General features: G+C 42.3%; 2 protein-coding genes across 6 annotated transcripts; one reads left to right on the top strand and one right to left on the bottom strand.

Moving 5' to 3' along the window:
- The first annotated feature begins 27,479 nt into the window (after nucleotides 1–27,479).
- Nucleotides 27,480–47,055, top strand: TAF7L (TATA-box binding protein associated factor 7 like). The gene is made up of 14 exons (XM_044234889.1): nucleotides 27,480–27,738; nucleotides 31,283–31,350; nucleotides 32,147–32,225; nucleotides 33,784–33,917; nucleotides 35,268–35,394; nucleotides 35,637–35,692; nucleotides 38,884–38,925; nucleotides 39,792–39,864; nucleotides 40,200–40,313; nucleotides 40,911–41,026; nucleotides 41,108–41,213; nucleotides 41,410–41,522; nucleotides 42,687–42,746; nucleotides 46,323–47,055. The coding sequence occupies exons 1-14, from the start codon at nucleotides 27,480–27,482 to the stop codon at nucleotides 46,362–46,364; spliced, it is 1,389 nt and encodes a 462-aa protein (XP_044090824.1). The 3' UTR covers nucleotides 46,365–47,055.
- Nucleotides 47,056–50,094: 3,039 nt separating this feature from the next.
- On the bottom strand, nucleotides 50,095–96,616 carry DRP2 (dystrophin related protein 2). Of its 5 annotated transcripts, XM_044235197.1 has the most exons (25): nucleotides 96,577–96,616; nucleotides 94,167–94,234; nucleotides 93,329–93,488; nucleotides 82,649–82,825; nucleotides 78,112–78,275; nucleotides 75,963–76,119; nucleotides 74,027–74,147; nucleotides 72,527–72,795; nucleotides 71,979–72,125; nucleotides 71,468–71,546; nucleotides 69,908–69,968; nucleotides 69,534–69,595; nucleotides 68,429–68,503; nucleotides 66,245–66,446; nucleotides 65,936–66,021; nucleotides 64,176–64,333; nucleotides 63,673–63,839; nucleotides 61,376–61,487; nucleotides 60,064–60,200; nucleotides 59,670–59,735; nucleotides 59,353–59,418; nucleotides 58,395–58,538; nucleotides 56,515–56,752; nucleotides 54,537–54,657; nucleotides 50,095–54,218 (listed from the first exon to the last, which is right to left on the bottom strand). In XM_044235197.1, the coding sequence occupies exons 4-25, from the start codon at nucleotides 82,763–82,765 to the stop codon at nucleotides 54,073–54,075; spliced, it is 2,895 nt and encodes a 964-aa protein (XP_044091132.1). In that variant the 5' UTR covers nucleotides 82,766–82,825; nucleotides 93,329–93,488; nucleotides 94,167–94,234; nucleotides 96,577–96,616; the 3' UTR covers nucleotides 50,095–54,072. The 5 variants fall into 5 exon arrangements, with proteins under 5 accessions (XP_044091132.1, XP_044091130.1, XP_044091131.1 ...); XM_044235195.1 differs by lacking the exon at nucleotides 96,577–96,616 and having other exon boundaries at nucleotides 94,167–94,350; XM_044235196.1 differs by lacking the exons at nucleotides 93,329–93,488; nucleotides 96,577–96,616 and having other exon boundaries at nucleotides 94,167–94,350.
- Nucleotides 96,617–126,240: the final 29,624 nt, after the last annotated feature.

Genomic DNA, 126,240 nt, shown 5'->3' on the forward strand with positions numbered 1-126,240 from the left:
TAAGTTTTTCTTCCTTTAAAATTTTGGGATAGAGTTTCTTCTAATAGACCAAAATATACTCTAAATCTAGCATATGGCTTTGTTCAAGTCTCCAGCCTGATCACATTCTCTCCTTATTTTTTCTTTTTTCAACTAGCTTCTTATCAATTCCTTTTTTAGATTTTTTTAAAATTTCTTTTCAGCATAACAGTATTCATTGTTTTTGCACCATTATCAATTCCTTTTAAAAAATCTTTTTAAATTTTCATCTTTATAGTCATATTCCATCCTTTCACATCATGTTCACCCATGTATGTATGTATGTATACACACACACACACACACACACTCACCACACATGTTTTTCTTTCTTTAGAATTTTGGGAGGCAGTTTCTTTTAGAAGACCAAAATATAACAAAAATCAAGTGTGTGCCTCTGTTCTATTTACCAGCCTGATCATTTTTTTCTTTTTTTCTTTCTTCTCCCCCCAGTTACAGGTTTCTTCTGATTTGATTAGTGTATATTTTTCTGGGGTCAGTGTTACTCTTTTAGCATTTTGTTCTCTCATTCATTTATTCTTCTCTGGACAAAATGACAAGGTGGAAAAACTCACCACAAAAAAAGAAAAAGAGGCAGTACCAACTGCTGGGGACCTAATCAATATGCACATTAGTAAGATGTCAGAACTAGAGTTCAGAATGACAATTATAAAGATGCTAGTTGGGCTTGAAAGAAGCGTAAAAGATAATAGAGAATTCCTTTCTGCAGAAATAAATTAACTAAAATAAAACCAAGTTGAAAAAAAAAGCTATTAATGAGGTGTACTAAAAAATGGAGGTTCTTACTGCTGGGATAAATGGGGCAGAAGAGAGAATTATTGATATAGAAGACCAAATCATGGAGAATAAAGAAACTAAAAAAAGAGAGATAAACAAGTACTGGATCATGAGGAAAGAATTTGAGAGATAAGTGATACCATAAGATGAAACAATATTAGAATAACTGGGATCCCAGAAGAAGAAGAAGGGGGGGCAGAAGGTATATTGGAGAAAATTATAGTGGAGAACTTCCTTAATTTGGGGAAGGAAACAAGCATCAAAATCTAAGATGCAGAGCCCTCCCCTCAAAATAAATAAAAATAGGTCAACACCCCATAATCTGATACTAAAACTTGAAAGTCTTAGAGACAAAGAGAAAATCCTGAAAGCAACTCGGAACAAGAAGTATGTAACCTACAATGGTAGCAATATTAGATTGGTAGCAGACCTATCCACAGAGACCTGGCAGGCCAGAAAGGACTGCCAAGATATATTCAGAGCACTAAATGAGAAAAATATGCAGCCAAGAATACTATATCTAGCTAGGCTGTCATTGAAAATAGAAGGAGAAATAAAAAGCTTCCAGTACAAACAAATACTAAAAGAATTTGCAAACACCAAAACAGCCCCACAGGAAATATTGAAAGGGGTCCTCTAAATAAAGAGAGAGCCTAAAAGTAGTAGACCAGAAAGAAACAGAGACAATATATGGTAACAGTCCCCTTACAGGCAATACAATGGACTAAATTCATATTTTTCAATAGCTGCCTTGAATGTAAATGGGCTAAATGCCCCAATCAAAAGACACAGAGTATCAGAATGGATTAAAAAAAAAAAGACCCATCGATATACTGTCTGCAAGAAACTCACTTTAGACCCAAAGATGATCCAGATTTAAAGTGAGTGGGTAGATATCAATTTACCATGCTAATGTATATCAAAAGAAAGCTGGGGTGGTAATCCTTATATCAGACAAATTAGATTTTAAGACAAAGACTATAATAAGAGATGAGGAAGGACACTATATCATACTTAAAGGGTCTGTCCAACAAGAAGATCTAATAATTTTTAATATTTATGCCCCTAACATGGGAGCGGCCAACTATATAAACCAATTAATAACAAAATCAAAGAAACACATTGATGATAATACAATAATAGTAGGGGACCATAAAAACCCCCTCACTGAAATGGACAGATCACCTAAGAAAATGATCAACAAGAAAATAAAGGTTTTAAATGACAAAATGGACCAGACGAACATCACAGATATATTCAGAACTTCCATTCCAAAGCAACAGAGTACATATTCTTCTCTGGTGTACATGGAACATTCTCCAGAATAACCACATACTGGTTCATAAATCAGGTCTCAGCTGGTACCAAAGGACTGAGACCATTCCTGTATATTTTCAGACCACAACACTTTGAAACTAGAACTCAAAGAGGAAAGGTGGAAAGAACTCAAATACATGGAGGGTAAAGACCAGCTTACTTGAGAATGAATGGGTCAACCAGGAAATTAAAGAATTTAAAAAAATTCATGGAAACAAATGAAAATGAAAACACAACTCTTCAAAATCTTTGGGATGCAACAAAGGTGGTCCTGAGTGGAAAGTATATAGCAATATAAGCCTTTCTCCAGAAACAAGAAAGATCTCCAATACACAACCTAACCCTACACCCAAAGGAGCTGGAGAAAGAAGAGCAAATAAAGCCTAAACCCAAATAAAGCCTAAGCCAGAAGAGAAATAATAAAGATCAGAGCAGAAACCAATGAAATAGAAACCAAAAGAACAGTAGAACAGATCAATGAAACTAGGACCTGGTTCTTTGAAAGATTAAATAAGTTTGTTAAACCCCTGGCAAGACTTATCAAAAAGGAAAGAGAAAGGACCCAAATAAAATAATAAATAAAGGAAGAGAGATCACAACCAACACCAAAGAAATACAAACAATTATAAGAACATATTATGAGCAACTATACACCAGAAAATTTGACAATCTGGAAGAAATGGATGCATTCCTAGAGACATATAAACTACCAAAACTGAACCAGGAAGAAATAGAAAACCTCAACAGACCCATAACCAGTAAGGAGATTGAAGCAGTCATCAAAAATCTCCCAATAAACAAGAGCCCAGGGCCAGATGGCTTCCCAGGGGAATTCCACCAAGGATTTAAAAAAGAATTAATTCCTGTTCTGAAACTGCTCCAAAAAATAGAAATGGAAGGAAAACTTCCAAATTCATTTTATGAGGGCCAGCATTATCTTAATATCAAAACCAGACAAAGACAAAGGAGAATTATAGACCAATATCCCTGATGAACACGGGTGCAAAAATTTTCACCAAAATATTAGCCAATAGGATAAACAGTACATTAAAAAGGATTATTCACCACGACCAAGTGGGATTTATTCTTAGGCTGCAAGTTTGGTTCAACATCCACAAATCAGTCAATGAGATACAATACATTAATAAAAGAAAGAACAAGAAACATATGATACTCTCAATAGATGCTGAAAAAGTATTTGACAAAGTACAGTATCCTTTCTTGATCAAAACTCTTCACAGTGTAGGGATAGAGGGTAAATACCTCAATATCATAAAAGGCAGCTGTGAAAAACTCACAGCAAATATCATTCTCAATGGGGAAAAACTGAAATCTCTTCCCCTAGGGTCAAGAACATGGCAGGGCTGTCCACTATCACCACTGCTAGTCAACATAGTACTAGAAGTCCTAGCCTCAGGAATCAGACAATAAAAAGAAATAAAAGGCACTTGAATGGGCAATGAAGAAGTCAAACTCTCAATCTTTGCAGATGATATGATACTTTTTATGGAAAACCTAAAAGACTCCACTCCAAAACTGCTAGATTCATACAGGAATTCAGTAAATATAAAACCAATGCACAGAATTTAGTTGCATTTTTATACACCAACAGCAAAACAGAAGAAAGAGAAATTAAGAAGTCGATCCCATTTACAATTGCACCTAATACCATAAGACACCTAGGAATAAATCTAACCAAAGAGGCAAAGAATCTGTACTCAAAAAACTATAGAATACTCATGAAAGAAGTTGAGAAGACACAAAGAAATGGAAAAACTTTCCATGCTCATGGATTGGAAGAACAAATATTTTTTTAAAGATTTTTTAAAATTTCATTTATTTGACAGAGAGAGAGAGAGACAATGAGAGAGGGAACACAGCAGCAGGAGAGGGAGATGGAGAAGCAGACTCCCCACAGAGAAAGGAATCCAATCCGGGCTTAATCCCAGGACTCTGGGATCACCACCTGAGCCGAAGGCAGACGCTTAACAACTGAGCCATCCAGGCTCCCCTGGAAGAACAAATATTGTGAAAAGGTCTATGCTACCTAGAGCAATCTACAAATTTAATGCAATCCCTATCAAAATACCATCCACTTTTTTCCAAAGGAATGGAACAAATAATCCTAAAATTTATATGGAAGCAGAAAAGCCCTTGAATAGCCAGAAGAATGTTGAAAAAGAAAACCAAAGTTAGCAGCATCACAATTCCAGACTTAACTCTATTACAAAGCTGTAATCATCAAGACAATATGATATTGGCACCAAAACAGACATAGATCAGTGGAACAGAATAGAGTGCCCAGAAATGGACCCTCAACTCTACGGTCAACTAATCTTTGACAAGACAGGCTAGAATGTCCAACGGAAAAAAGACAGTCTCCTCAACAAATGGTTTTAGGAAAATTGGACAACCACATACAGAAGAATGAAACTGGACCATTCCCTTACACCACATGCAAAAATAGACTCAAAATGGATGAACGACCTCAATGTGAGACAGGAATCCCTCAAAATCCTTGAGGAGAACAAAGGCAGCAAAGTCTTCAACCTCAGAAGCAGCAAGTTCTTCCTAGAAACATTGCCAAAAGCAATGGAAGCAAGGGAAAAAATGAACTATTGGGACTTCATCTAGATAAAAAGCTTTTGCACAACAAAGGAAACAGTCAACAAAACCAAAAGACAACCGAAAGAATGGGAGAAGATATTTGCAAATGATATATCAGATAAAGGGTTAGTATCCAAAATCTACAACGAACTTATCAAATTCAACACCCAAAGAACAAATAATCCAATCATGAAATGGACAGAAGACATGAACAGACATTTCTACACAGAAGACATCTAGAGAGAGGAGTCAAGATGGCGGAGAAGTAGCAGGCTGAGACTACTTCAGCTAGCAGGAGATCAGCTAGAGAGCTTATCTAAAGATTGCAAACACCTGCAAATCCATCGGCAGATCGAAGAGAAGAAGAACAGCAATTCTAGAAACTGAAAAACAACCACTTTCTGAAAGGTAGGACTGGCGGAGAAGTGAATCCAAAGCGACAGGAAGATAGACCCCGGGGGGAGGGGCCGGCTCCCGGCAAGCGGCGGAGCAGCGGAGCACAAAATCGGGATTTTTAAAAGTCTGTTCCGCTGAGGGACATCGCTCCAGAGGCTAAACCGGGGCGAAGCCCACGCGGGGTCGGCATGGCCTCAGGTCCCGCAGGGTCACAGAAGGATCGGGGGTGTCTGAGTGTTGCAGAGCTTGCGGGTATTGGAGCGAGAAAGCCGGCTGCAGAGACAGAGCCGACAGTGAGCTCGCAGCTTGGGGTACCTTGAACCGGTTGCAGGCGCGGTGAGCTCGGAGCGTGGCCGGTGGTCAGGCAGACGGGAATTACTGCGCGCTGTTCTCTGAGGGCACACTGAGGAGTGGGGCCCCGGACTCTCGGCTCCTCGGGGCCGGAGACCAGGAGGCCGCCATTTGTATTCCCGTCCTCCAGAACTCTACGGAAAGCGCTCAGGGAACAAAAGCTCCTGAAATCAAACCCGAGCGGATTACTCAGCCCGGCCCCTGGTAAGGACGGTGCAATTCCGCCTGGGGCAAAGACACTTGAGATCACTACACCAGGCCCCTCCCCCAGAAGATCAACAAGAAATCCAGCCAAGACCAAGTTCACCTACCAAGGAGTGCGGTTTCAATACCAAGGAGAGCAGCAGAATTCCAGAGGAGGAGAAAGCAAAGCACGGAACTCATGGCTTTCTCCCTGTGATTTTTTAGTCTTGCAGTTAAAGTAATTTTTTTCTTTTTCATTTTTTTCTCTACTTTTGCTAAATTTTTAAATTTTTTTTTAATTTTTTTAAATTTTTTTAAATTTTTTTTAACTTTTACCCTTTTCATTTTCAACTTTTTTAAACTAGTTTATCTAATATATATATATTTTCTTTTTCATACTTTTCTTTCTTCGTTTTCTTTTTTTTAATTCCTTTTTTTTTCTTTTTTTCTTTTTTTTCCCCTTTCTTTTTTTTGAACCTCTTTTTATCCCCTTTCTCTCCCCTCACAATTTGGGATCTCTTCTGATTTGGTTAAAGTATATTTTCCTGGGGTTGTTGCCACTCTTTTAGTATTTTACTTGCTCCTTCATATACTCTTATCTGGACAAAATGACGAGGCGGAAAAATTCACCACAAAAAAAAGAACAAGAGGCAGTACCGAAGGCTAGGGACCTAATCAATACAGACATTGGCAATATGTCAGATCTAGAATTCAGAATGACAATTCTCAAGGTTCTAGCCGGGCTTGAAAAAGGCATGGAAGATATTAGAGAAACCCTCTCGGGAGATATAAAAGCCCTTTCTGGAGAAATAAAAGAACTAAAATCTAACCAAGTTGAAATCAAAAAAGCTATTAATGAGGTACAATAAAAAATGGAGGCTCTCACTGCTAGGATAAATGAGGCAGAAGAAAGAATTAGCGATATAGAAGACCAAATGACAGAGAATAAAGAAGCTGAGCAAAAGAGGGACAAACAGCTACTGGACCACGAGGGCAGAATTCAAGAGAGAAGTGACACCATAAGACGAAACAACATTAGAATAATTGGGATTCCAGAAGAAGAAGAAAGAGAGAGGGGAGCAGAAGGTATACTGGAGAGAATTATTGGGGAGAATTTCCCCAATATGGCAAAGGGAACGAGCATCAAAATTCAGGAGGTTCAGAGAACGCCCCTCAAAATCAATAAGAATTGGCCCACACCCCGTCACCTAATAGTAAAATTTACAAGTCTTAGTGACAAAGAGAAAATCCTGAAAGCAGCCCGGGAAAAGAAGTCTGTAACATACAATGGTAAAAGTATTAGATTGGCAGCTGACTTATCCACAGAGACCTGGCAGGCCAGAAAGAGCTGGCATGACATTTTCAGAGCACTAAACGAGAAAAACATGCAGCCAAGAATACTATATCCAGCTAGGCTATCATTGAAAATAGAAGGAGAGATTAAAAGCTTCCAGGACAAACAAAAACTGAAAGAATTTGCAAACACCAAACCAGCTCTACAGGAAATATTGAAAGGGGTCCTCTAAGCAAAGAGAGAGCCTACAAGTGGTAGATCAGAAAGGAACAGAGACAATATACAGTAACAGTCATCTTACAGGCAATACAATGGCACTAAATTCATATCTCTCAATAGTTACCCTGAACGTTAATGGGCTAAATGCCCCAATCAAAAGACACAGGGTATCAGAATGGATAAAAAAACAAAACCCATCTATATGTTGCCTCCAAGAAACTCATTTTAAGCCCGAAGACACCTCCAGATTTAAAGTGAGGGGATGGAAAGAATTTACCATGCTAATGGACATCAGAAGAAAGCAGGAGTGGCAATCCTTATATCAGATCAATTAGATTTTAAGCCAAAGACTATAATAAGAGATGAGGAAGGACACTATATCATACTCAAAGGGTCTATCCAACAAGAAGATCTAACAATTTTAAAGATTATATTTATTTATTTGACAGAGAGAGAGATCACAAGTAGGCAGAGAGGCAGGCAGAGAGAGAGAGAGGAGGAAGCGGGCTCCCTGCTGAGCAGAGAGCCCGATGTGGGACTCGATCCCAGGACCCTGAGATCATGACCTGAGCCGAAGGCAGTGGCTTAACACACTGAGCCACCCAGGCGCCCCGATCTAACAATTTTAAATATCTATGCCCCCAACGTGGGAGCAGCCAACTATATAAACCAATTAATAACAAAATCAAAGAAACACATCAACAATAATACAATAATAGTAGGGGACTTTAACACTCCCCTCACTGAAATGGACAGATCATCCAAGCAAAAGATCAGCACGGAAATAAGGGCCTTAAAAGACACACTGGACCAGATGGATATCACAGATATATTCAGAACATTTCATCCCAAAGCAACAGAATATACATTCTTCTCTAGTGCACATGGAACATTCTCCAGAATAGATCACATCCTCGGTCCTAAATCAGGACTCAACCGGTATCAAAAGATTGGGATCATTCCCTGCATATTTTCAGACCACAATGCTCTGAAGCTAGAACTCAACCACAAGAGGAAGTTTGGAAAGAACCCAAATACATGGAGACTAAACAGCATCCTTCTAAAGAATGAATGGGTCAACCGGGAAATTAAAGAAGAATTGAAAAAAAATCATGGAAACAAATGATAATGAAAACACAACGGTGCAAAATCTGTGGGACGCAACAAAGGCAGTCCTGAGAGGAAAATATATAGCGGTACAAGCCTTTCTCAAGAAACAAGAAAGGTCTCAGGTACACAACCTAACCCTACACCTAAGGAGCTGGAAAAAGAACAAGAAAGAAACCCTAAGCCCAGCAGGAGAAGAGAAATCATAAAGATGAGAGCAGAAATCAATGAAATAGAAACCAAAAAACCAATAGAACAAATCAACGAAACTAGGAGCTGGTTCTTTGAAAGAGTTAATAAAATTGATAACCCCCTGGCCAGACTTATCAAAAAGAAAAGAGAAAGGACCCAAATAAATAAAATCATGAATGAAAGAGGAGAGATCACAACTAACACCAAAGAAATACAAACTATTATAAGAACATACTATAAACAACTCTACGCCAACAAATTTGACAACTTGGAAGAAATGGATGCATTCCTAGAAACATATAAACTACCACAACTGAACCAGGAAGAAATAGAAAGCCTGAACAGACCCATAACCAGTAAGGAGATTGAAACAGTCATTAAAAATCTCCAAACAAACAAAAGCCCAGGGCCAGATGGCTTCCCGGGGGAATTCTACCAAACATTTAAAGAAGAACTAATTCCTATTCTCCTGAAACTGTTCCAAAAAATAGAAATGGAAGGAAAACTCCCAAACTCATTTTATGAGGCCAACATCACCTTGATCCCAAAACCAGACAAGGATCCCATCAAAAAAGAGAGCTATAGACCAATATCCTTGATGAACACAGATGCGAAAATTCTCACCAAAATACTAGCCAATAGGATTCAACAGTACATTAAAAGGATTATTCACCACGACCAAGTGGGATTTATTCCAGGGCTGCAAGGTTGGTTCAACATCCGCAAATCAGTCAATGTGATACAACACATCAATAAAAGAAAGAACAAGAACCATATGATACTCTCAATAGATGCTGAAAAAGCATTTGACAAAGTACAGCGTCCCTTCCTGATCAAAACCCTTCAAAGTGTAGGGATAAAGGGCACATACCTCAATATCATCAAAGCCATCTATGAAAAACCCACCGCAAATATCATTCTCAATGGAGAAAAACTGAAAGCTTTTCCGCTAAGGTCAGGAACACGGCAAAGATGTCCATTATCACCACTGCTATTCAACATAGTACTAGAAGTCCTAGCCTCAGCAATCAGACAACAAAAGGAAATTAAAGGCATCCAAATGGGCAAAGAAGAAGTCAAACTATCACTCTTCGCAGATGATATGATACTATATGTGGAAAACCCAAAAGACTCCACTCCAAAACTGCTAGAACTTGTACAGGAATTCAGTAAAGTGTCAGGATATAAGATCAATGCACAGAAATCAGTTGCATTTCTCTACACCAACAACAAGACAGAAGAAAGAGAAATTAAGGAGTCAATCCCATTTACAATTGCACCCAAAACAATAAGATACCTAGGAATAAACCTAACCAAAGAGGCTAAGAATCTATACTCAGAAAACTATAAAGTACTCATGAAAGAAATTGAGGAAGACACAAAGAAATGGAAAAATGTTCCATGCTCCTGGATTGGAAGAATAAATATTGTGAAAATGTCTATGCTACCTAAAGCAATCTACACATTTAATGCAATTCCTATCAAAGTACCATCCATCTTTTTCAAAGAAATGGAACAAATAATCCTAAAATTTATATGGAACGAGAAAAGACCTCAAATGGCCACAGGAATATTGAAAAAGAAAGCCAAAGTTGGTGGCATCACAATTCCGGACTTCAAGCTCTATTACAAAGCTGTCATCATCAAGACAGCATGGTATTGGCACAAAAACAGACACATAGATCAATGGAACAGAATAGAGAGCCCAGAAATAGACCCTCAACTCTATGGTCAACTAATCTTCGACAAAGCAGGAAAGAATGTCCAATGGAAAAAAGACAGCCTCTTCAATAAATGGTGCTGGGAAAATTGGACAGCCACATGCATAAAAATGAAATTGGACCATTTCCTTACACCACACACAAAAATAGACTCAAAATGGATGAAGGACCTCAATGTGAGAAAGGAATCCATCAAAATCCTTGAGGAGAACACAGGCAGCAACCTCTTCGACCTCAGCCACAGCAACATCTTCCTAGGAACATCGCCAAAGGCAAGGGAAGCAAGGGCAAAAATGAACTATTGGGATTTCATCAAGATCAAAAGCTTTTGCACAGCAAAGGAAACAGTTAATAAAATCAAAAGGCAACTGACAGAATGGGAGAAGATATTTGCAAACGACATATCAGATAAAGGACTAGTGTCCAAAATCTATAAAGAACTTAGCAAACTCAACACCCAAAGAACAAATAATCCAATCAAGAAATGGGCAGAGGACATGAACAGACGTTTCTGCAAAGAAGACATCCAGATGGCCAACAGACACATGAAAAAGTGCTCCATATCACTCGGCATCAGGGAAATACAAATCAAAACCACAATGAGATATCACCTCACACCAGTCAGAATGGCTAAAATCAACAGGGCAGGATATGACAGATGCTGGCGAGGATGCGGAGAAAGGGGAACCCTCCTACACTGTTGGTGGGAATGCAAGCTGGTGCAACCACTCTGGAAAGCAGCATGGAGGTTCCTCAAATTGTTGAAAATAGAACTGCCCTATGACCCAGCAATTGCACTACTGGGTATTTACCCTAAAGATACAAACGTAGTGATCCAAAGGGGCACGTGCACCCGAATGTTTATAGCAGCAATGTCCACAATAGCCAAACTATGGAAAGAACCTAGATGTCCATCAACAGATGAATGGATAAAGAAGAGGTGGTATATATACACAATGGAATACTATGCAGCCATCGAAAGAAATGATATCTTGCCATTTGCGACAACATGGATGGAACTAGAGCGTATCATGCTTAGCGAAATAAGTCAAGCGGAGAAAGACAACTATCATATGATCTCCCTGATATGAGGAAGTGGTGATGCAACATGGGGGCTTAAGTGGGTAGGAGAAGAATAAATGAGACAAGATGGGATTGGGAGGGAGACAAACCATAAATGACTCTTAATCTCACAAAACAAACTGAGGGTTGCTGGGGGGAGGGGGGTTGTGAGAAGGGGGTGGGGTTATGGACATTGGGGAGGGTATGTGCTTTGGTGAGTGCTGTGAAGTGTGTAAACCTGGCGATTCACAGACCTGTATCCCTGGGGATAAAAATATATATTTATAAAAAATTAAAAAATTTATTAAAAAAAAAGAAGACATCCAAATGGCCAATAGACACATGCAAAAGTGCTCAACATCACTTGGTATCAGGAAAATACAAATCAAAATCACAGTGAAATACCACCTCACACCAGTCAGAATGGCTAAAATTAACAAGTCAGAAAAGGACAGGTGTTGGCGAGGATGTGGAGAAAGGGGAACCCTCCTACACCATTGGTGGGGATGCAAGCTGGTGTAGCCACTCTGAATAACTTTTTCAACTCTGAAAAAGTTGAAAATAGAGCTACCCTACAACCCAGCAATCGCACTACTGGGTATTTACCCTAAAGCTACAAATGTAGTGATCCGAAGGGGCACGTGCACCAGAATCTTTATACCAGCAATGTCCACAATAGCCAAACTGTGGAAAGAGCCTAGATGTCCCTCAAAAATGAATGGATAAAGAAGATGTGATATAGGGACGCCAGGGCATCTCAGCTGGTTAAGCAACTGCCTTCCAACTCAGGTCATGATTCCAGGGTCCTGAGAACAAGTCCCGCATCAGGTTCCCTGCTCAAAGGGGAACCTGCTTCTCCTTCTGCCTCTGCTGCTCCTACTTCTTCTGCTCTCTCACTTGCACTCTCTCTCTCTCTCAAATAAATAAATAAGATATTTTTTAAAGAAGATATGGTGTGTACACACACACACACACACACACAGGAATACTATGCAGCCATCAAAAATGATATCTTGCCATTTGCAAAGACATGGATGGAACTAGAGGATATTATGCCAAGCGAATTAAGTCAATCAGAGAAAGACAATTATCATATGATCTCACTGATACGAGGAATCTGAGAAACAAGGCAGAGGATCACAGGGGAAGGGAGGGAAAAATGAAACAAGATGAAACCAGAGAGGGAGACAAACCATAAGAGCCTTAATCTTGGGAAACAAACTGAGGGTTGCTGCAGGGGAGGGAGGTGAGAGGGGTGCAGTGGCTGGGGAATGGACATTAGGGAGGGTATGTGCTATGGTGAGTGCTGTGAATTGTGTAAGACTGATGAATCAGAGACCCATACCCCTGAAACAAATAATACATTATATGTTATTTAAAAAAGAAAAAAAAAGTCTATATTACCCAAAGCAATCTACACATTTAATACAATCCCTATCAAAATACCAACAGCATCTTTAAAAAAAAAATACCAACAGTATTTTTCATAGAGCTAGAACAAACAATCCTAAAGTTTGTATGGAACCACAAAAGACTCCAAATGGCCAAAGTCACCTTGAAAAAGTAAAGCAAAACTGGAGGCATCAAAATTCTGGACTTAAGTTATATTACAAAACTTTAGTGATCAAAACAGTATGGTCCTGGAACAAAAACAGATAGATAGATTAGTGGAACAGAATAGAAAACCCAGAAAATAACCCACAACTATAAGGTCAATTAGACTTTTACAAAGCAGGAAAGACTATTCAATGGGAAAAAGACAGTATCTTTCAGAAATGGTGTTGGAAGAACTAGATAGCAACATGCAAAAGAATGAACCTGGGCCACTTTCCTACATCATACAAAAAAAATAAAGTCAAAATGTATTAAAAAGGGGCGCCTGGGTGGCTCAGTGGGTTAAACCGCTGCCTTCAGCTCAGGTCATGATCTCAGGGTCCTGGGATCAAGTCCCGCATCGGGCTCTCTGCTTGGCAGGGTGTCTGCTTCCCCCTTTCTCTCTGTCTGCCTCTCTGCCTACTTGTGATCTCTGTCTGTCAAATAAATAAATAAAATCTTTTAAAAATGGATTAAAGACCCAAATCATAAAAATCCTAGAGGAGATCATAGGCAGTAATGTCTTTAAATTTGGCTGTAGCAAGTTCTTTCTGGATATGCCTCCTGAAGAAAGAGAAACAAAAGCAAGATTAAACTATTGGGATTCTGTCACAATAACAAGCCTCTGCACCACAAATGAAGCAATCAACAAAACTAAATGGCAACTTGTGGAATGGGAGAATACATTTGCAAATGACATACCTGATGAAGTGTTAGTATCCAAAATCTATATGAGCTTATAAAAGTCAAATAATCAACACCCTAACAAACAAATAATCTGATTAAAAATGGGCAGAAAACATGAATTGACAATTTTCCAAAGAAGACAAACAGACATGAAAAGATGCTCAACATCATATATCATAAGGAAAATACAAATCAAAACTATCTCCTTATACCTATCAGAATGTCGAAAATCAACAACACAAGAAACAGGTGTTGGTGAGGATGTGGGGAAAGGGAAACCCTCTTGCACTGTTGGTGGGAATGCAAAGTGGTGCAGCCACTCTGGAAAAGAGTGTGGAGCTTCCACAAAAAGTTAAAAATGGAACTATCCTATGATCCAGCAATTGCACTACTGGGTTTCACCTAAGGAATACAAAAATTCTAATTCAAAGGTATACACGTGCCCCAGGATGTTTATAGCAGCCTTATCTACAATAGCCAAACTACGGAAACAGCCCAAGTACCCACTGACTGATGAATGAATAAGGAAGATGTGTTACACACACATACTCTCACACACACAGAAACAAACACACACTGGAATATTACTTGGCCATCAAAAAGAATAAAATCTTGCCATTTGCAATGACATCGATGGAGCTGAGAGCATTATGCTAAGTGAAATAAGTCAGCCAGAGAAAGACAAATACCATATGATTTCACTCATATGTGGAATTTAAGAAACAAAACAAATGAGCAAAGGGGAAAAAAGTGAGGCATATCAAGAAACAGACTCCTTAAAAAAAAAGATTTTATTTGTTTTTTTGACAGAGAGAGATCACAAATAGGCAGAGAGGCAGGCAGAGAGACAGGGGGATGCAGGCTCCCTGCTGAGCAATTTTGTTGAATCAAATACTGTACAAAATAAGGAAGGCAGAAAATGGGGCTTAGAAATACAGTATTCTTATTTTTGTAACAGCTTCTTTTTTAAAAGACTTTATTCATTTATTTGACAGCAATCACAAGTAGGCAGAGAGAGAGGGAAGCAGGCTCCCCGCTGAGTAGAGAGCCCGATGTGGGGCTCGATCCCAGGACCCTGAGATCATGACCTGAGCCAAAGGTAGAGGCTTAACCCACTGAGCCACCCAGGTGCCCCAAGAAACAGACTCTTAACTGTAGAAAATAAACTCATGGCTATCAGAGGGAAGGTGGGGGGAGAATGGGTGAACTATGTGATGGGGATCAAGAAATGCACTTGTTGTGATGAACACGAGGTGATGTATAGAATTGTTGAATCACTATATTGTACACCTGAAACTAAAATTATACTATATAGTAACTAACTGGAATTTGCATAAAAACTTAAATAAATCTCTTAGTAAATTTCAAGAATACAGTATTACTAACTATAGTCACCACGCTAGACATTAGATCTCCAGAACATATTCATCCTACATTAATAAACCTCTGAACTCTTTTACCAGCATCTCTGCATTTATACCACATCCTCTCCCCAGACCCTGGGAGCCACAATTCTACTCTCTGTTTTTATGAGCTTGACTTTTTAGATTCCACATATAGGTAAAATCATGCAGTATATGTATTCATTTGTTTGGCTTAGGGGTTCTTTGTTTCTGCTATCATAACTGTGATATTTTCTCATTTCCATTTCTAGGTATGTATAGCTATGGTATAGAAAATTGCTTATTGTTGTGTATTGATCTTGAGTCCAAATTATTTTATTAATTATAGAGTTTTTGTTACTGAAGTCTTGGGTTTGCTATGTATATATACATTAGCCAAAAAAAAGATCATTTAATCTCATCTTTCACTGTATATACACAGATTTTCTTATCTTATTTCATTCTCTAGAACAGCACTGTCTAGAGTATTTTCTGTGAGGATGGAAATATTCTAAAGCTGTGCTGTCTAATACAGTAGCATCCAGACATATTAACTGCGGAGCACTTTAAATGTGCCTACTGAAGAACTACATTGAAAATTTTAAGTTTAATTAATTTAAATGTAGATAACCACATGTGACTAGTAGCTCTCATATTGAACAGTAAAAGCATAAAATATCTAAAATAATGTTGAATAATAACAATAGTAGGAATATCTATATAGTTCCTGATTTTTTTAAAAGATTTATTTATTTTAGAGAAAGAGAGAAAACAAGCCAAGGGAGAGACAAAGGGAAAGAATCTCAAGCAGACTCCCCACTGAGTGCAAAGCCCCATGTGAGGCTCAATCTCATGACCCATGAAATCGTGACTTCAGACAAAACCAAGAGTCAGACGCTTAACTGACTGAGCCACCAAGGTGCCCCTGTATAGTTCCTGCTTTTAAACAAAATGCTTTGTCTTTTGCTACTTAGGATACTCTTCGTTGTTGGTTTCGTTTAAAAAAAAAAGACTCTTTTTTAAAAATAAATATTTTATTTATTTATGTGACTGGGAGAAAGAAAGCATACAAGCAGGGGAAGCAGCAGACCACCCACTAATCAGGGAGTCCTATGTGGGACTCAATTCCGGGACTCTGGGGTCATGACCTGAGTGGAAGGCAGGTGCTTAAATGATTGAGCCACCCAAGCTCCCAGTAAAAAAGACTCTTATTATTTATGTTTTTTCTATTCCTCTTTTACTTTTATTAGGAATTCTTGCAGAATTTTATCAAATTCCTTTTCACTATGAATGTGATCATAAGGTTTTCTCATTTAATTTGGTGATATAATGGATTATGATGATAGATTTTCTTATATCTAACCACCCACATTACCAGAATAAACCATATTTGGTCATAGTTTAACCTGAAAAAATTTTGAAGTGATTTTTAACTAGAAATTATGTTTTATTTTCTTCAGTCAGTATCTGGATCTTTCAGCTATTCCACCATCTGTGACAAGTAGAATTCTGCTCCCCCTGGGCATAGATCACTATTACTGTAGAGCCCCAAACACTTTGGATGCAGACCATCCCTTCTTGCATAGTCAATTATTCATTCAAAAAGTAGGAAGATAAAATTGAACTAGAGTGAAACAGATAAAAAGTAAATAAACCAGATAAAGGCTAGGCAATTCTTGGAAAAAATTCTTGGTAAAAATGACCAAAGCCACTAAAATTTCCTTATACCATATAGATTTTTTTCTAGTATTTTGATAGGAATAAAAATGACTGATAGGAATAAAAATGGTCCTAGGAACAAAGTAAGAAACATCAAAGGGCATGTAAGACAGATAAATTAACTTAAGAAATGTTACTGTAGAATTAACAATTTCAGCAATGTTATAGTTGGAGGGCTTTATATAAGGGCAAATATATGTTAAAATATATAGTACTTTCCAAACACTCTAAAATTTAAAATTTCTCCTAAATAAAGAGATAAGGATAATAAAAGACCATCTTTGGCAGAAGTAAAATACTATCAGAACTAATTTGGGAGTATAAAAATTAAAAATAAGAATGAGAAAGGTGGAGTAAAAATTATGATGATGCTAACAGAAGTCTCAGGTAAAGCACTTTAATTCTGCTTACATGACTAATATACTCAATGTGCACCAGGACAAAGGCACAGGCTACAAAATTGGTAGCTTTTCCAATTCGCCTTGCAAGGGAGACAAAGCTCATGACTAAGTGAGGGAATATGACTATAAACAAAACTTGGCTTATCTGTACTATTTTTTACATACACTATACTTCTTCAAGTGAAGTCCAGCCCATGTAAAGAATCAAAAGCTCTTATACATACACTTGTGCTATATAAACTCTTAACATCTACAAAATTCCAGTTTAGTGCTATGTTTTTTCCCAATTAAATAAATCCCACAGTGGCTATAAAATAAGATAGTTCTTACTGATGCTCTAGTAGTTATAATTATTCCAGTGAGCCGAGATTGATAGTTTTTTTTTAGGTTGATAATTTCTAACATGTTATGACCCACCAATCAAAGTATCTGCAAATATGTGCAAGTGGCTAGTAAATGAGGAGAAAATACATCATGTATTCCTGAGAAATGAGTAGTAGATAAGCATTTAATTTTGACTTCACTATGATTAAGAAAGCTCTGCTTCTGCCAGAAGAGAAGACCAAAAAGGCAGGATTTTATTGAAAGGTTCACAGTCTCAATTTCTAGAGTCTGACATCAATATTATCCTTATCTCTTTCTATTATTTGTTCCCAGAATGCTCCCTCATTTGGAGACCTTTTCTGGGGAAGTTGTTTACCCATAGTGTAGGCCTTGAACAGTGACACTCAACTATGTCAAGTCAGTGAGAGCTGAAGTTAAATTTGCTTTTGACTTAGATACACAGAAACCCAACTTACATGGATCTGAGTGTAGGACAGTGATAGAAATAGACTCTTGAGATAATTTTTTATTATAGAAAAGTAAGTTATGTTTATGTGACTATTTCTGTGTATATGAGTATACAGGTAATTATGGGAAGAAATGAGAATTTACTGAAAATACCTGAGAAAAAGAGAAATCCTGAATAACTGTTAGCTTATTCTAAACCTGACTGTGATCTCTGAAAAAAAATTCTTTTTTAAAATATGAACATTGGGTTAAATAATTCCAAAAGGTTATAAACTGAAGAATACCTACTGAATATTAGTTCAACCCACCAGAGCCATTCCTTCAGGTATGTATGACCACCATGACCTAAAGAAAGGCTGAAAAATTCTTAACTATCAATTCTAGAACACTGTAATATAATAAAGTAATACTGCAACTGTTTTTATTTTTCCTCAGGTGAAAAGACAATTGAAAAATGTAACCGTTCTTCATGAGAATTAGTAAGGAGCTTTGATGTTTTCCTATCACATTCATGAAACTTCTTTTATTCCATTTATGAAACAAGACATTTACCTCTTTTTGAAAAGCTTGATTTTCTTCTGATTATAAAATTAACGTGCATGTTAACCACAAAGAAACAGGAAAATACAAGTAAAAGGAAGAAAATGTGCTAATGGAAAGAAAGCAAGAGGGAGAGAAGAAAAGCTAAATAACATTTTTATTTTTATTTTTGATTATTTTTTAAAAGTTCATTTATTTTTAAGTAATCTCTACACCCAGCATGGGACTTGAACTCACAACCCCAAGACCAAGAGTTGCATGATCTTCTGACTGAGCCAGCCAGGTGCCCCGAAATAATATTTTTTTTAAATGTAGAGATTGCTCTAATAGAAGTGCAGCTGGTCATTTTAATAAGTCCTATCTTCTTTCAGACAGAGCTTCCTCCAATGAAAATGCTGGGGCTGAAAACCAACACTAAGCCAGTATAGAAGTCAGAGTGGCCAGATATTGCTTCCTTTCAGTAATGATTCTCTGGTGGTATAAAATACTGGGATGGGCAATTCGTCCAGATACAAAAAATTCCTGTGTTTGAGTGACATCAGCAAAAATGACAGAGTAGGAAACTCCAAAATCCTTCTGTTCACAAAAGCAGGAAACAAACTGGCAAACACTCTCAAAATTAGCTTTATAAGAACTCTGGAAGATAATAACAAATTTACAGCAACTATGCTTGTTGAGTGACATCACCAAAAATTGCAAACTAGGGAATTCCAGGGTTCCGTCTCTCCACAAAACAACTAATTAGATGATAAAAACTGTCACCTTTTGCAGAACTCTGGAATCCGGTGAAAACCTTAAAAAAAGCAGAGAAAGCTTACTTGAAAAGAAGTGGCTATGTTAAAATGAAAGAGTGCAGAGGTGTTTCTGATCACCTGCCTAGCAACTTCCCACTCCCCAGGTCCCCAGCAGCCAAGAAAATGACATCCTGCATGTATTTCTGGCAGAAGTTGATACCACCAGAGGGAGCAATATAGGCCTTATTCCCAAAGGTTGTGACTGGGTGTTTCTTCTTTTTTTTTTTTTTTCAAAGATTTTATTTATTTATTTGACAGACAGAGATCACAAGTAGGCAGAGAGGCAGGCAGAGAGAGAGGAGGAAGCAGGCTCCCCACTGAGCTGAGAGCCCCATGTGGGGCTCGATCCCAAAACCCTGGGATCATGACCTGAGCCGAAGGCAGAGGCTTTAACCCACTGAGCCACCCAGGCGCCCCATGACTGGGTGTTTCAACCGGACTAGTGGCTCCCTCAACGGCTGGTGTAAGGGTTTGCCTTTATTTCACCTGACTTGGAACATTCCCAGGGCTTCCTGGGTAGCTTTTGCTAAAAGCGTTTAAAGGCAGAAGTATTGTCTGGAGCAGCCTGGGAAAGGGATAATAATCAAGACAACTGGGGTACCTGGGCGGCTCAGTCACTAAGTGTATGCCTTCGGCCCAGGTCATGATCCCAGGGTCCTGGAATCAAGCGCCACATCGGGCTCCCTGCTCGGCGGGAAGCCTTGCTTCTCCCTCTCCTACTACTCCCTGCTTGTATTCCCTCTCTCGCTGTGTATCTCTCTGTCAAATAAATGAACAAAATCTTTTAAAAAAATAATCAGGACAGGGGGGCCTGGGTGGCTCAGCGGGTTAGGTCTCTGCCTTCGGCTCAGGTCATGATCCCAGGGTCCTAGGATCGAGCCCCGCATCGGGCTCTCTGCTCAGCGGGGAGCCTGCCTCCTCCTCTCTCTCTGCCTGCCTCTCTGCCTACTTGTGATCTCTCTGTCAAATAAATGGATAGAATCTTTAAAAAAAATAATCAGGACAATCAATAGATAGGCTGAAAAGCCTGAGATAGAAAAGGCTATGAAAGGAAGTATGTGGGAGAATAAAGAGTTTTTAACAGCTCTGGTGTTGGGAAATTGAGAAGCCACATGCATGCCCAGAGCTGCACACATGCTCAGAAAAGGCCTGAGAAGTCCTAAGCTTTCACTTCTGGCTGATCTTCAGGATTTGTGTGAGCAAGAACTGAAGGCTAACATAAAATTGTAAATGAATTTGGCTAAGCATTGAGAGTCCCCCAACATAGAGCCAGTCTGCAAAATTTGGGAGAGTATTTTTTCCTTTCTCTTTTTCCTCTTCTGTTTTTCTTTTCTTGACTCCAGACATTTAAGGAAATTCTATCAAAACACTAGTTGACCACTAAGCTAATTGAATACAAGCTTCATTGGCCATATTCTAGAACAGAGAATTTACAAAAATAAATTAGACTATTAAACAAACAAACAACAACCACCTACACCAAGAAGCAAAAAAAGACCTTAGGGAGTGGGGAGAATAATATTTCAAGGGATGCCATATAGTAATATTTAGAACATCCAGTTTTCAACAAAACTTGCAAGGCATGCGAAGAAAACAAAAGTATGACCCATTCAGAGGTAAAAAAAAAAATTAATAGAAACTTCCTGAAGAAGCTCCCTGAAGAAATATTGGATTTACTAGACAAAGACTTTAGATCAATGGTCTTAAATATGTCTAAAGAGCTAAAGGAAGCCAAGAGCAAAGAATTATAGGAAACTAGTAGAACAATGTCAAATGGAATTGAGATTATCAATAAAGAGATAGAAATTATAAAAAGAACCCCAAAAATTCTGGAGTTGAAAAGCACAATAAGGGGCTCCTGGGTGGCTCAGTGGGTTAAGCCGCTGCCTTTGGCTCAGGTCATGATCTCAGGGTCCTGGGATCGAGTCCCGCATCGGGCTCTCTGCTCAGCAGGGAGCCTGCTTCCCCACCCCCTCTCTCTGCCTGCCTCTCTGCCTACTTGTGATCTCTCTCTGTCAAATAAATAAATAAAATCTTTAAAAAAAAAAAGAAAAGCACAATAAGTGAAATGAAAAATTTCCTAGAAAATACAAACCAAAACCAAAATGAGAGACCACCTCACACCTCTTAGAATGGCTAAAATTAACAAGTCAGGAAGTGACAGATGTTGGCAAAGGTATGGAGAAAGGGAAACCCTGTTACACTGTTGGTGGGAATGAAAGCTGGTACAGCCACTCTGGAAAACAGTACAGAGATTCCTCAAAAAGTTGAAAGTAGAGCTACCCTATGACCCAGCAATTGCACTACTGGGCATTTACCCCAAAGATTCAAATGTAGTGATCCAAAGGGCCACCTTCACCCCAGTGCTTGTAGCAACAATGTCCAAATAGCCAAACTATAGGAAGAGCCTAGAGGTCCACTGACAGATGAATAGATAAAGAAGATGTGGTATATATATATATATTTTTTATTAACATATATAATTTGCCTCAGGGGTACAGGTCTGTGAATCATCAGTCTTACAAAATTCACAGCACTCACCATAGTACATAGCTTCCCCAATATCCATAACCCAGCCACCTTATCCCTCCCCCCACCCCCTAGCAACCCTCAGTTTCACACAATGGAATATTATGCAGCCATCAAAAGATGAAATCTTGCCATTTACAAGGGCATGGATAGAACTGGAAAGTATTATGCTAAGTGAAATAAATCAGAGAAAGACAATTACCATATAATCTCACTCATATGTGGAATTAAAGAAACAAAACAGAGGATCACAGGAGAAGAGAGGAAAAAATAAAATAAGACAAAATCAGGGAGACAAACCATAAGGGACTCTTAATCATAAGAAACAAACTGAGGGGGAGCCTGGGTGGCTCAGTGGGTTAAAGCCTCTGCCTTCAGCTCAGGTCATGATCCCAGGGTCTTGGGATCAAGCCCCGCATCGGGCTCTCTGCTCGGCATGGAGCCTGCCTCCCCCTTTCTCTATGCCTGCCTTCAGCCTACTTGTGATTTCTGTCTGTCAAATAAATAAATAAAATCTTAAAAAAAAAAAAGAAACAAACTGAGGGTTGCTGGAGGAGAAGGGGGTGGGGAGACGGGGTACCTGGGTGATGGACATTAAGGAGGGCATGTGATGTAATGTGCACTGGGTATTATATAAGACTGATGAATCACTGACCTCTACCTCTGAAACCAATAATACATTATATGTTAATTAATTAAGTTTAAATTAAAAAATAAAACTTTAAAATTAAAAAACTTAATAAAAAAGAAAGTTCGAGCAAGATTTAGGAAAGAAGAAAGAGTCAGTGAAATTGGAGATAGATCAATCCAGATTATCCACTCTCAGGAGAAGGAAGAAAAAGAATGAAGAAAAATTAATAGGGCCTAAGAAACTGGTGTGACACTATCAAACATATCATCATATATGATGATATAATGAGATTTCTAGAGGGAGAGAGGAGAGAAAGGGGGGAATAAAGAATATTTGAAGAAATTATGGCTGATAACTTCCCAGATTTGATGAAGTACATGAATCTACAGGCCAAGAAGCAATGGGTCACATATTCAAAGTGCTGGAAAAAAACTTGTCAGCCAAGAATTCTGTATCTATCAAACTACACTTCAGAAATTAAGTGGAAATTAAGACATTCCTAGATAAATAAAAAACCGACTTTTTACTAGTAGACCTGCCCTACAAGAAATGCTACAGAGTCCTTCAGGATGAAATGAAGGAACATTAGACAGTAACTCAAAGCCATATGATCAAATAATGAACAAAGCAAAGGTAGGTACAGAAGGAAATGCAAAAGCCAGTATTAACATATTTTTGGTTTGTAACTCCTCTTTTCATCTTGAACAGTGTTTAAAAGACACATAATAATTGTAACTTTATGTTTTTGAACACACAATATATAAAGGTATAATTTGTGACATTAAGAACATAAAGGGTAGGACAGAGCAATAAATAGAAATAGAATTCTTTATGCAATTGAAGTAAGTCGGTATCAATTAAAATTAGATATTTATAACTTTAGGATGTTATATGTATTCCCCAAGGTAAGCACTAAGAAAATATCTATAGAATATAGGGGTGCCTGGGTGGCTCAGTGGGTTAAAGCCTCTGCCTTTGGCTCGGGTCATGATTCCAGGGTCCTGGGATCGAGTCCCGCATCGGGCTCTCTGCTCAGCAGGGCGCCTGCTTCCCTTCCTCTCTCTGCCTGCCTCTGTGCCTACTTGTGATCTCTGCCTGTCAAATAAATAAATAAATAAATAAAAATCTTTTTAAAATTTCTAAAAAAAGAAAAGAAAATATCTATAGAATATATACACAAAAGGAAATGATAAGGGAACCAAAAAGAGTTACTACAAAAAATGAACTAAACACAAAGGGAAATCAGGGACAAAAAAACCTTTAAGCCATGTAGAAAACAAATAGCAAAATGTCAGAAGTCCTTCCTTATTAGAAGTTACTTTAAATGCAAATGGATTAAATTATTCAGTCAAAAAGGCAGAAAGACTGGAAGAATAAATAACTTTTGGACCAAAGAAGAAATCACAAGGAGAATTAGAAAATAACTTGAGACAAATGAAAATGAAAACACAACATAATAAAACTTAAGGAATGTAGCAGAAGCAGTGCTAAGAGGTAAAGTTTCAGCTAAAAACACTTACATTAAGAAACATTTTAGGGGCTCTGAGGTGGCTCAGTGGGTTAAAGCCTCTGCCTTCGGCTCAGGTCATGATCCGGTCATGATCCTGGGGTCCTGGGATCGAGCCCTGCATTGGGCTTTCTTCTCAGCAGGGAGCCTGCTTCCCCCACCACGCCTCCCTCCTCTCTGCCTACTTGTGATCTCTGTCAAATAATAAATAAAAATCTTTAAAAAAAGAAATATTTTTTTAAGATTTTATTTATTTATTTGACAGAGAGAGAGATCACAAGTAGGCAGAGAGGCAGGCAGAGAGAGAGAGAGGAGGGGAAGCAGACTCCCTGCTGAGCCCGATGCGGGGCTCGATCCCAGGACCCTGGGATCATGACCTGAGCCGAAGGCAGCGGCTTAACCCACTGAGCCACCCAGGCGCCCCCAAAAAAGAAACATTTTAAGTCAACAACCTTACTTTACACTTTAAGGAATAAGAAAAAGAAGAACAAACTGAACCTAAAGCTAAGAGAAGGAAGGAAATAATAAAGATTAGAACAGAGATAAATAAAATAGAGAATAGAAATAGAGAAAATCAATGAAACCAAAGGTAGATTCTTTGAAAATAACAACAAAATTGAAAAATCTTTAGGTAGACTAAGACAAAAAAAAAAAAAGAGAAGACTTAAATTAATAACATCAGAAAGAAGCTGGGGACATTACTGTCAATTTTACAGAAATAAAAAGGATTATAAGAGAATGCTATTAACAATTGTATATCAGCAAGTAGGACAGCCTAGATGAAATGGAAAATTTTTCTAGAAACACACAGCTGCTGAAACTGAATTATAAAGAAGTAGAAAATTTCAACAGAATTAGTACCAACAAGGAGATTAAGTCAGTATCAAAAACCTCCCAACAAGAAAAACTCAGAATCAGACGGCCTCACTGATTATTTCTACCAAACATTAAACATATTAACTCCTACATTTCTCAACCTATTCCAAAATATATGAGGAGAAAATACTTTCCAACTCATTGTATGAGTAAGTGAAAGAATCCAGATACAAAAGGACAAATATTATATGATTCTACTTATATGAAGTATCTAGAATAGGCAAACTCATAAAAACAGAAAGTGGAACAGAAGTTACCAGGGGCTGCAGGGTGCAGACAATGGGGGAATAACTGTACATCTAATTGTGTAGGGGAAATCTTTGTGAACATCCACACAGTCAAGGGACCTGGGATTAAATTACATATTGGCTCCACCATTTACTGCATGTGTGACATGGGTCAAGTTAATTAACCTTTCCAAATCTCAGTTTACTTATCTGGGGAAAAAAACCTCAGAATCATAGTCACACCAAACTTACAGAGCAATTGTGAAGGTTAAATGAAATAATACATACAAAGTGCTTAGCAAAGAGTGTAGCATCTAATGAGTCCTCACTGAATGTTAGCTATTATTAACCTTAGAATGGTTTCTGGCATGTAACTCAGTACATTTCTGTTGAAGGAATACATGCAACTCACATATTTGCTACAATGATGAAACTGATAAAAGTCATAGTTGGGGGAAAAGATGGGGTCCAGAACTGATTAGAAAGACAGCAACATGACAGAACAGAGCCCGGAAATATATTCTATATGTATTTGACAATATGATAATATGCGTATGACAGATTTTTATCTGTACATCATGCTACTTCTTGGATCAGCTCTCTTCCAGCAAGAGAAACCACAATTTTCATGCTCTTTTCCTTCTTGCACATTTCATCCCCTTCTTCCTTAAGAAGGGGCTGGAAATCTGGCAATAAAGGAAAAATTACATATATGTGTGCCTGTATCTTAAGGGTAATTTTTGCTTCCTTCCACGAAACTCTTATCATATTTTAAGAATCTAATAAATATTTAAAATCAAGTCTGGCATGTGAAATTTTCAACTAACATTTGTTGGATGATTGAATTTATATGTGAGGAGTTACTATGTTCCCTTCCTCTACCCAAAGGGATGTTCCCCATAACAATACTGTCAGAGTATTTTTATTTATCTATTATTTATATCTGACTCTCTTTTAATATTTTTAAAGTGATCTCTACACCTAAGTGCAGCCTGAATTCAGGACTCCCAAGATCAAGAGTCACACACTCTACTGACAGAGCCAGCTAGGCACCTCTCTGATTCTCTCTCTCTTTTAAAAACATTTTATTTATTTATTTGACAGAGAAAGAGAGTACAACCAGGGGGAGCTTGTGGCAGAGCAAAAGGCAGAGGGAGAGGGAGAAGCACGCTCCCCATGGAGAGGCGAGCCCTACATGGGACTATCTATCCCAGACCCCCGGAATCATGGCCTCAGCCCAAGGCAGCCACTTAACTGACTGAGCCACCCAGGTGCCCCTCTGATTCTTTTTTAAAAAGTTTTGAGGGGTGCCTGGCTGGCTCAGTCAGTCTACCTCTGCCAAGGTAGACTTTTGATATCAGGATCTTGAGTTTGAACCCCACAATGGGTGTAGAGATTGCTTTAAAAAAATAATAATAGGGGGTGCCTGGGTGGCTCAGTGGGTTAAGCCTCTGCCTTCAGCTCAGGTCATAATCTCAGGGTCCTGGGATAGAGTCCTGCATCGGGCTCTCTGCTGGGCAGGGAGCCTGCTTCCTCTTCCCTCTCTCTCTCTCTCTCTCTCTCTGTCTGCCTCTCTGCCTACTTGTGATCTCTCTGTCAAATAAATAAAATCCTTTAAAAATAATAATAATAAAAGTTTTTAGCAGCTTTCAGTGTTATTGCACAGGGTAAAAATAATTAGGGGATTCATAGAGAATATGCTTATTTAAGATAACAGAAAGATCGGCATATGCCAATAAAGTTCATAGTTGTTCGAGGTAAGTTTGTAAAATTGGTTCTGAGCTTTCTAGGAGCTATCACAAGGAAAGTTAATGACATAATTCACATTAGATATATGGTTCAAAACAGTTACTCGGGCTATTTTAGTTACCAAAAAAGGAATTTTTCCTTTGAATTATTATTTTTTTAGATTTTATTTATTTGAAGGGGGAGGGGTGACAGAGAGTGCGCACAAGCAGGGAAAGCAGCGGGCAAATGGAGAAGCTGACTCCATACTGGGCAGGAGCCCTAGGTGGCGCTGGATTACAGGACGCCAGGATCATGACCTGAGGTAATTGTCTACCCTGTTGAACCACCCAGGCGTCCCCTTCCTTTGACCTATTAAAGAACTATTTTGTGATATAAATGCCTTCAAGAATATACTACACTACATGAAAAATGAGTTTCATTGGTCTATTTTGTATTTCAACCCTCGATATAAAGATCAGTAAATGGAGGGATTCCAAAAGGGACAAAAACAATTTTGTCTAGGTCTGAAACTCTGATAATTTGCCTTCACTGAGTGAAAATCTTACCCAGAAGAAATGACTGTACAATAATCAGTCCTCCCAAAATGTTTATCCCTTACGATTAAGTTTAGATATGTATTAGGAAGTAGAGATTTCATCGCTATCTTTAACGGACATCAGCAATGTCTCTTTATATTATCCCTATGTCTTTAAGGAGGATACTTTTGACATCATGTTATGAAAGTTCTGGAAACTTCAAGGTCACATGACTAAAAAGGAAGCCATTTTACAACCTCAAGGAGTAGACCATGGAGCACCCTGAGGGACAGCCTCCAGATCTGTTAGAAAATGATTCAACACCAACAGTTTCAACATCGGAAGCAACCGGCTCAAAAGATCCCCAAATTTCTGTCGACAACGAGGATGAAACCGTTGGCTACCGGGGCGCCGAAAATGCCAGCTACCAAGTCACCCAAACTGCTGCCGACCACGTCACCAAAGCCGATGCCGACAGCGGCACCCAGGCTGGCGCCACAGCACCTCAGGAAAACTTACCAGAAGGGAAAGGTAAGTGGCCTATTTTTTTTTTTCCTCACAGGTTAAGGTTATTTTTTGGGAGAAAACTGCTAGAAGTTTATTTGAACAGAGACTCCCTTTAGGATAAATAAGCTATGTTGCTTGTATCCTGGTCTGAAAGACGTACAAAGGTGACTCTCTGAGGAGAAGAGAACAGCTAATTATGTTAGAGTAGTTTGGGCGCGGATTCTAGTTATTTAACGGTTTTGCACGGCGACGTATTTGTCACCAGGCGAGGTCGTCTCACCGAGGAACAAACCGGTCCAACCTAACGGCTTTGAGGAGCAACCGAATGAACCGCCCCCTTTACAAATATCACAGTGTACTGCTAAGACTGCCCCGGCCGCCCCCGAAGGTCGCCCCCTTGTAAAATGAATTTGTTTGGAAGCTTTGCTCAACAAGGTCCCTGCCACGCTCAGCGCCTTTCAAGCCTCTTTGCCCAGGCACGCGGTGAACTGGAGGCCACCCGCGGGTCCAGTCGGCCCTGGCCAGGAGGCGTGGCTAGGCTGGGAAGGGCGGTGCGCGCGTCTCCTACCTGTCGCCACGCTGTCGGTCCGCAGCCCGCCTCCATGCCCGCTGCCGGTGAGCCCACTAATGCCCTCGCCGGAACCCGCCCCCCAACCCCACCCAGAGAATAGAGGCTGGCTCCCCCCGCGCTGCCTTTCCGGTCCCGGCGCGAGTCGGCGGAGCCCGGGGTGAGTCGCGGCAGTCAGAGGGTTCCCGCGCAGGGTCAGCGCCTAGCTCGCGCGCGCCGCACTTCCCTCCCCAACCCGCCTGGACGGCGAGGCGCGAAGGCTGGGGACCCTGGGCCCCGCGGGAGGTTTTCCAGGGAAACTGGATCAGAACCTAGGATCTGGACTCTTCCTTGGAAGCTGAGTGCCCCTGAGATAAGGATGGAGTGGTCATTGGTTTCAAACTGCTGCCAGAGGCTGTGAACTTGAGAAAATACCCATTTAGGCTTGTGCTGACTTGTGCTGCCTGGAGCATGCTGTTAGGCACCCTCCAGTTAGCTGTAATTCTAATTTCAATTCTGATTGCGCTGAAACGAGATGGAGCTGGGAGTGAATGGTGGAGAGCGCTGCTGTTAGTTTAATTACTTATCAGAGAGCTAGTCTGAAAAAAAAAATGGATGCCTTTTCTTAAATACGATACACCCGGTTCGTTGCGTAAATGAAAGTAAAAGGTAACAAATTTTACAACTAATTAAAAGTCATTTCAGCTAGGATTGTCCACCTTCTCTGAAATAGTTTTGGCTTTTTTTTTTTTTAAGATTTATGTATTCGAAAGAGACACAGTGAGAAAGGGAACACAAGCAGGGGGACTAGGAGAGGATGAAACAGGCTTTTAGCGGAGCTGGGAGCCTGGCATGGGGCTCGATCCCAGGATTCTGGGATCATGACCCAAGCCAAAGGCAGGCGCCTAACGACTGAGCCACACAGGCGCCCCTGAAATGGTTTTGATTCTTACATTCTTTATTTCTTAAGAGAGGAGTTGCTGAAAGGCATTGAAATGAACAAAATGCCCTAGTCTTAGTTCTGAAAAATGTAAAAGTTACTTCTGATCTGATAAAATCTTGCTTAGCAACTAGTTCTTCAAATAATCTGTATTTCTTTTTTTTATTATTTTTATTTTTATTTATTTATTTGACAGAGAGAGAGATCACAAGTAGGCAGAGAGGCAGGCAGAGAGAGAGGAGGAAGCAGGCTCCCCACTGAGCAGAGAGCTCTATGCGGGGCTGGATCCCAGGACCTGGGATCATGACCTGAGCCTAAGGCAGAGGCTTAACCCGCTGAGCCACTCAGGCACCCCCAAATAATCTGTATTTCTGCCCCCAACCTGGTATTTGCTACTTTTCATTCTGTTAGGCAGTGTGCCCAGCTCCAAGAATTTAATTTATTTTAATTAATTTTTTCCTTATGTTCACATTCAGTTTCTGTATCTGTGTGTATACATACACACACACACATAGATACATACATATATGTGTGTATCTGTGTGTGTGTGTGTATATATATATATATATATATATAGGAAAAGAAGAATTAACTATGGCAAATAATCTCTCTCTCATTTTGGGTGTCTCCTTTTCCACTGCTGACATCTCTTGCTTTCTATGCCTTTCTGGTAGTTTCTGAAGTCAGTTTCTGAAGGACTGCTTAATGCCTTTCTGGTAGTTTCTGAAGTAGTTTCTGAAGGACTGGTTAATGATTTCACCATAATACAGTCTTAGGCTCACTTGCATGTGTTTTAAAAAATGGTTCCAATGCTTTTAAGTGAGATTCAAATGGCTTACAGAATATTAGGAGCTGCACTTAACTGGAGATTTTACTCTTAAGGTGTAAGATTTTATAACTTGGTGTATAGGTTAATGTCCTTAGAGCATAGGAAGACCTTGTCAGGTTTCACATATGTATATTGCTTTCTTTCCACCTTTTGAGAAAAATTTCCTTAGAAGTCCTTAGAGCCCTAAAACCCAGCATGAAAGCCGCTTACAGATATATCCCAAATAGATGCAAAGTTAAATTAAAAATAAAGATGAATGGTGATGAGATTATTTACTTTACAGGAGTTTTTTTTCCAATTTATTTATTTTCAGAAAAACAGTATTCATTATTTTTTCACCACACCCAGTGCTCCATGCAAGCCGTGCCCTCTATAATACCCACCACCTGGTACCCCAACCTCCCACCCCTACAGGAGTTTTTTTTTTTAAATAAAGAGATCCATCTTAGGATTCCTTTAAATAACTTTTAGGGGTATTTCAAGTAAGTGGTGGTTGTGAGGATTAAATGAAATAATAGACCTAATACAGTGAAGTACCTGGCATATAGAATGTATATAGTAAATATTACTAATGAATTGGTTAATTGGGTTTTCTGATCTTTCATATTAGCCTTCAAGAAAGTGTCTATTCCATGAACTTAAGTGTACTCATATAGATAGCCCAGCCATAAGTACTGGACTCCTAACTTTTTTCCAAGATAGCTCAGAGCTGTTGATCCTGACTTTATAGTTGTAAAAGCTATCTGTTCTCCCATGGGCTTAATTTCTACCAATCCGTTAAAGTGAATGAAATGTTAAAAATTATGCCGTTCATCATAGAACATTTCCGCCCATGGTTTTTGTTGTTTTTGGCCTTTGGTTGGCCCTCTTCCCTGTGGAGACATGTAATTTGCTTCAGTAGCCACCACTGAGTTGATGAATTGTGGTCTTTTACCTAACAGTCTAAGGATATCATTAAGAAGACAAAATCATGTTTCATAACAACTATTACTTCATTTGTTATCATGTAATTTGGGCTTTCCTTGGAAAGTCTGCATATATTGAAGGGGAGATGAGGTGACTTTTAGAAATAATCAAGTTATGTCAAGTAAGATACTTCAGAGCTGTGCACACATCATTCCAGTGAGGGTTATGGGCAAGATCTTGTATAATGTAACCAGTGCTACCAGAAGTGGTCAGCAGAGCGAGCAAGATGAGTTTTTGGTCACTTTCTGTCGATTTTGTTTTTGCTTTCATGAACTCAAAAACAAAGAGATGAGTAAAAGCCAGGATGAACCTCCTCACGAACTTGAGAACCAGTTTATATTGCGTCTGCCTCTGGTAAGAAACCCTTTTATCTCAGACCAAATATCTTCAGTGCATATGTATTAGCTCTGCTTGGATTCTGTGGCATTTCTATTTAAGGTATGCTATAAAAACTAAGAACATTTGTCTCCCAGGAATCACGTTTTATTCAACAGTCCTATCTAGTGTGTACTCTTTTAGCAGAATTTCTTTCATCCTGTACATGCTGCCTATCACGAGGGCTGATTTCCTGGCAAACGGCTGTGACAGTGAGGGATTCAGTCATTTACCAGAGGTGCTAACAGCCTGTTCACTGGACAGCGGAGATAAGACTTTTAAAATCCTTTCTGTCACCTCCAAAGGGGCAGCGAGGGGGACCATCATTATTTCCTCAAATTCATCAGCATGCCAGGCTGTTGAAGCTCATCTTAACATTGTGTTAGGGTCTCTTCTCCCTTTAATATCGGCATTCAAGTAGTATTTAGTCTAAACAAGCTATATTAAAGACGGGTTTCAGAAAGGTATTTTCCCAGTTAGGTCTACCTAATACACCGAGTAAACTGAAGCTTAAGCCTTTCCTTAGCAACTACAACTGCAGGGCGGGAATGTAGAGCTAGAAGAACTGTAGCTGCTAAGAAACAACACTGAGACTAGAGTCAGCCTCATCCTAACTTTCCTTACACAGTGCACGGTATGCCATGGTGCATGGCATTGTCCTTAACATTTGGGAGGTTTAAGGTTTTATTTAAGGGAGCACTGTCTGTGACATCTCTCCATTAGTTGCCAAGCAGACTATTCATCCTTCTGATTTTTCAACCTCCCTTCTTTTTAGGAACATGCATCTGCTGTCAGGAAGATACTACATTCTAGAAGTGTTGCCATGAAGAATAAACTCAAAATTGACTTATCTTGTAAGTAGTTAATATCCATTTGCCATACATTGAACAATAATTTATTTGGAGATTGCTATGTGCCAGATGCTATACTAGATACTAAGGATATGACAAAGAGCAGAATATGGTCTCTGCCTTGATAGACTCTAAGAAGTCTTAAGAAGCCTTAAGTCACTTTCATAACTTCTTATTGAGGAAAGGAAGTAGAAATTATGTAATTTGAGGTAATTATTATAGTGTATATAAGGAAAAACTTGGGGGCCAACTATGAGATTTATATACTGCTGTTTGTCTCCTACATACAGGCTTTGTGATTTCTGACTGTCCGGGGGAATGACAAATGAATACTGTTCTTTGTTTATAAAAATCACATATCTTTCTCTGTGTTAAATATTTACTAGGTGTTTTAAATACAGAGAAGTATTTTAAAGTATTTAAAAGTATTATAAAAGTAAAAAAAAGTAAAAGTAAAAGAGTTTTTTAAAAGTAAAAAATTATAGACCATTTAAATGGTCTATAATACCATCACTCAGGTAGTCCTTATTAACATTTTTAAACAGGTAATACAAGTTCATGGTTAGAAAATTCATATAAAACAGAAGAGTTCAAAAAATAAAGTGAACCTCTCCCTTGCAATGCCCCAATGTTAATGCCAAAGATCACTAATAATAATTGTTTCTCCTTGTAGTTCCTTACAAAATTTTTATGCACAAAACAAACATTTAAATCATCTGTATCTTTAAAGTTACTTTATTTATTTTTTAAAGATTTAATTTATTTGACAGAGAGAGGGAACACAGGCAGGGTGAGTCTAAGAGGAAGAAGTAGGGTCTTCTGCTGGACAGGGAGCCTGATGCAGAGCTTGACCCCAGGATCCTGGGATCATGACCTGAGCCAAAGGCAAATGCTTAATGACTGAGCCACCCAGGCACCCCTAAAGTTAAAGAAGTAAAGACACAAAAAGAATCTATCCTACATCATTCTGCATTTTCCTTTTTCACTTACTATTAGAAGATTTCACTTGAATCTTCTTGTGTTAAAGGACATTCATGTTTGAGACATCTGTGCAGGAATCAGGGTTGTCAACATTTGAATATATGTATTCCTACTGTATATGGATATTGTGTAGGATAATATCTTTGTGAAGGTAACTAGAGATTATAACTTCAGATTTACTAGGACCATTCTGGGATCAACCCTTCCTTCACTTGACCCTTTGAAAAATACCCATGTGTGATGACATAACCAAGTGCTTCTAATAGTGTCAAAATGAATGGGTTTGAGTGGAGTTTGCCTTTCAGGGGGAGACTGAGAACACTTAACACTTCATCCGCATTTAGTTCACAGGGATTAGGAAAAAAAAAAAACTTACCTATTTTTGATCAAGTAGCATAAACATCTACCCTGCCTTCTTTGCTCTGGGAAGTTACTAATTACATATGCAATTCTAGCATGATGATAGTAGGTTTTGCTGAAAGACTGGTCTGTACCACGTAAGTCTTCATTACTGAAACTCTAGTAAGCTTAAGAATGCATTGGGAAGATGTCAACTTTAATTTTTCCTACCTCTCTTCAGCTGATGGACGTCATGCAGTTGTTGATGTAGAAGATGTCTCACTAGCTGCAAAGGTGGTTGATTTGCCATGTGTTATTGGAAGTCTGAAAACGCTTGATAAAAAAACTTTTTATAAAACAGCAGATATTTCTCAGGTATGGATGAGTTTTCCTCATCTACTAGCTCTTAAATCCTTCAAGGAATCCCTTTCTCCCTACTTTTCTCTTTCTTTCAGTTCTTCTTCAAACTTGGTGAATGGCTGCTTATCGTTTCTAATTCCAGCTCGATTGCACAGAAATACAATGTCATGGTGTTTGGTGTTTGATCCATAATTTTTGACTACTTAATTTTATCCAGATAGCTTTTAGCTAATAAAGGTTTATGTTTGCCATTTATAATGATTTTCATCTGAAAAAAAAATGAGGGTCTGGGATCTTCTGAACTTTCTGCTAAAGCAAGATGCTGTGAAATTTGTAGATTTATGTTTGTTCTTTTTCATTATCTTAACTGTTGATTTCTTGTTTGTCTTCTAAATCAAACTGCTAAAATATATTTGTTTGGAACGTATTTCCTCTGCAATGGTAAGCCTTTGAGCTAAAACAAACAAATAAAAACAAAAACAAAACCCAGAATCTATATACAAAGCTGTGGAGACAGAGAGAATGAATATGGATGTATTTTAATACTTGGTTTTCTGGAATTGCCAAGTAACATTCTCCTTATTTCTATGCGCCCGGATTTCTGGTAGTAAAAATTATTATCGCGTTCACTCCGCCCGCAGAGAGACACGACACGTAGTTAAGGAGAGCTCTTTTATTTCTGCATGCTAGCTTCTTACACTCCGGAGGATGCTTCTTCCCTGCTGGCTGGCGCGGGGCTTGCCCTGGGGCGCTCTCCCTGGACAGGGAGCCAGCGGCGAGCAGGAGGCGCGGCGAGGCGGCTGCCCGGGTCCCCTCGGCTCCGGCATGGCGGCGCTGGCGGCGATGGCGGTGGCGGCTCCTCGCGCTTTCCTTTCTCCAGGCTGCTGTAGCCGCTGCTCATGCTGTTGGTCCCGTCGCGCGTGGGCCGCCTTCCCCCCAGGAGCAGGCGGCCAGGCAGGGGGTGCTGCGCCCGCCTGCCCCGCTAGGTTCCCGCCCGCCGTCCTGCTGCAGCTGCGGCCGCCGCTCACTCTCTCTCTTTTGGTCCTCCCGGCCCCTCCCAGTTATATGTTCATGGTCAGCCAATCACAGCAGAGTACATGAGTTAGGCGCATGGACACTGCAATAAAGCATACAGGGCATGCAGAGATCACGCAGAGAGCATGCAGGCGCCCGGTCCAATGAGGATTGCTTTCTCATTCGGATGAAGCTTGTTCATTCTAAAGCCTGACCGCACTGGCTCATTGCCAGCCGCCATTCCGTCCGGCCTGCCTTGTGGGGTCCCGGACACCCCGACAAATTATCATAATTAATAACTAACACAAGATTTGGGGCCATAGTCAACTTCCTTATCTTTGTTAAATGTAGATGCTTGTGTGCACTGCTGATGGTGATCTCCACTCTTCTCCAGAAGAACCAGTTACCTCTACTGATCTTAAAGTAATCAGGAAAAATGAAAAAGAGAGACAGAAAAAATACATCTGGAAGCATGGCAGTAAGTCACTATCCCCTTGCTCATTCTGGATGACTACATTTATCTGCTGAATCCTAATTACTTGTGAGCCAGGGACCTGTTACCACACTTAGGTGTTTGGTTTGTGAGGCATCTAGACACTCTTAAAGGAACAGGTCATGTCATGAGCCAGTAGCTTATAGCAGGACCTTTCTCTTTATCTAATTCAGATAGATGTGTGACTACAGTCCTATATACATTTCACCATGTTGAATTTATTTTAGTTACTCCACCACTTAAGAATGTCAGAAAGAAAAGGTTCCGCAAAACAACAAAAAAGGTTAGTTGCATGCTACTTCTGTGTCTACTGGGTGCATTGGGAGAGGAATATGAGTGGGGAGGAAAGGGACACAGTCAGTTGGGGATTAATTTGTTCATTCCTTTATAGGTTCAATAAAGTTTTACTGTGATATAAATGCCAGGCACTGTGTGGTACCAACTGTCATTCTATAGTGCACAAAAACCAGACCCGATCATTTAGGAATCTGGATGTGCCATGAATTTGAAACTCCTGCTAATGCTTTCAGTTTTCAGTTTCAGGATCTAGTTTTAAAGAACTGAGAATTGAGACCTGTCGTTATATTCCTAACCTTACCTCAGACTTGCAGAACCTTGGACAGGCTATAGGATTATTGTGGCTTGGCTTTTTCTTTTTTCTTAAGATTTTATATTTATTTGACAGAGATCACAAGTAGGCAGAGAGGCAGGCAGAGAGAGGGGGGGAAGCAAGCTCCCTGCTGAGCAGAGAGCCCGATGTGGGGCTCGATCCCAGAACCCTGGAATCATGACCCGAGCCAAAGGCAGAGGCTTTAACCCACTTGAGCCACCCAGGTGCCCCAGCTTTTTCTTTTTTCAATTAACTTTTAATTTTGAAATAATTGTAGGTTCACATTGCAGGTGAAAGAAATAAAAGAGAGATACCATGTGCTCTTTATTCAGTTTTCATCATTGTAACTCTTTGCAAAACTACAGTACATTATCACAAACAGGAAATTGATATTATATGATTCACCAATCTTATTCAGATTTCTCCAGTTTTATCTGTATGTGTGTGTGTGTGTGCATGCATGTGTGTGTGTGTGTTTAGTTCTGTGCAGTTTTATCCCATGTGTATGATCAAATATCCGCCTACAAGTCAAAATACTATGCAGTTCCATTACCACAAGGATCCCTCATCTTGCCCCTTTAAAAAAAAATTTAAAGATTTATTTACTTATTTCAGAGAGAATGAATGAATGGGAGAAGAGGCAGAGGGAGAGAATCTTCAAGCAGACTCCCCACTGAATGTGGAGCCGGACGCAGGGCTTGATCTCATGACCCTGAGATCACAACCTGAGCTGAAACCAAGAGTCACACTCTCAACCAACTGAGCCACCTGGGTGCCCCATCGCCCTTTTATAGTCACACTCATCTCCCTTCTGCCCTACTCCCTCAGTCTCTAACTACCCTGGCAATCATGGTTATGTTTTCCATCTCTTTAATGTAGTCATTTTCCGAATGTCATATAGATGGACTCATACAATGAGTAACATTTAATACCAGCTTTCCCCCACATGAAACATTACTCCATTAAGATCCATGCAAGTCGTTGCATGTATCAATAGTTCGTTCCTGTCATTGCTGAGTAGTATTCCATCGTATGGTTGTACCACAGCTTGTTAAACTATTCACTCATTGGCGGACATCTGCGTTGTTTTCAGTTTTTTACTATTCTAAATAAAGCCACAAGCAGGTTTTCGTGTGAACCTAAGTATTGGTATCCTTGGAATAAATGCCCAAGAGTGCAGTCGCTGGGCCCTATGGTACTTGAATGGTTTGTTTTGTTTTGTTTTGTTTTGTTTTCAGAAGGGGGAGGGGCAGAGGGAGAGGGAGAATCTTTTTTTTTTTAAGAGTTATTGATTAGAGAGAGAGAACACATGCGGGTGGAGAGGAGAGGAGCAGAGGGAGAGGGAGAGACTCAAGCATGCTCCTCACTGAGCGTGGAGCCTGATGCTGGACTCGATCCCCCAGCCCATGAGATCACAACCTGAGCTGAAACCAAGAGTCAGATGCTTAACCGACTGAGCTACTCAGATGCCCCTTGAATGTTTAGTTTTCTAAGAAACTACCATATGGTTTCCAAAGTGGCTTTAACATTGTACATTCCCACCAGCAGTATACTTGTGATCCAGTTACTCTACAGTCTAACCAGAATTAGGTGTTTGTCACTATTTTTTATTTTAGCCATTCTGATAGATGTGTAGTGATCTCATTGTGGTATGAATTTGCATTTCTCTGATGGCTAATCGTGTCAGACACCTTCTCATATTTTTTTTTTGCCACCCATATATTTCATTTCAGTGAAATGATTGTTCATGTCTTTTACCCATTTTCTAAATGGATTTTTTATTATTGAGTTTTAAGATTTCTTTTAACATTCCAAATACTAGCATTTTGTCAGATATGTAGAAATTTGAAAATATGTTCTCCTATTCTGTAGTTTGTCACTTCATTCTTACCCACAGGGTCTTTCAAAGAGCAAAAGTTTTTTGTTTGGTTGAGTCCAAAGTATTAATTTTTCCTTTTAAGGATCGTCCCTTTGTGTCAAGTTTAAGTACTCTTTGCCTAGCCCAGATCCTGAAGATGTTCTCCTATTTTCTCTTTTCTAAAGTTTTACATTTTACATTTAAGCCTGCAATCCATTTTTGACCTAATTTTTGAAGACTTTTTAATAATTTATTTGAGAGAGGTAGCAAGTGAGAGAGTGTGAAAAAACGAGTAGGGGGAGGGACAGAGAGAGAGAGAGAAGCAGACCCCCCACTGAGCAGGAGCCCTAGATCATGACCTGAGCTGAAGGCAGGTCTTACCCGGCTGAGCCACCCAGACACCCCTAGTTCAATGTTCATTTTTTTTCTTGCATCTTGCATGTTCAGTTGCTCCTGCACCATTTGTTAAAAAGTCTATCCTTCTTCCACTGTATTGCTTTTATAACTTGTCAGAATCCCTTGAGCATATTTGAATGTGTCTGTTTCTGGGTTCCCTATTCTGTTCCATTGATCTGTATGTTGATCCTTCTACTGATATCACAGTGTAGCTATGTAAGTCTTGAGGTCAAGAAGATTGTTCTTTATTTTTCATTGTCAAGATTGTTTTAGCCATTCCAGAGCCTTTACCTTTCCACATGAATTTTAGAGTATGTTTGAAGTTTAGAAAACGTTTTCTGGGTCCACAGAAAATTTTGTTGGAATTTTTGTAGGAATTGCATTAACCCTATATATAGATCAATTTGGGGAGAATTGACAACTTTATTGAGTTGAATATCTTAGTCTATGAACACAGTTGCCTTGGCATTTCTACTATCAGTCAATAGCATTTTTTGAGTGCCTACTAAATGAATGTAAAACTAAGTTAATGATTTTAGAATTATTTAAGCTTTAGTGAAGTAGAACAATCGTAATATAACTTCATTGTTTATTGTGTTTTATTTCGTAGCTCAGCGATTTCAAACAAATTGAAGAAATCAGCTTTCCTGAGGTAGAACAATCATAATATAACTTTATGGTTTACCCTTAGTGTGTTTTATTTCATTGCTTATTACTTTCAAGCAAATCAAAGAAATCATAAAGGTTACTTTTAAGCCAGACTTCTCATCTCTAACTTCTACTGCCATGCACAGAGACTGAATTTGATTCACTTAAAAATGGATTCATTGTTTAATGTGTGATAACTCCTAGAGGAAAAGATACAATTTGACTAGTGACTCTGTATTATAATCTGTTTTTTGTTCTGGTACTTACTTTAAAACCCATTTCTTGGAAGCCAGGGTTCACTTTTACCAGCAGTTGTTTGCAATTGCTTCTTCCCTTTCAAAGTTCTAATTTCTATTTGTGGCATGATGAATTGGTTGCTGTGGAGATAATTGTCTAAAATTGGATTTAAGGGAGAACATGTAGCTAAGACCCAGTTTTTATAGGAAGATCTTTAATAATAAAGATGTGGAGAAGTGAACTCTGGGAATTTGGATGTCTAGACCAAATCACTTCGAAATAACAAATAAGGAATTGTAGTTCTTTGCCAATATGTGTCAGAGAAAATAGGTAATAAATGAGACCTAAGGGTTGTGTTTCTGAGAGAGGTCTTTAACACAGAGTTGCAGATTGAAAAAATTAAATGTCTCAAGTAATTTTTTGGTGTGGTGGATAAGCTTACTATACAAAACCCTAGATGCTAGTCAAAGATTCCTTTGTAAATAGCATGATTTAATGTTGAAATTTGATTGCATTCATATTAAAGAAGCCTAATTATTTGAATTCATTTGTATGTAGGAAAAGAGCATTCCTGCAAAACACAGGGTGTTAAACGACCTTACTGGTATCCCTCCTTCCCCCACTTTGGTTCAGTACATTGAATCTCCTGATGTGGAAAAGGAAGTGAAAAGACTCTTGTGTTCAGATGCTGAAGCTGTCAGTGCTCGTATCCTTTTATACTAAATCTTTTCTGTGTAGTCTCTTCCACCCCATATGCACTTGCTTACAAGCCCTTATTTCTGGTATTTGTGTGCACATTTTCATGTGTAGAACTTAAGGTTTTGGAAATGTTACTTCCTAGCTAGGAACAGTAAATTCACGTGATAGAAATGTATTTACTTGTGTAACTCAGTATAAGGTACTTCTTCATACTAGGAATACAGATACAAATGGCCAGAAGTTGGACTAAATCAAATAGCATTTTCAGCCAGAGAGCCTCTTCCCTTTCAATTGTGCCTACTTCTTTCTTTCTGCTTGTTCCCTAACTGATCCAACTTTCAGGATGGGAAGTCATTGCTGAAGATGAAACCAAGGAAATAGAGAGTCAGGGCTCTATCCCAGGCTTTGCACTATCCCCAGGAATGAGTGACTATAAGCAGGATCATATCTCATCAGGTATGTTTATAAAGGCAAAACAAGAACTTCGGAGAGGGTAGTTGTTGACTGTGTGGAAGGACAGTTTCCGGAGACTAACAGGCCAATCACAGAAAAAGGAGGCCTTTTCCCTTCTTCCTCTTATTGGTCCCTCAGCACTTCAGGGGTTTTAGATTGGTGTTCTTTTTTTTTTAAGATTTTATTTATTTATTTGACAGACAGAGATCACAAGTAGGCAGAGAGGCAGGTAGAGAGGGGGAAGCAGGCTCCCTGCTGAGCAGAGAACCCAATGTGGGTTCTATCAGGACCCTGGGATCACGACCTGAGCCGAAGGCAGAGGCTTTAACCCACTGAGCCACCCAGGCACCCTTAGATCGGTGTTCTAATCTCCCATCCATCCCTGGTATTCTAAATGCCTTGATCATTGAATACATGAAAGAATGTTAGTGTTTTGCATTTCCCATCATTGTTCTAGGAAGGGAATAATCTTCCTTCGATAAAATTATTAAAGTCTTTGGTTGTCTGGTGAATTTGAGGGGAGGGAGTATAATTACAGCTAGACTGGGAGTCATTTGAAGATTCATACACTTTCATCTTCCTCTTCCTTAAAACCGGTAGGATATGGTATGCTTCGGGAGGTGTTCAGTGATTCTAGCAGTGATGATGATGATGATGATGACGACGACGACGAGGAGGATGACGACGAGGAGGAGGATGATGACGACGAGGAGGAGGATGATGACAATAAGGAGGATGAGGAAGAGGATGAGGAGGATGAGGATGAAGAGGATGACTATGATGATGAGTACAAAATTGAGGAAGAGGATGAAGATTATTATGAAGAGGATCTGGAAAGGGAGCTACAGGCCAAGTTCTTTGCATCTGGCCAGTATGAGGCAAAGGAAGGAGCCAGTTCAATAGGTAAGTTATAGAAGAAAAACCAAAGGGGTGGGACAGAGTGGGCAGCAGTGCTGAAGATGGACTATAAATACATGTTAGATGCAAGGCTAGGTTTGAGAAGTTATTGCTGAGATATGTAGTGGAGTTTTAGTTGATTTTGATCTCGGTCCACTAGTTTAGGCTATGTTTAGATAAAATTTCTGTCTATCTCTGTTAGTTATGGATATTCAGAAGCAGATTCATTACATGGAGAAAAAGCTCCAGGAGATTCGATGCAAAGCACAAAGACAGAGGAATCTCATAATGAAAGTGGAAAACCTGGCGCTCAAGGTAAATTCCTGTTGGCTGGGATAAAGATATCTTGATATCTTACTTTCGAAAACCCATTGTTGTGTTTCTATTCATGTTGTCTCTATGCAGCATTCTTATTCATTTGCATACCTAAACAACCTCCTCAAAACCCCTAAGAGAATATAACTGTATTCCTTTTACCTGAGTAGTTTTGATCATCTCGCATAAGCAGTTTTGGGAGGAGACCAGGAAACTTGAGATAGTAATTACCAATACTGAACAGCTGTCATGTGAAAGGCATAACTATTTTCCATGTATCATCTCATTTCATCCTCACATTCCTGAAACACAGGCACTGTCACTAGTCCTATTTTATAGATAAGGCATTGAAAATCCAAAGAGGTTAAGTAACTTGCCAGGGACCACAATAAGTATAAGACATAGATTGAATCCCATTGTTTGTACCAAAATGTATTCATTGCAGTGAAAGAAAATTAACTAAATTCATATTTAAATGTTACGATGCATGCCTGAACAAGAATAAATATCTTGCTTTATTTTTGTTAATACACATTTTAACCAAAGGAAAATGTATGTTTAGGCCTTGTTTGCATCTTTTTTATAGTGAGGGAAATTCTGAAGCATCTGGAAAATTCCTTGCCAGATTTCATTTTCTGGAGAGCTGTAGTCATCAAAATGGAGCGGTGTGACATAGAACTATACCTATTTAGAGTGTTGTCCTTTAGAATAACCAAGTGAGATGATACATGTGGACATGCTTTGGAAGATACAGCTGTATGGTATTATTATGATGTTGTATGAAGTACTAGCTAGGAATAGTAATATTCTGTCCTAGTGCAGGGAAGTCAATGAGTCAGCATCAAATTCCAAGCCAGCTTTTTAAATAGTTCACCATAGTAAAAGGATTTGTGCTAAAACTAGAAAAAGTTAACATGAAGGCATTCTAACCATTTATTTTAGGGCAAGGAAAAAAAAGTGCTGTGGGTAGGGTTATAAAAGCAAATCAGATGGCTTTGTAGTTAGGGGGTACAGTTTTTTTTTTACTCGAAATCCTTTAAAAAGAGTATTCTTTTGTTATAACTGACAGTTTTCTTATCAAATTATTTACCAAACTCTTTTTGTCACTTGGTTCTCTTTTCCCTTGAGACTCAGCATTCATCATTTATGCAATTTGTTTTCCAGAATCATTTACAGTCTGTGCTGGAGCAGCTTACATTACAGGAAATGCAAAAAAATGAGCAGGTGGGTGTGTTTTCCAATCAACGAGGAAACATTTGCTACAAAGACTCCCCCACCCTACCCCCAGTGTCATTTCTGGCTGTTCCTGTCACAGGAGTAGTAATGGCCAAATCTTCTAAATGAGAGGTAGCAGGCTGGAGCAAGGTTTTTGTGAAAATTCACTCATTCAATAGATATCAAATGCCTGTTAAGTGAAAAGCATAAGATGTACAAACAGTGTTGAATAAGACACTTCTAGTCCTCGTGGAGATGGCTGTCTAACATGGAAGACTGGTAGTGAAAAAATTAGCATACAAATCTAAAAGTACAAATTGTGAAGAAATGCTGTGAAGGAGAAAAAAAAATCCATGGTGATATTTGAATAAAAAGAGTAGTGCTTTAAACGGAATTAAATTAAAATGATTGGCCTTTCTGAGGAAGCAATATTTCCTCTTTGACCTATAGGATAAGTCCAGGTGAAGAGGGACTGGAGAGCCTCTTGGGTGGGTCCCACATGGGAATATGCCAGGGCCCACATTGGTTAAGAACTTGGCCTCTTGGAGGACTTCTGGAGTATTTAAACCAAGGAAGAGAGTGACTTAACATAAGGTTGCAGAAGTAGGCAGAGGCCATAGCGTATGGTCCCTTGCAGGCCACAGGAAGGAGGATGGGTTTTCATATTAAGTGCATTGGGAAACCCATGAAGAGTTTTGAGCGGGATAGTCACATTTACACTTGATCCTAGCCAAAAGGCCGAGAAGCAATAGGAGGGTCACATTTAATTCAAAATTTTTAAAAGATCACTCTGATTATTATTGGGAGAATGGATTATAGGGGGGCAGGAGTTGAAGCAGGGAGGCCACTTTAGGAGGTTGTGTGGCGGTTTCATAAGAGGTAATGACAACTTTCATCACCCCAGAAAGAAACCTATACTCATTAGCAGTCCCCATTTCTTCTGGATTCTTCCCACCTGCCAAACCTAGGCAACCATGGAAGTACTTACTGCTTATTTATCTAAAAGGAAATAATATGTGGTCTTTTGTATCTGCTTCTTTCAATTAGCATAAGGCTTTCAAAGTTAATCCATGCTGTGGCATGTATCAGTAGTTTATTCCATTTTGTGGGTGGATAATATTCTAATATTCCATGGTGTGTGTGTGTCTGTGTGTGTGTGTGTGTCCATACCATACATGCCATGTTTTGTTTATCCGTTCATCCATCGATGGACATTTGGGTGGTTTCCCCTTTTTAGCTATCATGAATAATGTTGTCGCAAACATTGATATATGAGAGAATGTATTTTAAAAATAGAATTGATGGGAGTTGGGTCAATTAGTGGGTGTTGAAGGAAGTGTTAAGGGTGCATGCCAAACTTCTAACTTGAACAACTGTATTTAAAACCACAAGAGAGGGGCACCTGGATGGCTCAGTCGTTAAGCATCTGCCTTTGGCTCAGGTCATGATCCCAGGGTCCTGGGATTGAGCCCTGCATCAGGCTCCCTGCTCAGCGGGAAGCCTGCTTCTCTCTCTCCCACTCCCCCTGCTTGTGTTCCCTCTCTCGCTGTATCTCTCTCTGTCAAATAATAAATAAAATCTTTTAAATAAATAAATAAAGCCACAAGAGAGTCATCAGAGTGAAAAGAAAAGAGGGTAATGTGGGAGTGAGGGTCAAGTAGCTGTACAGGAAATGTATGTTGACTTAAGCCCTAAAAAATTGAGGATGACAGTTATAAAGGAACTGGAGGTCATATGCTGATGTGCTTAACATGGCACTGTTAAGGTAGAAACAGCATCCCTCATCCCCGTTCCCCATACCAGCAAGGCGAGGGGAATTCTTCCGTATATTTCCTTCCCCTCAGCAGATCACTTAACCAAACACTGCTTATAAACAACCATGTGAAAAATTAGTGCCAAATTGCTTTAGCACTCACCAAACACCTTTGTTTTCATCCATGTAAATAGTATTGGAGAAGTGCTATTTTCAACACAGAAATGTAGCCATAAACTTGATTCACTCATAGTCCTTTATGTTAGCTCGTTTTGTCAGTGTAGACGGGTGCCTGCCTTAATCTAGGCTCTGCAGGTAGCTACAAAATGCTTGCATCCCAGTCTCTGCCTCCAGCTGGGGAGAGATCCATGAAAGGGACAGGAATTTAAAGGAATGAGGGCTCACTTTTGTCCATAGAGATTAGGGAAACTCTATGGAGAAATGGTGTTTGGCTGGAGCCTTCAAAGGTGGTAGGGTTTTAATAAGGATATAGGGAAAGGAGGGTGTTCTGTATAGAAAGCACAATGGCTCAGAGGTGCTCTGGACAGGCTAGAGTTGAGACTTTCGGTGTAGGATGTAATAAGCCATCAAAGTTTTCTATCTGGGGAGTAACTCAGGAAGACTTCTCTGCCAGCAGCAAGTAGATGACATTAGAGTGGAGAAAGATCAGAGGAAGCTCCAAGTGATAGAAGGAATCAGAGCTTAACAATTGATTGGATTTATAGGGCAAGAAGGAGAACACAGAGGAGTCCAAAGCCTGAGTACAGGGAAAATGGTATGCCTCTAAGAGAAGACACCAGGAAGGGAATTATGAGGGGCAGAGGGTGGAGAAGTTGATGAGCTAAACTGGAAGCGCGGTGTGTTGGAAGCACTTTTGAAAATGGGAGAGTAGAGGCTGGCTCATGCAGAGAAATGATCACTGACGTTGTGGGGATAGATGAGTTAGCCAGGGCGACTGTTTAGCAAGAAGTCTGAACCTGGGGTGGCGAGAGAAAGAGCCTACAAAGGGGAAAGAACGGAAACAGTCAGTGGTTGTAATCATGTCAGCATCTGAGCTTAAAGAGCCTCTAAACTACCATAGGAAGCAATTCTAGCCATTTGGTAGATGATGTGCAGCATAGAATCATTTTGTAATGCTCCATTCCTTCCATTTCACAGAATGAAAATCTACACTGGTATGGAGTGACCTAAACTGAGTAATACTCAGAAACTATCTTTGTCCCAAAGATAGTACACCTTTCTTAATGTTACTGGTCACTTTGCCATTTCAAGGGAAAAAAAAAATTAAATCCTATGCCACAAACTGCTCAGGACTTCTGACTTAGAAAGAATCAAAACAGGTAGAACATCATCAGGCTCCCTATTGGTCAGATACCTGGCTCAGTTTCTAAGTGTCTCATAACATGGCAAGAAGCAGCAGCTAAGACTTGGTTTAAGAGCCAGCATGTTCAGTGGTACAAAAGGCTATCCCAGCTGCTTTATTTTTGGACTCTTTGAATAAAGCTACAGTGATACCTCTGTATACTCTTTCCAGAAGCACGAAGTCTTAACAGCAAGCATATTTCATTTTTACACATATTCAACTTTAAAGCTTCCTTTTATAAGTTTGGCACCAAAAAAAAAAAGAAGAAGAAGAAGAAGAAACCCAGCATGCAGCATTGTACATGCATTTTCGACCATGCACCATTCTTTGGGACATTGCAAGACTAAGATAACCTTATGAACACTAAGTTACAGTAGTTCTTTTGGGTTCCTAAAAGTAAATTCTAGATCAAGTAATGGAACTTAAGATTTCAGGTGAATTTTTCATGTTTTTTCACCTCTCCTTTCAGCTCATTTCCCTACAGGAACAACTGAAATATTTTTTGAAGTGAGAGAGCCTTCAGCCTGGCACATGAACCTTGGATTCACTCTCTAGACTGCTGAAGACTGAATGAATTGTAGGTGTTTCTGTCCCTTTCATTGCCTTATGTTGAGTCATTTATATTTGTTTATCTGAACCTTTGTCTGCTAGTCAGATTTGAAGTTTAGGGTTGTGGAGAAAGGGACAGAATATAAAAAAGTAGTAGACCTAAAAACCCAACTCAGTATGGAACTTGGCTTCTCTTTATCAATTTGAGAATTGCATCTATTGCTTCTGTTCTGTTGATGCCATCAAATGATTTAGCCATGCTTGCCAAAGACAGATAGTCTAGCCTGAAGGCCATCCAGCTGGTTTGCATATGTTTCCAGTTCCCTTCCCCTGTTAATTTTAAATATTTCCTAAAACATAGAATGAATCATTTCTACCAAAGGCTAGGACCTGCCGCAGTGAATTAAGTGTCTACCTCGCAGCAGTTAACGCTAGGTTGTATACTGTCTCTGTTAAGGTAATAGATGCTGCTTTCCTGCTCAGGGATGATTTCTTGCTGCTGCTATCTTTGTTCTGTTGCATTTTTAGAATTGTGTCTGGTTATTATTTGCCAGCTAAGAGAATAGTTAGAGCAGAGATGAAATTCTGGGCTATTATCCTTATTCTGAGCCTCTTCATCCTGCAGAAGAGGTTAGGAAAACTCAGATGCCTGTGAAGCCTCTGAAGAGTCCCTTAAAAACCCTGGGTGGGTTGTTTTTGGTTTTTTTGTCTACTGTATTGTTAAAGTTTTCTGGTCTGTGTTCTTTAAGCAATAAATGAATTTCTCATTTTAAATGGATTGCTGTCACTTTATTAAACTGTTCCCATGATGAGTACAGTCCTACCCAAAAGGAAACTAGAGAGACCGGCAATAAAACTCTACCATTGGGAAATGACAGAAGATGGTGTCCAACTGGGGCATCCTTCGAAATAGCCCCTGGGATAACTCCTAATGAACTAAGCAAGTCATCTCCTATTGACTGCATAGCCCTGGGATTTCAAGAAAGCGTATAGAGAAGTGATAAAAAATGGAAGCTCCCATATTTGCATCAAATTTCCATTACATTGTACTGAAAAACATGCAAGGTTGGAATCCTGGCTCTGCCATTCACCTTGGGCAGGTCCCTATACCTCTTAGAGCCTCTGTTATTTTCTCATCTGGAAATCAAGGATGATAATGCTTATGACCAAGAGGCATCTGAGGGTTTTCTGGAGGTAGTCCAGCTAGACCCAGGTCTGGTCCCAGTTGATGGATTCAATGCTGCTCTAGGAAATGTACTCCCAAGTTTTCTGTGCCATTTTTAGTGCTCCCATTCCAAGTTGAAGTTAATAAGACAGGGGCAGTGAAGAGCAGGTCAATATGTATGGGCAGGCCCCATAGAAGAGGATGGAAGATGGAAGGAATGCTGAGGGCAAATGCAGGGAAGAAGTGGAACTAAGGGCAAATGAAGTTAAGATTAGTAGAGAAGTTAGAGGACAGCTTAAAAACCAAGATGATATAAAAATGATTTTTTTTTCCAGGGGCACCTGGGTGGCTCAGCTGGTTGGGCATCTGACTCTTGGTTTCAGCTCAGGTCATGGTCTCAGGGTCATGGGCTTGAGCCCTATATCAGGTTCTGTGCTGGGTGTGCAGCCTACTTGGATTCTCCCTCTCCCCATTTTCCCTGTGCTCTCGCAGTCTCTCTCAAAAAAATTTTTTTTCAGAAACCCAGGCTTTAAAAGATGAGGAGGAGAGTGGGGGAAAGGAATTGAGTATCAGAGGCAGAAGGTGTTGGGGAAGAAGCAAAGTTTGAAAAGACAGGCCTTTCCAGCTGAAGGAAGGTAGGGGACTGGAGCAGAAACAGAAGCATCCTGGGCACATGGCTGGAGAGACTGAGGCTAGTGAGGGCAGCATATATGCCACAGCTGGCATCTAGAGGTGAGAGAGGTAGGAGAGCCCTAGTTTAGCCTCTGTCCAATCCTATAGCCCAAGAGCCGCCATGACTGTGCTGCCAAGAGGCAGGAAGGAAGGGAAGACAACAGCCAAGGGGCAAGGAGGGCAAATCCATTCACCGGCAGTGAACTTCCATTCCCTCCATTGCCCCATCTCACTGTAACCCAGGATAACTACTTCACCACTGCCCTCCAGTTACCCAAGGCTTAACTGCTGCCCTGACTCCCCACCTCACCCCAACACACACACGTGCGCATGCGCGCGCACACACACGATACCTCGTGAAGTTTTCTTTTGCTACAGTCCCGTGATTCTGAATTTTGCATGTTACAGACCTGCGCTGCCCAGTATGGTATCCACCAGCCACAAGTGGACTTTGAGCCCTTGACATTTAGCTAGCTCGCACTGAGACATGCAGTGAGGGTAAAGTACACACTGGGTTTCTGTAGGGTCCCCGCTCTGGGCTAGGGCCCTGCCAATCTTGCACTAGTAACACAGGCCACATAGGCAAGGCTCCACTGCAGGCTGCCCCAGGCCTTGGCAGAATGCCCCGCAGTCCTCCCAGGACACGGGAAGATAGGCCCTCTCATGAGAAGTCACTTCAAGACCATTTCTTACTCACCTCCTTATCTTGAGGGAAGCTTCTGGGAGGTTCTCCTCTGCCTCCCTCATTCGGATGAGGCACAGAACTTTCGGCCTGCCACACCACCCGCAAAGGGTACAGGATAAAGGCCATAAAACTGCTTAGCTGCAGTGTGGAATAGGCCACTCAGCAGTAGGATGTCCCACAATTTACGCTACATGTCCTCGGGCCCCTTTAGTTTAGGTTTCATCCTGTGGGATGAGGGAGGCAGGGATCTTGGTTTTGCTGATCTTGGTTTTGCTGTCTCTGTGAGTACTAAACTGTCTGGAGCTATGTGGGTTTCTTGTTTTGTTTTTTATTTTGTTCTTTTTTTTCTTCCAGCTGAATCTCTTCAGCCTGCCTGACAATTTCTAAGACTTAGTAAAAAAAAAAAAAAAGGAATACAAAGTATCTCAGTAATTGTTTTATACTGATATCCCATTGAAATGATGTTTCGGATATACTGGGTTAAATGCTAAAATTAGTTTCACCTGTTTATTTTTAAAATTTAGCTGCTAGAAAATTTGAGTCAATGGCTCTCATTATATTTTAATTGGACAGGGCTGTTATAGATTGGTGAGAAAAAATTGGTGGTGGGGAAGAGGGACTCACAGGGTTTTGTTTTGCCAGAAAATAGCTTTAAAAAAAAACTATTTTCATAGTTTTATTGCCATAGTTACAAGGACATTTTAACACTACAAAAAATATAATAAAAGACCTTTAAATTGAATAAATATAACTGTGGAAACTCACTGCATTGTCCTGATTTTTCTCATATTACTTCAGGCTGGGGAAAAATCCCTCAGATTGATGAGAATGGTATTTAAGTATCATTCCAGGAGGGGATAACTGGCTAATTTGTGTGGGACCTTGAGAGGCAACCAATCCAGGTAACAATAGTGGATGGGGCTAGTGCAGGTGGGTGTCTTTCATTTCTTTTCTTTAGCCCTCTTTTCTTTTCTTTTTTTCGTTTATTCCGCCCTCCCTTCCTTTCTCCTTCTCTTTCTCCTTCTTTTTTGGTTCAGCAGGTGTTGAACTCATCTGGTAGCCTATGTTTTGTAGTATCCCTGTGGCTTCTTGGCCCACCCTCCCTTCCCACACCCAAATAAGGGAAAGATGTGGAATACCAGAGTCAGAATATAACCAGAAGAACCAAAGTAAACAAATACAAATTTATTCTTTTCAAAGCAGAATTCCAGGGAGAAAGGAAAAGCACCACGGTGAGTGGCAATCAAAATTAACCAGTTTGTTCCCAGCTCCGCCCCTTTGTCCCAAACTTTTCTAGACTCGTGTGCCACCCTTGCCACCTCCCCCTCCCCTGGATCCTTTCCCTGCTTCCATTCCCGAGACCAGTTCTTGCAGCCAGCAAGCAGCAGGGCAGGGCTCCTCTCCGGCCTCAATACTGCCCTGGGGACAGCAAGGACATTCAGCAGCAACCCCCCCCCAAATGCAGCAGCTGTGGGAGGAGATGGAGGCTGGGAGCTGAGCCCTGTGCTTGAACTTTCCCTCTCCCACAGCCAGTAGTGTTAAAAGAGTAAGGATCTTAAGTATTCCTTTGTTCCCAGGGCCAGATTTTGGCAGAGAGGCCTAGAGATAGAGCTGCCCTGCTGAGCAGCTAAGTCTCCACAACCCTAGGGCAGGACTCCCAGTGTCTCCCCCAGGATGGTTTATCTTAGGGCAGCTTACTTTCCTGACTAGCTGTCACCCATGTCAAGGGAACTTTAATGGGATTCTTGGCTTGAAATGGTGTCAGAGGACACAAGTCAGCCATTGAGAATGCATGCTCAAGGAATGTTCTGGCATGAAGCTGGACGTGGAGCCCAGGTCCCAAACATACCCCTCGGGCAGCACAGGTATTCCTGAAAATGAATCTGGGGGGAAAAATCTCCCAGCACGGGTCTCTGCCTGACCTCAGGGTGTCTCATTACCATGGCCTGCCAGCCCAGTTCCTGGAGCCCAAGAAACTCAAAACAGGTTTCTCTACAGGGATGTATTTCCAAAGTTTGGGCCTTGAAGGAAATGGGCACTTGAGAACCTTGATCTCAGCCTTGCCATCCTGGAGGAAAGGGCATGTGTCTTGCCTGGTAGGGCCCTCCTCAGAGAACCATACAACAGACAGCTTGATGTTCTGCCAGTCAGCCTTTTCTGACAAGTTCCCAGTCAACATGACCCTACTCTGCTCTCGGAGCAGAGCCCCCTCAGAATGGCATTTTGGCCTCTGTCAGATTCTGTTGAGAGTCAATCATCTCTCAAACCTAACTGTTCCCTGATACTACTTGGCAACCACCCCAAACACTCACATTCCTTCATACTGATGCTGATCTCACAGGTCAGAGGTTTTCTTTAGGCTGCCTCCCTGGAAACTCCCTCTACTCCTCCTCCTGCACAAGGCCCTAAATTAATGCAGCATCACAAAAAATACCTCCAGAAGACAAACTACATGACAGATGCCTCACAACATGCAACACACCTCAGTAAATCTCACCCTCATTTGGATTCATGGCGCCCAAGGATCCCTTTACCTCACCACGGGCAAATGGCCCACACAATGCTGCAGTGACTGTCACTGGACCCTTGAGTGACATACTCACCTCTGGTACACACAGGACCACACACAAAGTGTCAGCGGCCCCATTAGTGAGAATTCAACTCTTACTCTGCTGCTTCAGTTCACCTACAGCACAAATCCTACATAGCAAGATCTACATCTTCCCTACCATGCCTAGCACACTGCAGTTGCCACAGGCCCTCAGCAGCCCAAGATCTCTTGGCTGAGTGGGGGTTATGGAAAAGGTTTTCTAGAACTTCCCTGGTAAAAGATTGTTTCATAACATCTGCCCTCCTAAGGCTTAGGCAGGATATGCCTCAAAGACCCTGAGCTCTCTGGCCTATAGCAAATTTCTTCTATCCCTTTCTTGCCCACAAACTAGGCCCCTACAAATATAACCTCCTTCCACCCCCATCCTCTCCCACTCCCGCCTTGGACAGATGCCCATGCTCTGTGTCTGATGCCTGCCTACTACCTATTCATCATACATACGGATACTCAGTCCTCCCATCCAGAGTCTTCATGAGCACTAAGGCAGACTTCTGGTTAGATCTGATACCCCAGACCTATGGCTTAGTGCTCCCTGGCCATTTTAGAAATGAAGCAATCCTAGGCTTCTGGACCCAAGCTGATGCCCCCCTTCCCCTGCAGCAGATAAATCTAACTTCCCAATAGTTCTAACCACTGGCCCACTACTTGATTATAACAGAGCACCCCAACTATCTCACACCCTCCTGACCTTGGTGGCAGCCACTGCTTTCTTTAAGACCCTGAGCCAGACTTAGGAACTAGAAGGGGCTGGAGGGTGTTCTCTGGGTTGTAGCCTCGCAAAGGCCAACAAGAGCCCATCTGTTCCTTCTTGTCTGCATGGGATGAGTAGATGCTCTAGGCAACTGAACCATTGTTTAGGGGAAACCCAGGAATAGTCATCCAAGGCCCAGGTCTCAAGGGAACAAGATTTGGAAGGAGTGAAGAGAACAGAGTGACTCTTCCTGTTAGATTCCACTGTGGCCACAGGCTTCTGTGGCTTTGGTCTTGAGGACAGCTCACCCCAAACATGACTGGAGAGACATCCTAGGGGAGCAGCCAGGATGCATCTCTCCATCCAGCCAGAGGCTGGGGCTAACAAAGAGCAAGGCAGAACATTAATCCTTTAAGAGCTTTAGAATTTAATGTGAGTGAGGCCAGGGGGTACTGATGTACAGTAGATCTGCAGGATAGATATGTATGTATATAAACCTAGGCAAATTAAGTAAATCGCAGGGCTCTAGGTTATAAAGGTCCTTTTGTAGAAAGCTGCCTAAGTGGGCTCCGACTCTGTGCAAATTTCCCAAGCCCACTCCCCCACCCACCCCCATCCCCTGCTATCTACTCTGAATGAGTTTCTGGATAAAGGGATTATGGTATCTGTAGCCCAAGAAGAGTTAGTTTACTTGGAGGATCGGGTTCAGCTTCCAGAGTTAGAAAGACCAGTTTTATGCAAAGGAAGGCCTTGCTATTGTTTGGGTGGAAAGTGGCCAGCTTCCTGATTTGTGGCCAGCGGCTCCTAGGAAGGGACCCCTGTTTTAGGTCGCCACTTGCATCTGCCTTATGATTGGCCAGGGACAATCAGCCACCTCAGCTGATTCTACCTGAAAGAAAGAAGGGTCCCAGCCTGCAAGGGTGTGAGGCAGTCACACTCCTCCAGGCTAGTGAGTGGCTTCCCTTTCCTCATCCAAGGAGAGCAAGACCCCCTTGCCCAGCAAGCTGCTGCCCCTACCCCAGGGCTCTAAGGACAGACCCAGAAGAGCTAAGGGTGGCTTCAGCTAGATTCCCAGAGATACTCATCTGGTGTCTCAGGATGCTGAGGCCTTCAGGAAGGAGGAGGATTGGGGAAAACACTAAGCTCATAAGTATGTCTTTAATGCTCCCAAAGGTACAGTAAGTAAGAATCTGAATGAACTCGTCCCCCACCCACAACCCTTGAGGAACATCTGCCAGCGCCTGAGGCAGAAAGAACTGAAGATATTCGGAGGGGAAACAACATCTAGGTAGCATCAGGATGACCAGAAAGATGCCATCAGAGTAAAGTTATATGTCACATGCTGCCCGAACATTTTCAGGGGAATTTTGGGGGGGGGTGTCTTGGGGGATACCCTTCTGCCTCCCTGAGTTGGGAAGAGAGGAGGGCTAACCCCTGGAGATTCATAATGCTGGAACCCTGGGGTCATGAGGCTTCCTTATGTCCATAATGCTATGGAGAAGGGAAAGGGGCTAATGGGCACTGCTTAGCTCTGCAAGACAGCTTCTCTGCTCCCCATCTGAATGGCCTTCAAGTGCCACTTGCATGGATGCAACAGAAACATATGTAAGGGATTGGTCTCAAACTTGAGGATTAAAGGGCACATTTCTAGAGTTGGAGGAACCATGCCTCTCCCTCCCCCAGCCCTGAAGCATCCACCTCACATATGAGCAGATCCCTGCTCCTACCCAGAGCTCAGATAACTCTGGCTGAACAATGTGGGCCGGAAGGGTTGGGTGAAGGCTGAAGGAAGACTTGGACCAGAACTGGAGAGGGCTATGGATTATAGGATGGGGATCTGGCTCCCTCAAGAGGCCAACAGGGTGTTGGCAGTCACGTCAGAACTTTTGGCAGTCACGTCAGAACTTCGCACGCTGGGGAAGGCATGGCGGAGCTTCTCCATGATGTCCTCCAAGCACAGGCTGACATCTTGGCTCTTTGACCCCACATCATCTAAGTTGGAAAAGAGAGATTTGTGGAGAGAACTAGAGAGTCCCTGCTGAGGGCAAGGGGCTGAGGTGGGAGGCTGCGCACTGAAGGACAACCCTACAGCATTTGAGTCTTCTCAGCATGACGCCTAGCACATAGGAGGTGCTCAGTATACATGCGTGGAATAAGCAAACAAATGTACTGGTCAGTAAGCCCATGATCCGTGATGCTAAGCTCAGAGCCATGAGGAGAAACCAGTCCCAGCCCTGGCAGGACCTTGGGCAGATCTGGGGCAAGATGAAACCATGGAGGAAGGGGATGGGCGGGGCCCAGGGAACTTACCTGCAGCCTCAGTATCTGGAGTGGTCTGTCCCTTCTCCTGGGGGTGACTGCTTTCTGACTGCTGCGGAGAGGAAGCTAGGGACGAACCTGCAGAGCCATTGCCATCTGATTCGGTGGGTGGCTAGCAAGAGGGAAGGCATGACTTGAGTGGCTTTGCTTTTCTGACCTTACTTTAACAGACTCCTGAACTTAGAAGTGGTTTTAAAGACCTCATGCCCATTCCTTTGCCCTGGGACTTGAAGAAGTTTCTGGTAGTGTCCCAAACAGTGGCTTCCCCTTTGAAGAAACTTTTTGGAATATTCGGTTACCAGTTACCTTCTTCCTTCAACAACATAGGTCAAAGGCTCCCAGTTCTTAAAAGGATGATGCTGTACCTAAAGGTCTCTTGCTGTCATCTCAGCTATAAGGAAACTAGTTAGAACTTGGCTCTCGCTGAAAATAGAGAGTTGCATACCTGATCCTTAGTTCATGATATAATATATGTTAAGACCTCCAGGAATTTATCTAGAGGCTATCCCTTGGAAGGTCCAGGGGAGAGGCATGGGGTGGTATTACTTGGCACATATAGTGATAATACAGTTGGCCCTTGAAAAATGTAGGGTTTAGGGGTACTGACCTCCACCTCTGTGCAGTCAAAAATCCACATATAATTTTGACTCCCCCAAAACTTTACTAATAGCCTACTGTTGACCAGAAGCCTTACTGATAACATAAACACTAAACAAACATACAGTTTGTATGCATTATATGCTAGATTCTTACAATAAAGTCAGCTAGAGAAAAGAAAATGTTATTACGAAAATCATAAGAGGGTGTCCGGGTGCTCAAATGGTTGAGCGTCTGACTCTTGGTTTTGGTTCAGGTCATGATCTTGGGGTTGTAAGATCGGGCCCCAAGTCGGGCCCCCTCTTAAGACTCTCTCTCCCTCTCTGTCTGCCCCTCTCCCTCTCTTTCCCTCTCTTAAAAAAAAGAAAAAGAAAAAATCATAAGGAAGGGAAAATGCATTTATAGTACTCTACAGTAAAAAATCCACATATAGGGGCACCCGGGTGGCTCAGTCAGTGAAGCATCTGCCTTTGGCTCAGATCACGATCCTTGGGTCCTGGGATCCAGCCCCACATCCCCACATTGGGCTCCTGCTCAGTGGGGAGCCTGCTTCTCCCTCTGTCCCTGCCCCTCCCCCTCACACACGGGCACACATGTGTGTGTGTATGTACATTCTCTCTCTCTCTCTCTCTCAAATAAATAAAATCTTTAAAAAATCTGCATATAACTGGATCCATGCAGTCCAAACCTGTGTTGTTCAAGGGTCATCTGTAATAGGTAACATTTACAAAGCATTCACTATAATCCTAGCATCATGCTAAATTCTTTAAATACATTATCTCATTTTCATTTGCAATTCCACGAAGTTGAGAAGTTATTATCCCCATTTTACAGATGAGGGAACTGGGGGTAAGTGAGGCCAAGTAAATTTCCTAACAACTGGCAGTCACAAATTGGCTGAGCCACATTCATACCCAGGGCTCTAGAGCTACACTAGGTCACATGTATGAGCTCTCCAAGAGGAAAGCAACAAATTGGAACAAAGAGCCCCCTTCCTGGCCAACATCTTTCTCTCACCCAGCACGCCAAACCTTCTCCTCTCCAGCAAACATCACAGCAGCGAAATCAAGGTTTTGGATGATTATTTGGGCTTTGTTCCCTTGATACCAGATTCCAGTGGGTTGTGGGGAATTGAGCTCTCAGACCTGGCAAAGTGCACACCAGCCTCTTCCTTCCTCCGCCTTCCCTAATCATTGGCAATCAGTCAGTCAGTCGTCAGCCCAGTTCTCTTCAGAAAGTCATCCAATAGCCACCGCCAAGGAGGAACCAACTGTTCCTCTGCTTGTGGCACCACCCCCAGCTCCCCATGTCTCTGGAATTGGTGGAGGCATGGGCAGCTCTAGTCCCTACTCCCCACCCTACCCAGGCTCACCTGCAGGAGCAGTTCCCTTAAGCGCTGCAGCTGGGACTCCAGTTGCTTATTGTGATCCTCTAGGATCTGCATGCGTGTCTCCAGGCGGCTCTTGTGCTGCCGGAGGATCCGGGCCTCAGCCAGAAGCTCCTCATTGCGGGGGTCCTGTGCTACCTCTGCAGAGCCCTCAGCCAGGGTGGGGGCCTCAGCAGCCTCCTCGTGCTGCCACTTCAAGCGCTTCAGCTCTCCCTGGAGAATCCTGCCAAGGAGAGAGGAGCCATGACCTTGGGCCCTGACAAAGTACTGACTGTCCAGCTCCAAGATGTCCCTTTATACTGAGCGCTGAGCAGCCCCTTTACTGACCCAGCCCCACCCCCATCCCAGCTGTGTTCAGTTGTGCATGGCCACATCCATTCTTCTCCAGCATGCACGTCATTTCCTTTGCCATCCTTGGGCCTCAGAGCAGAGAGAACTGACATTTCATCTAACAAATATCTCAGGGCTTTGATGTGCTGCTTCAGGGATTAATTCTGACCTTCAAATTGTGCAGAAACACAGTGTGCAAATAAGTGAGGCATTAGGGCCACTGACTCACCTACTCCATTTTTAGATTTTTAGATTCCAGTGGAAGTCAAACAAGAGATCACCCATCTTGCCTCTTCTGTACACTTACCCTCCTCTTTGGCCCCCTTTTGAACACCCCTGTTGAGTCATCAAGAAACAGATTCCAAAGAGAAGGTCTACTTTGCGGAACATTGTGTTTGATTTGCAACAGAATCGCTCTCTCCCCAGTGCTTCCCTGGGTCGACCCACTGCTGATCCAACGCAGTGTTTCTCAAACTATCTGTAGGTGGGGGTTCAATCACTGTGGACCAATAAGAGGTCCAAATGTCTATGGCTATGACTAGTACACAGCTCACGTCATTCATAACTTGCCACACAAGTTCAACAGCACTCTAACGGATCTATACCTGATTCCATGAAAAGTCCATTAACTGGGTGCCTGGAAGACATGGCAATGTCGAGTTGCTACACAAGTTTCTAGAAGCTGACATTCTACATCTGTATTCATCTTGTCTTGAACCGGTAGCGAACACTAGGCAGAGCAGCCCTGTTCTAAGGACTTGCCACTCCAGATAGTCTGGGGGCCAGCAGCATGGGCATCCCTTGGGAGCTGGCTAAAAATGGAGAACTCGGGCCCCATGCCAGACCTGTGAATCAAAATCTGCATTTTACCCAGCTTCCTAAGTGACTTGTATGCATGTTAATGTTTGAGACGCACTGGTCTGAGCAATACTTTGGGTTCTAGCAAATGCCCCCAAAGTGGCTTGAACCCTTTGACACAGGCCCCTACTAACACCTGTACTTTGTGGAGATTAATGTCATCCTTGTAATCTTCACCTTCCCCCTTGCAGTCCTCAAATACTCCATGCAATGTCACCCTTCTCTTGTTTTATTACTTTCAGTGAGTGATAAGTACCTCTTTCCATTTCAAACACTGAAATTTCCTCGAGGGCACAGACATGCATTCACTCTTCTGTATTCTCTGTGTTTGCACTCTCTACTTGCATCTACTGGGTACTTGAAAATATTTGGGTTGGGTTGAAAGGATTCAAATAATGATTAGAATAGCTAGCATTTATTGAACCTTTACAATAAGCCAGGTACTGGCTAGCCCATTTATATGCCTGAGTTCATTTGAAATTCACAAATGATGCTAGGAGGTAGGATCCTAGGGACCCTATTACCATCATTCTTATTCTGTAGGTGAGGAAATGGAGGATCACCAAATGGAAGTTGCTTGTTCAAGGCCACACAGGTGGGATGTGGAAGTGTCCAGACTCGAAATTAAGCTGTTTGACTCTCCAACCCACACAGATCTGTGCCATCACCACACCCACCGGTTCTCATCCTCCAAGTGTGCCAGGATCTTCTCTAGCTCCCCCTTGCTTTCTGTGGCCATGCTGCCTGGGGCCTGCTGTCCAAGGCCAGGCTCCCGGTCTGTAATGGGGCTGGAGTGCCGCAGCAGGTACTGGTCCTCATCTCTGTGTGGGTGTGGGGAGAGAAACAGAAGTGGCTAGGCAGTGAACCAAAAAAACATCTCAGGGCATGAGTTCTCAGCTCCCAGCTCAGGACCCAGGGGACATAGGCTGGAAGATTCACTTCTAAGTCACAGAGAGAGGGAAAGTCTATATATTCAGGTTTAAGAGGGATGAAAGTGTTTAAAGGTGGCAGAGGCCATGGTTGAGGATAGAGGAGGGAGGGTTTTCAGGATACTGGGGCTTCTGGGTTCTACCTAAGCAATGGGCCAGTCACCTCCCAGTCTGTGCTGTTCCCTGACCACTTCATCCTTAGCTTCCTCACCCCCCAAGGGTACTCACTGCCCAAGTTCCCATCAGGGCCAGCTTGAGCCATTGGGCTCGTAAGCCCTCTAAGCTTGCCAGAGACCTCTCTAGGGATAAGGGTCCCTTCTCTGAGCTATAGCACTAGGGAATCCCTCTGGTCACACTTCGGTCCAGTCCGCAGTGTCTCCCTGGGGTGTGGCACTGGACAGGGCTTTAAGCAGAAGATAATGGTTCATTTCTGCGACTTTAGATGAGGGCACATTCTTCTGCCTTCAGAGTTAGGCATGGAAGGACAGGTTCTTGCAAGAGGAAGGGACCTGGGCAGATGGCAGCTCAATGGATAGAGGGCTTCTATTACTGAACACTGTGCCCAGAAAGCAGCCTTCCTTCCTTGGGGCCTCAAGGACCCTAACAACCATATGTCCCTCCCCTTGAGGATACATCCTTCCCAAACAGTAGAAGAGGGATCCCAAGGAGAACTATTCCTGGCAAATAGGCAGCTGTGAATACTTACATGCTGTCATCTGGGGACAGGCTGTCATTAAAGAAGGAACAATTCTGACTTTCCATCTCAGCAAGCCTGAGAAGAAGGGCAGGAACAGAAAGGAATGCAAGATGTGGGGCCTGCTTTCATCTCAAGGACTCAAATCCCACAGCAGGATTATCAGCTTCAGGGGCTGCCCCAACCACCTCTGAGTGTGGGGCCTCGCTGGCTGCCACATATCCCACCGTGCACACCCCCCTGGTCTTGACTCCATTCTCTTTGCCCTCACTGAAGACCCCCTCCCCCTTAGACTCTTTAAAATCTCCCTCCCCCAAACCTGGCAGTACCTGCTGGCAAAATGCTCAATGCGGGAATGTGTGTCAGCATGTGGCAACATCGGGGAAGAAGCCAGCCTAGAAGAAAGCCGTGGGCTCAGAGGACCAAGGAATGGGCAGCGGAGCTGTCTGTTTCCTTGTCACCACCCTCTCTAAGCACCACCCCCAACACTGAACTAGGCAGATGGGTAAGAGTTGATGGGAACTGGACATAGAGACTGGATTCTAATCTATTTCTAGGGCCAGCTCCCTAGTCAGACCCAAGTTGACTTTCTCTGTTGCTAGTCGGGTTTGCCTCAAACACCCCTCTAGCCCATCCAGGGGGCTTGGCCCCTACACAGGGCAACCCATCCCAGCTCGGCAGGGCCCCCAGCCACCCACCACCCCCCCAGCCCCTGGTACTCACGTCTCACTGTAATCAGCCTCCAGTACCGACTGCACAGGCAAATAACCTCGCTGAGGGTGTTTGCTGAAATAATGCTTTGAGCGGAATTTGTTCTTTAAGGTTGTGGCAAAGTCCCTCATGTTCTCGCTGGATGTGGTCTAGGGGGATATAGGGCAGAGGGACTCATCCCAATGGCTTTGGGATGCTGGGGAAGTGGGGAGGCCCCCTAGAGCAGGGAACATGACGGGTCACCTACTCTTACTCAGACCTACTACACCCCACTCCCAGAGAAAGGCCTAAAAGGATATACTGCCAAACTGTGAACACTGGTTGCCTCTGAGAAGTTAGACTGGAGAGGTGGGGGTGAGGCTGAGAGAGGAGGACTTTCGTTTTTGACTTTATACACCTCTACAGAATTTGAATCTTTTACAGTAAGTATAAACTTGTTAATTTCTAAAGTATCTTGATATAATTCCTGGGGGTGTAGAAAATGAGGCGGAGATAGAGGATTATCAGTCTGCCATCTCAAGCTAGGTTTCTCTGTATGTTTATTTTGAAATGATAATAAAATAAAAGTAAAGGAAAAGCCCCCTGCTCCCACTGGGTCACACACGTTCCTGTAATAACACACTCTGGAAAAGAGATGACGATGTGGAGAGATGGATTATGGGAAACCATGTTGAAAGATTGGGACTTTGAAAGCATCTGTGGGGCAGAAAGGGATAAAAGAGTTTGGGGAGTAGAGCCCACTCAGGGAGCTAACTTGGGAGCTATGGGTCCGGAACATAGCAGAGAAGAAATTCTGTGTGTGGAGTCTGAAATGCTGACCAACCTGGGCTCAGGTGGCTACGAAGGGTGCAGTTTCCAATGAAAACCAAGTGGAATTTGGGGACCCGGGTAAAGAATATACTCTTTTTTTTTTTAAACCTCCAAGAGACTAAGTAATTGATTTGAGCACAAACTTTGGAATTGATGAGCAGGGATGGAAGAAACAACAAAGTAGCAGGTAAAGACCAGGTAATGAGAATAATGCAGGAAGCTAGCTAGGCAGGGGAGCAATGGAAGGAAGGCCAGTTGCCTGGAACTGCCTTGCTCTCTCTATTTTTTCCCGAGACTTTGCTCAGCACAAAAATAGTAAATGCTATTTAAATTGCCATGAGCGTCCTGGGACGCTATAGCCAGGAATTCCCCAAACTGGTGAATCACCAGGACTGTTGGGAGAATGTTCCCCAAAGGAGAGCAGAATATATTTAGCCCATGCTCCACCAAGTGGATCAAGGACCTAGAACCTGATTGCTGCCTCCCCCTCCCGCTCCACTCAGAGACTCCGTACCGGGGTGTAATACTCCATGATGGGGTAGTGAAGCTTGTTGCCTTTGCTGGCCCTTCCTGTCAAGAAGCATGTCTGGCAGATGTCCACGTTAAATTGTTTCAGACTCCGGTACCTTGGGGAGACGAGAGGTGGTTAGGACAGAGAATTCAACGTACCCTAGTGACCTCCCCATTTCTCTAACTTCCAGATATATGCACACACTTTAGAAGTAGGCAAGGCATGGAGTCATAATGGGCTCAACCTCCCACACATAACAGTGGCTGCATCCTCTCTAATCTAGAGAGTAGCTGTACTCTAGCTGTATTCTAAAGACGATAAGCCTCCATGAAATCTACATGCTCAGAGTCCCAGAAAGTGTGGGAAACAGCATTGCCTCACCATCTTTTTTCAAAAAGGAGGCAGTGGGCAGGGGTAAAGAGCTCATGATATCAAATAGCTTTTTTTTAAAAAAAAAAAAGATTATATTTATTTATTTGAGAAAGAGAGAGAGAGCCAGCACAAGCAGGGGGAGGGGCAGAGGGAGAGGGAGAAGTAGGCTTTCCACTGAGCAGGGACCCTGATGTGGGGCTCGATTCCAGGACCCCGAGATCATGACCTGAGCCAAAAGCAGATGCTTAACCAACTGAGCCACCCAGGCACCCCTCAAATAGCTTTCTGAAAGAAGAAGTCTCTGAAGGGTCCCGTCTCACAGGTATCATCACCTACATTGGAAAAGTTACACTTTCAGGACTAAGGATCTTATTCTACCAGCCCTGGGAAAGTTGGCTAAGTTATTTCCAAAACTTGTTTATAATAACAACTCGGGGTGCCTGGGTGGCTCAGTCAGTTAAGTGTCCGACTTTTGATTCTGGCTCAGGTCAGGATCTCAGGGTTGTGAGATTGAGCCCCATGTCAGGCTGACTCTGGGCGTACAGCCTGCTTAAGGATTCTCTTTCTCCCCCTCCCTCTGCCTGCCCCCCACCACTGCTCATGTTCTCTTTCTGTCTAAAAAAATAATAATAATTAATAAATATAATAATAATCGTATTATTACTGAATATTGACTAGCCCTTCAGATCCAGGTCCAAAGCCTGGCTGAACTGCCCAGACCAAGTAGTACAGAAAGGTGAAAAGCCTAGACTTAAAGAAGTCAGAGGATCCAAAATCTAGTCCCGTATCTACACTCACCAACTATGTGAACTTGGGCAAGTAACACACCACCTCCGTGCCTCATTTGCTTATAAAAAGCAGCTTGTAAAGAGAATGCTTTCATGCTTTCAAAAGTTGAAAACTTGAGCATTTTATGATGAAAGCCAAATTCAGGGTAGTGGGAGGAGGAGGGGAATATAACTAGGGAAACTTTAAATATATTGTGATCACACTTTCTTTCTTCAGCTTGTTGGTGGGTGCATACCCCAGTGTAACAAATACCCCAGAGGTCACAAATACTCAGAACTCATCACATCCTGATTATTTTTCTCCTGATTATTTTTCTATTATCTACACACTTGAGGTTCAGTCTAACACTAGCATATCTGCAATGTGGAAATGCTGTCAATAGTATACAACCAGGGGCATCTGGGTGGCTCAGTCAGTTAAACATTCGCCTTCAGCTCACATCATGATCCCAGGGTGCTGGGATTGAGCCCCACGTCAGGCTCATTGCTCAGCAGGGAGTCTGCTTCTCCCTCTCCCACTCCTTCTCCTTGTACTCGCACTCTCTCTCTCTCTCTCTGACAAATAAATAAATAAAGTCTTTAAAAAAAACTAATATACAACTATGCATCTCTTCTCAACCTCTTGTGGGTAGCTGGACTTCAGCCATAGTGGGAGGATTTATGCCATGGAAATTAGCAAATACTACAAATCAGCTTTGGGTTTCTGTTTGTTTATCTTGCTTTCCAGGGAGTCCGCTGTGAACCATTTGCCAGCATACCATTTGATATAGAGGTGTTCTTCTTATATGTCAGGATGCCAGGGCTTCCAGGTTCTACTTAACATTCCCTGGGACACAATGAACAAATGACTTCCCTCTCAGTGCTGTTTCCCCATCCCACCCCCTTTCACTTTTCTGTACATCTTTTTGTAGGTCTGGAATACTTCACTAGACAGATGAAAACAAAAGAAGTATTTCACCATTTCCAATTTTTTTAAGATGTCAAATGTTCTGCAGTGGAAAGGATTACAACAATATAGAATGGTGTGTCATGGATGAGCTGTAATTATATAATTATGGAATATGTTGTTTCATAATCTATGATTCTATATGTAACATGGCCTCTTTATTATTATCAGTCCACAGGTGTTGCCTTCCCTACCTGAAGCCCTTGATGGGGCACTGCCTACAGATAGAGCATTTGGTCTGATGCTTCACTTGCTCAGCAATGGTGACCCGATGCAGAACAGCCAGCCACACCATGGATTGGGGCTCCAAGTTGACCCACTCTAGGAACTGTGAAGCTTCAATGACTGGCTTCCCAGTGCTCTAGGGAAACAAGAAACCCAATGACAATGACTGAGGCCCTTGTCCCCACAATGGCAGCCCACAGAGGGGCAGGAGAACCAGCAAGACCTGGGTTAGCCCATGGCCTTTTCTACAGAGGTGTCTACCTTCTGCCTTGTTCTAGTTGAGCTAGCAACCCCCTCCCCCATAAGCAGGACTCTGACCTTAAAAGCCCAGAGAACCCTCTGCTTTGTTGTTCCATCTGAACAAACTCCTTTACATTTGAGTAGTTCATCTCATATCAAAAGCCTCGCTCTTAGTTCTCCCTCCCTACTTTCCACCCTCCCTCTCATCAACCCTTCCCAGTTCCATACTCACAAAACGGAAGCAACTACGGACACTGGGCTCCACATTGCTTCCCCCAAAGGCTGCCACTTCCCCCAGCTGACGGGGCACCTGAATGGCCTCATGGAGCAGGACACCGAGGTGGCGCTGGTCACACTGGCTGCCTGAGTTGGCTACTTGGCTGAAGAGGTCTGTTGACCATACCATAAGTCATGGCCAACCCCGAAGCAGGAATGCCAGAGAATGGTGTAAGGAGAAGGAGCAGAAAAGAAAGACAGGGAAAGAGCACATTGACTTAGCTAATGACTTTCAAAACTGGAATACTTAAAGGTCCCTCCCTGACATCCTAGAAGACCATGAGTTCTAAAATGAGCATTCTCTGAGTTCAGAGAGAAAAGGAGTGACAGATGCAGAGATAGAGAGAGAGAGAGAGAGAGAGAGAATCATAAACAGAGGCAGAGATGTAGACAGAGAGCAGGGTGCATTTGAGACCTATGCCAGACACAGATATGACACTGCTGGGAAAACAGATTCTCAAGAAGCAAGATGTGGGGCTTAAGGGTGCCTGAACATGAGTCCTCTCCAGTTCGTGTAGCTCATGGAGTCTGACACTGCAGTAAGCACTCAATTCTCCACACAAATGGAAAGAAACACTGGCATGAATAATCCGCAAAGAGGAGATGATCATCTAAGAATTACCTCTAAGTGTTTGTGGAAAAGACTATGGTATTTATATTTGAATATGGGCTATATCTGCCCTGTGAGAACTACTCCCGCCCGATCCCAACCTTAGAAAAGCTCCTTCAAAGGTTCTTGTCTGTCTCATACATGATCTATGGCTTAGAAAATACTCTGAAGTAGAAGGCAGATAGCCTGAGTTTTAGTTCTGGATCCATGATTGACTAGCTTGGAGGACCTTTGGTAAGTCAGAAACCTCTCTCTGCTGCAGTTCCCTTGCTTGTAAATCCAGGAGAAATAATCACTGTCCAGTCTTTCTCAGAGGAATGTTGGGAGAAATCAATAATGTCATTGCTACAAACTTGCTTTGCTTTGTCTCCTTCCCCACAAAGCTTTCCCAGACCCCTGCCATCTCTCTTCTGTGATCTGATACAGCACATACCCTTTGCCATTCAGATTATTCTAATTAGCACTTTCAAAAATGCTTTCTGTGGACTTCCATTGCCTCCTCTGGACTGTCAACAACTTGAGGCAAGATCATGTCTAATAGAACCTTGGGCTTACCGCACTTAGCACAGAAAAGCACAAAATGCTGTAGTGAAGACAGGGGATGGAGGGGAAGAGGAAAAGTACTAGAAACCGAAGAGATTACAAACTGCAGACATATATACTATTTACCTCCCAATAATAATCCTGATGGGGATTAGTGTGCCCGCCCATGAAATCACATGGGAAGTCTCCAGTAGAATGTGTGACATGGCTTGACCTTCAGACTGGGAGAGAGCTAAGCCTGATAGGCCACAGGGGAAGGGCACCAGAAAGTCAGGCTCTTGGATACCCCAGTATGCCCACTCAGAACTTGGTCAACTAATTACATTGGATCAGATGAAGCCAACCCCCTTGGAGTGACACTGGAAGTAACAGCAGGCCTTAGACCCATCTTAGCCTTCAGCTGTCGTGCATTTTTTGCAATAGCCTGGACCACCATTATAATGTAGCCTGAGTCATTTTCTGCTGAGTCCTAAGACCTACCTTCTGCTTATTTACGCCCTTCCTCCAGCCACTACACCTCTCCCTCTGACCCATTCCACTCCAGACTGTGGAGGTGTACTCACACTGTAATTTTTCCTTCACTTCCGTGCCACACAGGCATGCAATGCCAGTCTTGAAAGACAATGCCCGCATCTTCCCACTGCGACCACTAGGTTAAAGAGAAGAGACTGAGAACATGAATACACAGAACAAGTTAATGTCTTGACATTAATTTCCCTCACAGAGCTGATCCCAGTAGGGCTCTGTGCCAACCATGTCCCACACTGAGCTAAGTCCAAGTCCACTGTGGGAACAACCCCTTCTCACCATGCCCACCTCCAATGGTCCCATTGGATTCCATCTTGGAGGCTTCCAGGGATAGCAGCCCTTACCTATCAAAAACATTGAGGAGCCAGTTGAGACTCATGTCCACACAGAGTGGCACATTGACCAGGATGCCTCTTTCCTCCTCTAGCCGTTCATATAAGGCTGTGAGGCAGTGAATGACCTCTACCACGTCCATGACATGCTCACTGGCCTGCAGATCATGCTCATTGAAAATCTCCAGGGCTGTGGTTAAAGTTACCAGGTCCACTGGGGAGGAAAATTAACGGGGAAAGGTTAGCCAAGAGCAGAACTCCCAAGTCTAATCAAGAAGTTAACACACCAGCATCACCAAATTTGACTTGATCTCCAGACCCACCATTTGTAAGTAGATCCAAGATTGCCCTTCACTGAGACCCTTATCCCAATAAGGGGGATGGCAGCAAAAGGCCCCCTAAATTAACCTAAAATGTGTATATACCCCTATGTTCTTTGACATCAGTTTCAAATAGAATTCATGCTTTTTTTCCCCATGATCCTTTAGTCTTTCAAAGTTAAATCTTTTTAATTTTATATTTTTCTTATTCTATTTTTAAAATTTTTCCTCTTTCCTATTTTCATGTTTTTAACTATTTTATCTTATCAGTACATTTTTTTCCAATTTATTTATTTTCAGAAAAACAGTATTCATTATTTTTTCACCACACCCAGTGCTCCATGCAAGCCGTGCCCTCTATAATACCCACCACCTGGTACCCCAACCTCCCACCCCCCCGCCACTTCAAACCCCTCAGACTGTTTTTCAGAGTCCATAGTCTCTCATGGTTCACCTCCCCTTCCAATTTACCCAAATTCCCTACTCCTCTCTAATGCCCCTTGTCCTCCATGCTATTGGTTATGCTCCACAAATAAGTGAAACCATATGATAATTGACTCTCTCTGCTTGACTTATTTCACTCAGCATAATCTCTTCCAGTCCCGTCCATGTTGCTACAAAAGTTGGGTATTCATCCTTTCTGATGGAGGCATAATACTCCATAGTGTATATGGACCACATATTCCTTATCCATTCATCCGTTGAAGGGCATCTTGGTTCTTTCCATAGTTTGGCGACTGTGGCCATTGCTGCTATAAACATTGGGGTACAGATGGCCCTTCTTATCAATACATTTTTAAAATCTTTTAAAATTTTCATTGTTATAGTCATATTTTATCCCTTCATTGTATTTAACCTTACTTTTTGTATACATATAGGTTTTTTTCCCTTTAAAATTTTGGGATACAGGGCGCCTGGGTGGCTCAGTGGGTTAAGCTGCTGCCTTCGGCTCAGGTCATGATCTCAGGGTCCTGGGATTGAGGCCCGCATCGGGCTCTCTGCTCAGCAGGGAGCCTGCCTCCTCCTCTCTCTCTGCCTGCCTCTCAGCCTGCTTGTGATCTCTCTCTGTCAAATAAATAAATAAAATCTTTAAAAAAAAATTTTGGGATACAATTTCTTATAATCAAAATATATCCTAAATCTAGCACATGACTTTGTTCTAGTCTCCAGCCTGACATCAGTTTCAAGAAGATGGTAGGATGTGAGGAAATTCACCTCCTTTGCTAAATTAACTCCAAAGGGGTCAAATCCCATTTTAAGTTTCTCTGCCTTCACACACATTTCACTAGCAAATAGGTTTGTCTGTGAACCTTGTTCTGAGGATCGAGATACCAGTTATGAAGGCTCAGGTATGCCCGGGTAAATGTGACAGACCTCAGGAAGACTTTCTCATTACCCCCAAACCTGGAATCAGCCTAGCCAGACATGCCTGGGCTAGGAATATTGAACGGATTGTGTCCCTAGGAAAGGCCAGAGAGCACATTTTATTTACAGCCACGTTTCCCCATAATGACTGGCACTTGCTTCAATAGCTCCACCATGTTCAGTAACTGCAAGAGGGCAAGATGGCTCCAAAGCTTGGGCTGGGATACTTTCTGTCACAAAACAGTTGCTTGACTCTCCATGTTGGGCACAGAAAGGACAAGGAGGATGATCATCATGGATTACTTTGGAAACAAGTCTGGGGTCTGGGGACCATGGAAGGTGCCTGGAAAAAGCAGGTACCCACAGCCAGCATCTCCCAGTCTTTGGAGAATTCCCACCAAGTCAGTCAACACCCTGAGGCTGAGGCAGGATAAAACTGGAAAACAGCCAAACAGATGAGGAAGAGTGGGGGTGGGGTGAAGGGTACAGAGATGTGCAATGGGAAACTTACAACGCAGTGCTTTCTGGACTCTGCGTAGCTTCATGGCAGTGCGGTAAGCTGAGAATTTAATGTTGTTCAGATCGGCTGCAAAGAATGGAAAGAGCCACACTCAGATCAAGGAAATGCAAATTAAAACCACAACAAGATACCATATCACACCCACCAGCTTGGCACAAAATAAAAGTCTGATAATAGCAGGTGTCAAAAAAGACGTGGATAAATGAGTAAGGCTGGTGGAAGCGTAAACTGAAACAATCACCTCAGAAAACAACTTGGCATTGCATAGTAAAATTGAACATTCACATAGCCTACAGCCCAGCTGGCTGTGTATCCTAGAGCAGTGATTTTCAAACATTTATTGACTAAGATGCATGGTAATACATGCATTCATTGGACATCATGGTCCAATATTACACCCATGTGTGCATGTATAAATAACTGAATCAAACATTTCAGGAAACAATATCTTGCTTGATTTGATAGAGTAAAAACATAACAAATTACTAGTAAATATGACTCTTGCTAAGGATCTGTTGGGCTTTCAAATTTCCTTGTCTATTTACAATGCACTGAAATGATGTTAGACCTGTAGACTGAAAAACATGCACAGAACGCGTGTACAAGAGCTCCTTAGCAGCACTATTCTTAAAGATTGCAAATGATAAACAACTCCAAAGTCTATCAACAGTAGACTGGATGAAGAAACTGCGGTGTATATATATAATGGAACACTCTACAGCAGGGAGAATGAATGAACCATATTCACATGCATCAACACGGATAATATCTGCAACCTAATGGTGACTCTCTCTTAATAGCCAACACTAAGGTGCACGAAAGTCACACTAACCATAGTCTGGACAGCGTCATTCAAAGCAGATCTGATTCACATATCTAAGCAAAATTCCCTAATGTGATAGTAAAAGGTCCAGGAGGAATGTAGAGCCTCCAGTTGAAGGGGGCTACAGAGGGGAAAGGAAAGAAGGCTGCTGGAGAAATGAGAAGGCACTCACTTGCACCCCCGCCTGCTTGCTGAATGGAATTCCCTTCTGTTCTTATAGGGAAATGGCAGCTGTATAGATCTCTACCCTACACAGGAACCCCAAATTCTTACCCAGGGTTTGGTATAACTCCGTCATCTTGGGATGGTCCCAGCAAGTGGTCTGTGCCTGGTGGCTACAAACAGAGGCATCAATAATACCAAGGTCCAAGCCACCCCCCATAACCCCCTCCCCACGTGTGTGTGTCACTTGGTGATAGGTTAAATGCAAGGAGCTGCCGGATCCCAGGGTGACCCATGATGATCCCAAAGCACAAGCATTCACCTTTAGCCAGGTAGAATCTTGAGCTCTTGAGATGAGTAGGAGGAAAAACCAGACAGGATGGAGGAATCCCAACAGATAAGGAGGGATAGGGAGAAAAAAAGACAGGCAAGGGAGGGGTTGTGGGCAGGTGAATGGCCCACTTCTAATTCAGATGGTCACTCACTTGATGTAGTAGGGAACTTTATTGGGTGAAATTGCTCTTTCCCAGGGAACCTGCACAGAGGCTGGTAGAAGAGAAGAGAAAGAGAGAAAGAAGTTGGCTGCTTATGCTCTTTAGATCCCCAGGGACTCCCCTGCACTCTCCTCCTGAGTAAGTGGTAAAGCCCAAAAGGGGAGGCCTGACTCGCCCTGCCAGCTCTTAACAGCCCCTGAAGGTGCAGCAAAAACTGATGGACGCACTGTCTCCCTGATGTTAGGCCAAGGGAAGAAGAAATTGTCACTGATACCCTCATGTTTCAGAGAGGCAGCAAGGGCCTAAACAGGAATACCAGGCCTCAGCCACCCTGACGATCTCTTCCCTGAGAATCCTGCCATTTCTACCCATTCTGTGCTGCTGTGGATACGAAGTGGACCCTCAAAGCCCTTTCCCCACGAGGTCAAGCTTCTTGGTACTGCGGTGCAATGGGGAATGCTACTGCCCGTTTCCCTCTGGTGAAGAATTCTAGAAAAGGATGCCTTTCTCTGCTCCATGGCTGTATCTTCCAGATGGAAGGAGGGTTTCGTGACCTGGCCAACCTCCTCACTACAGTTTCCCTTTGTATAAGAGCCCACTGGAGGTAGAGCTGCATGCCAGTGATTATAAGAGCAAGAGTTCTAACCACCATTCACATTTATTGAGTTCCCACTATGAGCCAGAGACTGCTAAGTGCTTTGCGCGCATAGCTGATTTTCATATCCGTATATTCTCACCATCTCCACTGCTGCCATCTGACCTGGGTCACCATAATCCCTCACCTGGATGATTACCATATGCTTCCTAACAGGTCATCCTGCTCCCTCTCTTGCCCCCCAACACCCTGACTCTGTCGGATCATGTCATCTTTCTGCCCAAACCCCTCCAAAGTCTCCCAATGCCATTTCGAGTATAATTCCAAGGTCTGACCATGCCCTACAAGGGTACTCTGTGCCCTGGTCTCCTGCTACCCTTCTGATCTCCTACTTCCTCCTCTCTGTATTACTTCTACCTCAGCCTCCCTCCTGTTCCTCAGGTATGTCCCTGCCTTAAGGTCCTAGAAGTTGCTATTCCCTCTGCCTGGTGTGCTCTTCCCTCCCTCAGATATCCACGGGGCTCATGCCCTTGTGTCCCTGAGGTTTCTACTGTTTCGTTCACTGAGGTAGCACCAATGCTGAAACACTATGAGGGCCCACATTAGGTCCTCAATAAATGTTGAAAAAATGAAGGTATTTAACTTCCATAACCCTATGAATTAGGTAATATTTTGTCCTCTTTTTACATATTGGGAAAACTGATGGTCAGAAAGGTTAAGCTGTTTTTTTTTTTTCCAAGCTTGCCCAGCTATTAAGTTAAGGAGCAGTGACTCAGACTTGGCCTCTCTGACCTAAGAGCCTGTCTTTTCAACCGCTCTACTAGGCTGCTTTATCCTTACAGCTTCTTGGATGCCAGGATATCCTGGGCTCCTACCAGGCCCTGAAGGGATGAGAGTAGACTCTCTTGGAAGGTAGCTGAGGTTCTGCTAAGTGAAGTCTAGTTTGTCTCACGTACAGGAGAGGAAGTGCTGTGAGCCAGGCCCGAAGTCCCGGTGGGCATCCTGGAGCTGCTTAAGCCTCTCACCAATTGATACCTATGGAAAGAGGCAGAGAGTCAGTGAGTTCATTCCAGAGATTTAGTGCAGAATTTCCAGGCACCTCTGGAAATCTTTGTGAAGTCCTTTACAGGCTATCTCCTCCCATGGTCACCATCTTCTGGCCCTTCCACATCACTCCCAAGGGTCAGAGAAGAGCATCCTTAATTCCAGGCCATAGTCACTCCTCATCTGCCCTTGTCTACCTGAATGCCTGCATTTAGACAGGCCCCTCTCAGATCTTCATTTCAATTACTCCCTGCAGCTTAGAGGTTGAGAAGTCTGTTCCCTGGCCCGAAACACTCTACTATTCTTTTCCCACGTAGGTCCCACTTTAATGCCCTTTCACTTTCTTTTGGCCTGAAGAATATTTCCCCCAACCTAGTTATATCTAAGCTCTTCCCTATGGCTCACTCCAGGCTTCTCTTCTACCTGTAGTTGTTTCCAGCGGACATTGATCTGCTCCAGGGCTCGGGAATTCTCCATTGACAAGTGTACATCAGAAATGGCAAGTTGGTGGGCCAGATCATTCACCAATTTCACTCCATCTTTCATGGGAGAGAATTCTTCTTTGAACAGCTATAGAACCAGAACCCAAGTCCCACAGCAATCAGAGAGTGGGAAAGAGGAACCATTAGTCATTCACCACAAGTCCTCCCTCTTCACCCACAAATTTTTGTTTCAACAGCACGACCCAGGTGCTTGTATTAGGCCATTTGGACTCAGGTGTGGGCGGCTACTGTCCTTATCCTCTTCCTTTCCAACTCTCAGAAAACGGCAGGGAAAGAGAAGACAGTGGAAGGACAGTGGAAGGACAGAGACTCCAACTAAACCAGCCCCCATATCCAGCACATAAACTGGGAAAGACTCGGTTGCTGTCTGGTCCACCTTTCTGTAGGTGAAGTGAAGCTTCAGTAGCAGGGACTGGGAGGAGTGTCAGGTCTCAGGGTGGACCATAGCCAGGCTACAGGCCTGCATACCTTAAGAGCCTGAATGTGCTCAGGTAGTGAATCAATGAAGAGATCCCCAATGGGCTCCCATGTGGCTCGGACTCCCTCAGCCTGTGTCAGAGTATTGCTTAATTCCTCCATTGCTCCTTGGATCTCCAACAGCTGCTCCAGAGTGCGCTCAATGTGGCGGTGCTGGTCTACACAGCGGGCTGTCAGCTTCTCCCATAGTTCACTGGCTACTGTTGCCTGCTTCCACACAAAGCGGCTAAGGTTCTGAATCCGTTGTCTGGGAGAGGTATCTGTAAGAGCAAGCAGGAAGCCGGGTCAGGCCAACCTGGCAGGGGCAGCCCAGGGAAAGACAGAGACAAAGACAGACCTTTGTAAAATGTGTGTGTTTATGCGTGTGTGTGTGTGTGTGTGTGTGCTCCTGTGTGTATACTTAGCACTGCGTGATTTATCACATGTGTTGATTCATGGCTCCCCTACCACAGTCAAGAGACCTTGTTGTTACTTTCCCCCTACTATGAGGATTTCCTCATATTCTCAGAAAAAGGGCAAGGTAGACTATGAGTAAAATATTTTAAGAGGTGCAGCGAGGCAAATCATCCAGAGTTCTATTCACATGACTCTAGAACGTTATTTTGCGTTAGTGTCTGCTGCCCACTTCCATCCAAACCAGGGAGACATTTTATGCCCAGGAGAGGTTAGCATAACTCGCCCAGCTTTTCCATCTAGGCATCCAAATTGGAGGCTTCTTCTTCCTCTCTCAGATTTCCCCTCAGGAGGGGATTTAGACCCCCCAAACTCCAGGCTTGTCCTATCTGAGGCCCCCTGGTCAGTAAATTGACTACTAGCCTCCCATTGAGGGGCTGGAAGTAAACAGAGCTAGTCAAAGCTTTAACAAAGGACTCAGTTAAAAAAGGGCTCTTCCAGGCCATTCATAGCCAGTATTGAGAAGCTGAAGACTCTTCTGGGAGAAGAGGGCCTGCTGGGCTACCACTCATACCCAATCACCATGAATCCCCCACTGCTACCTTAATTAAACCTAGACCTAGAGTGGCCTACTCTACCCAGGAACGGGACCAGAAGGCACAATAAATTTTTTTCCTGAAGTGTCATCACCTAACTTTTTAGATTTTAGAAAGATTTTTTTATTGTTAGCACATCACCTCATGTCTATGTTGGAATGAAGCAGTACGTTTTTAAGACATACTACTACTACTTTCATTCACTGAGTCAGCTCAATGTGTTCGAGTCCTTTGTGTTTTTTTCCTTTTTATGTCTCATTAGAAGGCCATACATGATGCTCCACAGAGCCACATACAGCTTTGGGCCACACACTGGTCTCTCCTACTCCAGCTTCTGTTCTCTTTGCTTTTTCCTGCAATGTGAATCTTGCTCCTTCCCAACTTTGGACACCTAAGAGAAAATTATCCTCCTAGATAACAGCTGAGAAAATGAGTTTGGGGAAGGCAGGAGGGTGTTTAGCAGTTCATTGCTAAGAAGGCAAAAGAGGGGAAGACCACCCACCTTTGCTCTCAGAACGAGGATCCTCTAATTCCTCAAATGGGTGCTGGGACAGGAAGGCCTGAGCTGACTCCAGCACAGAGTAGATATAGGGGCCCCGAGACTTGACATCTTCCATAAAGGCCTATGAAGTTTAGCAACATGGTCAACAGGGAAGTAAAATTTTTCCATTGCTTTAAATTCCATTCTGTAATTGATGACCTTTCTTCTCTTCAGTGCAACTTGATCCTTTAGCATTATGTATCTTCGGGCTACCCAGACAGAAAGAGGTGCAGTCCTCCGTATAGGGAGAAGAATGACTCTGACACTGGGAGGTCTCTTTAGAATGACATGGGTCTGTATATGCCACAAGGTAGAGAGAAATGTGGAGATTTGGGGTTGGGAATCTTGGTTCTCTGGAAGACCCAGAAAGTTCCCGATGAGGGGCTTAGAGAAATCAAAACCAGATAGGTAGGATTTATATTATAATTTTAATTAATTTTTTGTTGAAATATAGAGAAGAGTATACAAATCAAAAGTGGACAGCTTGAGGAATTTCCATAAAGTGATTCCATATCTGTAATCAGTACTGAACTCCGTCAAGAACAGAACTCCGTCAGCATCCTAGAAGGCACATTCGGTGGCCCCTTCTGGGCACTATCTCATTCTTCCCCTTTAGGTAACCATTGTCCTGACTTGTAATACCACTGATTAGTTTTGCTCATTTTGAACTTTATGTAACTGGTATTATACAGTACATACTCTTTTTGTATCTGGCTTTTTCTCACTAAACATACTGCTTTTAAGAGTCATCCATGCTGTGGCATGGGGTTAAAGTTTATTTTCTTGCTGTACTGTATTCCATTCTGCATCCACCTTTCAAATTGAGATAAACTGACATATATGATTATATAAATTTAAGGTATACAACATATTGATTTGATACATTTATATTGCAATGTGATTGCCATTGTCACCTTAGCTATACCTCTGCTCTATCACACAAGTACTTCTTCTAGTGCATCCTGTATTCATTTTTAAGAAATAACTGTTGGGGGGGCGCCTGGGTGGCTCAGTGGGTTAAAGCCTCTGCCTTCAGCTCAGGTCATGATCCCAGGGTCCTGGGATCAAACCCCACATTGGGCTCTCTGCTCAGTGGGGGAGCCTTGCTTTCCTCTCTCTCTCTCTGCCTGCCTCTCTGCCTACTTGTGATCTCTGTCTGTCAAATAAATAAATAAAATCTTAAAAAAAAAGAAATAACTGTTGGGGTGCCTGTGTGGCTCAATGGATTAAGCCTCTGCCTTCAGTTCAGGTCATGATCTCAGGGTCCTGGGATTGAGGCCCATATTGGGCTCTCCTCTCAGATCACAAGTGATCTGATCTCTCTCTCTGTGATCTCTCTCTCTGTCAAATAAGTAAACAAAATCTTCAAAAAAAGAAACAGGAAAAACTATTGCTAGTTTCTGATTACAATAGGTAATATATGTCACCAAAATCTTTGAAATTTCAGAAAAGTATGAAGAAGAAAATTAGAAAGAACTCTAATTTCATCACCTAGCATTAACCATTGTGAACTTTTATATATAGTTCCTTCTTATGCTTTTGTATGTGTGTATACATGCGCACACATCTATACAAATTTTTGTACAATTGAGATCCACCTTTATATAGCTTCGTATCCTATGGGTTTTTTTTTTCACTTAACATTATATTATGTTCATTTTCCCATGTGCCCACTAAAAATCGGGCAGGATTTGAAAGAAGGCCAATTTCTGATGAAAGGGCTGGGGAGAAAAGGTTTGACTTACTCTGATGAAGTCCAAAACAGTAAACTGGATCCAGCCTCTTGTTACTTCAGGTGTCTAAGCACAGGCTAGGGACCCATCTGTCAGAATCCTGCAAAAAATATCCCTTCCCAGCTAAAAGGCTACACACCACAGCCTCCATAACTCAAACCTACCGCATGTGTCTCCTTCTCCTGTTGCACCAGGGCCACATCCCCTTGCAAGGGCAGCTGAGCTGACAATTCCTCATCTTTTTGGCTGAGCCAGTCGATAATCTCTTGGAGAGGGAGCTGAAGCTTTCCACTGTGGTCTGAGAAGGCCTCAAGGCGAGCACTGCACACAAGGCATAAGACCAGTGATTTTTAATCTTTTTTTTTAAGTGGCAAAACACTTTTCCCCAAATGTTTATGTGGAGCTTTAATACATAAAACAGATTAAAGAGGAGATGCTCTGGTTGAAGTGGGAGGAGGCCCAGAGTCCTCCCTTCTCCTCACCCACAGAAGTTCCCAAGGAGGGGTGCCTGGGTGGCTCAGTGGGTTAAGCCTCTGCCTTTGGCTCAGGTCATGATCCTGGGGTCCTGGGATCAAGCCCCCGCATCGGGCTTTCTGCTCAGCAGGGAGCCTGCTTCCCTTCCTCTCTCTCTGCCTGCCTCTCTGCCTACTTGTGATCTCTCTCTGTCAAATGAATGAATAAAAATCTTAAAAAAAAAGAAGTTCCCAAGGCACCTTCACATGGAGTACAGTACTAAAAATCAGTGGGGAGGTCCATGGGTGGGGAACATCAGAGCGGACGTCAGTTAATTCAGTTGTGTGCCCACATCAGGCTGGGGAGGAAACTGAGCAAAGGCATTACAGGGGACAGCTGTCTGGTTTGTCTTGCCCTGGAGGAACTCAAATCATGCCAAATTACTCATCAACAGAGGCTTCTCTGACCCTAACCTCTGAGTAGAAAAGGATATAGTAAATAGAAAGGTTTAGTCAGGCAACTGAACGTGGGCACTCGCATGTATGAGGACGCACACAAATATATGCAACCCAAGGGTTCTAAAAGATGATAGCACCATAGGCTAGAGAGTTAACATATGGAAGGAGAAAAATGCGCACACTATAATCATCTCAGTATGCCCCCTCCCCAAATGAAACTTGAGTTGAGGACCAAGTGGTAGGAGGCTAGAGGCCAGCCTAGGTACGGCCATCAAGCTCATTCCCCTTATCTGACAATAATAACTATTCATTGCCTTCTTACCACTTGGGCTAAGCCCTTACCTAAATGATTGCTTCCACTAATTCTCAGAGAAGCAGCCTTGCAAAGTAAGTAACCTCCCGTTGCCTAGGAAGGTTAAGTAATTTGCCCAAGGTCACACAGTTAAATCGTAAGTAGAGCTATGATTTGAACTCAGATTCATTTACCCCAGAGCCTGCATTCTTTCAGCTTCTCTGTGCTGCCTCATTCCAGCCAAAGCCTAACAACAGGCAGGAGTTTGGGTTTTGATAATAGGGAGTAGAGAGGAAATGTGTGGGGGTAAGTTATGTAGAGGGGTAAAGAAAAGAGGAACAACCAATATAGGAATGGATTTCATGCTCTTACTGATTTGCCTGATTTGCCCTGGTCTGGGGAGGAATAGATGGGCTGATAACCAATGGATGGGAGTAGAAGGTATAAAAGGATTGCGAAGAGAGCAGATAAGATCTACCAAGATGGACAGCAAACACAAGATGAAGAGGGAGTAATCATATCATTCATTTATACATCAGTGCTTTTAAGTCCAGAAAGCATTTTTGTATCTTATAAGAATCCTCACAACAGGGGTACCTGGGATTAAAGCCTTTGCCTTCAGCTCAGGTCATGATCCCAGGATTCTGGGATTGAGCCACGCATCGGGCTCTCTGCCTAGCAGGGAGCCTGCTTTCCCCCTCTCTCTCTGCTTGCCTCTCTACCTACTGGTGATCTCTGTCTGTCTTTAAAAAAAAAAAAAAAAAGAAAGAATCCTCACAACAACACTGTGAGGTAGTTAGGACAGTTCCTTCACTCACTTATTTTTCTTAAAAAATAAAAAATAAAATAAAAGTGAAATCCCCATAACCCAAACCATGTATCCAAGGTAACATAGCTACTTAAAACTGAGACTCGAATCCAAGTCTCCTGACTTCTGACCCAGGGTCCTTTCCAAAGACCAAGAAGGAAAGGGAGAAGTGGGTGATGAGGCTGATGAGAGGGGGACACACAGGCTGAGAGGAGAACAGTAAGTTGCAGCAGCAACAAAAGTAGCCCAACACTGTCCCAGCCAACTGCCTTAGTCTCCTCTTTCTAGGGGCCAGGCCTTACCGGAGGTTGTGAGACTTCTTTTTTATTTCATTCCAACACAGATTCATGGCTGGTGGTTCTAGAGGTCCAGCGGCACCAACAGACCCGTTGAAGAGCTTTGGGCTTAGGCAGGAAACCCCAGCACCATCCTGAGGAGGTGCAGGGGTGGTAGCAGCAGCTCTAACCTGGACAGAAACACAGACATTCTGTGATCCCCGGAGTGTGCCACACCCTGGTCTGCACCAAGACAAGGATGGGACAAATGTGAATAAGGGGAGAGAATGGCTTGTCCCAGGGTGTGTCTGGGGGAGCAGGAGGCAGGGTGAGATAAAGGAAGCCTCCGTGGCTCTGCTCATTGCAAGGTCCTCTCTTGGCACAAGTTAGTCACTTTGAACTGCTGACTACTATCATTATTACTCTTATTACTGTAAATTCTGCCAAGATGACTTACTGCCTGGATGGGATTCTGGAAGTACTTGCTTTAGACAAGAGCTGCTCAGAATTGCCCAATCACTGGCAACCACAGCATTCAGGGTAAGCCATAGGCTCATGCTTCAGTGTCCCACAGTTTAGCCAGCCTTCCAGAAAAGAAAGCTGAGGGGCTGCCTCAGAGATTCAGGGAGACAGAATAGATCAGCCAGAGAGAGCCATTTATAATAGATGTCCTACTCTGCAAATGAATCCAGGTTTTGGTGTCCCCTCTCCCTCTTCCCCCACCTGCATTTTCCACTGGTCAGGAAGCCTAGAAATGGTCCTAAAGAGAACTGTTCATCTACAATGGGTTGAGAAAGAGCTAAAGCCACATTTTTTTATTCTGATCTCCAAAGGACCCTGACCAGAGTCAGCAGGTAAGGGGACCAGCTGTGGAGCCTGCCGAAGGCTCGCCCTTGAGCCCTCAAGCTCAGAGCCCATCACTTGCTCGCCCTGAAGGGTCTTAAAAAGTTTGGGGGAATGAAGTTGTGTCAAATGGCCCTTAAGAAGTTAGCTACCTCTAGCACAGTGCCAGGACTGCCCAGCCAGGGGCAGAGGTGGGTAGAGGGAAGGAGAGTATGGAGGAGGAAATCTCAGTCTGTGCCACTCAATCCCAGCCTAGGGAAACCCACCTCCCTGCCAGCCTATCTACCTGCTTGCCCTCTGTAGAAAGAACATGGTTCTGGTGAGAGCTGAGATTTTCTAGTCTCCCTTTCCCCCCAAATGGTAGTGCCTTCCCACACAAGATTCTCCAGGCAATCTAGGAAAACAATCACCCATTAAAACCCCAGCTCACAGCCACATGCTGAAAGGGAAATGAGGGAGCAATGCAGCTCAAGGGCAAAGTTCTGAATTTAGTCCCCCTGTGTCCCCATGAGCTGACCCTACCTGTGCTGCCTGAAGACTTGGTTGCAGGACTCGGCAGTTCCATGATTATCCCTCAGCTTGCAGAATCAGTCCCTTGTGAGCCGCAGGCAGAGTCTGACAGGCTCTAAGCAGGCTTTCTCAGGGGAGGCCTGCAGAGCTGAGCCAGGTCAGGAGGCGGGAGCTATCACCCTGTTTGTTTACTGACCCCCCAGGAATCTGGAGGGGGCGGCTATGTCAGGGCTCAGCCGGTGAATCAGAGCTTTGTCCCTGGGGAATTCCAGCTCACTCCCGCCTGGGCCCGCCACACCGGGGCCAGGAGGGTCCCTCCCAGGCTGGCAAGGACAGCGGGAGTGGGACTGGACATTCCATGGTGCTGAGGAGGGGCGTACATAGGGGAGTTTCTCTTGATCTGTATTCCCTTTCCACAGCAGACATGAAGGGACTCACTGCCTACAGCCGCTGCCTCCCATCTCCCCACCCCCCAGAGAGAGGAAAGGATCAGACCACTTTGGTAACAAACCTCTGGTTAGCTACTTCCCCCAAAGCCTAGCAGGAGGATGGGCTTGTCTTTAAGGAAGTATGCCCAGAGGCAGTGAGGAATGGGTGTGGCACACCTGGGGACAGAGCCATGGGAAGTCAGGATCAGGAATTTGGACAGCAGAAAATTCATCCAAGCCCACTGTGGAAACAAGGGGGTGCTCTGCCCTGCCTTTGGGAGGTAGAGGGGAATGGAGGGATAATCATTTTCCACCTCCCCAGATTCTCACTGCACTTTAAGGCTAGGGGGAAATAGATGGGTCTTGGGGCATCCCCTTGGACCTCCGCTGGGGAGGGAGAGGGAAAAATGGAACCCAGAAGCTCTATGCAGGGATCCAATGTGAGGGAGGCCCCTGTGCCCTGCTTGTGCTGCCCTGGGCCACTGGCCTCAGGGGCAGGGCCCCTCTGGAAGTGGCCCCTCTTCTCTTTCTCCAACAGACTTGCCTGGGGGAAAGGTTAACATTCCCGAGCTAGGCCCCCACCACTCAGCACTGAGGGAAAACACTTCGCTTTTACCAAAAAGGGTTCTGTTCCCATCCTCATTTATCTCCCACAGAGTCTTCTGGGCTTTCCACAGTTCCACATTGTTTCCATGCTGAGGCCCACCTACAGGAATAGTTGGAGCAGCTGCCTGACCCTTCCTGAGGGTCCAGGGTGGAGCCATTCTGGGTGGAACCGGGATGGCAGGGGATGGCAGGCCAAGAGTAGGGAGGGGCTCTAGCTCTGGGTCACAGCTCTGCTGATGCTGGGATAACTGGGCTCAAGCCAGTCTCACAGAGTCCCCTAGATGGGGAATGCCCCCAGAGCTCAAAATGGCTCCTCGTGACCCAGCTACAACCAAGTGTTCCTGTTTCTGAGAGAAGTGCCCATGATGAACATGGCTTCACCCATGTTAGGCTTCCGTTCCCTTCAGAATTCTTCATTTCCCAATTCCCCATTTGCCCCCCCCCACTATACCTCATCACCTTGTTCTCCCCTCCTTGTTCCCCCTTATATTCACAAGTCCCTCTAGTAGAGCCAGGCACACAAAGGCAAATAAGAAATGACATTTTTCGTTCCCTACCACTGGCCTTCTACTTCTGGCTTTTGTGGCCAAGATGTTTGCTTCTCACTGCAATCCCCAAAGGGCTCTCTCCTAATCTCTTAAAACTTTAAGACAAAGTCAGAGCCATTGGGAAGGAAGAGAAGAAACTGGACAGTGGTAGAGGAGAGGGATTGGTCTCAGCTTTCTCAATTACAAAATGAAGCCCTCAGGTCCCTCTGCCGAGGTGGTGAATCTTGGAGTGTGGGGCATGATGTGCAGGGCAAGCATTTTGGAAGGGCCCAGGCTTCTCAATCCCTTGACCCTATGTCAGTCCCACTCTGGGGAAGGGGTAGGTACACTGGTAGATGCGAAGTTGACACTGGCTTGAGAATATGTTAGAGGTGGCAATTTCTCTCTGGTTAAATGTGGGGGGGACGGCTCAAGAAGACCTCACTGTTATGTCTTTCCAAATTTTTCCTTCATGGTTCTCTGCAAAATGGACTCCCCAGAATCCACATTCTCCATCCCTAAGGCCATTCTCCTTCCCTTCTTCCTCCCTGTATACTCTGCTGCTGTCTGCACCCTCAATAGTGACTCAGCATTACAGTCCATCTGTGAGATACTAGGAGACATAGTACTTTTTCACACCCTCATGGCCTCTCAACCCCAAAGCACAGTAGGACAAGCCAAAATATGTTTATGCTTCCCACTTGTCCAGTTAACTTCCCATGGACCTTCCTCATTGTCAGGAAAGGGGGCTATCTTCTTGGGATTACTGCCTCTCATACATCCTCTGCCCACCCACCAACATACATAGGCGCGAACACACAGCACCACCCTTTCACTCCTAGGCAGAAGAGAGGAAAGGAGAAACAGGTATGAAGGTCAAGAGACTGTTAGCGGGGCTGAGCCAGGAGCTGTAAAACTAAAGACTTGAGAGGAAGAGCCAACTGAAGAATAGAGATTATGCTGAGTGAAATAAGTCAAGCAGAGAGAGTCAATTATCATATGGTTTCACTTATTTGTGGAGCATAACAAATAGCATGGAGGACAAGGGGCGTTAGAGAGGAGTAGGGAATCTGGGTAAATTGGAAGGGGAGGTGAACCATGAGAGACTATGGACTCTGAAAAACAGTCTGAGGGGTTTGAAGTGGCGGGGGGGTGGGAGGTTGGGGTACCAGGTGGTGGGTATTGTAGAGGGCACGGCTTGCATGGAGCACTGGGTGTGGTGAAAGAATAATGAATACTGTTTTTCTGAAAATAAATAAACTGAAAAAAAAAGAATAGAGAATATTTTGTAGGTGCAGAATGTAAAGTATGCCATAAAGAATCTAAGGTAAAGAAAGGTCCTTCCTTGTCCTAGGTCACACCCTGAAGGGTCACTCTTCTGGAACCTCCCTTGGGAGGTTAACATGGAACTAATCTCCCTCAGTCATGGGGGCCCAGCCCAGCCCAACACATTTCCTTGCCCTGTGCCCCTATAAAAGGCTTAATGTGTGACAAGGGATGAGCCAGAAGGAGGTCCCTTGCCCTCCCCAGGGTTTTGGGTGTATAGAGAGTGCCCTAGAGCCTTAGGAAGCATGGACACCCACAAGAACACACTCAAATCCTATGTCCACCCTTTATCCTCAGGACTTTGTTTTGCTGTCATCCTCTTACCTGAGGCTGGGGGCAGGTGCTTCGGAGGCTGCTGTTGTGATGGAACTGGTCAGCTGCTCGCCATTCATGACATCGTGGGAGGGTATAAGGGCATCCCTGCATGACCATAGGTTGCATCAGAACCAAGGCTCATGGGGGGTGAGAATGGGCAGTGCACCAACCGTTGACCATAAGCACCTGGAAAAGCAACAAGGAGAGACTCAGAGTTGAGACCTAGAAAAGGCCTACAAACTCAACACATACCCAATGGTGCCTTGACCAGTTATAATCAGTATTCAAAGCTTACTGGTCTACCTAGTAGTTTTTCCCAAGGTGCCATGTACCATAAGAGACTATAATTATTGACCAAAGAAGTATATGTTTATCTATTGTGCTTTGTGCACAATAGATGATTTTCTGTCTGAGATCTCACAGCCTCGAGAAGAGGGTGGGGGAGATTGGGATGAGGGGAGGTAGTCATATAAGCCCGTAACTATAATAAAATGCTTATGTAACAAGTGCTATAATCGAGATTTGACCAGAAGGCTTGGGGAGCACAGACAGGGGAACGACTAACTCTGAGAATGTGGGAAGATTTCAGAGAAAAGACATTTCAGCCAAGTCTCAAAGGACAAGTAGATGTTTGCCTATGCAGAGAAGGGGAAAAAGGGAGAAGGGTGTTCCATCAGAGGAACTCACCTATGCAAAAATGGATGTCACCAAAAAAAGCATAGCATGTTCAGAGCACAGTAAATTCCACTTGGCTAGAGTTTAGGAGGCACAGAGATGAAAAAGACATGGTGCCTGCCCCTGAGGAGTTCACACATAGAAAGAATAGACATGGGAAAAATCAAGCCATAAACTGCTACTCGCATTAATAATAGAAGTATTTATGGGATGGAGTGAAGGGATAGATGAGGTTAGTTCTATCTGGTCATGTCAAGAAAAGTCTCCCTAGATGAAATACACTTAAGGTGAGCCATGAAAGAGAAATCAAGACTGTCATTAGACAGGAGAGATAAGACAAAGTAATAATAATAGTAATAATAATAATAATAATTCCAAACAGCACAAAATGAAATGTATGGTGTGGGAAGCAGCAGGTGAGGCTGGTCATGGCCATATTGGGTCATGCCGTGAATGATAAGTGGACAGTTCTGGGCTTTATCTTGTAGGCAATAGGGAGGCACTGAAGATTTTAAGCAGGGGAGTGACTCGAGCAGATTTGCATTTTAGAAAGAACCCTCTGCCTGCCTTGTAGAGTAATTCTCCTTAGGGAAGAACCCATTGAGAAGACCTTCTAATTGGCAAGCACTGCAACAGTGAGGAGGGAGCAGAGAGCAGGGATTATGAGATACTTACCAAAGAGGTAAAGTACATTGAGCTCAGTGATCAATTGAATGTGAAGGGTGAAGGAGATGGAGGAGTGAAAAGTTTCTAATTTGGGACCTGGGTTGATAATGTTGCCAACAGCAAGAGAGGGAAGACAGGAGAAGGAGCAAATTTGGTGTGGTTGGGGGTGAGGGCAGTGTTCCATAATAAACCATGCTTGGGCAGTGTTCCATGATAAGCTATGCTTGAGACACATTCAGCTTTAGATGAGCTGAGAAAAGCAAGACATGAGTGAAAAAGTTAGATGTGCAAATCAGTTGACAGTTTAGCGAATGTGCACAAGTGGGATGAGAATGGGTAACAAAGACAATGTTTGCAAATGCTCAAAGTGATAGCTTTAAATGTTGGGCAGGCAAACCCTGATCCAAAGAGTAGGGAGTGAGCATCTTTGATTCCTGATGTTGATGATTAAAAAGCCACCATTTTTAGTCTCTATTTCGGTGGTTCCCAACATTTTAGATATAAGGGCCTCTTAAGATTAAAAAAAATAAAAGAATTTAACTTCACCCACTCATACCTACAATAGTAGCTGTACTTTTAGTACTTACAGAGTGAGAAAAAATATTAATACATTTAAAGATCTATGGACTTCTTGCATTGAAAGTCCTTCCCCCCTCCTCAGGGGTCCTTGGTCTGAGACTGGGGACTGTTACAGATCATAAAGATGAAAGAGTTTATGGTGTGAAGGACAGTTTATGAGTCTCAAGAGATTACACAGCTACATAGCTCCTCATGCCCAAAGAGATTCTCCAAAAAATGGTTGAAAAGATGGCTTCCCTTTTATCTGACACCAACATAAAATAATTAGTAATACGGATAAAAAATGAAGTATTACTCTAGATGTGTTATAAGCATGAAGGCTACAAAAGGTTTGCCTTCAGAACTTTTTTATGTTAACATGTTTATTTTTGCTGACTACACGAGTAATGCATGTTCTTTATAGGAAAACTGGAAAATCCAAAAAAAAATCACAAGGATGAAAATTAAAATAACCTATAATACTACTACCCAGAAATAGCTACTACTAATAAGTGTGAAGACTTGCAGTAGTTTTTCTATGAAAAAAAACTATATCCATACATCTCCAGTTGTCATCCTATGATACACATCACATTGTGCTTTTTTCATTGGCCATTTATATCATGGCCATTTTAGAACGTCACTAACTATTCCTCTAAAACATGATTTCTAATGGCTGCAAAGGTGACAGAGCACTATGCTTGAGGTCATTAGCTTTGGTATTATACAGACATAGATTCAGACCCACACTACTCACCCTGTGGCCTGGGATGAGTTAACCTCTCTGAGCTTCAGTGTCCTCATCAGCAAAAGGGAGATGACAATGATATTGCCTTCACAGAATTATTAAAATTAATAATGTATCTAAATAACTTGGCACAGTGTCTGGCAATAGTACACTGCTAAGTAAGTGTTAGCTGTAAACATTGTTGTATACTATTCAGGTGAATGGATATACCATGATTTTAACAAGTAGATGTAAGTCACACTGCCATGAACAGCCTTATGCATATCTGTGATTCTTTTCTTATGAGAATTTCCTTGAAGGGAGAATTCCCGGACCAAAGGGTATGAACCAATTTCAGGCTCATGATGCATATTTCTAAATTGCCTTAGAAGAAATAGATCACTTTATACTAACACCAGAAATGTAGGAGAGTGCCAGTTTCCCAGCACACTTGCCAATAGTGAGTATTCTTATTTTTAAAATATCTTTGCCAGGGCGCTTGGGTGGCTCAGTGCATTAAGCCGCTGCCTTTGGATCGAGTCATGATCTCAGGGTCCTAGGATCGAGTCCCACTTCGGGCTTTCTGCTCAGCGGGGAGCCTGCTTCCCCCTCTCTCTCTGCCTGCCTCTCTGCCTACTTGTAATCTCTCTCTGTCAAATAAATAAATAAAATCTTTTAAAAAATAAAATATCTTTCCTATTTTTATAAGAGAAGATGGCATCTTGAAAAGTTCTCTGTATTTCCTTAATTGCTAATGATGCTTAACCTTTGCCCAACATTTTTGGTGACCAGTTGTGTTTCTTCTTTCATGAACTATCTCTTCGTCTCTTCTGAGGTTCACCTCTCTACAAACTAACTTCCTTCCTTCTAATTCCTCTACTAACCTGATGTCTGGTTGATGCTTCACAAAACAAAAATAAAACAAACACAGACAGAGAATTCAGATCTTCTGATCCCAGTGAAGGAAGAGAAGGCCTAAACTCTTTCTGGTCCTACCTTGACTATTCTCTGCTGTTTTCAGACTTTGCCACTGACTGTGACATCAAGTCATTCCACCTCTCTAGACCTTGGTTTGTAACCCTGTAAAACATTAATGTGTAAGACTTGTCAAACATCAAAATACTAGCATTCCCTGTGTTTGTAGAGCACCGTTTGTAGCTGGCTGTGCTGTCATTCTCAATCCTCAGTGCTACCTGGTCAGGTTGGCCCAGCCAGAATTATGGTCTTATTTGAGAGATGAAGATGCTGAGACACAAGTGAGCCTGGGTCTCCTGACTCCTGGTCAGTGCTCTTTGTTCTACAAAAAGATTCTTCTTTCTGCCTCTCAGTTTACCTCCATGATGTCCCACATCTCCACCTGTATATACTGATTCTCTTCCTGTTCCTCCTTTTAATTTGCAGAGGCTGGGAGGAATTGGAGATGAATCTTAGTCCCCAGATGGCCAAGTGTAGGAAATAAGACATCTTTTTAAAAAGTATAACTTAAGGTGAAAAAAATTATTCAGACCTTATGTGGGACACAGAAACTGTGCCATGAGAGGTCACAGATGAGGAAGCATGTGCCTTAAATTGGAGGGATTTAGGATGTATTTATAGACGAGATCCTTTTGAGATGAGGTGAGAGAGAAGATGTGTACACATGGAGTAGTGTGAAGGATGCTTTGGGGGTAGAGCTAAATCTTCTGTGCTCTCCCCTAAGGATCCTGCTAGATACCAACCTGTGGCTTTTTGCTACTAGGAACACTCTTCCTGGTTTTCAAAGCCACAGACAAGCCCTTCCAGAAAGACTCAGCAGGGGAAACGTTATTTCTCTTGGGCAGAGAGAAAAGTTTTAAAAACATTTGGGAAATACCAGGATTCTAACATGAAAGCAAAATTGTGGCTATTGGAGGACAAGGTTTATGTCTGATATTTATTTCAATCCCACATATTTTTTTAAGATGGTGCCAAGTACACAGCAGGCACTCGGTGAACATTTCCTGACTTGATTTATGGATTTAAACTCCAATTAGGTCAGTGTACAGGTCCTCAACTTTGTAGGTACAAATCCCAGAAGGGATGAAGAAAAACACTTTGGATACACGTATTTATCTGCATTTGTGTGAAGTGATGTATACAGAATGTTAGCATTTGAAGCAAGTCTTGAAGCAGCAAATGAAATTGCAAACAACCTAAATTTTCATTAGTAGGGGACTAGTTAAATAAATACTGATATATCCATACAATGGATCTCTATACAGCGGTTAAAAACACAAGTAATAGGGTGCCTGGGTGGCTCAGTGGGTTAAGCCTCTGCCTTCGGCTCAGGTCATGATCTCAGGGTCCTCATATCGAGCCCCACATCAGGCTCTCTGCTCAGCGGGGAGCTTGCTTTTCCCCCTGCCCCTGCCTGCCTCTCTGCCTCCTTGTGATCTCTGTCTGTCCAATAAATAAATAAATAAATAATTCTTTAAAAAAAAAAACCCACAAGTAATAACACTTTATGTGACAATATGGAATAACCTCTCAGGACATAATTTTAAGTAAAAGAAAAGAAGAAAAAATAAAGTAGTTAGTTCATATTTGTGTAAAACCAAAAGAAAAGTATGTGGTATCGATGCAAAAAATTTTCATGTGATAAAATAAAAGCATACAAAAGAATCTGTTAATATTGATTGCCTTTGGATAAGGGAGCCAATTGGCTACCAGACAGAGATGGGAGAATTCCCTCCATTCTTTCGGGATTTTCTCTCTTTTTATGTTTTTTAAAGGTTTTTAAAAAATTATTTGACAGAGAGATAGCACAAGCAGGCAGAGTGGCAGGCAGAGGAAGAGGGAGATGCAGGCTTCCGCCGAACAGGGAGCCTGACATGGGGCTTGATCCCAGGACCCCAAGATCATGAACTGAGCTGAAGGCAGCCACTTAACTGACTGAGCTACCCAGGCACCCATGGATTTTCTCTCTTTTTAAACCTGAGAAATATAATATACTTACAAAGAGTGCATAAGGCAGATGTGTAAAATATACTGAAATATCATAAAGCAAATTCCCATATAGTCACTGCTTGGGTTGAAAAACAGAATAATTACCCACACCCACAAAAGCCCTGGGCCACTTACAAGAGATGTAGTTTGTACTGAACATCCTTTTGTACCCTGTCACTATATTAGCTACTTAACAGCCACTTCCTCCCTCCCTTCCCACTCCTCACCAACATGCCGTGGACATCTTCAACTGTTTTCTGTAAAGATTAGTGTAGTGGCTTTTCCACAGCCAGATAAATAAGAACAGTTAAAACTCATTGTACTCCATGTTTTATATCATTAACTAATCAGTCTATAGAATCAACTCATTTAATCTTTGCGACAACCCCATGAAGTGGTTGCTATTGTCTTCAGTGGGCAGAGGAACAGAGGCAGTAAGTAAATGGTTCAAAGTGATATTGTGAATTATGGGATGAGGATCTGGGATTTGTATCTGAGGCAAAAGTGTCCCAGAGCACAAGTTCTTCACTGTGAACACTATTCTGCCTTTGGAACTTCTAGAACCCAGGCCCTGAGGCACTGTAATCATGCACCTCTAGCAAGCAGAATTTTTTTTTTTTTTTTTGGTTAGGGACCACCAAGTGGGAGCCCAAGCACTTAACTAGGCTGTTTTCCCACCCAGGCGAAGACACAAGCAATTAAGAGGATGCAGTGAGTCTGGGATTTGGGGGATCACCCAGCTGGTAAACCCTACACAGCTTTTCAGTGACTTTCCTAGGATATCCGAGAAGTAAAATTCTGGTCAACTCTCCTAGTCTGACCTCTGAGCTCCTCCTATGCCTTAGAACTCAGTAGATATTTTTTTAAATGAACAAATAAAGTCTTTCCCCCTAGGAACTAGAGAAGTCTAGGCATCTATCCTACAGAAATACTTGCAGAAATGGGTGAGGGTATCTGCTGCAGTATTGTTTGCAATCACAAAACTCTGCAGTCGATTCAAGTGGTCATTACCAGGGGACTGGTTAAGTGGGCTATTGTCAGAGAGGTGGCACAGTGTGACAGGTAAGGGTGTGGGCTCTGAGCCAGGACACCCAGATTTGCATCCTGCCTCCACTACTCTTCAGCACAGATTTAGACAAGCCCCCTGACCTTACCGTGCATCAATCCCTGCATCTGTAAACCAAGGATAAGGAAAAGACCTACCTCATAGCCTGGTTGCAAGGAGTTCATTCATACTTTCTGACATCTAGTAAGTACTCACATCTTACCTATTACTACAGCCACTCATGAAATGAAATATGATGTAGCTGTTAAAAAGAGGTAGATCTGGCACCTGGTAGGTTAAGCGTCTGCCTTCAGCTCAGGTCATGATCCCGGGGTCCTGGGATTGAGCCCCACATCAGGCTCCCTGCTCAGGGGGAAGTCTGCTTCTTCCTCTCCCTCTGCCTCTCCTGCTTGTGCTCTCTCTCTCTCTCAAATGAATAAATAAAATCTTTTAAAAAGAGAGAGAGAGATCTATATATACTGATGTGAACAGATATTGAAGATACATATTTTAGATAAAAGAAAAGTTTAGAAACATATGTCTGAGAGAGCACCAATTATGCAAAAAGCTTTTGAAAAACATCTACATGAGCATATGCATAGAAAGAAAACCTGCAAGGAGACAAAAAACTGCTCAGCAACAGTATTTCTGGAGAGTTGTGTGAGGGGGACTCTCCCTTAGACTTTATATATCTTGCGTATGTATATATACACACAAACATATATATACATAGATACATACACATACATTTATATGTATTCTATACCAAGTGTTTATTATTCTTGGGAGGAAAATAAATAGTGAAGACTTTTAAATCACGAGAGGTTTGGTAAAGAACACAGCAGTGGGAAGAAGACCCCCTTCCCATGTGCTATAGATTCCTCTCTCCAACCCGAAGTAACAATGAATGATGGCGTCCTCTCTCACAGCATTGCCTTTTTACCTGACAGCATGGCACCAAGAGAGAAGACACACATCTCACTGGTACCGAACCTTGTTATGTGTTCCTAAAATAATTCTTGCAATGTAGCAAAAAACTGAGGTTCTGCTTCAAATGTTCTCACTTAATGAATAAATCATGGAGACTCAGAGTGTCAAACTGGAAGGAGCCTTAGAGATTATCTAGTCCAACCCCCTCATTTATTTTTTTTAAGATTTTATTTCTTTATTTGACAAAGAGATAAAGCCAGAGAGCACAAGCAGGGGGAGAATGGCAGATGCAGAGTGAGAAGCAGGCTCCTCGCTGGGTGGGGAACTGGATGCGGGGCTCGATCCCACTGATGAGGGGGCTCGATCTCAGGCGCCTGGGATCATGACCTCAGCTGAAGGCAGATGCTTGGCCGGCTGAGGCACCCAAGCGCCCCCAAACCCCTCATTTACAAACAGAAAGAATGAAATGTGTTCCTGAGAACACATGGTTGTCAAGGAATTTCAAGATGAAGTGTATTCTCCAGTGAAAAGAATCAGAGATCCATCCCCATGGGGAGCATTTTATTCTAAGCCCAATTAATGCAATACATCTGAAACCTTTAAATACTGCGGGTGGGAGTATAAGTTAGTCAACCAATTTGAAGAGCAATTTGACAGTATCTCTCGAAGGTGAATATTTTCATACACTGTGATGGGACAATTCCTTTCTAGATATATACCCAATAGCAACAGTCACATAAGAATATCTACAAAAGAATGATAAGGATAGCTTGAGCTGTGAGCCAAAAACTGGAAACAGCCTAAATGTCCATAAACAGCAGAATGGATGAATAAATTATGGCATATTCATTAAGTGGAATGTTATACAGTAGTGAAAAAAATAAGTGACCTAGAGTCACATGTCCCAACACGGATGGTTCACAAAGGTCACACTGCAAATATAACACAAATGTAACCATGCAAAGAAATGGTATCTGCTGTTTAAAGACACGTATGTATGTAGCAAAAGTATATATAAGTGCATGAGAATCATAAGCACCAAATGCAGGACACAGTGGTTACTTCAGAGGGAGGTGGTGTGGGGAGGAGGAAGTTTTAACCATAGAAGGACAGACAGAGGGTTTCAATTCTACTGGTGATGTTTTCTTCTTAGGCTGGGTGGTGGGCATTCTGATTCTTGTTACGTTATTCTCTGTATCTTTTTGGCAGAGACAAAATTTTCACAGCACATTGGTTGAAAGAATGCAACAAATCCCATGCTGAAGAGAATCCACACTTTTCAGATGTTACAAAATACTAAAAGAAATGTGTAAGATACCAATGTTGCCCTCCAAATGACAAGATTATCCCTTCAACCCGTTCCATTTTCCTGGGACTAATTTCACAGGAGGGAACCTGCTGTAGAAGCTGCCCCAGAGACTGAGAATCAGGGGATGAGGGTTCCACACTCTCAGATACTCATTAGCTTTGCCTAGGAGACCAATTTGATGCATCTATTAGTTTCTCTCTCATTGAAAAAGGCAGAATTGGACTAGATTATCTTATTAAGTTTTTTCCACGTGACAAATTCTCCCAGCTTCTTTCTTTGTTTGTCTGGCTTTGTCTTTTTGAGCAGCAATTCCCAAAACTGTGTTTGCAAGATTCTGAAGGGCTTTCCATGTAGAAGAGCGTTCCTTGGTCAAATCCGTTTGCGAGCTGCTGCGTTAAACAAAATTAAACGGATTTATTTATGGCAGTCGGGCTCAGAGCCTTTTTGTTATGCTTATATACACTGTGACTCTCTTAGGAGGAGAATTCGGTCTTCAAGAGTTTTCCAAAAAAAATGATTGGACCACAGAACGCACCCCCACAGCACCACCACCACCACTCCTTATTTTAAAACAGAATCTATTAACATTCTCTCAGAACAGCGTTCTGTGAGACATCAGTGTGGTTAGTGCTGTCCTAGAAGGGATTTGTCTCACTTGCTATTTCAGTTGCGGATGTGTGTTTAGAATCCCTTATAAGGGAGGAATGTCGTCGCATGGTATAGCTCGCATAGAGTGGGTTTCTCCTGATTGTCCCTGGCAAGTTTGGAAGGATATCTGCTTGGGCTTCGTGAGGGAGAGCCCCTCCTATCTGGCACTGGGGCAGATAGAACCTCAGAAACTTCTGGGGAATCTATACTTAGAAGTGCTGCATCCCAGATACACTCTCTAATTCTGGCTCTTGGGCTTTTGCTAAGTTTGCTGCTTCGAGCCATACTTCCTCCTCTGGGTGGTTTTGGAACTGAAGGGTGCTCTGGCGCAGAGCTCCAGAGAGACTTGGCAAGAGAGCAGAATGACTGGGGAAACAACTTTCCATGTATCTTCTTCCCCCCAGCAAGAGTTTGTAGGAAGCCAGACTGTAAGGAAGAGGTGGACCCACCCAGGAAAAGAGGGGCTCTGTCTTCTTTGGGGGACAGAATACTTATCACTTTGACTCACAGCACCTCCTTTTCAGGAAGGGTTTCCTTAGAAGGCTCCCAAGTTCTCTGGAACCATCTCCCCATCCAAATCCCAGAGGGAGGGAAAAAAATCTCCTGAGGTTGGTGGTTCCCACAGGGCCTTTTAAAAGGTGATTTACTGGGGCGCCCAGATGGCTCAGCCTTTAAGCGGCTGCCTTCAGCTCAGGTCATGATCCCAGGGTCCTGGGATCGAGGCCCACATCGGGCTCCCTGCTCAGCAGGAAGCCTGCTTCTTTCTCTCCCACTCCCCCTACTTGTGTTCCCTCTCTCTGTGTGTCTCTCTCTGTCAAATAAATAAATAAAGTCTTTAAAAATAAATAAATAAAAGGTGATTTACCTGAGGGCCTTTAATCTAGAAACAAGGATTCCTTTTGGAAAAGTCAGGAACTCAGGTGAACTAGACCTAGAGCTTTCTAAAGACTTTCGGTTCTCTTGAATGATCAAAAAAAGAACGTAAGAGAAAAGTATGTTCTCTTCCATTCAGCATGCACTATGCTCTTGATGTAAACAGGCAGCGGCTACTTCACCCCAGTCCAGCCTGGCCACCTGCTTGAACCCAAAACCCAGGAGGCCTGGCCCTGTCCGCTTACCACAGGCAGGAGAAACCTTAGCTACCCACACAGTCTCAGGCACACTTACCAGGCTGGGGTGTTGGGCCTGATGCCAGGAAAGGTAAGGAGCCCAGAAGGAACAGGGTGTTTGACTTCAGGAGAGGTGAGCCCCACTGCAAGCACGCCAAGCTATGGTCTCAAGAGTGGAGAGGTACCTCCTGATCGTGGCGGCGGGGGGCGGGGGGGGACTAAGGGAAGAAGCAAAGGGGGAAAATGCCACAGAGAAGATGAATTGAACCAGAACCAGGAAGTAAGGGCAGAGATTAGGATGTGCCTTCAACACCCAGCTCCCAAGGCAGAGCCCAGTTTACTCCAGGGAGGCTTTCCTGTGTCCTGTCTGCCGACTAGACATTCATTTGCTCAGGAAACCTGCTCTGAGGTCCCAGGGTTCCTCCCTCCTCCCTTTTCAGCCTGGGCTTTCCACACCCCTTCCCTTCCCTCCCACCAGGAAATCCACCCTTGGACAAAAAGCATGTCATTGAGAACAAACACAAATGAACAAACAAGCCAGCAAATGTGGAAAGAAATGATAGCCCTCTCCTCTCTAAGAAGCAAACTGTGGACCTTCTTCTTATTCATTAGTTGCTCAAATTGGCTTGAGTTTCTGTTGTTCCTGGGCACCTTTTCTCCCCCTACCCCCTCCCAATCCAAGCAGTAGCTACTTCATTGTGGGCATTTTTTTAAATGCAAGTTTTCCCCCAAAGGCACATGCAGGCAGCAGGCAAGGAGACACACACACACACACACACACACACACACACACACACACTGTATCTCTGGTGCTTGCCTTCCCTCAGTCATTTCCCCTCAGCCTGCCGAAAAAGGGCGAGGCTGGGGAATCGTTTCTCCGTTTCTCCGTGGCCTACCTTCTGATTCCGGCAGGTCTGAGGAGCAGGCTGCAACTGGGAGCTGGGAGGCTGGCGCCGGGCTGCCTCTGTGAATCAGCAAAGAAGTCCCTGAGACAGGGATGCCGACAGCTGCTGTATGCACACTCTCCCTTCGTCTCTCCCACCTTCCTGCCCTCTTCTCTTTCTCTCTCCTCCTCCTCCCCTCTCCGAGCCGCTGTGTGTTGCTATGCAATCACATTGGGACTCACAGCATCGCTCCGACCTCGGGCAAAGATACCCTTGACTGGGCAAAGGCAAAAAGAGCAAGGACAGTTTTGTAAAACTACCAGAGCCTTCCCGGCTCTCTTCAGAGATTTCAATTCATTAGAAGCAGAGGAGGAAAGCGGAAGAGGCTGAGAGGCAGAGGGGGAGACAGGGAGAGGGGGAGAGGCTTCCACTGGGGAGGAGGAGACAAAAGAGGCCCGGAGATCAATACAAGCGGCTGAGTGAGGAGCCTGGGCCCCAACTTCCACAAATCTAGCCCAGAGCCAGAGCCAACTTTGGAGCCAGCCGCTGGCAGGGTCCCTCAGTAACCAGTCCAGGATTCGGTTTCTGTGTTGGAGGTTGAAACACTGTGCTCTAGAATTGTCACTGGTACCCAAGGTACAGTCTTGGGCCAGGGTGGACCTCCAGTCACCCCAAAGTTCTCTGCTCACCCCTGTTAGAGCTACGTAGAGAAAAACACCTCCACAATGAGGGAAAAAAAGGGGACCTTGAATGACTGGAGAAAATATATTTCCTCCATGCCTCTTTTCAGCAACTATCACAGTCATTCTCCCTCCTTCTGTCCATACCAGCCCCTTACTCCTCAATCACCCCTGTTGAAGAGAAGAGGGTATAAGGCCCAAATGCCCTGAAAGAAGTTGGAAAATCCACTAAAGGGACAGAGGATATTATAGCCCTTTACAGAGTGCCTGGCACCTACTAGGTTACTTAGTATTTGTTAAATGAGTAAATTGGATGGATGGATGGATTGAATAGCAGTCAAAAAGTCACCATCACCAGGGGTGCCTGGGTGGCTCAGTTGTTAAGTGTCTGTTGGGCTCAGGTCATGATCCTGGGGTCCTGGGATGGAGCCCTATGTTAGGCTCCCTGTCCACGAGGGACCTGCTTCTCCCCTTCCCCCCTGCTTGTGTGCTCATTCACGCACAAGCTTGCTCTCTCTCCCTCTCTCTCTCTCTCAAATAAATAAATAAACTTTTTTTTAAAAAAGCCACGATCCCCATCCTCCTACACAAACATAGTCATATGTAGAGCTCTAGCAGCTCCAGGCCAGGGCAAAGGATAAGAGAAACATTCTTCTTTCCTCCTTCCACTTCTGAGAACAGGGTACATGAAAGAGAGAGAGACTGGTTTGGTGGTGGGGGTGGGGTGGTGTTGCTTAACTTCAGTGATTTGCATCTAAAAGTTCTATAAGCTCTGATGGTACTGGAATGTAGATCAGAACACACATTCATACCCTGGCGCAAAGGACCTGTGTCTAGTGTTTACAAAGTGTCTACAGGGACTGAGAATTATTATTGTTGTTATTGAAAATCCTCAGTAGGAAATAATTAGTGTATAAGCTATGTGTGTGTTTTCTTTTGAGATGAAATTTTTAAAAAACTTCAGCTGCTGGTTTCAGTACAAGTTTAACGAATCTCTATAAAACAAGCAAACAAAATGGGAACCCACTGCCCCCCTTCGTCCCCCCCCGCCATAGGATTTCATTGCTGTGTGAGCGGTCCCTCATGCTTGGCCAAAGCAGTAGCAGCCAGGCCCCCATGCAGGTGCAGAAAGGGCCTTTCATTTCTGAAGGAACTTTTGGAAAGACATCCGGCTTCTCAATCTACACACCCTCAATGCAGCATTTCTTAGCTACCCAACCTAGCCCGGGACTGGCCCTGAGTCCCAGCCACAGTCTCAGCCATGGCAGCTTGCTGGGCTTCTCAACACCATCCAGACCTAGGGTCCCAGGAGTCCTTTACAAGTGACTTGGTATGCCCTGGAAAGAAGAGTTGGCTCGAAGAAAGCCCAGAGGGAACACTCTGAGAAATTATTTGGGCTTGCACAGATGCAGAATGACTACAACAGACATACACCAAATCCATGGGGACCTGACTCACTACTCAGCCAGGCACTAGCTCACCAGTAGGCCAAACAAAACCAGAGTCTGGATCTAGAAGGAAGAAGGAAAGTGAGCTCCTGGTGCTTGCTCCCACTTTGACTGCAAGCGGCCTTATCCAGATCACAAGGGGCCCTTGGAATAACCCTTTTCTTTTTCTACCTCAAGAGAAATCATTCAGGCTGCAGACACAAAAGGACAGTACCTGCCCCTGTAAAAATAAGCCCACAGAGTTTGTTTTAAGGGGTATAAGAAAAGGCTTCCCCAAATCTCTTTCCCACTGACCTCATCATGATGGAAAAATCCTCCCCTCCTTATTTCTCTGTTTGTGGCACCAATGGCTCCTGTGAAAATGGGAATGTTACCTATGAGACAAAAAACATTAGGCCATTATCAGCTAGCTATTAGATTATACTAGTAATGATAATAATGATTAACGTTATTGAGCATATACTATAAGCAAGGCACTCTTTGAAGTGCTTTGCACACATTATTTGCTCATTTTATCCTCACAACACACTTAAAATAGCTTTTCTTATCCCCCCCCCAACTTTACAGATAAAGCACTGTGACATAGTAAGGTTAAAGGACTTGTCCAAGGTCACACGCCTAATATGTTATGGAGGTTAAGACTTATCCTAGATCTCTCTGAACAATGTCCACCTGATGAACCACTGCTTCCATTCATCTAGTAGCAGCCAGGCATAGGCAGGTCACTGAGACAAATGTGACTAGGGCACAAGAGTTCTCCAGATAGTTTTTCCATCCTTTGTGCCTTTCTCAAGCTATTTCCTCTACTTAAACTCTCTCCCTTCCTTTGGTAGGGACAATAGAGGCCAGAGTTCTCTCTCTCTGAAGAATTCCAAGTGAAGAGGACCCACTAGAGAAATTGGTTAAGGAGCACCTAGGTGGCTCCTTTGGTTGAGTGTCTGCCTGTTGGTTTTGGCTCAGGTCTGATCTCAGAGTCCTGGAATTGAGCCCCACGTCAAGCTCCACGCTTGGCGTGGAATCTGCTTTTCCCTCTCTCTCTCTGTTCTTCCCCCTGCTCACACTCTCTCTCTCATTCTCTCTCTCATAAATAAATAAAATCTTATTGAAAAAAGAAAGAGGGGTGCCTGTGTGGCTCAGTCAGTTAAGCATCTGCCTTCAGCTCAGGTCATGATCTTGGGATCCTGGGATCAAGTCCCATATCAGGCTTTCTGCTCAGGGGAGTCTGCTTCTCCCTCTCCCTCTGCACTCCCCCTGCTTGTGCTTTCTCACTCTTTCTCTCTTTCTCCCTGACAAATAAATAAAAAATTTTTTAAAGAAATAGTTAAGACCATGCATGGAGTATTAAAAGGAAAAGACAAATGACCTTGAGATGGGATGGAGTTCTCTGGTTTGCCATGGTTCCCACATAGCCTACAGTACTTCTCTACTTCACTGTATTTGGTCACCTTGCTTAGCACTCCTGTATTTGGTCACCTTGCTTAGTTTCTGTGGGCTTTTCACTATGTGCCATCTCACAGGCTACCGAAGGTACATACTTTACCGTTGTTGATCTCCTGAAGCATTTGGAGAAGAGTTGTGTGTTTCATTTCCTGGAGGGTAATAAGAGAGACAGAGTTTCTAGTTGTGTGGCAGAAGAGGTAAGATCTTTCCTTACCAACTAGAAAGATAAGTCCACTCTGACATTTAAGCCCCAAGGAGGCTCTTTCTCACCCAGGGGACATCTGAACAAATCAGAGCAAGCACATAGGCTAGTTTAACTATTTCCCTGAGGAGGGCAGAGAAAAAAATCAAAGTAGTTTGGGCCATAAGCAGGACTCTGCTAGGTGGACAAGGATAGGTCGGGCATTTCTCAGTAGGTTGAGAGAAAGCGTGTGCCAAGGCACAAAGCTCAAAGAACTTGGCTTGCTAAGGGACTACAGGTACTAGTTAAGTATTGCTAAGTTAAGATAGGGATATAGGTTAGAAATGGGAGGTGGCAGGAGATGAAGCACACGAGAAGTTGCTAGAATACCATGCTAAGGATCACACAAGATAATTTTCAAAAGCAAGCAGCACAACCAAATTTATGTTTTAGAAATATTATTCTAGGGGCACCTGAGTGGCTTGGTTAAGCATCGGCCTTTGGCTCAGGTCATGATCCTAGGGTCCTGGGATAGAGACCTCTCTCGCTGTCTCCTTCTCTCTGTGTCAAAAAATAAATAAAATCTTTTTTTAAAAGATTTTTTATAAAATCTTTTTTTAAAATATTTTATTTATTTTTCTGACAGAGAGAGAAACAGCAAGAGAGGGAACACAATTAGGGGGAGTGGGAGAGGGAGAAGCAGGCTTCCTGCCAAGCAGGGAGCCCGACGCAGGGCTCGATTCCAGGACCATGGGATCATAACCTGAGCTGAAGGCAGACGCTTAGCAACTGAGCCATCCAGGCACCTCAAAAATAAATAAAATCTTTAAAAAATATTATTCTGGGGTGTCTGGGTGGCTCAGGGGGTTAAAGCCTCTGCCTTTGGCTCGGGTCATGATCTAAGGGTCCTGGGATCGAGCCCCACGTCGGGCTCTCTGCTTAGCAGGGAGCCTGCTTCCCTCCTCTCTCTCTCTCTGCCTGCTTCTCTGTCTACTTGTGATCTCTGTCAAATAAATAAATAAAATCTTTTTTTAAAAAAAAGAATCTCTCTCCCTGAACAGTGTGGAGATTCCTTAAGAAATTAAAAATAGAGCTTCCCTATGACCCTGCAATTGCACTCCTGGGTATTTACCCCAAAGATACAGATGTAGTGAAAAGAAGGGCCATCTTACCCCAATGTTCATAGCAGCAATGGCCACAGTCGCCAAACTATGGAAAGAACCAAGATGCCCTTCAACGGACGCATGGATAAGGAAGATGTGGTCCATATACACTATGGAGTATTATGCCTCCATCAGAAAGGATGAATACCCAACTTTTGTAGCAACATGGACGGTACTGGAAGAGATTATGCTGAGTGAAGTCAAGCAGAGAGAGTCAATTATCATATGGTTTCACTTATTTGTGGAGCATAACAAATAGCGTGGAGGACATGGGGAGATGGAGAGGAGAAGGGAGTTGGGAGAAATTGGAAGGGGAGGTGAATCATGAGAGACTATGGACTCTGAAAAACAACCTGAGGGTTTTGAAGGGGCGGGCGGTGGGAGGTTGGGGGAGTCAGGTGGTGGGTATTATGGAGGGCATGTAATGCATAGAGCAGTGGGTGTGGTGCAAAAACAATGAATTCTATTACACTGAAAAGAAATTTTAAAAAAAAAGAATCTCTCTCCCTGACTCCTTCTGCCCCTCCCTCCCCCAAAATAAAGAAGAAGAATAAACCTCTGTCAGTTATTCATTGAGTGGTTTTTACCACTTTATCTAGCAAAAATTGCTTCTAACGAATGGGGGATTTCATGCAACAAAACCAAAAGGGTTAAGTAGAGGGACAGATGAAGGTGAAATTCTTCAGAAGTTGGGATGTGAGAATGAGTCAGACAGTAAGAGGAGGGGTTTCATCAAGTGTGTATGACATAGACAAGGAAGCAGGAAATGAGGAGATAAGTTGGAGGAACCCATTAGGAGTGTCGGGGCACATGGCTGAAAAGGGATTTTGTCATGGGGGTTGACAAGGACTAAAGCAAAGGCATGACCAGACGGAGAACTGAAATCTCAGTGTTGTCCTAGTCAATGTTCTGAGTATCCTCTGCAGCTTTTGTTGAACGTCTCAAAATGCAGAACTCATCTTACACACTTGGTTACCTTCCATCCTCTTTTACTGTTCTTAAAGCTTTTGCTTAAATCAGAGCCAGCAGCTGGGATGTTATATAACCAAATATTATGTTCTGTTTGTTTTCAAATATATTCCATTTAGGCCAAAACCATTTCAGTTACAGTTAAAGTGGAAAGAACACTGAATCAGGGGTCAGAAGACAAAGGTTCTAATCCCAATTTTGCTACTGTATTGCTATTAACCTTTCTGAGTCATGGGCCTTTTTTTTTTTTTTTTAAAGTCTTCCAGATAGAGGATAGTATCTGCCCTGTTCGCAGGTTAGGTTAGGTTGTGAATCAAACCAGGATAATGAACAGGAACATATATTGAATATATTGAAATTGTGAAGTGTTGTTCAAATATAAAAGATTGTTATTTCTATTGCTTCAAGGTCCTAGTGATTTTCCGATCTGCAGAAGACATGAAGACCCAAGAATCTGATATTATACTGTATGTTAACCAACTGGAATTAAATAAAAACTAAAAAAAAAATAATAATAATAAGAAGAAGACATCAAGACCCAGAGTAGATTATAGCAAAGGAAGCAGTGCCAGGGATGTAATTAGCTCCTGTTTCTATGATAGATCAGATATTATGGTGCTTTAAGAGGGCATACCAACAAGGCAGTCAGAGTCTTATTAATCATCCCTCATGTTATCAATCTTCCCATCCACCTGGCCAGAATGCTAGACACATGCGCATGTATGAGCAACATTTACATATGAGACTCCAGATATACAGTGCAAAACGAACTACTGGTTTTCTAGGCTAAACAGAACAGCTACCGATTTCTACTTTGATTATGTTGAAGTTGCTGAGGCAAGATAGGCATCTCTTGCTTGGAACCGCATTGAGAGTGGAAGGGAACTAACATTTTTTGAACTCATACTCTGGGCCAAACACAGTGTAAGACGCTTGCCATGTGTTACCTCCTGTGATTCTCCCAACCACTTGGTGTGGTAGGGATTCGTGTTCCCAACTCTTCGAACAAGGAAACTACAGCTCAGCAATGTTAAGTAACTTGTTCAAGTGTATTAAACTGATAAGAAACACAAGCTGGGATTCTATCCCAACCCCAGCCAACTCCCAACACTGATGCTCTTCCAACTTCTCTCCTTCCAGACGGGGCCTCAATATTAAAAGTAGGGCACATCCAGAGTACCTGGGTGGCTCAGTGGGTTAAAGTCTCTGCCTTCGGCTCAGGTCATGATCCCAGGGTCCTGGGAACCCCACATCAGGCCCTCTGCTCAGCGAGGAGCCTGCTTCCTCCTCTCTCTGCCTTCCTCTCTGACTACTTGTGATCTCTGTCTGTCAAATAAATAAATAAAAATCTTAAAAAAAAAAGTAGGGCACATCCTAGAAATCACTTCTCAGTGCATTCAGAAGCTTATACCGGCATAACATCTGGCCAGTACCTTGGTCACCAACAGGTAGAGGCCCTTTTCGGGGATACTCTGAAATATTTTTAAATTTAATTTGCTTTGGAATCTAAAGTAAGCCTGGGCCTAAAAGACAAGACCATCAATCTTTGACATCTGCTACTGTGCTCCCTACAGCACACAGAAGAAAGGCAAGATACTTGCCTGGCAGAGGCAAAATTAAAAGTTCCAGGTGAGAAACTGTCAGTGATAAAAGGAAGCCTCACACAGTGTTGTTCAGCCAATAACCAGTCAAACGCTAGCCTCCCCTCAGCTTTAGTCTTAAATTCAATCTTACAGAAGTGGGTAGAGTCCGTAGGTACCAACTTGGTATGATTTAAGGAGGACTGAAATGCTATTCCTAATCAAAATGACTTCCCACACTGGCCCTGCCTCAAGGCCTATGGTTCCTTCTTAATCACTTCTTTCAGGTTAAGGCATCTCTCCAAATATAACTAATCTCTTCAGTCACTATACATTATCCTCATTAGTTTATTACTTTCATTCTAATCACCAGACAGGTAGGAGACACAGGGCAAACGGCTTTGAAGGGGAAGGCAGAGGGGAAGATTCTGTGTGACAGTTGACAGGCAGCTAGAGTCTATCAAGGCCAAATCAAGATATTTAGAAACCCAAAGCACCAAAGAGATTATGTTATAAACCTCACACACCCATATATAACTCAAAATAAAAATAATACTGACCTGTAAAAGAAGTGTAAGGTAGCTCAACAAAAATCTGATCTTTCCCATAATTATTACTATAATTCTTTTTCATTGACATATGATTCACTCTTGAAGAGTATGCAATTTAGGGATGCCTGGGTGGCTCAGTCGTTAAGCCTCTGCCTTTGGCTCAGGTCATGATCCCAGGATTCTGGGATCAAGCCCCCGCTTTGGGCTCCTTGCTCAGTGGGGAGCCTGCCTCTCCCTCTGTGGGCTCTCTCTCTTTCTCTCTCTCTCTCTCAAGTAAATAAATGTGGGGGGAAAAACCAGTATACAATTTAATGACTCCTAATATATTTGGAGTTGTGCAGCCATCACCACAAGCAAGTTGAGAACAATTTCATCACTACCCACCCCTGCCAAAACCCCATATCAGTCACTCCCAGCTCCCTCTCAGCCCTAGACAACTAATCTACTTCCCGTCTGTGTAGGTTTTCCTGTTCTGTACATTTATATAAATGGAATCATACAATATGTGGTTTTTCATGTCTGGCTTCTTTGACTTGGCCTAACATTACCAAGGTTCTCACATGTTATAGCACGTATCAGTACTTCATTCCAATTTATGGCTGAATGCTATTCCACTACGTGGATAGACCACATTTTACTTAATCCATTCCTCATTTGGTAGACATTTGGGTTGTTTCCACTCTGGGGTTATTAGTTTATTAGCTTATTAGTGTATTAGGGCTGTTAGGTTATTACTCATTAGGGGATTGAACCCTGCATTGAGCCCCCCCACCTCACATCGAGCCCCACATTGGGCTCCCTGCTCAGCAGGAAACCTGCTTCTCCCTCTCTCACTCCCCTTGCTTGTGTCCTCTCTTGTGCTCTGAATATTTGTGTAAAGTTTTTGTACACACATATGTTCTCAGTTTTTCCAAGTATAGGAATTGCTAGGTTATATGGAATTGCTGGCTTATATGGCAAACTCTATGTTTAATTTTATTTATTATTTGAGAGAGAAGGGGAGAACACCAGTGAGGGGAGAGGCGGAGGGAGATGGAGAAGCAGACTCCACATTGACTCTGGGATGGACCCCAGGACCCTGGAATCATGACCTGAGCCGAAGGCAGACGCTTAACTGACTGAGCCACCCAGGCGCCCCCAAATAACCAATTCTTTAAAAAAAAATCTTTAATGCCTCTATTTAGCTGGTTTCCTAAGCATATGCTTGATCTGCCCATTATGAGGCCATCCGGGACTGAGAACAGCTTGAATTGATTTGGATCCTGGGGTTGGGGGAAACATAACGGGGGGCCTGTCCTGTAAAGCATTTCCAACACCAAACCAAGATACAAAGATGACTAAGCCATGCTCCTTCTCTAATAGGGGAGACAGACATCTTCTCAAACAAAGTAGAATGAGAGAGGTGTTCTAAGGCAATGGGAGTACAGAGGGGCGTTGGGGCGAGCCCAATGTAGTCCTCCCCAAAGTACACTGTTGAGCAGCCCCAAATGTCACCCAAGCAGCCCAGCTCTCCAGCCCTCCACAGTCCTAGCATGAGGTCAGAGCCTTCTTGGAAACAGCTATTAGAGCAGGGAACAAGGCTCTTAGAGATATACTGCACTGGGCCCGAGAGGTCTATTTGTTACTTTCTCATTTCCATGACTATTCATACTTACTACCCACTGGCTGACTCTTTCAGACTTGGCCTCATTACTTTTAGTCTTCTGTCAATTTGTAGGACTGCACTGAAGAATGGCTGTAAAGTGCATTATGAATAATAATCTCCCACTACCACCTTCTTACCAATAACACGCAAATCCTACCCCAGCAGTCCCTCACTGCCCCCTCATCAATCTGCTATTTCACCTGAATTGTTCCCATTACACACCTCTTTGCAGTACACCCCCCAACTTCAGGAGATAATGCTCACAAGCAGTTACGCCTTCAGAGGGCTTCTGCAGTCTTACAAGTACTTTGATTCGGGAATTTGCTTTGGAAATAGAAAGCAAGCCCGAGAGACAGCTCCTATTCCATAATGGTGTTGCGGAGGCACAGAGAGGTGAAATGGCCCAATACTTGTTTTTAAATCATGTGATCATACTTGAGGTTCTGGGTATTCTCCCTGTCTTACCATCACCTCTACTCATTAGAAAGCTGCAGCTATTAAGGTTGTGAGTTTGGGGTACCTACTCCCCAAGTCTTAAGCCTTCCTCCTGAGAGTGGCTAAGGGTAACCATGCTGCCTGAGCAGAGCTAACTCATATTCAACAGCCCAGAGAAGGTAAATTCACTTTTGAACTGCTCTCTACTTTTCTGAAGTAGGACTCAATTGTACTTGAAAAATGTCAAGCACAACGTAATTGCTCTTAGCCATCTGTCTAAACCCTGCTTGTAGCAATGGGCCAGGGAACTGTAAAAACACGTGATTCTGCCCGAGGGAGGCCTTGAGGAAGCCCTTTGGAAAAGAGAGACCTCCAGTCATTTATTTAATTATTCAAATATTTATTGAGCACTTACTAATTTTAATACTTCACCTTAGTCATAGTATTGGGGTCCCCAGCACGGTTGTTGTAGGTCAGCTGCCAGGGTTCAGATCCTGACTCCAAGGCCTGCTTATAGAATTTAGTGTCCCTCTTGTTAAAATGAAAATAATGAAATTACTCATGACCTAGGGTAGATACGAGGATGAGATGAGAGCTCTGTGTGCAGTGCCTCACACACGGGATGGTGCACTGAAAATATTCAATAAATGTTAGCTAGTGTTGCTTAGCTAGTACAGAACCACAGCAAACCTGTCAAGGATCGACAGATGTGAATAAAATTTTATAGGTCTTCAGCCAGTTTCAGGGGCCCATTGCTGGAACTGCTCTGGGGAAGATGCCTGTACTGAGAAGTGATGGGAAAGGGGCCATGATTGGAAGAGGGACACCGGAAATGACACTTGGATGCCAGAGAGCTGTTCTTATACCTACTGAAGTTTCTGAAGAATGTCAGCACCAGAGAGGAAATGAGTGCATGTCAATAACATTCTGTTCTAAGGTAAAGGATTCCCTCTAATGCAGCCAGGCCCCTACCAGTCCTGTTTTCCATCACATGATGAAGAGTGCAATGCAGACGTAGGGCAGGTGATTTTTAGGAAATCTCCAGACCCTGACAAGTCATTCCAACTTTCTTCCCATAGCATTTCCCCCTAGGCAAGTCCTGCAAGTTGGGGTACCCTACATGTCCCTAAGAAAAGGCAAAACTGTGGCTGAGAGAAAATCTAATGGATGAGCCAGCAGAAGAGAGGATGGATTTCAGACCACTTTGCGCAGGTAGAGGGTCAATCCTGGGGCAAGGCTCAAAAGGAACTAGGGAGGGTGGAGAGCGGAGGTGAGAATAGTGTTTTGACCAGGCTAATGGCTGTCAGGCAGGAATCGTTAATCTCATTCCTGGTTTCATGTGTACCAAGCATCTACTCTGTGCACAGTAGTGCGAAGATTTTTTAAGAGACACCAAGGTACTGAGGCGCCTGGGTGGCTCAGTTGTTAAATGTCTGCCTTTGGCTCAGGTCACAGATTGAGCCCCGCATCAAGACCCCCCCCAGTGAGTCCCACATTGAGCCCCCCACCTTGCATCGAGCCCCCTCACCTCACATGGAGCCCCACATCGGGCTCCCTGCTCAGCTGGAAGCCTGCTTCTCCCACTCCCACCCCCCCCCCGCTTGTGTCCTCTCTCCCGCTATCTCTCTCTGTCAAATGAATAAATAAAATCTTATAAGAAAGAAAGACAGACACCAAGGTAGCAGTGAATGAGCTTCTTGCTTCCAAAGTACGATTAAACTGAAGTGGGAAAAATATTCTGCATTTTCTGCCTGTACCTTAATTGAAGACCAAGGAGTACAATGATAACAGCTGCACCAACTGCTTTTATTTTACATAGAGCACTTAGAGTGAGGGCCTCTTGAGCTCAATTCAGAGAGTGACATAAAACCATGGATGGGCACTTCTGCTTCTTGTAGGATTGTAGCTAGAACTGTATAAAATTCTCTGCTTCCATAGTCTTTAAACACCAACAAGCCCAGTGAAATATCTCTGGTCCCCCCAGGGCAGGACTGGAGGGCCCAAGAACATACACACAGTGGGTTAAACATCACTGGGCAATCCTGCGCCAGCTCTGCTGTTTTCTCTTAAGTTCTTTTGCCATTCGGAGGCCCTGTTTTTGTTTTCCACCCCTGACAGGCTGAGCCTCAGAAACAGTGGGCTGGGGAACAACCATTTGTGAACAATCTAATTGTGAGGGAACGAGGGCAATAGCAGACCAAGCATAATGAACCCTAAGCACCAACAAGCTACCAACCCACACACTGATACGCTCCCCAGATTCCTGTGTCCAAGTTCCTCATACCTCCTACTTCGGGTAAGAAGGCCAACAGTGAGGGCAGAGACCAGGCGAGGCCAAGTCCTTTTCTATCATTATTTTTCTCTTCTACAAGACATTCTCAGAAAGTTCTTTACTAGTCTGGAGTGGGTTAGGTGTCATTTTGCTGAAAGCAAATGAACCATTTCTTCCAGCTATGTGAATCTCTGGTCACCTTTCCTGACTCCCACAAGAGATGAGCCAAGTTTGGAACCTATGCTGTCTCATCTTTTCTTCTATTCAAACTCACCAAGGTCAAAATATCCCAAATATTTCTGCTTACTGAGGGGCACCTGGGTGGCTCACTTGGTTGAGCATCTGCCTGCGGTTCAGTTCACGATCCCAGGGTCCTGGGATGGAGCCCCACATCTGGCTCCCTGCTCAGCGGGGAGACTGCTTCTCCCTCTGCCCCTCCCCCTGCTCATGCTCTCATGCTCTCTATCTTCCTTTCAAGTAAATATTTATTTAGTTTTATTTTTAAAATATTTTATTTATTTATTTGTCAGAGAGAGAGAGGGAACAAGCCCGGGGAACACTCTCTGAATCAAGGTAGGGAGGGGCAAATTATATAAAGAGCATTGAATGCCACATTAAAGAGGAGGTGGACTCAATCCTCTGGGCGATGGGGGGGGTTCCAAGCAGATGACACAACATCCAATCCACATTTACAAAATGAGCTGAGATGGCAGTATGGAGGTTTGAAAGGCAAAGGTAAGTTCATTTAGGAGCCTCTAGCAAAGGGTTAGATATGAAATAAGAGCCATATGTAGGACAGTAGTAGTGGGAACTGAAAGGTGGTATATTTGAGCAACACTAAGAAGCAGGGATATACTGGTAAACACCAGAAAAGAAAAGAGAAAAAAAGCCCTGATTTATAGTGTTTGTTGATTTCCACAGTATAAATTCTTCCCCCACAGTGGATCTCAAACTACCAAGTGGACATCACCGGATATGGAACTGAGAAGAGCTCCATCAGCTCTTTCGAGCCAGTGTGTTCCCATGAAGTGACCGATTAGTTGTGGGGGAAATGAGAGAAAAACCAAAGATGATGGATGTGTCCAATTTGGATGACTCCTTAGATGTTAAATGAATGGAGAGAGGGAAATGAGGAGGAAAAACAGTTTGTATGTCAGGGATGGGGGAGGGCTAAGAGGTAAGACGCATACCAGGAGGGAATTAATAATACTGAGTTGGAAGGCCAGCCCTGAAATTCAATTTTCAGTGGGCTCTGCCTTGTAATAATAACCTACATTGATGGAATACTAACACTATACTAAGAATATTATGTCTTTTGATGTTCTTTCCCCTTCATAAGAACCCTATGGGTCTAGCAGAATAGCAGGCACATAATAGTTGCTCAACAAATAGCTCTTAAATGACTGAGTGGACTAGGCACTCTTGTTTTCTTGAGCTTATAAGACAGATGAAAGAAATATTGGTTAAGTTACTTGTACAAGAGCACACGGCCAGACTCAAACTTAAGCCTGTGTGATTCCACAACCACTTTGCTACACTATATGCTTGCTGTGGAGACAAACCACAGCAGGGACATTTTTTTCTCTCTCTAACATCACAATGTCTATACCTATGCTATGGACTAAATGATTGTGTCTTTCCAAAGTTTGTCTGTGGAAGCCCTATTCCCCAGTATGACTGTATTTCAAGATAGGGCTTTTGTGAAGGTTAAGGTTAGAAGAGGTCAGAAGGGTAGGTTCCTGATCCAAGGGATTAGTGTTCCTGTAAGAAGAAAAGAAAGACCAGAGCACTCTCTTGCTTACTTGCACCCACTTTCTTTTTCCTCTCTCCTCACTCCGCTTTCCTCTGCTCTCCCCTCTCATCTCTCTCCAACCAACCACTCCATGGGCATTCACTGAGGGAAGGCTTCTGGGGACAGAGCAAGAATGTGGCTGCAAATCAGGAAGAGAATTCTCACAGATGCTGAATCAGCCAGCACCTTGATTTTGGACTTTCCAGCCTTCAAAACCATGAGAAAATAAACGTCTGTGGTTTAAGCCACCAAGTCTGCAATATTTTGTTATGATAGCCTGAACTGACCAATACATAAGTATAGGACTGTAAATATTTGTTGAATGAATGAGGACTGATCTTAACATTTATATTGGAAACAGTCTTCTTCAGAGATAAGACCCAGTAGGGACACGAGGAAAAAATGGGAGTTAAAGAAGTCTCCACATGAGAAATCTTTGGTGGTGGATTTTTCTCGGAGAAAAGCTTTTCTCTATAGGGCTAGTAAGGGGTTTCTTGTGGGGGTTGACAGTGTTATCACTTGCCAAGCCTCAAAAATATCTTCTCCTGAGTATCTTCCTACTCTGTTTCCTCCATTCTTGATTTACTTATGACATTGGGAATGCAATAGGAGAATTAGAAATGTATTTATTAAGTTAACAAATATACATTGAGTATCTTCTGTACTATACAATATGTCCACTACAATATGAATTTTTTACTACAAGACTTGGAGGTAGTTCATATTATCTTAAAAGTGAAATCACAGGGGTGCCTGAGTGGCTTAGTGGGTTAAAGCCTCTGCCTTCGGCTCGGGTCATGATCCCAGACTCCCAGGATCAAGCCCCACATCAGGCTCTCGGCTCAAGGAAGCAGGCTCTCCCCCTCTCTCTCTCTGCCTGCCTCTCCACCTACTTGTGATCTCTGTCTGTCAAATAAATAAAATCTTTTTTTAAAAAAGTGAAATCACAAATATAAACTCCTCTCTGACTTTTAAAAAAGATTAATAAATATATATTTATTAATATATAATAATATTATTTATATTTTTATATATATAATATATATATTCTCCCTTTCTTTACCCTCACTAACCAGCAGGGTGCGTCCTCTGCTCAATAATCTTTTCTCTACCTCTTGGCTGCTGCTTATTTCCACTTGGGGGCACTGTGCTAACCGTTCTTTATGCATTTTCTTACTTCCTTCTCACAACTACCACAGGCATCTAGCCCAGTACCTAGCTCATAGTAAGTATTCAATAAATACTTTTTGGAAGGATGACCGTGTAATAATAATAGAAAGCAACACTTACTTGTTCTTCTATGGGTCAGCATCCATTCTAAATACCTACATGCATTGACTTAATTTCCATGGCAACACAATGAGTTAGTGACTACTCTTTTCTACCTTTTTTTCCAAAATATTTTATTTATGTATTTATTTATTTGACACAGAAAGAGAGATCACAAGTAGGCAGAGAGGCAGGCAGAGAGAGAGAGAGAGGGAAGCAGACTCCCCACTGAGCAGAGAGCCCAATGTGGGGCTCAATCCCAGTACCCTGAGATCATGACCTGGGCTCAAGGCAGAGGCCCAAACTACTGCCACCCAGGTGCCTCTCTTTTCCACCTTTTAAATGAGCCTCCTGATGATAACTTTTTGGGTATTCCACAGGCATCTCAAGTCCTACATGCTTCCCCATAGCTCCTTTCCATATAGTCACCTCCCCCTACCACACATACACATCCTTCTCCCCTGAATAGACAACTGTCTGCCTAACATCCTACTGGTCCTGATTCTACAAAAAGCAGGTATCATTCTTTGGAGGAAACTGGCCCTCTACCATTTCACTGGTTCTTGTGAAAATATGAATACAGCACCTCCCCCCTTTCCACCACAGTGGCGGGGTATGTGATTCAAACAAGGCTGGAGTCTCTTCACTGGTTCTTGTGAAAATATGAATACAGCACTTCCCCCTTTCCACCACAGTGGTGGGGTGTGTGATCCAAACAAGGCTGGAGTCTCTTAAGAAAACTGATCTCAAGTGCATATGGAGATGAAAGTTGGTTAGGGTTTGGTTATCTAATGTCAGCACCTTAAAGAGACAACCAGAATTTCTTGCTCTCAGAGAAACCCATAGTTGCTCTTTTCCTGTCCTTTCTAAGGTCTGACCCAGCACTTCCTTCAGTTGTGACCTATCCTTCCAATAAATTCCATTTTTTGTAGTTTAATCAGTCAGAATTTTTTCACTTTAAATTTAATTTTTTTTTCTGTTTGTAGCCAAAGCACTCTGATTAAACCAAACTCGTGAACAGTACCATTTTATTTACCCAGTAGTTTAGGTTAGAAACCTGAGAATTCTAGACTGATAACACATTACTATCTTGTCAGTCACAAAGTCTGCTATTGATTCTACTAATTATATCTTTCTAATCTGTCTCTATTCTTATTGCTACTCCCTTAGTTCAGGCCCTTGTCTTGCCTTGATTGCAGCAAAGGTCTTGTTGGTCTTCTTGCTTCAGGTTTAGTCCCCTCCAATATATTCATGCTATAGTGGATGCTTTCTGAAAACCCAAATCTAATCATGTTACTCCACTATTTAATACCTTTTTGTGGTTCTCATACCATTGAAGATGAATTTGAATTCCTTAGCTTAGTGCAAAGGGCAACTTATGACTAAGACCCTGCCCATAATTCTCCCTCTTGAACAAAAGAAAACTACTACTTTTGTGGTAACATTTGCCCACCCACCCACCACATAGTGCCAAGCAGCTGGCAGGAGATATTTTCAAAATATTTCCACCAAAATCCTTAACTCCTGGAGGGCAGTTTTATTCATCTTTGTAATCACAGTGCCTACTCATAGTTAGACACATGATACTTAATTGTCTTCACTCTTTCCCATGCTGGATATTCTCCAATAATTCCGCAGTGGCATTATTTCATTTTATTTCTCTGTTACTTTGATACTTCTTACAAGCCAAAATGTATACATTATTATCTTTTCTTCCCTTCGTTTTCCCCCAATGAGCCCATGTCTCCCTATATTCATGCCCTATGTGACCTATCCCATAGCCTTCTCTTCCTCTTAGAGCTTGACTGGTCTTGTGACTTTTTTTGACCAACAGATAGATGTAAGTGTGTAAATGCTGAGGCAAGGTCATAAGAAGCTTTATATCTGTTACCTGAGCAACTTGGACCCCTCCATCTCAGAACCCAGCCACTATGCTAAGCTCAGGCCACAAGGAAAAGGCACATGTAGCCACCCCAGCTGACAGCCCAAGCTAAGCCCCTGACCCACAGCTAGCTAGCATTATCAACCAGTGATGTGAATGAGCCATCTTGAATATCCAAGCCCAATCACATGCTTCAATGAATCTAACTCTAGCCAAGAATTGCCCAGCCAAGCCTGGTCAACTCACAAATGTGTGGGAGATAAAAATAGTTTTGATTTTGGGGTGGGTTTGTTACACAACAGAAGATAATTAGGACACTTTCCTCATTCTATCTTGTATCCCAAAAAAGTTCTCATAGGCGGGCGCCTGGGTGGCTCAGTGGGTTAAGCCTCTGCCTTCGGCTCAGTTCATGATCTCAGGGTCCTGGAATCAAGCCCCACATCAGGTTCTCTGCTCAACAGGGAGCCTGCTTCCCACCCTCTCTCTGCCTGCCTCTCTGCCTATTTGCGATCTCTCTCTCTCTCTCTCTGTCAAATAAATAAATAAAATCTTTTTTTTTTAAAGTTCTCATAGGTAAACTAGCTCATGCTGTTAATACTGAATCTTCTTTTCTGGTTATACTATCATCCAGTCTAACAAGTTTTTCCTCCTAGGACAAGTATTCAGAGAAACTAACCTAGATGACTCAAACAGTCCTGAGTTTCTCTAAAAGAGGAAATATATTCTTTGAGATTTTATAAAATTAGAAATAGTACTGATTACAGAAGTTCAGTAATTGCAGGCTTGTGATGAAGCATTCTGACATTCACCCTAATTAATAGTCAAGTACTTTTTTCTTTCATCTCTAAATGTCTACCCTAGAACTCTTCTGTTGGTAGCTATAGAATCCACAGACATCTTTATTCCTACTTAACAAAAGTAGACCATTGACATCTGATTCCACTTCCCTTCCAATGCTTCTCTCCTTTTTTTCCCCTTAATGGCTAGTCACTGAATTTTCAAATGTATCTTGGTGCTTTTTTCTGACAATATATACCAATGGCAACCATTAACAAGAATCAGGTTAACCATTTTCTCAATCTCACAACTTCTCCCTGCAAATCCTCAGCATCTTAACTAAAGATTCTTACTTCAAAGGAGAATTGCTAGATAAAAGAATCCTGAGTTCATCAACTACTATCATTTAAAGCAAAATGTTTCCTCAGGTACTTAATGTACTGAATGATGATAAGTTGGGTGAAGAAGTAATAATGATTAACATTTGTCAAGTGATAATTATATACTAAGCACTGTTCTAAGTGCTTTACATATATGAGTCCATATAATTCTTGTCACAACCCTGAAAGGAATGTGCTTTTATTTTTTTTAAGATTTTATTTATTTATTTGACAGAGAGAGATCACAAGTAGGCAGAGAGAGAGGCGGAAGCAGTTTCCCCGCCAAGCAGAGAGCCCAACGCAGGACTCGATCCCAGGACCCTGAGATCATGACCCGAGCCAAAAGCAGAGGCCCAACCCACTGAGTCACCCAGGTGCCCCAGGAATGTGCTTTTATTATTCCTATTTTATACATAAGGAAAGTAAGATACAGAGAGATTAAATAACTTGCCCAAGACCACATACCTAGAGTATAGCAGAGCCTAGATTTGAACCTAGGCAATTTAGCTTTAGAATCTGCTCTCTTAAATACTATACTATTATGTCAAGTTTTTGTTCAAAGCTTTCAGACACTCAAACTTAAAAGAATGAAATAGAGAGAGCAGATTTACCCAGTACCTATTTTTCTTCTATTTTCTCTGTGTTAGAAAATGATTATTTATTGGTCTAGAAAGGGTAGAACAATTACTGGTATGAATGTTATATCCAAAAAATGAGTTAAGCAACTCTAAGGACAACACCTCAGCAATCTGTAAAAATGAAATTCTAGGGCCTGTGCCTGTTAGTTACCCTTTGTCCCTCAACTTTACTCTGACCACTCTATACTTTGCTCTCTACATTTCCCAGGCTCTCTTGCCAACTTAACTTGCTCTTAGGGTCTGCCAACAGGAGGCACCAGCAGGAGATCAGAAGGCTGGTGGAAGAGAGATGCTTCCTGCTTTTGGCTCTGATTGGTAGTAGTTGCTGGCAGGACCTGTAGTGCCAACAATAGTAGTTTCTACACTTGGTTAAGGTGATTCTGTTTTGGTAGATCTATACTCGATTATAATAATGTCTCTAACAGTACAATAGTAAGTATAAGTTTTACTCCAGAAATATTAGTTTCTGATCTCTGTATCACCTCTTCCTCCTTTTCTCTCCCCTTCTCCTTTTGCTCTACCGTTCTTTTCAAAATCTTTGTAACTAATTCTGTTTATTAAATTTCTTGTTTGAAACACCAGGAATAATGTCTCTTTATCTGGCAGGACCCTAGAACTCCAAAGAACTTACAGATGAGACTATTGGATCACTATCAATGATCTTTGAGAAAGCGACAATTACAGGAATAGCATAAAAATAAAAGCAGGGGTGCCTGGGTGGCTCAGTGGGTTAAAGCCTCTGCCTTTGGCTCAGGTCATGATCCCAGGGTCCTGGGATCGAGCACTGCATCGGGCTCTCTATTCAACGGGGAGCCTACTTCCCCCTCTCTCTCTGCCTGACTCTCTGCCTACTTGTGATCTCTGTCAAATAAATGAATAAAATCTTTTAAAAAATTAAAAGCAGTGAAACATTGCATTTTAAGAAACACCTTTGTGTTGTAAAGAATAACACATACAGAAAAATGAGCAAACAGAGATATATAGCTCAACAGTTTGCCAAGAATCAACCATGCAACCAGCACCCAGCTCATGAAACAGAACATTACCAACACCCCAGAATAATCCTGCCAATCACTAAGTCCTCTTTCTTCCACAAAGGCAACCGTTAACCTGACTTTTATGAAAATCATGTCATCTTTCCTTATAGCTTTACCACCTAAGCATTAGTTAATCATCAGATAATGCCTAAAGAGTAATAGCTTAGTTTTTTTGTTTGTTTTTGAACCATTATATACATTATATACATATAATACTTCTGTCTGGCCTCTTTCACTCAACATTATTTTTGTTAGATTCATGCATTCCAATGCAAGGAACTATAATTAATACATTTTATTACTCTATGATATTCTATTGTATGAATGAACATGGCTACCAAACAAGGTCTAATCTGAGGCTGAATTAATAAAGTAGGTACCATTTAGTAAAATATCAATGAACTAGATGGCATGCTCTGAAGGATGACCAAGACCGTAAAGATCTAGTTGTTTACACTGGCCTGGAAAAAGAGAAAGATTGGGGTGTAGAAGAAAAGGAGCCACAGCCATCTTAAAAAAAAAAAAACTTTTTAAAAAAGATTTTATTTATTTATTTGACAGAGAGAGAAAGAGATCACAAGTAGGCAGAGAGGCAGGCAGAGAGAGGGGGAAGCAGGCTCCCTGCTGAGCAGAGAGCCCGAAGTGGGGCTCAATCTCAGGATCCTGAGATCATGACCTGAGCCAAAGGCAGAGGCTTAACCTACTGAGCCACCCAGGCGCCTGCCCATTTTAAAGTTTTTTTTTTTTTTGAAATTCCCAGATGTGTTTATTAATTTTCATTTTTAAAGTTTTTTTTCCAATTTATTTATTTCCAGAAAAAAATATTCATTATTTTTTCACCACACCCAGTGCTCCATGCAAACCGTGCCCTCTATAATACCCACCACCTGGTACCCCAACTTCCCACCTGCCCCGCCACTTCAAACCCCACAGATTGCTTTTCAGAGTCCATAGTCTCTCATGATTCACCTCCCCTTCCATCTTAAAATTTTTAAAGAGCTACCATGTGTAAGAGGAACTGAACTTATTCTCTGCACTTTCAGAAGGCAGAATTAGGACAAATAAGTAGATGGTTTAAATGTTTCAGCCATCTCATCATATTTTCTTGTCCTTATTATCCCATAAAGTTCTTGGAGATAAATAAGGATAAATTAAAATGATCTGTATGCTTAGTTGCCTGAGCACAGGTATTCTTCTTTCAAGTATTTTATTTATTTGTTTGACAGAGAGAGGCAGCAGAGAGTGAATACAAGCAGGGGGAGTGGCAGAGTTGGAGATGCAGGCTTCTTGCTGAGCAGGGAGCCTGATGTGGGGCTCGATCCCAGGACCCTGGGATCATGACCTGAGCCAAAGGCAGATGCTTAATGAGCCACCCAGGCGCACAGCACAGGGATTTTAAATGCAGTAAAATAGTTATAGAAATAATCTTCATCTCAGGATTTTGTGCAAGCTTTCTGTTGAAACTTTTCAGAGGGAGCAAGCAGAGGCAAATCAATAGAAAAGATAGGCTAGAAACTGTAGTAGATACTGACCATACCAATTATGAGAACTAAATGATGTGAAGACTTCTAAATTAGAAAATTGCCATTTCTGTTTTATACTAATCTTTTTTTTCCAGTTTTGCACTAATCTTAAAAATCAATTCCTATGCTAGGTAACGTTGGGAGCTTTCCAAGAAAAAGGTGATTTCAAATATGTAAAGTTAGAGGAAAGCCAGAAGAAATTTCTTGGAGCTTCTGTGTGTACATATTTGCCTAATGTTACCTGCCTTACAGAGTTCTAAAGTTCAAACAAGATAAGGTAAATATACATACTTCATGAGCTCCAAGGTACATTAAACTAGAAGACAGGCTTTAAAAAAATGAGATTCCAAAGAACTCTCAAAAGAATCAGCCTAAATTTCCAAACCAGGACTTAGTCTGAATGATTTTTTTTCAGAAATGGGACTCTTAAAAAATTACTGATGAGATTCTTTTTTTAAAATATTTTATTTATTTATTTATTAGAAAGAGAGAGAGAGAGCACAAGCAGGCAGAGTGGCAAGCAGAGAAGCAGACTCTCCGCTGAGCAAGGAGACCAATATGGAACTCGATTCCAGGACTCTGGGATCATGACCTGAGCTAAAGGCAGCAACTTAACCAACTTAGCCACCTACGCATCCCTCCTGATGAGATTCTTAAACAGAATTAATGACATAGTAAAAATTAACCTCTAGAGAAGGAGTTAATTTGTGAATAATGAATAAACGCAAAGGCTATATATCATTAGACTTTGGAACCTCGTGTCGAAATTCTGCTAAGAAAAAGCCTCCTCTGGTCTACCACCTTCTTAAATACAATACCAGAAGTTTTTCTTTTATAAGCTGGGCAAGGTACTAACAGGTTGCTTAAGTGGCAGAGATAACTAATAACCAAAGTGGTTTTTGCTAAAATTTATTCCCCTAATCAAAGTATATTAAAGAAAGATGTGTGGAATCTGATACTATTAGCATGTAATAGGATGAAAAATCTCTCTCAGAGCCTTCAAATTCTATCTGGAGAACTTCAGCCAATTGTAATAAATACAATGATCTCAACTATACCTCTCTCAATTTATTTTTTCCCTCAATTTACTATTAACCATAGTATGATGCCTCAAGGTACTTCTGTGTATACTGGGTAGAAGAAATGGAGATAGAGAAAGAATACAGAATTTAAGAAAAATCATGTCTAAGAGAAAAACCAAGTAAATGTGGTTTGGTGTTTTTGTTCTGATTTCTTGAGATTAGCAAAAATGATAAGACAAAATAAAAATAAAAGAATGCTTTTTAAAGGTTACAGAAGACAGAAAATTTCAAAGTATTGCTGAAACTTTTAAAAAACCTAAATAAATGGATTGGTATACTATGTTCATGAGTTAGAAAACTCATTATTTTAATATGTTAATTTTATTCAGTTTGATATATAGATTCAGTACAATCACCCATGGATAAGAGAGCCTATGTGTAAGTCAAAGAGTCCAATGGAGAAGTTCCAGCATACTGTTTAAGCAAGAAAAAAAAATCCAAGATTGAACGCAGCTGAGAGAGTAAGATGAACAATAGGACTTTACCTGCATCATCCCTCCTTAAAGGCAGTACAGGTTAAAGTACTCCTCAGCTTGTGATTTCTCCCACTAGGAAAAACGAGAGCATGTAAATGAGCACTGAGCTTCCCCAGCTGTGCAGAATACTGCTAACGAGGCTCATTTCTGGGGTGCCTTGGTGGCTCAGTCAGTTAAGCAGTTGCCCTCAGCTCAGGTCATGATCCCAGAGTTCTGGGAGCGAGCTCCGCATCAGGTTCCCTGTTTGCTGGAGAGTCTGTTTCTCCCTCTCTCTTTCTGCATGCTGCTCTGCCTACTTGTGCTCTCTATCTCTCTGTCAAACAAATAAATAAAATCTTTAAAAAAAAAAAAAAAGACGTCCATGTCTCTCTTCCCCCATCCAGTGTCCCGAGCCAAATTATACAACTTGAAGTCGGTAAGTAGCTGGGAGAACAGTAGCCAGGGGCTAAAAACAGAACATATCAAAGCGACTTGAATCCTAATAACTATGTCCCCAAACTGCTAAGGACCACTCTCACCTGCAGATCACACCAAATGGCAAATAGCCATCCCCATAGTTCCATATATGCCACCTACATCTCTCCTTAACCCCTTAGCCAGCTCCCTGTCCAAATTCCTGAGGACAATGAGGTCAAGATTTTGCAGACAGCTAGTGAGCACATGCAGAAAGCTCGCCCAAATCACAGAAAGACAATTCAACAAAATCAGGAAGATAACACACACAAAATGTGAAGTTTAACAAAGAGAAATCTTAGAAAAGAACCAAATAAAAATTGAGGAGCTGAAAAATACAATTAATGAAATGAAAGCTGCAAAAGAGAATATTAACAGTAGATTGGATCAAACAGAAGACTCTGTGATGTTGAGGAAAGGACCTTTGAAATTATCCAGTCACATGAGAAAAAAGAAAAAATAATAAAAAAATTCCTATTTCAATGGTAGGGTATCATCAAAAGAAACAATCTATGAATTATTGGAGTCCTAGAGGGAAAAGAAAGGGAGAAGGGGGCATAAAGTTTATTTAAAGATCTGGGTAGACATCTGGCTATCCAAGTTCATGAAGTACATAGGTCCTCAAACAAATTCAACTCAAAATGATCTTCTCCAAGACACATTATAATAAAACTGTCAAAAATCAAAGATAGACTCTTAAAAGCAGCAACAGAAAAGAATCTTGTCACTTATTAGGAAACCCCCATAACTCATTCAATGGATTTCTCAGCAGAGATCTTACAGGCCAGGAGAAAGTAGGATGATGTATTCAAAGTGCTGGGGGGGGGGAACCCTGCCAACTAAGAATACTTTATCTGTCAATTATCCTGTAGAAATTAAACATAGATAAGGATTTTCCCAGACAAACAAAAACTGAGGGAGTTCATCATCACTAGATCTGCATTATGGCCCCTCAACTCTATGGTCAACTAATCTTGACAAATCAGGAAAAAATATCCAATACAAAAAAGATAGTCTCTTCAATAAATGGTGCTGGGAAAATTGGACAGCTATATACAGAATGAAACTCGACCATTCTCTTACACCATACACAAAGATAAACTCTAAATGGATGAAAGAACTCAGTGTGAGACAAGAATCCATCAAAATCCTAAGGAGAACATAGTAATCTCTTTGACATCAGCCACAGCAACTTCTTTCAAGACAGGTTTCCAAGGGCAAGGGAAACAAAAGTGAAAATGAACTTTTGGGACTTCGTCAAGATAAAAAAACTTCTGCACAGCAAAGGAAACAGTCAACAAAACAAAGAGTCAACCCACAGAATAGGAGATGATATTTGCAAGTGACACTACAGATAAAGGGCTGATATTCAAGATCTATAAAGAACTCCTCAAACTCAACGCAAACAAAACAGATGATCATGTCAAAAAAATGGGCAGAAGACATGAACAGACACTTCTCCACAGAAGACATACAAATGGCTAACAGACACATGAAAAAGTATTCATCATCATTAGCCATCAGGGAAATTCAAACCAAAACCACACTGAGATACCACCTTATACCAACCAGTTAAAATGACAACAATTGATAAGGCAAGAAACAACAAATGTTGGAGGGGTTGCAGAGAAAGGGGAACCCTCTTAACACTCTTGGTGAGAATGCAAGTTAGTATAGCCCCTCTGGAAAACAGTATGGAGTTTCCTCAAAAAGTTAAAAATAGAGCTACCCTATGACCCAGCAATTGCATTACTGGGTATTTACCCCAAAGATACAGATATAGTGAAAAGAAGGGCCACATACACTCCAATGTTCACAGCAGCAATGTCTCCAATAGTCAACCTGTGGAAGGAGTCTAGACGTCCTTCAACAGATGAATGGATAAAGAAGTTGTGGTCCATATATACAATGGAATATTATTCAGGCATCAGAAAGGATGAATACCCAAATTTTGCATCAACATGGATGGAACTGGCAGAGACTAGGCTAAGTGAAATAAGTCAAGCAGAGAAAGTCAATTATCATATGGTTTCACTTACTTGTGGAACATTAGGAATAGCATGAGGACATTAGGAGAAGGAAGGGAAAAATGAAGGGGGAGGTGAATTGGAGTGGGAGATGAACCATGAGAGACTATGGACTCTAGGAAATAAACTGAGGGCTTTAGAGGGGAGGGGAGTGGGGGATGGGTTAGGCCAGTGATGGATATTAAGGAGGGCATGTATTGCATGGAGCACTGGGCATTATACACAATGAATCATGGAACACTACTTCAAAAACTAATGATGTACTGTATGGTGACTAACATAACAATAAAAAAATAAGAAATGTTGAATGGGGGTGCCTCCGTGTCTCAGTCAGTTAAGCATCTGCCTTTAGCTGAGGTCATGATCCCAGGGTCCTGGGATCCAGCCCCGCATCAGGCTCCCTGCCCAGTGGGGAGTCTGCTTCTCCCTCTGTCTCTGCCCCTGCCCCCCTCCTTGTGCACACACACTCTCTCTCAAATAAATAAATAAAATCTTCAGGACACCTGGGTGGCTCAGTTGGTTGGGCAGCTGCCTTCAGCTCAGGTCATGATCCCGGCATCCTGGGATCGAGTCCCACATTGGGCTCCTTGCTTGGCGTGGAGCCTGCTCCTCCCTCTGCCTCTGCCTACCACTCTATCTGCCTGTGCTTGATCTCTCTCTCTGACAAATAAATAAAATCTTTAAATAAATAAATAAATAAATAAAATCTTTAAAAAATGTTGAATGGAGATCAAGTTGAAATTAAAAAATACTAACAAGTAACATGAAAACATATGAAAATATAAAATATTCTGGTATAGGCAAGCATATAGTCATTTTCAGAATACTCTAATACTGTAATATGATGGTATGTTAACCACTTAACCCTAGCAAAAAGGTTAAAGTTCAAAAGTATTAAAATAACTATAGCCATAATAGTTTTTAAATAAATACACAATATAGAAAGGGGTAAAGTGTGACATCAAAACGAAGCGTATGGGAAGGATTTTTTGCAGAAACACTAATTCAAAAAGATAACTGCAACCCCCATGTTCATAGCAGCATTATTTACAATAGCTAAGACATTGGACAAGACTTAGGAGACAACCTAAGGGTTCACCAATGGATGAATGAAAAAATAAGTTGTGAGATATATATCTATATCTATCTATATAGATAGATCAATCTAGATCTATCTAAAATCTAGATAGATCTAAATCGATCTATCAATATCGATCAATAGATATCAATCTATCTATAGCAATATCAATCTATCTAGATCTAGATATTTAGATCTAGATATTTAGATCTAAATATCTAGATCTAGATAGATCTAAATCAATCTATCTATATCTATATTGATATAATCTATCTATATCTATATCTAGATATATATCTCCCGATATATCGATATCTAGATCTAGATATCAATATCTAGATCTAGATCTAGATATTGATATATCTATAGATATACATCTGGTTTGTTTCCCTCTCTGGTTTCACCTTGTTTCATTTTCTATATATATAGATATAATGCCAATATTTCACAAACTCTTCCAAAATATAGGGGAAAACATGTCTTAACTCATTCTATGAGGCCAGTATTACCACAATATCAAAACCAGACAAAAATATCACAAGAAAATTACAAACCAATAGCACTCATGAATATAGATGTTGTAAATCCTCAATAAAATACTATCAAGTTGAATCCAGCCACATAAATAGGCATTATATTCCATGAACAGACAAGATTTGCCCCTAGGAATGTAATGCTGACTAAACATACAAATATAACCAATGTAATTCATGGTATTAATAAAATAAAGAACAAAAACCAAACTATATGATCATCTCAAAATAGAAGCAGAAAAACCACTTGACAAAATTCAACACCCTTTTATGTAATAAAAGAACTCAGCAAAATAGAGCTACCTTATGACCCAGCAATTGCACTACTGGATATTTACCCCAAAGATACAAATGTAGTGATCTGAAGGGGCACATGCACCCCAATGTTTATAGCAGCAATGTCCGCAATAGTCAAACCATGAAAAGAGCCTAGATGTCCATCAAGAGATGAATGGATAAGGAAGATGTGAGATAGATATATATATATAGATAGATATAGATATATATGAATATTATGCAGGCATCAAAAAATCTTTCCATTTGCAATGATGTGGATGGAACTAGAGGGTATTATGCTAAGCAAAATAAGTCAATCAGAGAAAGACAATTATCCTATGATCTCACTGATATGAGGAATTTGAGAAACAAGACAGAGGATCATAGGGGAAGGGAGGGGAAAATTTAAAAAGGTGAAACCAGAGAGGGAAACAAACCAGAAGAGACTCTTAATCTCAGGAAACAAACTGAGGGTTGCTGGAGTGGAGGGGGGTGGGAAGGATGCAGTGGCTGGGTGATGGACATTGGGGAGGTATGTGCTATGGGGAGTACTGTGAATTGTATAAGATTGCTGAATCACAGACCTGTACCTCTGAAAAAATTAGACATTATATGTTAATTAAAAAAAGAATTACCTGGGGCAGGTAATTATAAATTATTTTTATAAATTATAAAAATAAAATGCCAGAAATTCCAATTAAGTAGGTTTGGGATATGACCCCAGAGTCTGTATTTTAACCACAATCCCACGGAGCTCTGATGGAGTATGCTGAAGTCTTTCATTGTTCTTTGTAAAGCTTTTCCTGGATGACTCGAGTTTGCTCATATTTCAGGAACAATAAACTGTCCCACAAATTTAAAAAATGTGTACATTGTGGGGTACCAAGGTGGCACAGTGAGTTAAGTGTCTAACTCCTTGGTTTTGGATCAGGTCATAATCTCAGGGTCCTGGGATCAATCCCCACATCCAGCTATGTGCTGAGCATGGAGTCTACTTGAGTTTCTCGCCCTTTCTCTCTCCCTTCCCCTCTGCCCCTTTCCATCCCCCTCTCCCCCATCTCCCACTCATGCTCTTTCTCTCTCACTCAAATAAATAAATAAAATCTTTAAAAACTGTGTTCATTGAAGGGCACTATCAAGAAAGTATCAAGGCAGGGTGCCTGGGTGGCTCAATCACTGGGTGTCTGCCTTTGGCTCAGGTCATGGTCCCAGGAATTGAGCTCCTCATTGAGCTCCTCATCAAGCCCCACATCAGGCTCCCTTCTCAGCAGGGAATCTGCTACTCCCTCTCCCATTCCCTCTTCCATCTGCTACTCCCCCTGTTTGGATTCCCTCTCTCACTGCCTCTCTCTCTCTGTCAAGTAAATAAATAAAAATCTTTGAAAAAATAGAGTGTAAAGGCAACCAACTATTTTCAAATCATATATTTGATAAGCATCTTGTATTCAGAATATTCAAAGAAGACTTACAACTCTACAACAAAAAGACTAACAACACAATTTTTAAAAATGGGCAAAGGAGGGACGCCTGGGTGGCTCAGTTGGTTGGACGACTGCCTACGGCTCAGGTCATGATCCCGGAGATGCAGGATCGAGTCCCGCATCGGGCTCCCAGCTCCACAGGGAGCCTGCTTCTCTCTCTGACCTTCTCCTCGTTCATGCTCTCTCTCACTGTCTCTCTCTCAAATAAATAAATAAAATCTTTAAAAAAAATGGGCAAAGGACTCAAATGGGCATTTCTCCGAAAGACATGTAATGGCCAACAAAACACAAAAAGATGCTCAATGTCATTAATCATTAGGTAAATGAAAATCAAAGCCACAATGAGATAACACCTCACACCCACTAGCATGGTTATAATTTTTTTAAAATGAAAAATAACAAGTGTTAGTGAGGAAGTAGAAAAAATTTAAACCCTCACACATTGCTGATGGGAACGTAAAATGGTGTAGATACTTTGGGAAACAGTTTGGCAGTTCCTCAATAAGTTAAATTTAGAATTACCATATGACCCTGTCATTCTCTTCCTAGGTATATACCCAAAAATAACTGAAACACAGGTGTTCAAATAAAAATTTGAATGTTCACAGACACATTATTTGCAATAGCCAAAGATGAAAACAACCTGAATGTCCTTCAAATGATAAATGGATAATAAAATGTGGTATATCCATACAATGGAATATTGTTCAGCCATAAAAAGGAATGAAGTATTAATACATGTTGCATAATGTTGAGTGAAAGAAACCAGACACAAACAGCCACATATTGTATGATTCCATTTACATGAAATACCCAGCATAGGCAAATACATAGAAAGAGACAGACTGGTGGTTGCCTGGAGCTGGAAGGAGAAGGGAGAATGAGGAGCAGTCATTTAATGGGTACATTTTGGGGAGAGTGATGAAAAGGTTCTGAAACTAGATATTGATGATGGTTAACATTGTAAGTGTATATAATGCTACTGAATTGTACACTTCAAAATGATTACAAATATAAATATTGTGTGTATTTTACCAGGATAAGAAAAAGTAGTAAAATGTAAAACAAAGATTATCATACCAAAACTAGTCTTAAAAAGTGCTTAAAGAAACATAATAGTATAAAAGTACAAAATATAAAATGTTTAAGAAGTCAAAGTTAAAACTACTGGTGATACAGTAAGAAAATGTTACAAAAAACATTTAATGCTCATTAAAGTCAAGGAAAAATCTAAGACTTAGGTTAAAAAGAGCTAATGTAATTATTAGCCAATATGTCTACTCTCATATAAATGGTTGTTAGGGGTGGAGTTTTTCAAGTGTATATCCCAGCAATATTTAATTATTGTCTGACCCTTTAGAACCTAAGTCATAGTCCAAGAATCCTCAAGTTCTTGCCTTCAGCTGAATTCACTTCCAAATATAAGAGAAATGGCTCATTGAAGTTGGGAAAAGCAGAAAACCATAACTATCCTCTAATTCCCCAGTCAGCTCAATATACTCATTTTCCTATTCTAGCTTTCTCTGCACTTGTAGAGGCTAAGTTGCAAAGGTCATACTCTTACTTCCTTGTAGTGTGATAAATGTCCAGCAGGAAGAGATGGTAAATTATCCTAGATTCGACAACAATAACATGGAATCCTAAACATGACTTATATTTTTTACACAGAGCATATGAGAAACTGAGTTAAGTTTTTGAAGTAAGCCTAATTTTTATCATTCTCACCTGAAATTAAATAAATTAATGTATATATTTTTAAGAATGATCCACCTGAAAACATGAGAGCTTCCCAGTTCTGTTTAAAAGATCATTCACTATCCTCATTCAGGATAGAGGAAATTAACTAAACTGTTTTCTAGAAATCTAGCTGTGTACCATTTGTTTAAATATAGCCATTATAGCTATATTATATATTTTGTTCTTTTTAAAAGATTTTTATTTATTTATTTGACAGACAGAGATCACAAGTAGACAGAGAGGAAGGGAAGCAGGCTTCCCGCTGAGCAGAGAGCCCGATGCGGAGCTCGATCCCAGGACCCTGGGATCATGACCTGAGCTGAAGGCAGAGGCTTTAACCCACTGAGCCACCCAGGTGCCCCATATATTTTATTCTTGATAGAAAAATATGCCAGTGCCTCTATAATTCATCAAAAGATTTTTTAAAAAAAGATTATTTATTTACTTGAGAGAGAGAGAGAGAAAATGAGTGGGAGCGAGAGGAATTGGGAGAAGCACACTCCACGCTGAGCAGGGAGCCCAATGTGGGGCTCGATCCCAGGACCCTGAGATCATGACCTGAGCTGAAGGAAGCCACTCAACTGACTGAGCCACCCAGGTGCCCTGATCAAAAGCTTTTAAAGACAAATAATGCTATAATGATTTTTACCCACATATGATCTCATAAACTACTTCTACTTATTTATCTGTGGTTTTTTTTTTAAGATTTTATTTACTTGACAGAGAACACAACCAGGGAAAGGGGCAGAGAGAGAAGCAGGTTCCCCATGGAGCAGGGAGCCTGAAGTGGGACTCGATCCCAGGACCCTGAGATCATGACCTGAGCTGAAGGCAGATGCTTAACAACTGAACCACCCAGAAACTCCACCTATCTGTATTTTAGAAAATTATTTCAGCATTATCTGTTTACATTGCTGACCCTTTTAAAATGTCTCAAATATGTAAATCTGATATTTATCCCTCAAGATTTTTAAAAATACTTGATAGTCGGGCGCCTGGGTGGCTCAGTGGGTTAAGCCGCTGCCTTCAGCTCAGGTCATGATCTCAGGGTCCTGGGATCGAGTCCTGCATCGGGCTCTCTGCTCGGCAGGGAGCTTGCTTCCTCCTCTCTCTCTCTGCCTGCCTCTCTGCCTACTTGTAATCTTTCTCTGTCAAATAAATAAATAAAATCTTTTAAAAAAATACTTGATAGTCGCATAATTCTCACATATAATTCTGCTTGTATATTCTTAATTTCTTAGACTGGAAGAGGACAAGGTTATCAGAAGAAAAGCAAATAAT

Source organism: Neovison vison, chromosome X (genome assembly GCF_020171115.1).
Source record: "Neovison vison isolate M4711 chromosome X, ASM_NN_V1, whole genome shotgun sequence".
NCBI classification, from domain to species: Eukaryota; Metazoa; Chordata; class Mammalia; order Carnivora; family Mustelidae; genus Neogale; species Neogale vison.

Bases quoted from the DNA above. Each gene is read 5' to 3' on its own strand.
- TAF7L (XM_044234889.1), top strand. From the start codon at position 27,480: ATGGAGCACCCTGAGGGACAGCCTCCAGATCTGTTAGAAAATGATTCA. The intron at 35,395-35,636 runs GTAAGTCACTAT...AATTTATTTTAG, and splicing joins ATACATCTGGAAGCATGGCA to TTACTCCACCACTTAAGAAT. The intron at 40,314-40,910 runs GTATGTTTATAA...TAAAACCGGTAG, and splicing joins GCAGGATCATATCTCATCAG to GATATGGTATGCTTCGGGAG.
- DRP2 (XM_044235197.1), bottom strand. From the start codon at position 82,765: ATGCAACCTATGGTCATGCAGGGATGCCCTTATACCCTCCCACGATGT. The intron at 72,796-74,026 runs GTGGGTGGTCTT...TTGCTCTTACAG, and splicing joins TCCTCGTTCTGAGAGCAAAG to ATACCTCTCCCAGACAACGG. The intron at 60,201-61,375 runs GTACGGAGTCTC...ATATCCCCCTAG, and splicing joins TCATGGAGTATTACACCCCG to ACCACATCCAGCGAGAACAT.